The sequence below is a fragment of the Thamnophis elegans genome, chromosome 4 (assembly GCF_009769535.1).
Source record: "Thamnophis elegans isolate rThaEle1 chromosome 4, rThaEle1.pri, whole genome shotgun sequence".
Taxonomy (NCBI): Eukaryota; Metazoa; Chordata; class Lepidosauria; order Squamata; family Colubridae; genus Thamnophis; species Thamnophis elegans.
In genome coordinates, this window is record NC_045544.1 from 16,710,524 (window position 1) to 16,854,702 (window position 144,179).

Here is a 144,179-nt window from a genome sequence, read left to right on the forward strand (position 1 = left end):
CTGCTAAAGCAGCGAGATCTGGCGATGTCATCCAGTGATGTCAGAGGGAAACCAATGGTTTCTTGTGCCGAATTGATCACTCTCTGTAGTGCCTTCCTGTCTGCAGCTGTTAAACCAGCATAGCATACTATAATACAATATGTGAGGACACTTTCTATGGTGGACGCTAGAAAGAGGTCATCAGCCGTTGTTCCACCTGATTTTTTCACAGGACTCTAAGGAAATGAAGTCTCTGTTGGGCCTTTCCAATTACCAGAGACGTGTTATTTTTCCAGGTGAGATCTTGACTAATAAGCACTCCCAATAATTTAAAAGAGGAAACCCTCTCCACACAGCCGCCCTCCATATACAGTGGGGCAGGTTCCTCTCTATGCTTCCGGAAATCTAGCACCGTCTCCTTTGTCTTACTAGTATTTAGATGTAAGTTGTTTCTTGAGCACCATGCGGATACCTTCTGGACTTCTTCCCTGTATGCTGATTCGTCCCCTCAGTTATGAGACCCAGCACTGTTGTTTTGTCTGCAAACTTTATTATGATGTTGGATGGATCAAGGATATGGATGGATCAAGGATATGCAGTCATATGTATACAGCGAGTACAGGTATGGGCTGAGCACACAGCCCTGAGGGGAGCCTTCAGCGTGGAAGATGTAAAGGACCCAACCCTTACTGTTTGTGGATGATCTGTCAGGAAGTCTTTGATCCATTCACAAGTGAGAGGAGGGAAATTCAGGTCAGTCAACTTTTCAATGAGAATTCCTGGTAAGATGGTGTTAAAGGCCGAGCTATAGTCTATAAAAAGCATTCTGACATAATTCCCAGATTTCTCAAGTTGGCTTAGTGCAATATGTAGAGGAGTGATGGCATTCCCTGTCGACCTGTTGCTTCTATAAGCAAACTGGTGTTGATCAAAATTTGGTAGAAGACAGGACCTGAGGTGTTGTAGGACCAGTCTCTCAAAGCACTTCATCACTATATACATCAGTGCAAGGGGTTTATAGTCATTCAAGCTTTTTACGGCTGCTTTCTTCAGAACTGGGATAATTGTGACTGCTTTCAAGCATGATGGGACTCTAGCCTGTTGCAGGGAGAGGTTAAAAATCCTTGTCAGGACCCCTGTTAATTGGTCAGCTCAGGTTTTTACCACTTTCCCCAACACCCGGTCTGGACCTGCAGCTTTGTTGGGATTTACAGCCTTCAGCTCAGCTCTCACTTGATGTTCATCCAGGGTGAGTGGCTGGAGGTCAGAGGGCCTTTGGGCTAGAGCCACAGAGACTGATCTTTTGACCTCAAAGCGGGTGAAGAAGCTATTTAGCTCCTCTACTAGCAGGGCATTAGCAGTGGCTATTTTTTTCCTATTGCCCTTATAGTTGGTTAGGTGTTGGTTAGGAGATGGTAGATTGACAAAACTAGTCTAGCCTCTTTCTACAGTTTCTCTTTTTTAAAGCAGATTTGATCTATTGCCTTCATTTAAAAAAAAGGTCTCTTTTTAGGATGTTTTGACATGGTAATTTAATGGATGTCTTGGAAATATTATAGAACAGTTTGCCATTATCTTTTTTTTACAATTATGTGAGGTCCCCCTCGGTTTCTCCTGTTCCCAGTGCAGTCTACAACCATGGATTTCTTTTTAGTGATTTCCCATCTAAGTACAAAGCAGGACTAGATGCTTCTGTAGTTAGACCAATTTGGTCAAGGGAGTCTAAAATTGACATTTAGTTCAATGGTGGTGTTTCCTTTCGTGTAAATTATTTGATTGTAATTTATTCAGTAGACTGATTAAATAAATGTTTTATCGCGAGGTATGAATAACAGCAAGGAATAACTTCTAAAGAGTTTTTAGGCAACACACCCGCCCCAGTTTATTTCTGGAAATGTTGGTATTTCAACATAGCATCAACTCATGCTTGCTTTAGACAGGTTCTTTTCTGAATTCATAATAGTTAACATTCCAAATTTCAATTCAAATCAAACAATTAGCCAGATATTTGCCAGAACTTTCCAGATATACTGTAAGTTAACCTACATGCGCATGTATCTTATTAGGGTTCACCGACAAAAGGGCGAACGACAAAACCGCGCCCGACTAAACTGCGTTGCTGACGTCATCAACAGGGCGACAACAGCGCGGAGACAGAAGTGCGCTGTAAAAGTAACCCTAAACCTAAACTTAACCCCTAACCCTAAACCTAATCCTAAACCTAACCCTAAACCTAACCCTTAACCTAACCCTAAACCTAACCCTTAACCTAACCCTAAACCTAACTCTAAACCTAACCCTTACCTTAAGTTAAACCGGCTTTCTTTTGACGCGCTATTGTAAAGCGCCCTTCTTTCTCCGCGCTGGCTGTTGTCTCCGCGTTGATGATGTCAGCAACGTGGTTTAGTCGGGCGCGGTTTTGACATTTGCCCTTATTAGACCTATGTTAAGATGTCATTTATGAAGGTCAATTGATGGACAAAACTCTGGATACGGCCTTAGATTATTTTTATGGAAAGTGGTATCCTCATAAAATTCATGTAATCACATCGTAGTAAAATATATACAATGTGATTGCGCATTTAGATTAGTGTGACTTCCCTATCACTGAATTCAGTGGGGCATGCTTCCATTGTGCATAGGTTGAGTATTACAGCATTTTTGCTGAAAGCCTGCACATATTTTTAATAAGTTTAACTCTTAATTTAAAAATGCTCCAAATGATGATGAATACACAGACAGAGTAGTACAAGTGAGCCTTGACTTTCTATTGGTTACTTAGCGACCATTCAAAATTATGATGGAGAACCCCCCCCCCCCAAAAAAAAAAAAGCTATTTACAAAGTGGCTTTGAATTTCCAACATCAGGGCATCAATTAGAGCGCTCAGCTTCTGACCGCATTTGGGGTGCAGCAACCGGCCTGCAATTGTGTCTGTCTGTAGCGCCCCACAGTGACGTGACCATGATTTATAACAGTTTTACTGGAAACCTGCCTTTACTTCTGATTTCTGGCAAGAACTACCCTATAGTGAATAATGGATTAGCTTAACAACTGCCACAAAGGAGATCATAAAAAACCGGGCGACTCACTTTATGATTATCATGACTTAGGACTGTAATTGCCAGGCTCAATTATCATTGTAAGTTGAGGACTGCCTCTACTATATGCATAATCATTTCACATTATTTAGTGAATGAGGTAAGAGAACACATTAGCCTAGGTGTGCTGTTTTTTTCAGTTTTCTACAGAAATGTTCCTTTATGGTAAACAAAGTGATGAAAATATTAAACGTAGAAAACATCCCCATCGCTTTTCTTTCCCATGTCCTCCAGGAAAAAAAAAACCATTACCTTTTTGTGTACAAATGATAGTTGGAGTGTACAGAAGACTTGCGAGAGCCCACGGAATACTAGGCTTCCAATTCAAAATAAGCCACTGAATAGTTTACATCACTGTTTTCTCAACCTTGCAATTTACGAGGAGTTGAGGTCCACATATCTTAAAAGTTGCCAATGTTGAAAGACACTGATCTACGTAATGTATTTGTCCGATATTTAATCACAAGTCACATAATGAGAAATTGTTCACTCAAGGAGCAAACACAAGAGATTTTTCTCTCATGTTCAGTCACGTAGGAACACAGCTAGGATGGGGCCCTTAGCGCTCTCTGGGCTTGGTTGTTTTCTTGCAGATATGTCATTACCCAAACTAGGTAACATCATCAGTGGTACCAGCAAGAAAACAATCAAGGTCACAGAGCACCCAGCACCCCTCCCTTTCAACCCTGATCTATAAATATTCTTCATTAATGAACATGTAAATTTGCTAAGAGGCGATGGAAGCAGAGTATTTGTCAGGGATTTCTTGGGAGGGACTACACCTGATCTACAATCTGACTCTTCACCTCAATACTTCCTGCTGGCTGAGAGAACAGCGAGAGTGCTGCAGTCATGATATGCTGATTCTAATCGGATTGATTACTAAAATCAGGGTGGCTCTTATGTTAGAAGAGGTGCCCTATTTCAAAATGTATGGCAGTTGGGTCAATGACCCAAACACTTGGCTGTGTTCACTTTCTTGAAATAAATCATATTCTAGGTCCACACATTAGGTAACACCATATTTTACTTAACCATAGTGTGCTGATTAAATCAAAGATGAATGGTAGGCATGAACCATGGTTTTAATATAATGATGGGTTCATATTATAAATTCATATCATTTTGTATTTATTTTGTCATGTTTATGTAGAAAATGGTGACCCTTTGAGAGCTGTATGCAACAAAATTTCATTTTAATGTATGCCGATTAGTCTACATTCAAAGTGACAAAGTTATTCTAAGTAGGTGGTAAATTGTACAGTCTCTTTTGGGTCAGGCGTGTATCCTCGCAGCCACATGATCAGATGCACTGTTTTGGCTACAAAACGGGCACCGGTTATTATTGCTTTCCTCAAGACAATTCTCCAAATTTCCAAGCTAAGCTCCAGCCCTGCTATTTCTTGGATTTCCCACCCATATGCTAAGTAAGCCTATCCTGTTTACTCTTTTGAGATCAGCCCAAACCAAACCAGGCCTAGTAAAATGTGTGAGCCTAGCTAATTGTATCTACTGATACTTCAGAGTAGATAAGAGAGCCGGTTTGGTATAGTGGTTAAAGGCACCAAGATAGAAACCGAGACTGTGACTTAATCCTCTCTTAGGCACAAAGCCAGCTGGGTGACCTTGAGACAGTTACTTTCTCTCAGCCCTAGGAAGAAGGCAGTGGGCAAACACCTTCTGAAAGACCTTGCCAAGGAAACGGCAAGGACCTATCCAGGCTGTTTCCAAGAATTGGACATGACTGAACACAGGAAAAGAAAGCATAGGATTGTGCTGTTAACATTGACTTGAAAATGAATACGCTATCTTTTTCTTCATCTGTGTAGTCTAATTTTGCTCCATTTGAATATACAATGGAACAAACCATAAAGGAAATTTTGCATGGATGCATATATATTAGGGGTGTGCATCTACTTTAGTTAAATCTCAGCCCAAAATTCCCTAGGCTTTGAGAAGTCTGAGATTTGTTTAAAGAAAAACAAAGTTTCTTTAACAGCAGAAATATAACCAATTAAATTATAGACTATATTTATACAATATGCTACCCTAATAGCGTTTGTTTGATGCTGGCTTAACATAAATGCCCTAGTATTTTTTTTAAAAAATCCTGCTAAACCTATACAACTATATGTTGTATAGACAAATTGTACTCTCTTAAGGGAAGAGATGTGATAAGTTAGAAGTCTCCCTAATGGCGCCTTCTTGATCTTCCTAAACAACGAAGAAGGAAGCAACCACCAGCTACGCAACCAAATCCACATGTGCATTTATCTGCTTTAGGGAAAAGACAGCAGAGAGGAAAGGCAGTTTTTGTACATAGTCTCTGCCCAAACAAGAGACTAGAAGAGAAAATCCAGATATGGCCACAAAAGCATATCTTAATGTAAATCTCCCACCTCTAGTGGCTCATTCTTTTAAAGGATAACATCACTACAGGGAACAACAGTGTCTCTTTCCCCTCATTCAGTAAATGAAGTCAACTTAATCTGTAAAAGTATTGTTCATTGTGTTAGTATTTTATCAAATGGACAAGGAAGATTGTTGGATCAACATGTGTCAGACAACATGCTGAAAACTATTTCCAATCTAGCCACCATGCCACTTAATTCTATCAAGCATTGGGTAAACTTGCTTGTATGAATCTCTTTTCCATTTATTGCGACCTGATGGGTGGCATTTTTCTCCTCAATTTTCCTTAACGGTATTTTTTTGATTAAGTATAGGTTTAGTTTCTCCACAAACTAAGCGTTGATAATTCTATTACTGTAATCGCATAAATTGCTAAAATTGATACTCTTACTAGTGAAAGAGTAATATGGCCCAATAAATATGCTTGTTAATCAGTCTATCTTGACATCAGAGCTGATCTACTAAGCCTTTCTTTATAATACACTTGATTGCTGTATTGAATGAAGCCATCTACGGAACTGCTACAGTCAGCTGCCAAACCTGTTTTGTGCTACCTTTTACAGGTAATCCTTGACTTACAACAGTTCATTTAGTGGCTGTTCAAATTACAAGAAGACTAAAAAAAGTGACTTATGACCATTTTTCACACTTACGATGTGCAGCATCGCCATGGTCACCTGATCAAAATTGGGATGCTTGGCAACTGGCATGTATTTATGAGGGTTGCAGTGTCCTGGATTCATGTGATCAGCTTTTGTGACCTGCCAATGTGGGAAGCCAGATTCACTTAACAACCATTTTACTAACTTAACAACTGCATTGATTCACTTAGCTGTGGCAAGAAAAGTTGTAAACTGGGGCAAACACTCATTTAACAACAGAAGTCTTGGGCTCAATTGCGGTTGTAAGTCGAGAATTACCTGTAAAAAAGACATCACGGTATGGAAATGCAAGGGAAAATCAAGGAAAAATACAAAATAGGCTGACTTGTCTGTTTAGTTGCTGGAGCTTTTGGAGGCAGAAAAAGTAATTACCCTTCTTAAAAGTCATTTTTGTAGGGGACTAGAAACAGGTTGTGGTATAATGGGCTTATAAGGCGGGGAAGGGAAAAGAACTTCCAGTTCAGCTGATGGAAAACACTTCACTAGCAAAAGAGGAATATCGTTTTCATACACACAAATGCAGAGAATTACATTTGTCTCAGGGTTCACCGACAAAAGGGTGAACGACAAAACCGCGCCCGACTAAACCGCGTTGCTGATGTCATCAACAGGGCGACAACAGCGCGGAGATAGAAGCATGCTGTAAACTATAAACCTAAACTTAACCCCTAAACCTAACCCTAAACCTAACCCTAACCCTAAACCTAATCCTAAACCTAACCCTTAACCTAACCCTAACCCTAAACCTAACCCTAAACCTAACCCTTACCTTAAGTTGAATCCGCTTTCTTTCAACGCGCTATTTAAAGCGCCCTTCTTTCTCCGCGCTGGCTGTTGTCGCCGCGTTGATGACATCAGCGACGCGGTTTAATGGGGCGCGGTTTTGTCATTCGCCGTTTTCACGGGTCACGTTGTCTCAGCTGCTATAAAGGGTAAGAACAGCAGCTCAACATTTGCTTTGAAAGTGCAGAGGTGAGTGAATTGGCTATTAAATGTCCCTGTAGATACTCTGTGAGTTGGGTGCATCAACAATGATTTGTTACTACTATTTTGAAAATTAAAAATTAAGGCCCAAACCAGGAATGAGCGATACTGATTACAGATTGAATACTGTATGAGAACATGTAGCAAGTTGACTGAAACCAGTTTATGAACTCTGCTTGGCGCAAAGAAGATCCCAAGCTATGTTTGAGCCACAAATAATTTTGCTATGTGGTTCGAACCCCTTGTAACTTTCTGCAACTATTCATTCATTTGTGTAAATACAAACAGGGCTCTATTGGCAGTGAATAAGTGATGATTTAGTTAACCATGACACGTTGACTAAACCTTGATGTACCCAATTTGCAAAGCTAATCTAAGGTCTTAGTAAGGTATTACTGTAATGAGCGAAGCAAAGTAATTATGCTGTATCAGAAATTTCTTTTTAAAAAAAGGAATATGGAAAAAAATATTCAGGCATTTGACTGGCATTCTTATCCAAGAATCTTAGAAGCGAAGGATAGGAAATGATTTTTTTTTTCAAAACAAAACAAAACCCAAGGAAGTCCAGTTGCCTTTTGGAAAAGCCCCTTTGGGACTCATGGCTGCCACTGGTATTATCCCTCCTGACTTTTCCCCCTGACTACTTGATCATCTTCACTGTGTTTTTTCTGGAACTTGTATGTGATGGCATAGCTGATCATTCTGTTTGCCTTCTTAGATGTTTTAATTACAATCCCATCATTAAATCAGTTGTATCTTGCTACTATGAGATTACTCAGTCTGGAACAGGACAAGTAGCTTTCACCATTGTAGGTAGGTCAGTATTTTAATGGTGGTGGTTTATGTAAACTGTCATGTTAAAGCATGTGTATTTATTCTGCATCACTTTGAAGCTGCGAATACTTTCAAATTTTAAGAATTTACAATGCTTCAGTTTGGAAATTTAATGTGAAAGCAGTTTGATAAATTCCACGAATGGACTTGATATTCTGAAAACAAAAATTCAAATCTAAATATTGGATTAAAGAGGTACTTTTGAACTTTTTTACTAGTCATGTAGAAACAGGCTTTTTTTTTTGCAAATCCAGATTAAGTTGGTCCAATTTGGCAATTCATATTGATTTTCTAAATGGGTTTAAATAATTAAACTGAATCAATTTTCCAAACCAAATCTAGAATTTGCATTAAAGCTGTTCTGCACCAATTGCTAAATTTGAAAGTAGCCTGAAATTATCTTGAAAGAGATCCAAAGGAATCTTGTCAGCATTTTTTATATGACCTGGACAGCCTCATAAAAAGGCTGCAATATTAAGCTGACTTCTTGAGGATGCCTTAGGCCAGTGTTGGCAAACCTTTTTGGCAATGAGTGCCAAAGTAATGCTGGTAGCAACCCACCCCTGCTCCTTAGGACAAATTTTCATTCTGAATCCTAAAAACTCAAAAATTGTCTGAGCTGCAGCTTTTCCTCTCCTGCCTAGCGTCTTTTCTGACAAACGGCATAATTTTTCATGAACTGCAGCTTCCTTCATCAGATGCAGTGTTTCAACTGATCAGTTAAGTATTAACATACTCTGATGTTTTCATTGAGAATCTGGGTTTTCACAACACAGCCTACATTTGACTTACTTCACCTAGGATTTAGCAAGGCACTGACAAATGATGGCCTTTGAAAGAGGCAGGATTAAAGACCACTGAAAATCACTGGAGATCAAAAGTTGTAACTGATATTATGAAGAAACTTCAAGAACCCTTAAACATGATCTGCATGCAATTCAAACATGGCATTCTGTTCCCAAGGATTTTTTACTCTGGATATTACTTCAGACCTTTTAATCTACCTTAGCATAGCATTGCCCCATTTATATAACTGTCAATTATTAGGCCACATAATTGTTGGTTGCATCTTAGATCCTTTGGCAATCAACTAATCCTGAAAACAGTGATCCTTTTAAGATGCCAGCTACTGTGCAAATAGAAATTTAGAGTTGAGAAAGGAATAAGTGAAGTATTAAAGGAGACCTGAATTGTTTGAACTTTATTAGTTTAAATATTATTTGCTATCAGGTCAGTGTTGAATTTTAGTGACCACATAGATATTGTACAGGATAATTTGTCCTCAGTTTGGTCCTTCAAATCTTCCAAACAGTGCACTAAATTCATCCACCATGCTAATGGTTGTCATCACATTCTTCCTTTCACTTTTCTCAGTGTTATGGATTTCTCAATGGAATTTGAACTTCTCATATCCAAAATGTGATAATTTAAGTCATTTGTACCTGGCTGTTGTTGTTGTTTATTGGATTTATATGCCACCCTTCTCTCAAAGGACTCAGGGCGGTGTACAACATTAAAAAAAACACATATTACAAAAGTTAAAAAGGAAATTAAATAAAGTATCCAAAAACAAACCCAATTAATATTAACAATACAATTTTAAAAATTAGATTAAAATTAACAATTAAATTAATCATTTATTTTATTCTGTTCAGGCCAGGCCGGCTTGCTGGAAAAGCCAACTTTTTAGGGCGCGTTGGAAGGATCGGAGGTCGGGGATTATACGAAGCTCTGGGGGCAGCTCATTCCAGAGGGAAGGTGCTCCCACAGAGAAGGCTCTCCCCCTGGGGGTCGCTAGCCGACACTGTCTGGCCGATGGCACCCTGAAGAGGCCAACTCTGTGGGATTGTATTGGACGGTGGGAGGCTACTGGTGGCAGTAGGTGGTCTCGCAGGTACCTAATTATGACCTTTAAAGCCATGGAGCACTTTAAAGGTCATAATTAGTACCTTGAATCGCACCCGGAAGACAACCGGCAACCAGTGCAGGCCACCTAAAAGGGGTGTAACATGGGAACACCTAGGTACCCCCATGATAACCCGCGCGGCCGCATTCTGGACCAGCTGAAGCCTCCGGATGCTCTTCAAGGGCAGCCCCAAGTAAAGAGCATTGCAGTAGTCCAGGCGAGAAAGGACGAGGGCATGAGTGACTATGCACAGAGCATCCCAATATAGACTCCCAGATTGCGGGCCCTCTCTGAGGGGGTTAAAATTTCTCCCCCTATCATCAAAGATGGAACAAGATGCACAAATCGGGATGACAGAAACCACAGTCACTCAGTCTTGGAGGGATTGAGCTTGAGCCTGTTCCTCCCCATCCAGATCTGCACAGCCTCCAGGCATCGGGACATCACGTCGAGGGCATCGTTTGGGTGGCTGTGTGAAATAAAAGGTATGTTCATGAGTCATGGATAGATTTTTGCTCACTACTTGATACTAAGATAATTTACATTTAGTACTTGGATGGGAGACTGGAAGAACATCTGATCTCAAAGTTGTAGACTAGATAACTTTGTAAAGAATCATTGTAAAATATCATTTTTTTTGTAAAACAACATTTGTAAAGAATCATTGTGAAAAAAGACAATGACATACAGCTTTATTTTTGTTTACCACCTTGACATTTAACAATACCAGGAGGTTGCTGGACACATTTTTTAGAACCTCACAATTCTATTCTTCAGAAGAGGGGAAAAGCACAAGATATCTATTTCATTAGCAATGATTCCCTGAAGCAATTTTTTTTAAATACTTACATTGTTAGACCTTTTTGTTCCATCCCAGGTTACCATCAGCATTATTTTGTGTACACAGCAGAAATATGATATTGTATGATGCCATACTGAAGTCATTCGTGCAGTGCCCCTTACAAGGGTAATCTCTTTGGTGTCACCCCACTGGTGCTGTCCTGCCTCCAGCTTCAAACCTGGAGGAATCTAAACATCACAGAAACTGAGTCGATGATCAGTGGATCCCATAACAAAGAAAGAATAACATTTCAACATTGTATAAACATCAGTCTCATGTAAGTTTCTCCCAGAAACTGAGGGAGTCAATCCAAGCCAATTAATCTAAGGATGTATCTGCTCAATATCTATAATACCCAATAGCCCATCATAAGTCCGAGGAGCAGAAATCCGAAACACAAATATTGAGAGCCAAGAAACGTTGTGAAAACAGGTGGGAGCAATGCTCTGCATATTTTTGAAATGCTGTATGCGGGAAAAAAGATTTTGTGCATCTTTACCAAAACTAGGAACAAATCTGTGTACCACAATATGACTATACATTGCAAATTCAATGCAAAGAGCAATATATTGCTAATGTAGAAAAACCAGAAAGTATAATCCAGTATTCAACGTGTTTGCTTAAAAGTTGGCAGCATTTTTCAGAAGTGGCTTGCCTTTTCTCCATTTGAAAGTTGAAAGAGACTGACTGGTCCAAGGTCATTCATGCTTTGTGCCTCAGATGGGACTGGCACTGGCAGTCCCCTGGTTTCTAGTCAGGTGTTTTAACCAAATTGACTCTACACATATGTACTTGCAGATTATAATATAGATTCCTTAAACACAGATAACTGATAATTGCAATCAATATTTTGTACGCATTTTATTCATGTGATACCAGGGGTGGGTTTCTCGCCCCGTTCCAACCGGTTCGGTTGGAACGGGGCCGGCGGCGTCCTCGTGCACGCGCGCGCGCATGCCTACTAGCGTCTGTGCGATGCTCCAGCTGCTCCTGGAGGATCGCGCAGGCGCTGTATGCATCCTGCGCATGCGTGGAAGCACAGAACTCATCAAAACCGGGTAAGTTACTTACTTCCGGGTTCGCCGACCAACTGGTTCGCAGGGACCGCCGCGAACCGGTTGAAACCCACCCGTGTGATACTGTAATGAAATAAAAAAACAAACAATAAAGTAGCATACAACATGCATTTAGATATCTCCCTCTCTCATTTCTTCCCCATTCTTCTCAGCATATATTTTGAATTTACCGTAATTATTAATTTAAAAGCTGACTTTTAAAAATGAAGTTAACAGCAACCATGTGTGATCCAGTTCAACACATATTAGTTATTATATTATTTTAGTATAAATGTATAGGAAATAAAAGATGAACCAGTTCCAATATTTTAACTTGCAAATGGTTTTTCAGTTGTTTTTTACATAATCATCCAATACACACTTCTTCAACATAGTTTGACTTGAAGTAGACTTCTACTTTCATTTCTGCAGAGTAGGTCTAATATATTAATATCAATATGGGGATTAATTGAAAAGTGAATCAAATGTGCTGATATCTCACCACAAGCTGATGATCTCTTGAGGTTTCATATAGAGGTAAATAGCACGGAGAAGGGAATGGTTGAGATATTTCTTTAGTATGGAATAACAATGGATAACAAAAGTGGTCTGGACTATTTTACCACAAGAAATAATCCCTGCAATGGAAGAATAATGGCTCTCCTGTATCTGGGGGATTACCATATTTCTTCTTGAGTGGAGTTGTATTGCTCAGATGAACCTGATGTGTAATCTGGAATCCTCATGGACTCACAACTCCTCTTGGAGAAGATGGTAATCAGGGCAAAGAGGGCCTTTGTTTAATTTCATGTTCCAGGCCAGTTATACCCTTCTCAGAAGAAGCCCTTCTTTCAGTCACTCATGCTCTCGCCATCTTCTGTATGGATAATTGGAATACACTCTACATTGGGGGTAATCCTTGAAGAGTATCTGGGAACTGCAACTGGTATAGAATGGTGGGATAAGCACTTTTGAGTGCATCTGGGGTTGTGTATATAACATTTCTGCTTCGTGAACTGCATTTAGCCACGATGTTCTTAACTTTATGACAGGGGTCTAGGTTATCTGAGGAACCATCTTGTCCCAATTACATTGGCCTGTGGGAAGTTATCATCCAGCCCTGTCCCAGAAAAATGAAATATCCTAGGAAATATTGAAAAGGCAGAACGTTTCTCTGGATGTGAAAAGAAGCATGTTTTAAAAGACAGAATAGTTGCTTTCTGCCCACCCCCACTTTGTCAATAGGCCCATTAAGACTAGCCAGGCTAGCCCACTTTACATAATAAAGACTTCAGCAGCAGCTACAGAAAGGCATGATAATATTGGCCTTTTACTCAACTCTCCACATGGCATCTGAGAATTCATACCTGGATTCAAAACAGCCTAGAGCGTATCCCCCTGCATGGCACCATGGGAGTCTGACAACCAATCAGAATGCATTTCTTACACAGGAACAGGAAACAGAGAGGTGGGACTAAACAGGGTATAAAAAGCCTAGCAAGCCCCTTCCTCAGCCCTTCTCTCTTCTTCTCCATCAACACTGAAACATGTGATCACCTTTTCTGTTCAGGGCTCAAACCATGTGGCCCTGTCCAACAATAAACCATCTTTCCAAGCAGCCTCCAGTGTCTTCTTCCCCACTTGGAGCTGAATCCAAGAGGACATTTATTTCAACAGGCTCATCCCATCTAATCAATTGCATTGACCCACCCCAGGTGGGATGAATTAATGTAATTGGGACACGATGTTTCCCAATGTGATTGGGACAAGAGTGTACTTCCAGATCAAGATCTGGCTCTGCCAATTGGCATGGGAGTCTTAAGAATGATATGCAACCCTGGCGGAGGTAATTGGTCACTGGAGTTCATTCCCTCTTACTCATTAACATTTTTACCCTCTACATTTTTAACTTTGTTTTAATTTCTGTTTTTATTTATAAACCAGTCACTCAGGTGAGATGGGCAGTATAGGGATTTGATAATTATGTTATTTAAACCAATAACGCAATCCTGATCCCATCTTCCAAAATTACTACATTACTTTGTGTAAGGTGTTAAGCATCTCTTATCAGCCTCTGTAGCAATTAATAATTATTTTACTTCAACAATTACATGCTATGCAGATTTAACAGATTAACAAGAGTTGGAAGGGACTTTATAGGTCATCTAGATTAACCATGGCCTGCTTTAATTTAGAACATCGTTCAAACCCATGGACAAGGGAGACAAGAAAAGACATTTTTATATAAATGCCGTGATTTATGTAAGATGTCAGAACACAAGTACCATATGTAAAGGTGGCATTTGTCCAATGACAACACTGCACATATATTTCTGGCATCATTGCATTTTGTTGTAAGTGTTGCTATGTGTAGTTAGTTTATGGCTTGATATGCACTGGAAGTCTTTAAGAACAGGTTGGATAGCCATTTGTCTGAAACGATATAGGGTTTCCTGCCTAGGCAGGGGGTTGGACTAGAAGACCTCCAAGGTCCCTTCCAACTCTGCTATTGTATTGTATTATCGTTGCTACCAAGGTGCGAACCCCACAACATTGGAGTATGACGCTTGCTTTTCCCATAGTCTGCCGGCAAAGGAAAACATGCCGTCTATACGATCTTATTACTAACTAGCTTCAGGCACTACTTATCAAACTAGAACCCGAAGTGTAAATCTACAACAGATTCTCTTGACCCTACAAAACGCTCCGCCCAAACACTCTCCTCTCACCATCTGGGTTTTTACTCCATTGGCGTATCAACGCTGGCCCTCTGCGCACGCGTAAATCAAGCCCAGCCTTGCTCGTTCTTAAAGGAAAGCTCGGCTCCTTTAAAAAAAAACCAAAAAAGCACCACGCACCGCCCCAGCTGGCAGGGCTCCGATTGGTTACTTTATCATCGGCGCAGCGACCAATGAGAGGAGGAGAGGTCCCCGCCTGCCCCGCAACGTGCTCGCGCTCGACCCAGGGACGAGACCCCCGCGGTGGTCGAGATGGCGCTCGCCGGTCTCGCGCTCCGGAGAGCGGCGGTCTCCAGCCTTCGGCTCCGTCTCGCTACGGGGTCAACACCCCGGAGGCGCGCGGCCCATTTCGCATTCCAGCCGGACCCGGAGCCCACCCAATATGGTGAGCGCTTTCATCGTCCCCGGGTCCGTGCTAGTATCATAAGGGAGCGGATGCTGCTCCTCTGCCTCCCGACCTCTTTGCAGTCCCTTGCCGAGTGAAGGGGAAGCGAGTCAGTCGGAAGGACTCCCCCCCCCCCACTTGCTGCGGCTCTCCCCCCTCCCAGTTGGATGGTGGGATGGGGAAACTGGCATCTCTGCAAAAGGGGGGACTGTTTTTTTCGAAAGCCTTTAAGAGCGCAATAGGTTAAGCCAGTGTTTGTCAACCTTGTCAACTTGAAGATGTCTGGACTTCAACTCCCAGAATTCACTGGCTGGGGAATTCTGGGAGTTGAAGTCCAGACATCTTCAAGTTGACAAGGTTGACAAACACTGGGTTAAGCCAGGGTCTGATGACAACGGCGACCCCGCTGTGTTGGGTTTGTGCCTGTAAAAAGCCCTGCAGGCGAGTCACAAAGCACTTCCTCTTCCCTTGCAGCCTAAAACGAAGTTTCCACCACCTGTGTAGATGCAGCCACTGATTTGATGTAGTACAAACGAGTTATGGTTGTTTAGGAAATCCGTGCGGGATGACAATACACCAAAGCAGATGGCAACTTACCAAGTTGCTTGCTAATAATGCAGGTTGTCCCTTCCCCTTATTTAAAGTAAAGAGAGAGACAGATAAAGGACTTATGGGAAGAATTTTATAGAAGAGGAAACTACGAGTGCAGGTAGTAGTTCTCAACGACCACTAGTTTACGTGGTTAAGTCAGAAATTTCTTAAAGAGAGGTTTGCCCCGTTTGACGACTTTTCTTGCCGCAGTTAGCAATAGCAATAGCAGTTAGACTTATATACCGCTTCATAGGGCTTTCAGCCCTCTCTAAGCGGTTTACAGAGTCAGCATATCGCCCCCACAGTCTGGGTCCTCATTTCACCCACCTCAGAAGGATGGAAGGCTGAGTCAACCTTGAGCCGGTGAGATTTGAACAGCCGAACTGCAGTCAGCTGAAGTAGCCTGCAGTGCTGCATTTAACCACTGCGTGAATCACTGCAGCTGTTAAATGAGTAACATGGTTGTTAGGTGAATCTGATTTCCTTGTTGTCTTTGCTTGTCAGAAAGTCACAAAAGGGGATCACGTGACAGGACAGCCGTCATAAATGTGACTGGTTGTCAAGCATCTGAATGTAATTCACGTGACCATGGGGATGCTGCAATGGTCATAAGTGTGAAAAACAGTCAAGTCATTTTTTTTAGTGATGATGTAACTTCAAGTGGTCACTATATGAACTGTTGTAAATTGAGGACTATCTGTAGATGCACTTTCTCATTCATAGCTGAGGCCTGGCACCTTCTTGTTTGCCTTTGTAAATACAGAGAGCTTATACTCTTGTGCCCTTCAATCTTCAATTTATATCATCATTCTGTCATGGCATGTTGATGTATCATTTTGACAAAAGATCTGCACTTCATTGTCCCTTTGAATACGGAAAGAACATGAGTGATATTAAAAAGCCCGCTCTAGGTAGGAGTGAAAGTAACACCTTATGCCAGACCTATATATGATATGTACTAATTGAGGTCACCTTTAAAATGTCATAATTCCTGTTCTGGGACTTTAATCTATTACTGGTCCTTCCATGCTAAGGTGGTGTGTTGCAGAGAGCTGCTTAGTTCTGAGGGAATTCCCCTTCATCTCCTAACTAAAGTATAAACCACAACTTTAACCAGTCTCCTTGTGCTAACCAAGCCTGGAGAGGAGAATTCTATGATCAACAGAATTTGAGATATCTATGATCTCAGAAAAAATTAAGGGTTAAATCATAATTATAATAAAATGTAAACATGAGCAGCAGGTGAACCAGCAAGATCTTTTAACAAATGGAAAGTTTTTTGTTTTTTTTAAAGAAGCTTTTAATCTGGGAGAATTTTTATTTACTGGCTAACCAACCAAGGGGATGATTTTTGTGGATTTCCCCTCCTATTTCCTCAAATTATTATTCATTGTTGAACAAACACAATCATTGAGTACATAATTAGTGATACCTACATTGAAAAACAGATGGAAATCCTATTGGAATCTGACAAGTCTTAAAGTTTTCCAAATGGATCTTGGTGTTTTATATGATACTATTTAGCAATTTATATGGTGCTATTTAGCAATAAGTTCAATAGTTGGCCTTGTTTAACCAAATAATCCCTTCACAGGCCAGACACAAAAAATGAACCTTTTCCAGTCTATAACAAGTGCCTTGGATAATGCCTTATCTAGAGATCCAACTGCAGGTAAGTTTTTTATGCTTTACTGTTTAAGAGAAACTTTTATTTAGCGCCTCTTCAATTGAGAATACTCACTGCTACACAATTCACTCACTACCATACTATGCAAGGCAAACGCAATTATGTTACTCTGAAGATTATCAGCATATGTTCTCCATGGTATCATTTTGTCAGGGCCCACTCCACTCCATAATTAGGAAAGAAGACTAAGAGACTCCATGGGTTGGAAATCCAAAGTACTTTTACTAATTATAAATGGTAAGCGAGCAGTAGTGAAGCAAGATCTGAATAATATGGCGCGAAAGCAATTGATATATAGGGAAACCCGTTCCCCCCCCTAGGATCAAAGCTCCAGTCCAATCATAAGTCCTTCAAATGTCAGGTGTGAGATAACTTCAAACAGACAGGCCGAAGATGGAATGTCCACGGTAGATCGTCCCTCATGGTGCACTCGTCCCGATGGGTCAGGAACCAGTCGTCTTGATGAAGAGCCGCTTTGAGGTCAGAAAGTAGATCGTGAGGCACTACCTCCTGAGCTTTGGTCTGTTGACGTGTGAGTACCGGAGCTGCCAAGAGCGGTTGGACGATACTCAGTTTGGAACAATTATACTGAGGTAATCGGGACAAAGCATCGGCCATGAAGTTCTTTCCGCCCGGGATATACTTGAGAGTGAAATTGAAACGGTTAAAATATTGGGCCCACCGCATCTGTTTGGGGGAGAGACGACGAGGTGTGCGTAACGCCTCCAAGTTCTTGTGGTCAGTCCACACTTCAAATGGGTGTTTAGAGCCTTCGAGGAAATGGCGCCAAGTAGCGAGGGCCCAACGGACCGCAAAAGCCTCCTTCTCCCAAACCGCCCAGCGCCGCTCTGTGTCAGTGAGTTTACGTGAGGTGTACGCGCAAGGCTGTAAGTTACCTTGGTCATTGGCTTGTAGCAGAACGGCCCCAACAGCGACATCACTGGCATCGCCTGGACGACGAAAGGCTGGTTGAGATCAGGATGTTTAAGAACCGGTTCAGCGGCAAAAAGGCGTTTAAGTTTTTCGAATGCCGCCTGGCATTCCATGGTCCAGTCCAAAGGCTTATTGGGTTTAGGCTTCGGGTCGCCTTTAGTCTTGAGTAAATTAGTGATAGGGAGAGCAATGTTGGCAAAAGAGGGAATAAATTGACGGTAGAAATTAGCGAAACCCAAATTTTTTTGCAACTGTTTACGAGTTTTGGGAGCGTCCCACTCAGTGACCGCCTTCACTTTTTCAGGGTCCATTTCAACGCCATCCGAGGAGATACGGTAGCCCAGATAGTCAATAGTCGTTTGGTGAAACTCGCACTTAGACAATTTGGCATATAGGTTGGCAGCACGGAGTTTTTTCAAGACAGTGCGCACCAGATTGACGTGGTGGTCGTAAGAGCGAGTATAAATGAGGATATCGTCCAGATAGACGATAACGCCCTTATAGAGATGATCGTGGAGGATCTCATTAATGAATTGCATGAACACAGCAGGAGCCCCCTGTAGGCCAAAAGGCATAACTCGGAACTGGAAACAACCAAGAGGGCAGTTGAATGCGGTCTTCCATTCGTCCCCTTCCTTAATGCGTACTCTATAGTAAGCTTCCCGCAGGTCCAATTTTGTGAAGATGCGGCCCTTCCCCAGTTGCGCTAACAAGTCCTTCATCAATGGTAGTGGGTAGAGGTTTTGAGTACAGATTGCGTTAAGGTTGCGAAAGTCACAGCACAAACGAAGAGACCCATCTTTCTTTTCACGAAATAGGACAGGGGCAGCCACTTTGGGTCGAGCCGGTTCAATGAACCCACGTTTCAAATTTTTGTCAATGAAAGAATGCATCTCCTCCATTTCCCTGGGTGACATGGAGTAAATGCGGGGTTTTGGGAGTTTGACCCCGGGTAAAATGTCAATGGAGCAATCAGTAGGCCTGTGGGGGGGTAGAATGTCCGAAGATTGCTCGCTGAAGACGTCCCTAAGATCCAAATATTCTTTTGGGATTTTTTCCTCTCCTGCAATCCTCTCCTGCCCTCTAGCGGCTACTTCAGGAACGTCAGTGACTTCAGGTTGGTCCGGAGAGCCCTTCCCCACTGGAGGCACCTTCGAGCGAACACGCAAGCGGCCTGTCCGCCAATTTATGTGAGGGTTCCACTTCCGGAGCCATGGGATGCCCAAAATGAGTGGTCTGTCCATGCCAGGCGCGACCACAAAAGAGATTAATTCAGTATGGGTACCCATTTTCATTTCCAAAGGCTCAGTAAAAAAATGGGCGCCCCCCCCCCCGCAATCGAGCCATCTATTTGGCAAAACACAATCGGGGTTTTCAAAGTGCGCAATTTGATGCCCAATTTTTCTACCATGGCGGGATTGATCATGGATCGGGAACAGCCAGAATCAAGTAAAGCTAGGAGGGTGGCAGGGGTCCCCTCAGGAGGAATTTTTAATTCAATAGGGATGAGAAGGGGCCCCTTGTTTGAACTCACCCAGCGAGGCGATGTGTCGTCATCAGAGTCCTCAGAAGAAGAGGAGTTAGCATCTGCGTCACCCTTTAATGGCTGGGCAAAAGGAGGGGGGTTGGTTTCCCCAGCGAACGCTGTCTCCTTCTTCTTCTTGTCAGAGCCTCTGGCAGGCTTGTCATCACGTCTGGGAGGGGGTTGGGCAGAGAGAGGCAGTTTAGCCCGACATTCGGGGGCGGTGTGCCCAAGCTTGCCACAACGAAAGCATGTTAACGGTCTGGAGGAGCCAGAAGGGGGCCCTCTTGCGTCGCCTCGTCATTTGGAGAACGATTGCGTAGTAGGAGGGGGGAGGGACCTGGCAGCCCTCTCCTTCCGCTTCCTTCTTTCTTCAGTGGCATAACGCAGACGGATTAAGTCAAGCTCGGCGTCTGCAGCATGCTCAAACCACGTGATTAAGCGTCTTGGCAGGTTACGATTGACACATTGTTGATAAATGTCTGCGTTCAACCCTTCGGCAAATCTGTCCAGAAGGGCGTCCTCCCCCCATCCTCTCATGTATTGTGAGAGACACTGAAATTCCTGGATGTATTGGGCGACAGGTCTATCGTCTTGGTCGAAGGTTAAAAACTTCAATTTGTTCCGCTTCTCAGTTAATGGGTCATCAAAACGTTGACGGAAAGCCTCCATAAAACGGTTGAAATTCCCCAAGAGGGGAGACCCAGACATGTGCAAAGCAGTCGACCATGTAGCCGCTTCACCATCCAAAGATAAAAGAATCATTCTGACCCTTAAAGTGTCAGATTCAAAGTCCCGGCCATAAATTTCCATGTAGTTAAACACTTGCATAAGAAAGGAGGGAAGGCTAGTAGAATCCCCCTTAAAACGTACAGGCAAGGGAGGGATTTTAGCCATTCGATGTCTTCGGGGGGGAGGCTGGGGGGGAGGTCCTCTTTGATCAGCGAAACCTCTAGCCGCAGGGGGAGACACGGGCCGAGGGGGGGGGGAGAATCCTGGCGTGGGTAACGTTGCCAGTTTCTCCAGTCTCTTTCCTCCTCCCCCCTTCTCTCTTCCAAAAATGTTTGACCCCAATAATCAGGTAATTCACTCCGCTGGGGTTTTCTCATCGGGCCCCGGTGCTGATAGCCTCTCCATTCTCCTTCATCGCCCCCTCTGCTTTCCCCACAGTACCTTTGGCTCCAATAGTCAGGGACTTCACTCGCCTGAGGTTTTCTCACAGCACCTGGCTCCAGCGAAGTTTGTAGAGGTGGTCTTTGGGTGAGCCCAGCATTCCAGCTTGTCTCTATCTCTCTTTGCCCCGCGGAAATTGACCAACGGGGTGGGGGGGAAGGTTCAGGCTGACTGGAAATTTGCAGTTGAAATAAATCTTCGTGCAAAGGTCGGTCAGACGGGCTGGGCTGGTGTAAAGAAAGGTCGGGAGGTCCTAGTTCACTGGAATCCCCTCCAGTTGCGCCCTCCTCCTCTCTGGTCGGAGAAGACATTCTTTCCCTTCTCGGTAGACGTAAATCTCCTGGAAAGGGATATTATTCAGATCTTGCTTCTTGTCAGGGCCCACTCCACTCCATAATTAGGAAAGAAGACTAAGAGACTCCATGGGTTGGAAATCCAAAGTACTTTTACTAATTATAAATGGTAAGCGAGCAGTAGTGAAGCAAGATCTGAATAATATGGCGCGAAAGCAATTGATATATAGGGAAACCCGTTCCCCCCCCTAGGATCAAAGCTCCAGTCCAATCATAAGTCCTTCAAATGTCAGGTGTGAGATAACTTCAAACAGACAGGCCGAAGATGGAATGTGTAGGCCGTTGATGCAGGCGGGAAACACGTACGCATGCGTACTCCCAACGACTGGTACATCCTAGAACCTTCCTCCAGCACGTCAATTAAATCCCTCCCACATACACGCCCCCCCTTCCCGTTTCATGGCAGCTGAAGCAACAGCAAAGCAGAAGCTGACACATTTTTGGATGGTAAAACAATTATATTTAGGCTTTGAATTTGTTCCTAAGTAAAATTTCTGTTTTAAATTTGAAGCGTAGGTCAGTGTTGTATGCTGCTACATTAATATAATTTTATTTGCTGGAAAAAAATTGAAGATAGCCTTTGTTGCTAGAAATTAGGAAATGAAGTAAATTTAAAAAGTACAGCTTTAATAGAAAGTCATTTCTTTCATGGTTTGTGTAAATTGCCTAATCCCTGTCATTTCCAGGATTGTTTATGAAAGGTCTTGGTTCTTATCATTCATCAAATTAATATTATATAAAGAAAAACAAGTACAGTAGATAGAAAAAAAAGTTAGATGAAGGTGACTTTCAATTTTAACAATCCAGTTTCCTTTCTGAACAACTATTTCCTTGATTTCTAATATACACAGTAATATTTGGTGAAGATGTATCCTTTGGTGGAGTTTTCAGATGTACCGTTGGCTTGAGAGATAAATTTGGTAAGTTCACAATTTAATAACTCATCATATCTCGTGTTACATTATTATTTTCATAAAACTATGTTTTTCATTTTGATAAAGGTCTCACTGGTGTACAATAAATAAACATAAATAGCAATAATGAAAAATTGAGATCATCGATTAAAACCATGATTTTATATAACTCTAGAGTAGTTACTGGAATGGCTGGCATGAATTAGGGAAAATGTCTTGCAAATGGATATTATTTTGCCATCCAGAGGCACTTTGAATGGAATCTAAATCTGATAAAATAAATAAATGATAAACGTTCTAATTATTAATGAAAACAATTACAAACCTAGATTGGGAGTTCACCTCATCTAGGTGGAGAGAGCATTACATATAATGGGTGTTGACAGAAAAGTATGTGAGGTGTTCTCAGAAGAATATAACAATAACTTCTACGGAAAATAATACATTGCTCATACATGCAGAGTATGGAGTTCTACTGAGGAATCTAGCTGCACAGGCATAGTTTTACATAAAATAAATTAGTCAATCTAGTTTTGATATTATTATTGCATAGATTATTGAGGAAAATTTAGAAAGTTAGAAGAAAAGTTACGAACTGGGAATAGTTAACCATGGGAGGACATTGAAGGGAAATATGACCACACTCTTAAAATGCCTGAAGTACATGGAATCCAGTGTGTATTACATGGTCTATAGATTTTGAGTAACAGGACAGATTTCAGCAGAATGCTAGAAAAAGCTTTGAGACTACAAGAGCGGTTGCGGGGTGATGCCATTTATTCCAGGGAAGTAATGGACTTCCAATCTGTCTTTAGTGTTTTAATTCTGATTCCTCCGTAGAGAAGAGGATTGGAGATACAGTGGCCCTTTTCAACACTACTTTTTAGTTCTACTTTTAGTTAAAGACTAATTAAAAATACACAAACAGTGTAAGCCCTTTTCATTCCATCAGACACCATGTATTAAAATATTTTTTCCTGGTTTATATACATTCATTTAAAAGTTATTAATAAAAATTTCTTATAGGTAAAGACAGAGTGTTCAACACTCCTTTATGTGAACAAGGAATTGTGGGATTTGGCATTGGAGTTGCAGTTACTGGTGCTACAGCTATCGCCGAAATCCAGTTTGCTGACTATATTTACCCCGCCTTTGATCAGGTTAGAGCATATTTTAAGACTTCAAAAATTAGAAGGAAATTTAGAGATATTACTCTTTTAAAACAACGAAGATGTGACTGGAGTGACAGTTGAAAGGAGCTTCATGAATATGATTTAGAATTGTTGAAGGATCTGTGCCATTTTGTATGTTACCAAAGGAACAAAAATTATTGTGAGAATATGTTGATAAGAGCTTGCTGTTATCAATTAACGTGCAAAAAGAGAATTGGCACTTCTGCTATGGACCGTTGAAAATCCTACATGTGTTCTTCTTGAAGAGAATGTGTATATTCTTTTATAGAGGCAATGCTTCTAGAAGAAGTAATGTCAGAAGCATGAGCATACCAGTGCTATATATTTCTTCCTGTAATCCATCGGAAGGAGTCCATAGGAAATGTGGTGGTGCAGTGGGTAGAGTGCAGTACTGCAAGCTACTTCTGCTGACTGCTGATTGCCAGCAGTTTGGCAGTTCAGGTCCCACCAGCTCAAGATTGACTCAGCCTTCCATCCTTCCGAGGTTGGTAAAATGAGGACCCAGATTAGCAATAGCAATAGCAGTTAGACTTATATACTGCTTCATAGGGCTTTCTGCCCTCTCTACAGGTTTACAGAGTCAGCATATTGCCCCCAACAATCCGGGTCCTCATTTTACCCACCTCGGAAGGATGGAAGGCTGAGTCAACCTTGAGCCGGTGAGATTAGAACCGCTTAACTGCAGATAACAGTCAGCTGAAGTGGCCTGCAGTACTGCACCCTAACCACTGCGCCACCTCGGTTGGGGGCAGTAAGCTGACTCTATAAAAACGCTTAGGCTTGTAAAGCATTGTGAAGCGGTATATAAGTCTAAGTGCTATTGCTATAGTAAGAAATAATGATGGTAGGGGTACATCTATGATTGCAACTGCCTGTTACTTGATAAAATGAGCTGCATTGTCACATTTGAGAACCCCAAGTAACTTCTAAGACTTAAAAATCAATTTTATATTTGTAGTTGGCTTAAATAAAGAGAAAGCATCTCTAAATACTTCAGTCACTGGAACAATAGCTTGAAGTTATACCAACGTATACTGAATTCCTGAATTCACTGAAAAACACGTACATTCCCTATATGGGTTGTGTGAAGTGGCTTCAAATAGGAGAGGGGTTTGGCAAAACTGAAAACTTTCTTGGGAAGCCGGCAGGGAAGATTGCAAATGTCAATCACCTGATCACTGAGCATTTGTCAACTGGTTGTCAGTGCTAACAAGTTGCCAGATTACAATCACGTGACTTCAGGGATGGTGGTGGTATAGTATTTTGTGATAGCTGGAATGGCTTGAAAAGCTATAGAACATCCTTTCTGAGAGGCTGTTGTAAGTTTGAATCATCATTAAGCAACTGGTTGAAAGTTGACGACTGTCTGTAGATATTCTTCATGATGATCTGTCCCTAACCTGATCTTTCATATCTTCCAACAATGCATGCATTGCCTCTATAACTGAGTAATCTACCTGGCTGCTAGTCATCCTTTTCTTTCCTTCTACATTTCCCAGCCTTACAGACTTCTTCAGAGAATTAGGTCTTTGTGTAATGTATCCAAAATACAGGTAGTCCTCAACTTACAACCACAATTGACCCCAACATTTATGTTGTTAAGTGAGAAATTTGCTACGTGAGTTTTGCCCCATTTTACAACTTTTCTCACCACCTTTGTTAAGTGAATCACTGCAGTTCTTAAATTAGTAACACAGTTGTTTAGTGAATCTAATTTCCCCATTGACTATGCTTGTCAGAATGTTGCAAAAGAGCAGCATATGATTCCGGGACACTGCAAGTGTCATAAATGTGAGTCATTTGTCAAGCATCTGAATGTAAATCACCATGGTCGTAAGAGTTAAAAACGTTCATGTCACTTTTTCCAGTGCCATTGTAACTTCCAGCAGTCACTAAATAAGATGATGTAAGTCAAGGACTACCTGTATGTGAGCTTGGTTATGTGTTCCTTGAGTGGATTGCTTTGGTCTAGTTTTTATTTGTTTTAATCTTATTTATTTGTTTTTATCTTACCATATTGTTCATGATAACATATTTCGTGCTAATTCATGATATGTTGTTCTTATGTTTATTTTTTATTTATTTATTCAGTTTCTGTAGTCATCCAACTCAACCAAATGACTCTGGATGACTTATAATAAATATGCTATTCTCAAGAGTCTTCTTCAGCATTCAAGTTAAAAACTTCAATATTCTTCCTATCCTGCTTTTTCAAAGTCCAACTTTTGATTCCATAGTGTGTCATAAGGAATACCATGGCTTCAACATTTCTTGTCTTTGTAGATATAAACATATCATGTGTTAAATTTATGTTTACTGACAAAGAAATAAAGGGAGACTAATATAGAAGCTATTTAGCCCTCCTCAGCTAACTATATCCTTCTGGGATTCAAACCCTGACTGCTTGCATATTAGGTAGATGTATTAACCTCTAAGCCATGGTTTCTCCTTGTTTTGTCAATTGTACCAAGGGAGAGATTAAGTGTTGATTTTTTTGTGATGAGAGCTAAATAGCTTGAAATTGATCTATACTAGTCTCCCTTTATTTCTTTGTGGGTAAAATATAAATTTAACAAAAAAAATTGTTTGTTGCAAAATCGACTGCCTGGATTAAGGCAGAAAGGTGAAAAACAGAAGCAGTATGTTCCGTCTCATAATTGGGTTGACCAGGTTTCCCTGATAGATGGGTCCCACTGAAGGGTGGTGGTGGGGACAATATTTAAACACATCATGGTATCTGAATATCTTTTCCAAGGCCTTCATGGTTGTGGTGTGAAATAATTGTCAGCAGTGTTTTTCTTGACTGCTTGTTCCTTTTCAGGGATGATTAATCCTAAAAGACAACAAGTATCTTCCACTTCAGTATCTTTGTTGTCAATCCTGATTGTTCTATCAGTTGTTGTTAGCTTGGTCTTCTTTATATTTAATTTTAGTACTATTTTTTTCACTATCATGTTTCTTGCAAATCCTTTGCATTTTGGGCTGTCAGAATTGTGGACAATGAGATGCTCTGGGATTTCCATTTTTCTAACTACATTCCACAACTTGATGTTATCAACACAATTAAAGGACTTTCTGTAATCAAGGAAGCAATGACATCTTTTCTGGTATTCTTTGGCTTTCTCAATTATCCAGATTGCTCCAGAAATCATGGCTTGTGTTTCTTTTCTACAGCTAGTTTGTACATCTGGCATCTTTTTTTCCATGTAAGGTTCTAATTTGCATATTATTATCATTATTTTGATTTCCTTCTTTCATTTTGTACAACTCCAAGCTGTGCACATAATGCTCTTGCCTCATATGCAAAGTGTTTCTTTACACTTTTGTTGATAGTATCCATAATTTCAAAATTTGCCTCTTGTTTCTCCCTAATCTATAATAGCAATAGCACTGGTTCACCGACAAAAGGGCACCTGACAAAAGCGCGCCCGACGAAACCGCGGTGACAAAACTGCGAGTTCTAAACCGCGCCAACGAATGAGCGCTGAAGCACGCTGACAACAGCGCACCGACAGAAGCGCGCTCTAAACCTAACCCTAAACCTAACCCTAACCCTAACCCTAACCCTGACCCTTACCTTAACTTAAAGCGTGCTTCTGTCGGCGCGCTATTGTCGGCATTGATGACATTGCGGGTTTTGCGCTGTGGTTTTGTCGGTGCGCTTTTGTTGTACGCGCATTTGTCGGGTCACGAATAGCACTTAGATTTATATACCGCTTCACAGTGCTTTACAGCCTAAGTAGTTTACACAGTCGGCTATTGCCACCCAACAATCTGGGTCCTCATTTTACTGGTCTTGGAAGGATGGAAGGCTGAGTCAACCTGGAGTCGGTGAGACTCGAACTCCTGAAGTCAGCAGAAGTAGCCTGACGTATTGTATTCTAACCACTGTGCCACTATGGTTCTAGTAGAACATGAATGTGCTTTAACTGCATAAATATGTCTTGATAACCACATGTAATGTTAAATGTATCTCTATATTTCTTCAGATTGTTAATGAGGCAGCAAAGTATCGATACCGTTCTGGAGATCTCTTTAACTGTGGAAGCCTTACAATAAGAGCGCCTTGGGGTTGTGTGGGTCATGGGGCATTGTATCACTCGCAGTCCCCAGAATCCTTTTTTGCTCACTGTCCAGGACTGAAGGTACAGAGTAATCATTTATTAGATAGTCTTTTAGAGTGTTCAAATAATTCTTTTTAAATATAAAAGGTTACATATAAAAAGTTTTTATATTAAAAACGATACAAGGAAATTATAGAATACAAATATTATGCAGGAAAATTAGCAGAATAATACACCACAAGGTAAAGTTAAACCTATGTATTTATAAAATAATCCCCTTGGAAGAAAAACCAATCTCATGTTTTATACTTATATATCAACTTGGATTACAACAAATATAATTTTGTGTCAGTTTAACACCTTCAAAGCTATTTTTTGAATCATGTTAAAGCATAGCTAAGTAGTGATTGACCCTGATTAAAGAGATTAAAAATCTTATTTTAAGGAAACTCAAATCTTGGATGTGGTAGCAAGCTATGTACAGAATTATTCATAAATGATTTCTGGGTTAAATTTAAATTATGATCAGACTTGGGTCTTTTTTTTCATATATGAAGTTATTTTTCATATTGATTAGTGTTCCCTTAGTTTCAGCTGCAATTCCTCTAATGAAAGAGTAGACATGATTTCGAGTGAGAAGTATAAAGTATTCTGATACCAGTTTTCATATATAAAAGTGTATTTTGAAAGTATATAATGTTTGCTAATAATGAAAAAAAAAATGACTGATGGAAAAGGAAAACCAACATTTAAAACTTGTTTCATCCGATAGTAGTTTTGTTTAACAGTGCAACTGAGTTTTTTGACTTTGCCACCAGATACGATTTATGATTCCATTTTCATTTTTACATTTTGACACGTACACTTTACATCTACATTTTGTATTTCAATATTTATCTATTTTAATAATCATCATTGGAACAATAGAACATTTTGTACCCATTCTCTCTATTATTCACCCAAAAGTTGATATTCAGTTTCATTGATATTCCCATTTTTGCATGCCAGTTATCTGCTTAAATTCTACATCTATTTAATCATACAGACATTGACATGTTTGGTCTCTTAATCATATTGTAATAGGATCTGATTGATATGATAGGTAAATAGAGAGATAGAGATTGATAAATAGATATGCACATACTACTTCTTCCATAGATGCAATCCATGTGTATAGTGCTAATTGAGTCGGTAATTCAGGTTGAATAATTACCCTGATAGTATAACTTGGTGCCACCAATCTCCCTTTTTCTTACTCAGTTTAAAAACTCTTTAATGCCTGGTCATTTATTTAACCAGATAAATTTATTTGTCCTTGCCATTCATTTAGCATCTTTTCACTGAGTCTTAATGGGATAATTTGAAATAGGAAATTATCTCTTGGAACAATGTTTTTTTTTTTTTACTTTTTGATATTTTTCCTAGTCAAGATAGTCCCTAACTTGTTTATGTGTTCATTTTGTTGAAGATTGTTATTCCAAGAGGACCTATTGAAGCCAAGGGACTGTTATTGTCATGTATAGAAGATAAAAACCCTTGCATATTCTTTGAACCTAAAATAATGTATAGAGCAGCAGGTAAGTTTTTCTCATTGTATTCAAGGTAAAAAAATATAACCTACATCTTATTTATTCGCATGATGGTAGAAACATAGAATGTATGAGTTAAACAGACCTTATACAGTATATCATCTAGTTCAATCATAAATTGCTCAGTGCAGTATTACTAACTATATCTAAAAAATGACCATCCTGTTGATTGAAGAGTTCTTCTCACTATATTTAGTGTTGGTCAAACATTGCAGTGCATTTTCTAATACTATAAGGTCATTATTGTACTGTAGTGTACAAACAAGCATGGAATCTCAATTCAGATATGAGTTGTCTCCTGCCTCCCTTCAGTTTTCAGCGCAGTATATCCCACCAACTCCCCAGCCTTCTAAGCAACTTCCCTTTCTCCTGTGTTTCCCCTCAACTTCTGATGACTTTGTTGTTTTTTTCCTTGTCTTTTCCCCCCCATACCATTTCTACCAAATGAAAATAGTTTTGTTCAATGCATGAACAAACCATTCCACTCCAATTTTGGTTTGGTTATTGACTACGAAAAATAGCTATTCTCTGCATGGAAAAGGTTCATTTTTGGAATATTCTACATATCCCTAACTGCTGTCAAGTGAAACAAGAAAATATGTGACCCGACAAATACGCTCACAACAAAACCGCGCCGACAAAACCACGGCGAGAAAACCGCAACATCGAAATCGCGCCCACAACACACTTAGGGTTAAGGTAAGGGTTAGGGGGTTAGAGTTAGGTTCAGGGTTAGAATTAGGATTAGGGTTATTACGTTGTTTTCGCGTTGTTTGTTGAAGGCGCGCTTTTGCCGGTGCGCTGTTGTTGGCGCGCTGTTGGTGCGATTTTGACATCGCGGTTTTGTCGGCGCGGTTTTGTCGTGCGGACATTTGTTGGTGAACCAAGAAAATAAAGCTGAATTCCCCCCTCCCCCCCAAGTTATAATAGATCATATAGTCATAACTGATAATTTATAGTTGGTTTAATTGAGTTAAGCTGAATCTGCATTCAACCAAAATTCTTTCCCTAGCTTGTGAGATATAGAAATTATGATAAGGTGCATATATTTATGACCTCTTTAAATAGCTGTGGGATTTTATTTTTGAACAGTACTGCTTTATGTAAGACAGGTAATTTACATTATAAGGACATTCTTATGATTTTAGTATTTATAACACAAATTTGGGGTATTGAGAAACTGTTCTACTCAAACATGACAGTTGTTTTTCAGAAATTAAACTTTAAATAATAAAGGGTTTTCAAATGAATTGTTCAATGATTCAAAAGCAAATAGCGGTACTTAGAGGAAAAAATGAGTCATCTTGACATTATCAAGTTTAAATTTGCGGAGAATTTGTTCTTATGACCTTTTCAGCTCTATTTAATTCCACCTTATATGACATAAATAGTATAGAAATAAATGATTTGCATCAGTGGTTGTTATAGTGATGTGGCAAGTAAGATTAAAAACAACCAGTTTTTCAATCAGTGTTCAAAATATCCTGTCACAAGATCTACACGTGATTTCCTACTACAATTAAGGTTTAATAGAATTAAAACTTGTATATGAATGAGCAGATACAGATTAATGTATCTGAATAATAACATTTATTAATACAATGAAATATAAAATATTTTCTTTCCTATATTTCCCAAATTTATGTCTATGTAGCTGTAGCTTATATCTATATCTATAGTTAAGTGTTCACAAAATATTTAAAGACCTGAATGAAAATAACAATTATAAATGCAAGCCTTTATAATGTTTCCAAGTAGTGAGAATGTTAGTCTAAATAGAAGATACACAAAATATAGAAAGCAAACAAGTTGAAGAAAAATAGCAAGCGTAAAACAATTGAAAATACTTAAGGTAAATTATGTGAAGGTTAGAAAAAATTGACTTTTTCTAAAAAATTTAAAACGAGCAAACAAGCTAGTGCATTTAGTAACAATTTTTCATAGTAAGAACTAGAATCTTGCAATGGTTGCTTATATATTGTCTAATATTTTTTAAACAAAACATTTTCTTCAATATACGAAGAGGCTCTTTTCTAAAGATTATTAGATTGTCTCTTATAGCTTTACTGTATCAAGAGATTGAGTGACAATTACAATGAAGAAATAGGTTGCCTATGGATTTACCGTAATAGCAGAACTGTTAGAATATTGGGATATATCAGTATGCTCCATAGTGACGTCAGACTACATGAACTCAGTATGATTAAGATAGGAATGAATTGTGGATGAATTGTACAAGTGTAGGAAGTGGAGTTTTAAGTGCCAACTCTTGTGCACTTCCATAAAATACAATTATGCAATAAGGCATAATCTCATCAGGGAATTCTATCAAGGGATTTGGGAATTGACTTCTTGAAGTCTGACTGGATATGTGCTTCCAAGCCCAAGATTGACTTGAAAGAAGGATGCAGATTGTGAGTGCAGAGACTTCAATTTGCAAACTTCTTACGACATACAAAGAATAAGCACAAGCTTTGTAGACTGTACTAGATAAAATATAAGATCTTTTTATCTCATTTTCCATTTCCTCGATTTCCGAAGAGTGGAAACTGAAATAATTTTGTACACAGAGCCAAGGTGGCGCAGTGGTTAAATGCAGCACTGCAGGCTACTTCAGCTGACTGCAGTTCTGCAGTTCGGCTGTTCAAATGTCACTGGCTCAGGGTTGACTCAGCCTTCCATCCTTCCGAGGTGGGTAAAATGAGGACCCGGATTGTTGTTGGGGGCAATATGCTGATTCTGTAAACTGCTTAGAGAGGGCTGAAAGCCCTATGAAGCGGTATATAAGTCTAACTGCTATTACTCTCACCCTAAGCTAAACTAGTTTTGGTTCCTGAATAGTAAACAAGAGTATGGCGATTCATTGAAAATTTGATCCAAACATTGCATCCCTGAAAGACATCTCCAAAGATTAGGAGTTTGCCGTAAAATGTTTTGACTGAGAAAATTTAGTAGGTGAACCCCAAGAAACAAGTGATTGGGGGAATATCTTTTCTATAGTAGAATGAGGTTGAGAGGAAGGGAAGCAAACAGTTCAATTGACAGTTGGCACTGGCTTTTAAAAAGAGGCAGTTGTTTCTGTGAAGGAGGAAAGTTAGTTGGTGTCTTATTTTTCCGAAACTACATATCCATCTCTTGCATGCACATAAAAGTTCAGCATATGAATAATCAGAACAGGGTACTATGTTAGATAGTTCCCCCATTGCTGCTGGCTTTCTGCCATTGCTGTTAGATCTGTACCCCCATTCATAAATTGTCATATTAGTATATATCATGCATAGCTTAATTTCTCATTACTGTGACGCCCTGTTGTTCAGGCTGAACTGTAATACAGTCCTAGAGATAGGCACTTGTGCTTGTGAAAATGGGATCTTGTTGGATTATCTCTATATTTAATTTTGTTTGTTTTTACTGCAATATATCTGAATCATTGTGAACACAAACAGATTTTTTTTTGGTTTATAAGGGCACTTATCGGCCTATTAAATTTGTAGCGAGTTTTAGTTATTGCTTCCTTTCCTCCCAAAACTTGGATTTCATCCAACTTTTAATTGTGGTTAAGTTTTTCAGTAAATCTTATGCTGTTCTGCTAGTTTTCTGATATAATTTTCTGATATAATCAATGAAAATTCCTAAATTACATCTGGGATTTATTTATTTTTATTTTCTGCACTCATAGCTTCAACTGATTATAAATTTCACATTGACACAAGTGAATTAATTTTTTATCTCCACACATTGCCACTGGATTTCTGATTCTTCAGAATGGAACTCTCGTGAGTTCTGTTACCGCTATGGCTCTAAATTTAGAAATCTTGCATCAGGGATGGGGAACATGCTGTCCCTTCAAGTTTTGCCAGCATCCTTCAACTACATACATGCTGATTGGGGCTGCTAGAAGTTGTAGTTCTGTATTTCTGTTCCAGATACTCAAATTATAAACTTCATTGTTTTCCTTTTATTTAGTGGAACAAGTCCCTGTGGAGCCTTACACCATCCCTTTGTCTCAAGCAGAGGTGCTTCAGGATGGAAGCGATGTAACTTTGGTGGCTTGGGGTACTCAGGTGAGTAAGATTTTTTAGGATTTGAGGGGTGGGGGAAATCCCCCAAATACTTCTTAGTAGTTCCTAATAGCAATAGCAATAGCAGTTAGACTTATATACCGCTTCATAGGGCTTTCAGCCCTCTCTAAGCGGTTTACAGAGTCAGCATATCGCCCCCACAATCTGGGTCCTCATTTTACCCACCTCGGAAGGATGGAAGGCTGAGTCAACCCTGAGCCGGTGAGATTTGAACTGCTGAACTGCTGATAGCAGTCAGCTGAAGTGGCCTGCAGTACTGCACTCTAACCACTGCGCCACCTCGGCTCTCTAATATTACTTCCTAATACTTACTTTACCATTATCACTTTATTGCCATGTTCATCTGGATAGTGTTGCTATCTGAAGCAATCACTTCATCAGATATTTATGTTTCGTTCGGCCCTCCATTATGGGTGTATGTAAATCTTCTAGAATATTCTTCTAACGAAAGTGATGGAAATTAAATAAGACCCAAATAGATAGGATTAGAATGTTAGTGAGACTTAAATCTTGTTGAAATTCATGAGATTTTAAAGTTTATTGCACACTTTCTCCTAATATTTAGGTTCATGTTATAAAAGAGGTAGCAGTTATGGCACAAGAAAAATTAGGAGTTTCCTGTGAAATAATTGATTTGAAAACGATTTTGCCTTGGGATGCAGAGACTGTGTGCAAGGTAAGTGTACATATCATGTTCACATATCCTTTTAATCAAACTCTTATTATAATGATCTGATTATTATACAATGTAATATGTAAAATTGATACAAAATATATTGAACAAGCCTCTATTGTTCATATATGGAAATCTATGGTCCAAGAAAACCAAATTCTTAGGAAAAAACATTAAATGTGGGTTTTGAAGAGGGATTTTGAGCCTTTAATTACACCCCACCCCGTTCCCCCCACCCCAAGAGTTGCAAGTGCTGTTTCAGGCAGGGATGGGTTCTGGCTTCTGCTACTGCTGGTTTGCTCAGGGCATGTGCGCGCTTGATGCTTGCTGAGTGCATGCACAGTAGTAAAAAAATGGTTCTGCACACGCGCAAAAGGAAAAAACAAGAGAGCGGCGCCTATGGCAGTGCTGATAGAACTGGTTCGGGGGCATGGCAGGCTGAGTTGCTACCTACTCAGCCGAACCGGTAGAAACCCGCCTCTGGTTTCTGGTCTCTGAACAGTTATATATAGGGATGTTGGATTTATTTCAGTCCCAATATGAAAGAATGTAGACTGTGTCTTTGGGAATGCGAATTCTCGTCTTGGACGAGAAAAAAACCACCTTTGGGAGAACCATGACCTAGATGACTGAGAATCTCCGTAGACATTTGTTACAGTTTTGGTTTTTCTAAAATTACAAATAGTATAATCATGTTCCTACCACTAGAGGTCTCTGTTAGATCAATTGAATCTGGGTTTTACATATGTTTTACTGAGTAGTATTTTCTAAAGCCGATCCTATTTTTTTCAAAATAATTTGAGTATTTAATCTGTTTCATAATTAGAACTGTTTTTGCAATAATTTGATGTTAGTAATATTAAGTCTCAAGATAATGACGAATAGGCCACCTGTAGATCATGAATATGCTTCTCAAACTGATAGCTCTCTGTGTGTACTGAGTATTAATTTGAACATTAATTTATATATTTTAAAAAAACAATACATTTTACCATCTATTGCATTTTATTTCAGTGAATTTAAACTTTATTTATTCTTGTATTCTGTACCATAACAGATTGCTTCCCCATATCTTATTATCTAAGAAAGGCTGTTCGAAATTCTTTGTAATAAGAAATGTCCTTGTCAGATGAATTTGCTTAGTACTGTTGATTTAGAAATGTGTTTTCTTTTTCACTAGAGATAAATCGGGGGCTGGATCCAGTTGTAGTGCTAACCATGATTTCCTTAATTATGTTTAAATAAACATGGAATCCAATTCCAAACTCAAGAGGCAATCCTTGAATTTGTTCAGCAACTGTTTGAAGTTATGATGGAACAAAGTGATTGACAACTGGTTCTCAAAGTTGTAGCCATTGTAGGACCCCTCAGTGACATGACCAAAATTTGTATTCTTGGCAACCAGCCCATACTTATGTCCTACTGCAAGCATGATTGTTGTTGCCGACCTTCTCTGCTGGCTTCCTGCAAGCACTCTCTCGCACAGATACACCCACCAGCAGTGGTTCGTTCCTAACGGGTTTACTACTGGTTTGCGCTGAGGGCGTTTTGTGCATGCCCTGCTCGCTTCGCTCATGCCCGCTCTGATGAACTGATTCGGGGGTGTGGCAGGCCTGGGTCGCTGCTGGTTCCAGTGACTCAGGCACCACACCACCACCTGTTCAGCCAAACTGGTCCAAACAGGCAGAAACCCACCACTGCCCACCAGCATCCTCCTTTTTTGGGCCTTCCTGTACTTACATAAGTATATGCATCCACCAGCACCTTCCCGTTTGACCTCCCTGCACTCGCACACATGCATATCATGCCCTCTTTTCCAGGCTCCCTTGCATTTCCACAGATGCACCCTATAATCTCTTTCCCCAGTCTTCCTGAACCTGTGCTAAAACTGCATCACCCCCCCACTCCAATTTGCACATAGCATTTGCTGGGCCTCCCCCACTTCCCTGTTGCAACGGGGAAGTGGGGGGGCTCCTTACCTGGGATTCCCTTTCCTTCCCACTTAATGTGTCCTGCAGTTAGAACGACAACTGGGACTGCCTGGATTGCCTTTGCTAAGCCATGCAATACCTTGTTTTACAACTACAATGTTTAGTGACCACAATCTGGGTCCAAGGTGCTGTTGTATCGGAAGACTACCTGTATATAATGGTAATCTACAGCCATGGCTCACAAACAAGAATGGTTGAGCTCACAGAATGAGCTCACAGAGCCGAGGTGGCGCAGTGGTTAAATGCAGCACTGCAGGCTACTTCAGCTGACTGCAGTTCAGCAGTTCGGCTGTTCAAATCCCACTAGGCTCAAGGTTGACTCAGCCTTCCATCCTTCCGAGGTGGGTAAAATGAGCACCCGGATTGTTGTTGGGGGCAATATGCTGACTCTGTAAACCACTTAGAGAGGGCTGAAAGCCCTATGAAGCGGTATATAAGTCTAACTATTGCTATTGCTATTGTTACTAATCAAAAGTCCAGATTTCATATTTTGGCTTAGAATGGAAACAAACCTAATATTAGGGAGAACAGTATCCCCCCCACCAAAGGAAGAAAGTGGTTGAGAGAGCTTTGTCCCTATGTTCCCTAAGATGATGTAGAAGTTCCCATCGCTTGACGAGCCATTACATTTTAGATGACATACTGTTCTTTTAAGAGCTTTGTGGTACTCATCCTAGCAAGAGCTGATTAAATCATTTGTGGCCATAAGCAGACCTCCTCATGTAGGGAAGGCTCTAACTGGAGCACAAGATGAAGATTTTTCCCAAGCCACAGTTGCCACCTGCTCTTCAAGTTGGTCCTGTGAGCCCAGAGGATTAGCCAAGTTATAAACCACTTCTGCATGGGGAAGTGTCACATTGTCTGGAGTCAAAAGATGGAGCATCTCTATCATCAAAATGCTTCCAAACCCATAGCTCAAGATTACTCAGAGCGTATTAGTTGAAATCCTTAGCCTGTTTTGTAGTTATAATTATATTCTTAATTCTAGGTTTCTCCGAAGAATGAAAAGGGAAAACACTGGGTAATTCTATAATTTAGTTCCATAAAAGCATGTCTGCATTCATCTCAAGTTGTCATTTTCTTCCAGATTTTTCTACACAAGTAGTTTTTTAAAAAAATTTGATAGAGATTTATGTAATAGTCGGTCAAATGTTGAGTTATGGTGAAGAAAAATTGGCAGGTGCCTGCCACAAGTCATCTGCCTAAGTTGCTGCATTCCAGAAACACTGGATGATGGCAGCTTCCTAAAACCCTTTAAAAATGTATGATTAAGGGTAGGAAGAGGTTCTTTGTTCTTTTAAATTTTTGACATGGGGTGACATTTACATTTGAGACTTTTTTTCTTTGTAAATGATGGCATCCATCATCTAGTGAAACCAACTTTTTCTTGTTCCCTATTCTCCATTTCAGCTTGTGATTCCATTGGCACGGATTATTCTTTTTTGTAAGAGAATTCATAGACATAAGTAAGCTAAACACAATTTAAGCTTTGCTGAGTCTATGTTCATTTGTGGGAATTGGAAAACGCATTGCAGAATGAAGTGTTGAGATATTATTTTAACTCTTATAGTCTTATAGTCCAGGGCATGGATAACTTTCTACAAAATCAATACAAATGTAATAATTTTGCAAATTTATATTCTGGCATAATATTTTTGAATTGTAAATGTGATGATAGTATTTGTTTTTGCTACTTGTTTTATTTTACAGCGCAAATTTCAATTTTTGAGAGAATATTAATGATCTTAAAGTGTAGTATTTGCTAAACTGCATGTATATACAGTATAAATAAGATACGTCTTGTAACAACTTAAACATGAGAAGGTAAGATACTTATTGTGACATTATTTTCTACCCAATATTATTCATATTGGAGGTTTTTTGTGGAAAGAGTTGAGGTTTTCCCCTAAATCTTGACATATATAAAACTATAGAAAGGGAGAAGAATTTGTGTAGCTAAAAATAATGTGGCAATTTTCCATGTATTTGTTGCACACTCTCTTAATACTTTTTTGATTAATTATCCCCAAAATCAATGGGTAATGCAAGATTAGTTGCTTAATTGCATTCTAGCAATGCAAAATCAAATTTTTGTTTTTCTTTCTTTTGGAAACCTTTAGTACTCAGACTGAAAAAATGAGATGTAAATTAATTGAGATATATAGGATTATGTACTGTAGTTTCTTTTTTTTCCATTTATAATTTCATATATCAATACCTTTTTTATTCTAAAAGCAAAGGAACTATTCTTAAACAGTTTAGGTGTGCATCAATTTAAATATTACTTAAATTTACATAGCCACCCATCTCACATATAGGTTTTTGGACAGCTTACAAAAAATTGAAACAAAAATGAAAGCATAAAAAAAAACCCCAATACAATTGAAAAATGAGGAAAAAATATAAAAGCATATTAAAAACATAATAAAGTCTCTAAAACAGCTAAGATAAGCCCATTCTTCAAAACGATAAGTGCAACCACTATATCGACTCCATTAGACTCCTGAATCCCAATGCCTATCTTCAGAGCCTTACAATAACCCAACAGGCTCAAGGCCAATCTCATCTCCGGGGAATCATATTCCACAAAGCAGGTGGCGCAGTGGAATCAGCTCTCTATCTCGAAATACTTCTTTTAAAATCAACCTGCATTTTGAGGGATTTGTGAACATCAATCTTGGATATACCTTGTTGACATTTGAGATTTTGAAATTCACTGTTCAGTTGAGTCTGTTCTGATCAGACTTAAAGTTTCTGTGATTATGATCTGAAAATACATTTGCCCAATATAGTTGCTTTTCAACTGCTTTGCAACCGCAGATCACAAATTCATCACTACTCTCATCATCACCTCCACCAACAACTTTATAGGGCTACTATTTTTCTGGGCTGAAAAAATACAGACAAAAGAGTCACAAAACAGATTTCTTTGCTTCTTCCTATTGGTTGCCTGGATATTTGCAGTCACACATCATTGTCCTAGATTAGAGGTCCCCAACTCCCAGTCTGTAGACCAGAACCGGTCCATGACATGCCAGAAACTGGGTTGCACAAACAAACAAAGCCCCATTCACGGGATGCAGGCTGCATGACAAACCACAACCTCTCTGGTCCCTGGAAAAATCTATCTCCAGAGAACCAGTCCCTGGTGTCCAAAAGGTTGGGGGCCACTGTTCTAGACAGTGGTGGGTTTCAAAAATTGTTCGAACCTACTCTGTAGGTGTGGCCTTCTTTGTGGGAGTGGCTTGCCGCCCATGTGACCGGATATGAAGATACCGACGACACTTGTCAGAACCACCTTAAGTTACCTCACACACAGCACTGGCATGCATAAGAATATGATGTAAACTTGTTTTTTAAAAGGCATCTTTGGTTTGCGTTAAAACAACTTCAACACACGCAATGTTCTGATTGCACCACAAACGCAGTAGTCATCCTTACCTTTCACAGAGGCACTGAGTTTTATAAATATGAGCATGATAGTGTAGAATAATCATATCCAAGAACCAGTGGTGGGTTTCAAAAATTTTTGGAACCTCTTCTGTAGGTGTAGCCTGCTTTCCAGGTCCACTGGTGGAACCTCTTCTAACTGGTTCGGTAGATTTGACGAACTGGTTCTACCGAATAGGTGCGAACTGGTAGGAACCCACCTCTGGTTCTAGATGATGTGGCTCTTTTTTTAGATAAGTCGTCTGTCATGCCAAGGAATTAAGTTGTTACCCATATGTCTTGGGGTCAACATCCATTGTGAAAGAACTGATTCTTCAAGAAAGTGAAGTACATAAATCAGATTAACTAGTACTACTATATTGGTTTATAGTTGATTATGTTGATAGATAAAATGCATGTTTCGTATTTAAGTTAGATTTGCAGTGCTTGGGTTAAAATAATAAAATAATTAAAAAACGTTAAGTGAGAGCTTGATTCTCACAGAGGTTGCCAACAAAAAATGGGAGGAGAGGATTCAGTTGGACAATCAAAAGGAAAATTAAGTGAATGGAAGACATTAGAACGTGAGAGATACTTTTAAGAAAATTGAATTTCTCTGGAGGAAGAAAAATAAAATAACTATCCAATATCAATAAAGACTATAGAAAAAGAAGAAAGGAGCAATTAAAGAGGAAAGTGTTTAACCACAGTAAAATTTTACATTTACAGAAAGGAATTTGAAAAGGGAGAGGTAGGAATTACTATAATTAAGAACAGTGTAAAAGAGAATGGAAATTGTGAGGACAACGATTATATCTAAAATATAAAGGGAATAGTAGTTCCTATCCATTTTTGACCTATAGCAGAAGCATTTGGAATGGTAACATGGTGGAGAAAGAAGAGGGTAAAGTGAAGCCCCCAAACCCTTATAAGGAAAACAAAAACAGAATAGGAATGTTTCAAGATTTAAGAGAGAGTCTCTTCTTGGCCTTGGATATTGGAATAATACCAGTAAGACTGGTTTTATTTTTTATGTAAACCTCTTTTCTAGTCAACTGCTCATAATAAACTTAAAGTTATCAAAATGCAGTACACAATACAATACTGAAAATCATTTTGTTGTAAAGTATAACAAATAAGACTCACAATTTTATAAATATACACCCTAGTTCTCAGATATAAGATGCACCTTTTTCCCCCCAAAAAGGGGTGAAAATCTAGGTGTGTCTTATACACTGAATACAGCTGTGAATACAGAATGGACGTGCAGAGGGTTTGGGAGGCTTGCAAAGTGCTCCTGGGGGCTGGGGAGTGGAAAAATGAGTAAAAATCAGGCCTTTTTGTTCATTTTTGCCCCCCCCCCAGCCCCCAGGAGCACTCTAAAAGCCTCCCAAAGCTCTGCAACCCCCCCTTTTTTTTTCTTTTGCAAAAAATGAGGCGTGCAGAGGGTTTGGGAGGCCTGCAGAGTGCAGAAACTTTTTTAAAAAATTTACCTCTTCAAAATCATGGTGTTTCTTATACTACGGTGTGTCTTATAGTCTGAAAAATACAGTACATTCATTATTTACCATGAAATGATTTAGACTGTGTAAAGATGAAATAAAACGGACACCTTTAATTTAAATTTAAAGCCTAATCATAATTACTAAGCATAACCGTATCCAGGCTGCCAGTGAACCCTCGCAAGGCTGAGTGGCTTTGGGTCAGGGGTGGGTTTCTCGCCCCGTTCCAACCGGTTCGGTTGGAACGGGGCCGGCAGTGTCCTCGTGCACGCATGCGTACTAGCATCTGTGCGATGCTCCAGCTGCTCCTGGAGGATCGCGCAGGCACTGTATGCGTCCTGCGCATGTGTGGAAGGGCAGAACCCATCAAAACCGGGTAAGGAGCGCGGGCGGGCGGGCGGGCCCTTCGCCGTTCCCGGAAGTTACTTACTTCCAGGTTCGCCGACCAACCGGTTCGCGGGGACCGCCGCAAACCGGTTAAAACCCACCCCTGTTTTGGGTGCATGGAGCTTCAAGATACAGATTAGTTCTCATCTTTAGTTCTGCACGTGGTGGTCCTAACCTGTTTACGTTGAGTTTGCAATTTAGGGGCTCTCCTGTACTTGCGATTCCTGCTTGAAGCTGACAGGGCTAGGAGAGCTTTGGTACAACTTAGGTTTGTATATCAGGTGCAGCTTTTCCTGGATCAGGGCTCCCTGTGTTCAGTCATTCAAACCTTAATCATCTCTTGCCTGGACTACTGCAATGTGCTCTACATGGGATTAGCTCTGAAAGGCATTCAGAAGCTTCGGCTACTGCAAAATGTCACAGCACAAGCCAGCTGCCCTGACTCCCGATTTGCTTCCATGTGCAAGTTCAAGGCCTTTAAAGCTTTCTGTGGCATGAGACAATATTTAAATGGCTCAGCACCTTTTATTTTTAATCTGCTCCTTAATTCTTCAACCTTAGGAAAAGACGTTTTTTAAAAGCAAATACCCTGCTCCTTCCAAGTTAATTTAGACAGCACTGGACTTTTTCTTTTAACAGAATGGCATACAAATAATTAGCTCTATTCAATAAGAAGTAGGATATGAAGAAGGAATGGCTATACATATTAATAATTAGACTTCCTTAACGTTTGCTCAAGAATATGAGGCATCAGTCAGAGAATACCCATGATGTTGTTGCAGAATTGATTTCTTCTACTTCATCCTAGATAGTGTTAAAATGAAGTTGTAGACAGAGAGAATAGGCTGCTTCTTGTATTTGTCTTTCATATTTCTTTGGGCTAAGAATTTCTAGAACTTTGAGGATTGGTTACATTCCAATTCATGAGTTATGAGTGCAATTTTTTTTCCTTTTAATATTTTTCTGTATACATTACTAGTTGGAATTGAAACCACTGTGGAAGTATGGGTGCTGGGATTCCTTCAGGGGTGGGCTGCTGTGAGTTCGTGCGGGTTCGGGAGAACCTAACACTCTGCCCAGTTCAGAAAACCCCCAAATCCCACTCCTGGCTGATCCTGCCCACCCCTCCAGGAGACCCCACGTGGCCGGTTTGGGATGTCAGGTAAGTACATGACCCACTCGGAGGCTTGGGGAGGGTGAAAAATGGGCCTCCCTGAAGTTTTGGAAGGTCAGAAATGGGCCTGTTTCTGGCCACTGGTGGGCCTCCAGAGCTTGGGGGAGGCCGTTTTCACCCTGCTGGAGGCATGAGGAAAGCCTCTGGAGCCTGGGAGGGCGAAAACGCCCCCCCTGCCATGGTGCAGGAGGCCAATTAAGCCACACTCACCCAGCAACAGGGCAGAGAAGCTGTTGCTAAAATTATGGAAGCCCACCCCTGGATTCCTTATTCTGTTGGATGGGTAGGTGGTTTGATATTAAGAAATATTCTTAATGAAATTAACTTGCACCTCTGTTCTGGTTGTCCATTAATTCCTGGCTCTTTGTGTGTGTGTGTGTGTGTGTGTGTGTGTGTGTTTGTTTGTGTGTGTTTGTAGATTTTCACAGGTGTAGGTATGCTGGTCTTGTTGTATTCAGGTCTTTTCCCATGTAAGATTGAGATTGTCTTGGCAACATTTCAGTGAGGTCTCATTTGTCATCTTCAGACTGGGTTTTGTACTTAAAGTGTGATTGGAGCTTGATGGGGTGGTGGTGGAGTGCTGGCTTTGTTTCAGTAAGTGAAATGATTGGTTGTGTGGTTGTATCATGATTGGTAGATTGGTGCTGATTGGTGCTGATTGGTGCTGGCTGTGTGTCTATTGTTGTTTTGTGTTGTAATGGCCTGGGTGGTGGGTGGGGCTTGTTTGTTGACTATGGCTGGTTTCTAGATGTCTGGTAGGCGGGAGATATCGTCACGTTTATTCATTCTTTATTTTGATAGCTTCCATAATTATTCTCTTGTTGAAGTGTTCTGTTTTGAAGATTAACCTGGTTCCTTCAAAATTGATTTCATGTCCTGTAGCTTTAAGGTGCTATAAAAGGGTAGTTATTTAATAGTTATAAAATTTAACTTTTGGGGGGTGTGCTTTTCAAGTCTCTGACACACCAGTATTATCTCTGCTTTTCACAAATAAACTCTATTGAGTTCATTGGAGGTTAATCTCAAGTGAATGTGTTAAGAATTGCAGCATAAGGACTAGGCTCAGTTTGCTGTGGGCAATTATTTGTTTTGGAACAATTTTTACATTTTTATTGAATACATTATACTGTTTCGCTCCATTGAGCAAGTTATAGATGTAGACTTGTTTTTTTTTAAATAACATAATTTGAGAGACATGTGTGTAAGTATATAAAACAAACTCTATAAATGCCAGTCTGTGATGAGGGTAAAGTATGATGGAGGAACTACTAAGTCTTATGAAGAAGTCTGGGTTAGGTTCTCCCTCCCCACTTGCACACAATTTCCATGATGTTTTTTAATAACTTGGAAAGGTATTTTTCCTCTAGAGGACAAGAATGTTTTATCATTCATAAACTGCCCATAAGTTGGATAGTTACCATACTCTGACGATTGTATGTTTAAATCTGTTAAACCTATCAAGACATATTGAGTAAGGCGAAATTAGTTAAAAGCAAAATCTGTGGTTACCACATTCTGAATCTTGCTTTGTGAAACAATAAATTTAAATTTCCCAACTTTCCAGAAGGTAGCTCGATATAGCTTCTAACTTCCATCCATTCAACTTCCATTAGGAGGAAAATTACCAGTTGCTTGGCTGGCTAGGTTACCAAATAAAACATAAAAAAGAAGACTAATTCTTTTATCTTCTGGTCCAGCCAGTTTATTGCCAGTCAGAGCTTTGAACTTGTCAGTGCTCTAACTTGAAAATAAGATTAATGTGTTGTACATGCACTCAACAGGAGTTGAATTTGACTTGAGGGAGTCTTTACCCTTGCAATTTACACTTTATTATTGTGTAGTCAGTCGAAATGAGATGCTCTGTCTTCCAGATATGCCATTTCTAGCCCTACGTATGGGTTAGGAAGGAATTTGATCTGTTCAAATGAATTTGAAGAAAAGGTTGTAACAACAACTATTTCAGAATATTTGAACTCTTCTAAAATGAAAGAGATAAGGTGTCACATTAGGTCTTGCACACACAAAATTGCTTAATGAAATGAGTAACTGGAATTAATTTTCTTAGCTTAATCTTAAGCAGTAGAATTAGCTATATGTTGTTGAACATCTGATAAGGAAATCACATGGCAAAGCCCATCTGTTCTATTACAAAAAAGCCAGGTAAGCCACATTTGGGTATTTTCGTTGCTTTTTTTTTTTTGTTAAAAAAAAAACATTGAGACTTATGTTCAAACATGGCCAACTTTAAATTCTGCTTCTTATGAATTACTTAATTAGAACTGGTTATTGTGAATATATTCTTGTACATTTTTCATGGCTTCCATTTCATTTCTGGATTTTGTTAGAGTGTTGTATTAATTTATAAAGTCCTTCACTGCTTTATGTTTAAAAGGGATGTGGTGGCTCAGTGGCTAAGATGCTGAGCTTGTCGATCAGAAAGGTCAGCAGTTCGGAGGTTTGAATCCCTAGTGCTGTGTAACGAAGTGAGCTGTTACTTGTCCCAGCTTCTGCCAACCTAGCTGTTCGAAAATATGTAAAAAATTAAACTAGAAAAACAGGAACCACCTTTGGTGGGAAGGTAATAGCGTTCCGTGCACCTTAGGCGTTCAGTCATGCCGGCCATATGACTACGGAGATGTCTTCGGACAGCACTGGCTCTTCGGCTTTGAAACACAGCACCGCCCCCTAGGGTCGGAAATGACTAGCACATATGTGTGAGGAGAACCTTTACCTTTACCTTTACTGCTTAGGACTACTCTAATATTTGACAGTGTGTTCTTATCTGCAATCTAACATAATCTTCACCTTCTCGGGGGGTTGGGGGGGGTACCTATAGCTGAGATGAGGCAAGCAGCTATCAGAAAATGGACTTTTCCTGTAGCATCTCCCAGCCTCTGAAATGCCCTTTACTGACAAAAGCTCCCCCCCCCATAAGCATTTAAATCAGTGTTAATTTGTAACACACTGTTGTCAAGAAATATTAATTTCAACTGGTATTTTTATTGTTTTATTGTCTTATACTGTATATTTGTACTGTTTCAATGTTTTATGTGGGTTTAGTTTGTTGTAAATTGCCATGGAAAAATGTTTTTTTTTTAAAGTAAATAATATAGAGCCTTTTGGCTTTAGTTTTAAGAGCATTAGACCACTTTAAAAATAATATTTGATTATGATGTAAAGAATATTACTAGCATTGGGCAAATTGTGCTGATCAAGTTCTTTATATAAGTAGCATATAATGTAAGCATGAGTTTTCTTAGTCTAAAAGTATTTGGTATATATTAATATTCTAATTTTTCTTATCTTTTATTTGGCATTGGAAACTTTAATGTATTAGTATTTTCAAAATATAAACAGTATAACACAGAACTCAAAAAAAGTTGCAGACATTACTTTGGAAAAGTTATTAAATAATATGTTATTTATCTCAATATATTAATAGAGTGGCTATAACTTGTTTCATAGCTTGTTAAACAATTTGTTCCCAACCCAGATGCTTTCTATAGTTATCGTCATCATCTTGGATTGCCAGGATTTCAAAATAACTTACGTGTGCCTTTAAGAGGTAATACCGGTAATCCTCGAGCTACAAATGTAACGAAGCCTGCCAATTACGTTTGTAACCCGAGGATTCATTGGTGTGAATCACGTGAAATGAATGTGATCATTCCCTGCTTTTGCCTACGCATTCACTAATCAAATGTGCAGGTTGTTAAGTGCACATGAGGTATCTCAGGGTGGGGAAAGCCATGAGGGGGGCTAGTGATGGAGCAAGCTACATGCTTCAGACCACCCGGTCCTCTCCCGACCCACTGAGATACTTTATGCTCCCTTCCCTCGGATCAGTTGCTCCCCCCATCCTGCCGCACTGGGTCACTTACCTTGTGAAGATCTAGCGAACTGTCTTCTTTCCAGTCTCTCTGCTGCGGTTTCTTTGCCTGCTTGCAATCTCAGCACGAAAAGTGTTTGCCAGCTGATGAGACTTTGGAGCAGCAAAATCGCGTCCCATTGGCTTGCAAACACTTTTGGCGCCAAGACTGGAAGCTTCTGAGGGCCACGATCTTGTGCTACTGATCTTGCATGATCTCGCACTACAGTACTTTAGGCCTCTGTTTTTGCAAATTGAGGCCTGTACCAGATCCACAGCAAAAGGCTTTGCAAACGGAGGAAAAGCCTCACCATTTGCAAAACCTTTTGCCATGGATCTCATGCAGGCCTTGGTTCGCAGAGAAAAGAGGTCTAAAGTGCTGCATAGTGTGAGATCATGTGAGATCAGCAGCGTAAGATCTTGCAGGATCTCGTAATACTTTAGGCTTCTGTTCTCCATGAATACACCGAAGTAGCAAAGGAACAAACATCTCGCTAGATCGGCACAAGGTAAGTGAGTCTCTACAGGCCCAATGCCTGTGGAGACCCAGCGGATGGGGGGAATAGGCAGGGTGCAATGTTGCAATGCCTCTGCAGTCGTCCGTATGTGTGAATGACTGCCGTGGTGCTGTAGCATTTGTAAGTTCGGGAATGCGTTGTAAGTACTTTGGGGTTATGTCATAAATTTAAACAGTCATTATGTGAACTGTCATAACTCGAGGATTACCTGTATTATGCCATTTTTTAGTTATAGAAAGTGTCTTTATAAATAAATCTTAAAAGTCTTTCTCTCCCCCCCCCCCCTCTTTTTTTAGTCAGTGGCAAAGACTGGACGATTGCTCATCACTCATGAAGCACCTGTTACTGGAGGTTTTGCATCAGAAATTAGCTCCACAGTGCAGGTAATTCCTAAATTTATTGAGCTCTTTTCTGAAGAAACTCAACTTGAGTGGGATTTTCACAAGTAAAAAGAATACATTTTAAGATACATATTTTGCAGTAACCTTCCCCTGGAGTGGGGTGGGAATGGAGATTTTACAGTATCCTTCCCTTGCCACACCCACCAAGCCATGCCACGCCCACCAAGCCACGCATGCGTACCCACCGCCTGTGACGCTCCAGCTGCTTGGAGCCATATGCCCCATGCATGTGCTTAAATGCCTCGGTCGTCTCAAAAAGAGGTAAGGAGAGCGGGCGATGGGCCCTCCAGAGTACCGTACCGGAACGGTACCTGGTGCTCTCAGCAGGCACCGGTATGGCCTGTACCGGTCGTACCATACCACTGTAAACAATAGATAGTAATGCTCCCTTAGTCAAGAGGAAAATAGTAATATTGGGTTGAATGCAGTCAATGAACAAACATTATCAATGAGACTTTGAGGATACTCTTTTAATATGGTTATTGATTGAACACATTGTAACTGATTCAAAAACAAAAGATGGAAGTGAAATGCTGCCCTGGTGGAAATGGCAACATCCAAGATACCTTATTGTTCTGACCCCTCCCCCCACCTTGTCCGTTCAAAAACGAAAGCCAAACAAAACTTCAAAGGAATACTTTTAACAGTCCTGGCTCTTGATGGCTGCGAGCCCAAAATAAACATAGATAAATGCTCTGGCAAAAGTAAACTACAGCAAAACAGGATTATATAAATCAAATCACTTATCCAAGTGCTTTCGATGATTGCAAACAAATGGAGAACTTGACTAGAACAGAAATAGAACGGAATTGGAACGTTGACTTCTGCAACCAGGGCGTGGCACCATCCGTCTTTTATCTGCAGGAGGAGATCCTAATGAGCCACAGCTGCTCGTTATCCTCTCCTGTGAGTCAGTCAGCCCTTCTCCTGCGTGCATCCCGAAACAACTCACAGGAGGTTTCTGCCGAGTCACAACACCTTATTATCCAAAATATTTCCTTACACGCATTCTTAGTACTAGAATTTAAAAGTAGATCATGATAGTTATTAGCAAGTCGGAAAGATACAGGAATTGATGGAATATCTATGGAGTAAAGAGAAGCAGCAGAAGAAAAACCAGTGAAGATTCTAACCAGCAAATCTGACAAACAGTATACAGTTTTAATATCTTAGCACACCACCTACAATCATTTCTGTGAGATGGGGAGTCGTATAAATTATCTAAATAAATAGATAGACAATTGTAAGTGGTTGCTACACAACTTGTATTTGGAAGGCGGGGAATAATCTTTCAGTGTCATTCTGTATCCAACAATGTTGGCAAATAGAGAAGTTGGACAACTTTCTCAAAAAGTGACAGAGAAAATCTCGGTCTATTGAAACTCTCTCTAAATCAACTTGCATTTCGTTTTACTTGTGGCATTGTATTTTTAAAATCTGAACATTGTGATCTTTCAAAGTTATTTTTGCTACTTTTTTTAACTGATTGATTATATCGGTCATGATTGCTTTTCAAGATCATTTCATCCTATAGAAAAAAAATAACCCTGTTCTGCTCTAATAATTATGAAAAAAAAGTTATTGAGAACTTACTCTGCCTTTGGCTTCATAGTGTTTATAAGCTTTAGGTTACAATCCTAAATTTACTGCATCTGTTCTTTATAGCATTCTGTGGTAATGGTAGAAAACCATTGAAAACTGTAGATATGCTATTCTGTGAAAAATGCCTGGGGGGGTGGGGGTGGGCTCTACCAAATGCGGTGGGAGAAATCCTGCAGATTTCTTTACCAGGCTGCAATGAGGTTAGGAATCATGTGATCCAGGAGTTTCGGGGGTCACATGCTTCCTTACTCCCTGCCTTGGCCCAATAAGGGCCACAAACAACACCAGCTGTGCAGGTTTTTCCCCCTACTTATGTCAAATGGTCAAGAAGTAGAATACCAGGAAAAATATCCACTCTTCCTGTTTCTTGCTTGGTGTCAAGTTCAAAGTAGAGGTTTGGAAATCCTTTAGACAAGATCCTTTGATTTTATTTTTTTTTAAAACACAACAGAGTGTTTATAATAATCCTTAAAAGATAAGTGCTTTGCTAAGAAAAATGCAAAGTGGAATGGCTATTAATGTTTAACTCTCTAAAGGCAGCTGAGAGCAGTTGCCAAAGTTGCTATGGAAGCCTGGATAAAGAGATCCCTATATATTATGAAGCATCTTTTTTTTTCTTTAAAAAAAAAATAAAGATTTACAAAGTCTTAAATCATAAGAGTTTAGGAAATGGTGTTTCCTGTTTCAAATTTTTGTTTCATCTTATAGTTTCTCCCTTCTGCTGTAGATATATCATTGTCATTTTTCATACAGTATATAAAAATAAGATACATTTGATGTGCGATTTATGAAACGTATTCACAGAGGAATGTTGCTTTAGGCGTGCAGAAGAGCTGATCTTATTAATTTCTAACATATATTTACTTGACTGTGGAAGTAAGGTTTCAGTGTTAGACATGTTGTGTGTCATGAATATAAAAGAAAAACAGTTATAAAAACCATTTTTTGGATGAAATGCGTAGTAAGAAAGCCAGAAAGTCTCTGAAATTGAAGCTGTTTTTTCTTTTTCTTTTCTTTTTTGCACATGGAATTAATAAAACTTATATCATGTCCAGTTAAAATAAATTACACATTTTCATATCTTTATGTTGTTCAGATTGTGAGAAAGAAATAAGGCATCCGTATTTTGAAGGATGAAACAAAATTACAATTCTTGCAATTTACTATATGGATGTTGTTTTGCATTTTATATACGTGTTTGTGTTGAATATCACCATATAATCAGTGTGTATCTTGTCTGACCAGAGACGCTGTCCATTTTATCTTTATTAGAGACTAACTACTCCTAGGTTAAATGATATAAGCATTAAGGTCAATTTATAGTCTTTTCTGTTTCATCTTTTCTGTCAGTATAATTAATGGATTTTGTTCAAGGTTATAGTTGTTTGAAACAAGAACGATTATGTTTTATTTGTCTTCTAATTGTTTTGTTCTTAAGTAATATGACAAAGAGAAAAATGATTTTATCTGATATTTTGGTGTGGTGTTTTAGTTTTGAGCTCACTGTGCATGAATTTAAGCAGTGAGATCTCATTATATTTGTGGAATTGCATGTGACTTAACATTTTCTTATTGGCTGAGACATTCTTCTCTTGCCTTGTCACAATTCTTTCCATATTGATTAGATAGTTCATACTTATTATGCTTGTATAACCTATAACAATGGCTGAAATTACCATGCTGTAAAAAAAAGTTAACTCTTGGGTCCAGATATGATGCATACCTACCTGCATCTCGTGTCCTTGTGCAGTAGAGCAAGAAATATTAGGTAATAAATACCCATGCGTTCATATAGCATTTATGTGCAGGTGCTAGATGTCAGCCACAGTTTTTGATTTCCTTTTATGTGGAGTTGTTCGCTTTTATGTGGACAAAATTAAAGCCTGAAGCAGTTGAATAAAGTTAGGACTGACATATTAATTGTTAATTATACAGTTTGAATGACACAGAGTTTGAAGGATGAAATTTGAGACACACTAATTTCCAAATCTTCATGTTTCATTATAGATAAGCAGCCAGTATTAAGGTGCTCAGTAATAATAAGTTACCTGTATTATGTGCAGGCAAGAATCTAGGCTTATGGGCTAAACCTGTAGACAATGATAAGACTCATTTCCCCAATTATCATTGAAGTTCTTGGAAAACTAGTCAGGCAAGCAGAGAAAGACTACAAGTTAATCTGATCAAGGATGGTTGTGAGCTCAGCTTTGAGCCTACATTGTAATGGTAGTGTAGGAAAAGCACTCTTTTTTTTCCTTATTGTGTTGGGCTTTTTAGCTTTTTACCTTGTTTGGGTAACCAATTCCTAATTAAAAAAAGAACAGAATAAGAAAGTTGAAAGGGACTTTGGAAGTCTTCTAGTCCAATCTCATGAACAAGCAGGAAACCCTATATCATTTCAGATAAATGGTTGTCCAATCTTGTCTTAAAAAACTGCAGTGTTGAAGCATTCACTACTTCTGGAGACAAGTTGTTCTACTGATTAATTATTCTAACAGTCAGGAAATTTCTCCTTAGTTCTAGGTTGGTTCTCTCCTTGATTAGTATAGATTAATTGGGAAGAGAATTTGTTTTACAAAGTATGTTGTGTGGTCTTCTTGTTGTCTTGACACTGCCCCTCTATTGATACAGCCCAGCATTGGCAACTGCAGCACACTACTGGCTCATACTTGAGTGGTAATCCACTAGGACACCTAGAGCCCCCTCTCACAGTTACTACTGTTGAGCCTATTCTATACTTGTGCATTTGGTTTTCCTTTTTCTAAGTTCAGAATCTTCCTTTTTTCACCATTGAAGTATATCTTGTTGGATAGGACCCAATTTGTAAGTCTATTGAGATCCTCCTGAATCTTGTGCCTGTCTTCTAAAGTGTTGGCTGTTCCCCTCAGCTTGGTGTTATCTGCAAATTTGTTGAGTTCCCCTTCTGTTTCATATAGATCATTTATGAAGATGTTGAAGAGAGAAATCTAGAGGCATCCCACTGCATGCTTCCTTCCATGTAGATGTACTTCCATTGAGAACTATCTTCTGAATACTTGATGTGATTATTTAGCCTATCATTCTGTCAGTAGATGTGGTTAAATACTTACTTTGTATTTAGGAAAGAAATATGAAATTAATATGTCCTATATGTCTGATAGGAAAATTTCTAGGAAAATTAAAGTACTGTGTGATCAAATGACTATGAAATGACTATATTTTCTGCATTGAATGGGGATATTTATATTTGAAAGATTATCATATATTCTTTTACAAAGAAAATGCCTTTTACTTACTTTTAGCAGAAGAAATTGATTTAGTACAAAATATAAGGCTAACACATGTGCTATAATGTTTTAGAAATGATAAATGGATTTAAATCACAATTTCTTCTAATTTTCAGTTATAGTTTTTTTGTCCCTGAGGTAAAAACTCTCATGATTAGTTCAACCATATTTTTCAACCATGCTTTCAATGCTTACAAAAGGAAACCAGGAATATAACATTCAGGTTGAAAAATGTATATAGGCTTAATGTATCAAAATGTGAAAGCATGGTTTGCTAGTTGATGGTATTTGTGTTGTGCTATAATTTTTTTAGCTTATGTGTTTTACGTTTTGATTATACAGAAACTTCTTTCAAAGCTTCTTTAAATTAGCTTGAAAATTAACATTATTTGTAAGCCGCCTATGGAGTTGGGCTCTCTTGAAATGGGATAACTAATTAAATAAACACACGACTGTCAGTGAGAACCATTTTAACCTCTTTTTTTTCCTTATGGATTTTCCTTATTTTATATAGACCACTGGTCTACAATCTTTTAAACCTGTATAGTCTTTCAATTTTTCAGCTCTTTTCCACCTCAACATTTAGAGATATCTGCATGCCAGAGAGGGCAGGCCAGCTGATTTCTAATAAAGTGTTTATTTCCAAATCTCTCAAATAAAATGATATATACGAGTGCATTCAAACTTGTAGGAAATTTCCACTCACTCAAATATCTTCAGCCATTTCTTTAATTATCTTTTAGTATTCCTTTCACAGAACCATTTTAAAAAGGAATTGGAGAGAACTTAACTGTCTCCAATGGAAGATAATTGTTGAAAGATACAATTCAGTGTGATAATAATGACACTTTGAATAAATGCATAACCTATTGATAATTTAACTTCAAGGTGACCTCTGCCCTAATGTGTCAGCTTGAATTTCAATTTTTTAAAAGTCATTTTGGTTGCTTTCAGACTAGTTGTAGGTATTGATTTATTTGCTATTTTTATCACATCAAATTACCTCTAATTTAAACATTATTACATTATCAGTTTGGAAAGTTAACCCTAACATTTTATTACATGTAACCAGGGGTGAAATCTCTGCAGGTTCTGACAGGTTCTGGAGAACCGGTAGTGGAAATTTTGGGTAGTTTGGTGAACCGACAAATGCCACCTTTGGCTGGCCCCGCTCCCATCTATTCTCTTCCTCCCGAGTCCCAGCTGATCGGGAGGAAATGGGGATTTTGCAGTAACCTTCCCCTGAAGTGAGGAGGGAATGGAGATTTTGCAGTAACCTTCCCCTGCCACGCCTAATAAGCCACGCATACAGAACCGGTAGTAAAAAAAAATTGAATTTACCATCGATGTAAACAGTTAGCAGAACTGTTTGGTAACGAAAATTTTATAAGTGGGGAATTTCAAAGAGGTTTATCCCTGGGAAAAGTTTGCTGTTGGGAACAAATATACAAACATGTATTCCAAAAATACAGATTTTGTTAGAGTTGGAGGAGGTGAATAAAGGAAGGAAACTACTAAATTTATTTCAGCCAGAATAAAAACTTGGAAATGTTTGTTAAAAGATACGTTGTTTTTAGGCCAAGAAAAGAAATGAGTAAAATGTGAGTAATGATCTTTTACTTTAATTAATCTCTTAGAGCTGTAATCCTCATAGATTTAAGATCTTCAAGTGGTTTGAAATATATAGGTTTATAGTATAAAGAATCAAATCATATTGGCTGTTAAAAGCTTTTGTTAACTCTAAAATGGAGCTAGTCTGTACTGTTTTTTTAAAAGTCATTTTATACAGCTGCTCAGTTGTTATAGAATAGTATTCTAAACTTTGTGGAAATGTATACGTTTAAATTGTTATATCTTATTTTCACCAATTTGCTGAAATATTTAAATTCCTGCAGTGTTACAAATAACTGAAATAGTAATTTGAAGCTGTTAGTGTAGGTTCTATATTACTAGAAATCAGTATGTCACACATTTCATTTTTAGATATATGGGTAAAATAGTTTTGAGATACATCAGTCTAGAATAAATGGCATGTTTTTCATGTTCTATACTTCATCAGATGGGTGTTTGTCTGAAGAATACTTATTTACTTAGGTCATTTAGTAAGTAACATGTTAATTTGATTAAGAATTAAATTTTCCCATAACATTTCCTAGAAGGTAAAATATAAAAACATAGAACAATGTTAGTTTAGTTAATCAACTTGCATGATTTTCAGAATAATTTTATAGAAATTTAAACAGTGTTTTGGTTATTTATTGTACATCCTTCCAATTCTATTCTATTCTTAGTGATACACTTTTGAACTGATACTATACACCTGTGATTCCTGGCAAGTTGACATTAACTGTTCATAGCTAGAAAAGTTTTGCATAAAACTTGCAAAAATCCAACCATCTTTGAACTGCTTAAGTCTGCAATCAGGCAGAAATGTTGACAGGAAATAATTTATGAAACACACAATATTTTATTTACATCCTAGGAATTGCAGTATTTCACACATTAAAAAGTATGTGCAATGTTTTTTCATTCAAAAATGAAATTACACTTTCCCCAAAGTATAGACGCATGATACAAATAGCAACAGCTTCCAAGATTATTTATATGAAAATATGCATTTTATTGGATTTGATTTTTAAAACTCTGTAATTAGTATTTTAGTATATTAAATATACTAAGAGCCAAGGTGGCGCAGTGGTTAAATGCAGCACTGCAGGCTACTGCTAGATCAGCAGTTCAGCGGTTCAAATCTCACCGGCTCAGGGTTGACTCAGCCTTCCATCCTTCCGAGGTGGGTAAAATGAGGACCTAGATTGTTGGGGGCAATATGCTGACTCTCTGTAAACCGCTTAGAGAGGCCTGAAAGGCCTATGAAGCGGTATATAAGTCTACTGCTATTGCTATACTATTTTGTATTTTTGTCTGCTGTGTTTTAAGATAACGTCTCTTTTAACTTTATTAAAATGTAAGTTGTATTATTTAAGCAAAAATAAAAATCTAAAAGTTAACGTTCCATTTTACCTGTACTTATTGAAAGCTAAATTAATACTACATTTTGCTAATGGGGACTGAAGGAGAATGACTATGATACACCACAGGAACTCATGTATTTGGATATAGCTTCTCAGTTGTTATAGAATAGTAGTCTAAACTTTGTGGAAATATGTAAATTAAAATTGTTATATCTTATTTTCACCAACTTGCTGAATTATTTAAGTTCCTGCAATGTTACAAATAACTGAAATAATAATTTGAAGCTGTTAGTGTTATGTTCTATATTACTAGAAATATAACAATTTGTATCAATATCTTAGTAATGATGCATATATATCTATATAGTAAAGCAAATATGCTGGTAATAATCAGTAATAATATGCACATCTATTTATATTGAAGTAGTACTTTTGTTTAACAATTGCTCTGCCTGTAACCTTAACTGCACATTTAGTAAGATTTTCAAATGTATTGAAATGGTCCCATCCTAACAAACAGTAGATGCAAATTCTACCTTTGTCACGGAGTACTTTGTAGAAACAGAAATGAAATCCTTCTTCTCCCCCAACATAGTAGTTTATGTGATGTATTAGGACATATGTGCAAAGCATCTTTATGAAGCCAGGATCTAAATATTACACACACACAAGCACACACAAGCACACACACTTTGGAACCGATGGCTTTGCCAGATAACTTAAATTCAACACTTAAGGATTCATTTTAGTTCAAGAGAGAGTGTACATTTTGACTTTGAAAACATTAATAGCTAAAATTAAATTTGCTTTTGCATTAAAGCATGTTGTATTCTTTAAACACATTTTTTTAAATACAGTCTAGACTTTTCCTTTGTTATGAGTTTCTGTTTAGTTAATATTAAATCATCTTATACTGCCATTGGCTATGCTGTTTGCTTGTGTTAGTTTTATGGTAAATAATTTTTTTTTCATATTGGTTCAAATTTGTACTTAGGATTTTTAAACATTTTTCATAGTTGTTATTTGTAAACAGTTTGAAAATCTCTTCTTAAAACTGAAGTTATTAAAACTGATCAATTCTATACATTTTAAGAAAGCACATGTGAAAAGGGTAAGTTTTCTTATTAAAGATCATTTTTGCCAATGTAGCTTACTGATATTACTGGCTGCTTATAGTATAGGCAACTTATTAGTAATATCAAAGAAGTGAAGTGGGGAAGAAGCTAAATGGAGAAAACTAATTAATGACAATATAAATTAAGTCTAAATAAATATGGTTTTAAGTTCATATGTAGGCTAATACTTCAATATGTTCTAAATATATTTTTTAGTGTTTTTTTCTCCTTTATTTTATACTTTTAGTATATGTAATGTCCCAGACCTTTAGTTAATAGTAAAGTAAGGCTTTAGAATTTATAGATCATTTTGAAGGTTATTGCATTAATACCAGCGCTGTTTCACTAATTACCATAAGCTAAACCATCTAAAACAGTGTTTGATAATTTTGTAGATGCAAATGGAACAGTATTATTGATCATTGCTAGCTGAATAAACCATGTGTTATTTTTGTACTTGTTCTTACCCAGTACAAACTGCCACTAACCTAGCTTCTAAAGTATCTGCAACAATTAGATATTTTGTCTTCATGAAAGGAATTAAGAACACATATTTTTGCATTATCTGCTACAATGTGAGTTTGTCATGTTTTTAAGCCCTAGTGGGATATTTCCAGTGTATTTAATTGTGAATTAAATGTATCAAACTTGAAACGATGTGCCCAGAGTATTTCAGAAATTATTTTGTATTGACAGTATTCCTCTTAACCTATTTGATTTGTCTGAATCTGTAGTAGGAAACACATTTTAGTGTAGGATTTTCACCACATGTTAATAAAAAGGGAATCCTTAGTCCTGGAAGGGTACTTTGTAATTCAGGGCTAGCTGTATGAGCACAGATGTTTTTCTTTTTCCTTTCTTATTCCCCCATTGCATTCTTTTAAAAATAATCTCACCGTTAAGGATAGATTTACGCTACGTTTGAAATATAAGAAGGATAATTTTTTTCCCATGTGCAGTTAACTATTATCACAGTTTCGAACTATAATAATAAGGCAATATCAAATATTTATTAAAATTTAAACAGTCTTCAAATTTAAATAACATGTGCTAAGAATTAAGGGTATTAAATCAAGCGCTTTGTAACGAACACTGTAGATATAAATAATTCCTAAAGGGATTATCACTTTTTCTTTAAGCATTTCTTGTCTGCTTCTGGAAACTAGCACCACAAAATGTAATTCTACATTTTAAAATGCGTACATTTGAGCGGAAATTTTTCACCGTTTTACGAAAGATTCAATATACATTATCAGTTGAAATTGCTATTCTATAATTATGTATCTATATCTATCAACATGAAATGGAATATTCATCTGTGGAGAAAAGAAAGATTAGGGATTTGTCTCCTTAGGCTCTTTAAATACAAATACATATTTAATTCTCCTTTATTGAAACATATTTAATCTTACATCATCTGTATTTTTCTCTTCTTAATTGTGACAGTTTTACAAATGAAGTCAGACAATTAACGAATATATAAAATTCCACATATTTTAAACTATCTTTTCTAGAAAAATAAATGTAGGTTATGCTAAAGAAAAAAATTAAGCAAAAAAAATATCTGAATGCATGTTATTATGCAATGAGGAATTAAAAAAATTATTGAAAGCAACAAAAATGTACTTGAATAGCAAAAGTAAACCATTTTAAAGTTTACATTTCATTTTAATTGTTCACCTTAATTCAAGTGGGAAGAATTATAATTTATTAGATTGGGAAAGCTAAAATACAGTGTCAGCGCAGTCCAAATAGAATACAAGAAACAGCTTGCGTATATGATATTCCAAGGACAACTCAGATGATGAACTTGAAAAAAAGAAAATAATTTGAAAGCTCCATGCTTTTATTGGAAAGCTAAAATGTATGAATCCTAAATATGTAAAGCTTGGCTGCTCATCCACATGCAACCAAACTTTTCCTGTTCGGTATTGTCACACAAAGGAGCTATCTACAAGCCCAAGTTTCTGGATTTCATTCCTGGAAGGCCCCTTGGGTGGCTAGCACTGAATGGTGTATTATTAAAAAGAGGCTAGTATCACGTTTCATTTTTAAAATGTGCATGTTAGAATGCCGTGTGTGTATTATATATATAAAAAATAATCTTTCTTTTAAGTGCACTCGGGTTTAAAATGCATTTGGGGGGGGAAAAGTGAAATTTTTATGCCACTGTCTGTAGTTTAAATTGACAAGCCTGTTGCAGTGTGTCTGTAAACTGTGCTCTTCTGTTGATATTTCACTGTAAACCTGTGTTTAGTTTGTAAAATATATTGCCAGTTTTCTGCTGGCTAATTTGTCCTGCAACGGTTACAATGATGTTATATGAGAAAAGCAGATAAGCAGAACTAGCATATCCATTAACATAGGATTTTGTTGGGATTATACTTGACTCTTTGTGACCTCATCCTATGTAAATTCACTCTGACCTTTAAGCCTTAATTGTTTTATGTTCCATACTCTCTACCCAAATAGTGCAATGGCATGAGAAGCTTTGGCATACTCCTCCTTATAAGTGTTGGACACAGGCATCACATAAGTTGATTTCTATTTATAAGAAAACCAACCAATGAAATTTGCAGAGAGACAATTTAGACCGATCTGTCCATTCCCTTGTGTTTCCTGAAAAACTCTTCCAAAAGAAATCTTTTCATTCATGAATGGGAATTTGGAACCAGTCCTATGCTCTGAAATGGTTGGAGGAGTATTTAATTTAATTCAGTTTGTTTTATTTTATCCCAACTTTATTAAATTTATAAATAACTCAAAAGTGGTGAATGTGTCTAATACTCCTTCCTCCTCAGTGGTGGGTTGCCAATTTTTTTACTAGTGGTTCAGGCGCACTTGCCACTTCTGTACATGTGCAGAAGCACCTGGGTGGGTGGCCACCGCTACTACCAGTTCGCCCGATCTGGGCCAAACCGGGAGCAACCCATCTCTGTTCCTCCTGCTTTCTTCACAGCATCTGTGTTGTGAATCAGACTGAGAGAGAGTCATTTGAAACCCCATAACACAAAGGGATCATATTTACAATATTATTTAATTTAGCCGTTGTGTTCTACATGGGGGTCTGACTTTGAGGAGTGGTCTCATGTCTAAGGTTGACATTTTTGAAGAATCTTGATTGGAATCAGAAAATTGTTGTGGTTCTCCTAGCCGGATCATTGTAAATTAGATGCTATCTTTGGTATTATTCAAGATTTCAAACACGATTGGTACTAGGAGAACAAATGCTGGAGAAATCGCTGCCAAAATACTAATTAGTTTTGGAAACAGCTGTCTGAAAGTTCTTATATACATTTATGCACTGTGATCTGTCAGGCAGGCAACAATTTAGGCTTTTTTATGCTTTTACTTTTTTCTGTATTTAAAATTTTGAGTAATATTTTTATTTCCAATCATCTATTTGTCGGCAGGACTGCGGTTTTATGCTGAGTTTCCTAGATTACAATTCCAGAGCCAAAAGTATATGTTTTATATATGTTGACTGTATTCAGAAAGCAATTTAAAAAGAAAGTAATAAATAGCGTATAACATTATACTTGTATTGATTGGTAAAAAAAATAACTATGAAAGTCTTAAATCTGTTTTTGAAATAGATATGTTAATGGTAAGTGTAAAAAGTTTGATTTTAAAGAAATTCATTTTTCAGTAGGTATAAAACAGACTACAGTGTTTGCCTTATTTGAATCAAGTGATCTTCCTATAATATCAAACTAATTTGCAGACTCATTTCTGCTGATCCTGCATAGGTGATCCTTCCAAGGTTGAGTATTCTGTATGTAGTACTGATACTGTAGTATGATTATTCTTGCTGATTATTTTGAAACCTCTATGCTTGCAGTTTCTCAAAGAAAACAAAGTCTGAATTAATTATGGGGTGACTATTTAATGGATCTACGGTTTGTCTGATGAACATTAAATAGCTGAATCTTAACGCATTCTTAACATGATTATATTGAGACAATTTCATAATTTTTAGTTAGAAGTTTTCCATAACTTCAGTTTCAAAGATATATAATCCCATAGTGACACTTATATCATAATAGTTTAGTTAGAAGTTTTCCATAACTTTTAAACAAAATTTAATTTCAAAGATATATAACTGGCTAGGACTGCCTTTGAATTTATGCCAGCTCTGTATTTGCTACACATATATAATTTTATATAGGAAACAGGACAAGATTTATCAGTGCTTTATAAGAAGAGGGGCAGTATAAACTATTTTTCTGCTTCACTGTTGAAATATAATTTAGCATTGTACATGTAATGTAATATTGCTAATATGATATATTTTTTAAAAATTATACCTCACTATTTTCTCATGAATAGTGGATAAGTAATTAACAAAAGGTTAAATAAAACGAAAAAGGAAATTGAAAAATTGCACTGTAGTTAATATACAGAGACCCATCTCAAATCTATGAGCTAAGATGTTTCCTGCCCAAGCTACTTTCCAAGGATGGCGCTTGAGGGATAAAATGAGAGGCAGGAACCCTCTGTTGCATTAAGCTCCAAAAGAAAGGCAGAATTTAAAACCAAAAATTAATCAGTAAATAAAACATTTTTGTTTTTTTTAATGTTTTATAATTTTAAGATGATTTTATATGTTGTTTTAACTCTTGATTGGGAACTGCCCAGAATGGGTTAGAAGATGAGCAGCTAATATAAAAGTTATATAAAAGTTATAAATACATTTCCCTTCCAAACAAAAAAAACAAATAGTTAAAACAAAAGTTGATTCCTTTATTCGCAACATTTTGGAATGCTACTTTGATGATTACTCTTGGATCATAAATAAACATGCAGTATCCATCTGGCAAACCAGCTCACACATCAAAAGCATGTGTGAATAAAGATTTGACGTGAGATTTAAATGATTAGCAAGTCAAAATGTGTGGGTCTTAGTCTTCTTGTTATTCTACATTTCTCTGATCTCCGAAATGAAATGCTGTCCTAAAATGTAGGCATTAGGCATATTTATTTGCATTCACAGAGACAGAGACATCTCTAATGCATAGTTAAAACATCTTGACCCCACTGCATATTTTGCCAATGTATCTTCTGCCCTTATTGGTAGTGTTCCACAGCACCTGACCCAACCTTTAAAAGCAATCTGACTTGAAAAGCCCTTCATGGTAGTGGATCTGGGTACTTGAGAGACCGCCAATCACCTCCACTCAACCTATTAGATCCCATAGATTAGGCCTCCTCCAAGTCCCATCTGCCAGTCAATGTCGACTGGCAACCATGCGGAGGAGAGCCTTCTTGGTGGCAGCTCCGACCCTATGGAACGATCTCCCCGTGGAGATTCGTACCCTCACCACCCTCCAGACCTTCCGCACAGCCCTCAAAATCTGGCTATCCCGTCAGGCCTGGGGCTAAAGACTGTAACCCACCCGAATGGTATGAATGCTGTGTTTTTTAATGACGTACTGTCCTACGTGTTAAATGTTTGTTTCCCCCCCCCCCTTTTTTGAGTTGTAAGCCGCCCTGAGTCCCCCCAGAGAAAAGGGCGGCATATAAATAAACTTCTAAGTCTAAGTCTAAGTCTAAAAACTTTCATAAGGAATGCCTCATTTCAAAGTTGAAAGAGCTTCTGGTAGTCTTCCAGAACCTCTCTAGGTATTTTACCTTAGAACAGGTGTCCAAGATCAAAACATATGTTTGGGACTGGAACATTTCAGCCCTGGAGCGGTTTGCCCATCTCTAATACAGGTGAAACTCGAAAAATTAGAATGTCGTGCAAAAGTTCATTTATTTCAGTAATGCAACTTAAAAGGTGAAACTAATATATGAGACTCATTACATGCAAAGCAAGATAGTTCAAGCTGTGATTTGTCATAATTGTGATGATTATGGCGTACAGCTCATGAAAACCCCAAATCCACAATCTCAGAAAATTAGAATATTAGGTGCAATATTCTAGGCTCAAAGTGTCCTACTCTAATCAGCTAATTAAGCCATAACACCTTCAAAGGGTTCCTGGTATTCTAATTTTTCTAGTTTCACCTGTACATTCACAGAGACAAAATAGATAATATAATTAAAATATTGGTGTTTTCTGGGAGTATAACCTGCTGTTTCTGCACTTTTTCTATATACTTACAATTGTAAGTAACCTAACCATAAATGAATATAACTCTACAGTTTAGTTGTGTTAAGATTCTGCAGAAATTCATATGGATCTAAACTAATAAAATGACACCACATTATGAAAGTATTGAAATTAAATTTGAGTATTTCTTATATGAACCAGGAAAAAACGGATTGTTGAATTTGATAGTACATTTACGGTGCTCAAAAAAGAGTTAGGTTTAAATAATGAGATTTAGATTGTAAGCACTTGTTTATTGGAGGTAAAAACAAAAGAAAACAAAGACTTTTATAAACATGTTTAATTTATATCCCTTCATTTATCCAGAGACATTAGGACATCTTAATGATGACCTCTATAAACTAGTTTAGCTTTCAGAGACAGCAATGCACAGGGCAATTTGAGATGAGATCCTGGACATTCCACATGTGAATTTTAATCAAGGCAATTGTTTAACTCAGGTAGTAGAAAAATGAGACATATTCATAATTAGAAGATTTAACATCTTCTGTTCAAACTCATTTTGAATTAGGAAATTAGTAGAATAATCAGTTTTAAGCTTTAGTGCATGCGTTTGGATGAAATTGAGCATCCTATAATTGAAAATTACTTGTACAACTGCACTTTCACTCTCTTGTTTCCACTACCTGAAATTCTGTTCTCTATAATCTTTGCAGATTTCACATTGACTTCTCATATATTATTTGATTTATTGTACATACATATATTATGTAAGCAATGTAAACTATTCCTAAAATTTGTTTCATGACAGGTTATTTATTTCAGTTTTCCAAATAAAATTTGTATTTAGATCAATACGGTACAGATCAAATGAAGAATGTAAAATTGTATTTCTAGGAAAAAAAATATTCACTGCTGTTCAGCATTTTGTCTTTAGCAGAATCTTTTTCATATGTCCTTAGAAAACACATCAGCCATTGTCATTCTGTTTGTTTTTAATATCTTGTGATCCCATTTCTCTCTCTATATATATATCTTACTTTGCATATACATGTTCTAGATAACTTCAATGGATTTTCCATGAAGATTTAATTTTCCCCTTGGGTTATATCTTGAATTTCAGGAATCTCAATGTGGTATATTTTAGTAAGTATTAAAATGTGAAGAATGATCTTATAGACTTCACTCATTTTCTTACTGTTTTGTTTTAACAGGAAGAATGTTTCTTGAATCTAGAAGCTCCTATTACAAGAGTATGTGGTTATGACACTCCATTTCCTCACATCTATGAACCATTCTATATCCCAGACAAATGGAAGTGCTATGATGCAGTTCGGAAAATGATTAATTATTGATGTCCAGGTGAGAAAAAAATTCCCAAAGTAATTTAAGTCTAAAATGGTGGCTGAACTACGTATAGGAAATATGTTAAGATTTTGATCCTTAATTTAGAGTAGGACTGCCAAACTCCCGGCCACACCCGGTTTAGTGAAAGGGAAAAAAGTCCCAATACGTCATGTGATGCCTCTGTGACGACGTGAGTTTGACACCCCGGATTTAGAGAGTAAACTGTAAGCACAATTCATAGGTTTACAGTCAACACTTAGGACAAGATCGAGCAATTTCCCTGAGATTGATGGCTGCAACTTGTTCCTCCAAAGGTCTGGAAAGTCTGTAACCATGTCACTAAAAAGATGATGATAATGATTGGAGTGCATTGGAGTGTTTTTGGAGGGGAATTTTAGGAGCTGAAATAGGACTGAAAGATACAGAGCACCATTTCGGGATGGATGTGGAAGGATTTGGGGGGTTATTTTACTTTTCATTTTCACCCTTAGTTTTGATAGGGAAAAATGCAGTGAGATCTCAGGTTACAAACTTAAACCTTGATCTGAGCTATTTGTGTTATTAAACTCACGTTAGAAATGCAGTATACAGTTTTACCTGTTGTTTAACACCAAATATAGGAAGAAATAAAACTGGAAGTGCCTTATTTATAAGAAAAATAAATAAATTTCAGCTTTCCAGATATCTCTGATAGAAGTCTTGGCATCGTTCATCATTGAACATATGACAAACTCTCCTGGAATTGGTCAATACAGCAACATATGAACTACCACAAGTTGCCTACCTCTCTTTAATAAAAATATATAATTACTTGTTGAAAATAATGCATAGAGGTTGTTATATAAGAACCTTTCTAGAAAGAAAAGCTGTCTTTATTCCTAGACTGGCTTTCATAGCGGTCATAAATCAGGAAAACCACTCAACGGTTATTCTTGCTCATAAAACCATAAATCAGGATCTAATTCTTCATATTGGTTGCAAGAGGTCAGGCAGTAACACAGGCAAAGTTCCCAATAAACAGTCTTGAGTATAGAAGTCACGTTTCACAGTAGACTTAGTCATAACGGTTGGGTTTATTCTGGGGATCAATCATTCATGCCACATTTTCAAGATAAAGCTGTCATAGAAATAGTTTCAGCAGAGAATCTCCCATTGTGAGTTGGTCTTAAGGTTCCAAGTTCTGATTTAATGGGTCCAACAAAACTTTGGTACTTAACTATTCCTTAGCCTTGCTTTCTTCTGCTTTTTCTCAGGCCACTCTTTTTGCTTTCTTTTGTAGTAGCAGGGCAATATACTTTACATTAAAATTAAGAATGGTGTAGCTTGCTTCTGGTTTTTTTTTCCTGATATTTCTCCACATGACCTGGGTGTCCTTGGTTTCTGAGTTGACATTTTTTTTTTAAAAAAATTATTTTTTATTTCTCATATATACATTCACAATTATATAATCTCATAACTGTTGTTAATCATATGTATTTATAACAATTTTTCTCCCCTACAATTGACAATATAATTGAGATTGCTTTCTTACCATCCCATACACCCATCTTATTTTACAACAATCCTACTTCTTCTTCTTTCCTTCCCTCCTTCCTTCCCTCCTTTCTTCTCTCCTTCTCTCCTTCCCTCCCTCCTTCCTTCCTTCCCTCCTTCCTTCCCCCTTCCTTCCCTCCTTTCGTCTCTCCTTCCCTCCTTCCTTCCCTCCTTTCTTCTTCTCTCCTTCCTTTCTTCCTTCCTTCCCTCCTTCCTTCCCTCCTTTCTTCTCTCCTTCCTTTCCTCCTTTCTTCTCTCCTTCCTTCCCTCCTTCCTTCCCTCCTTTCTTCTCTCCTTCTCTCCTTCCTTTCCTCCTTCCTTCCCTCCTTCTCTCCTTCATTCCCTCCTTCCTTCCCTCCTTTCTTCTCTCCTTCTCTCCTTCCTTCCCTCCTTCCTTCTCTCCTTGCTTCCCTCCCTCCTTCCTTCCCTTCTTCCTTTCCCTCCTTTCTTCTCTCCTTCTCTCCTTCCTTCCCTCCTTCTTTCCCTCCTTTCTTCTCTCCTTCCTTCCTTCCTTCCTTCCTTCCTTCCTCCTCTCCTTTCCCTTCTCTCCTTCCCCTTCCTCTCCTCTGCTCTTCCCTTCTTCTTCCCTTTCCTCCCCTCTCTCCTACTCTTGCATTCCCTCCAATTCTTCCTCTGCTTTTGTTGACAAATTTATCAGCTAGCTTATTTTCTAAGGAAGAAGGTGAATCCACTTGGGCCCAGCCTTGTGAGCAATGTGGTTGGGGTAAATGTCAATGGAGATTCTCAGTCATCCAGATCATGGTTGTCCCAAAGGTGCTTTTTCAAGAGACAACTGGACTTTCTGCTTTTTCTTTGAGGACGTTTTGCTTTTCATCCAAGAAGCTTCTTTAGCTCTGAGTGGATGGTGGGGAATGGAAGGATTTATACTCCTTGCAGACAGCTGGTCATTTGCATTCTTTTAGTGAGTCATTTGCATTCTTTTAGTGAGGTAAACCTTAGCAACTCCCTAAAAGAATGCAAATGGCCAGCTGTCTGGAAGAAGTATAAATCCTTCCATTCTCCATCATCCAATTAGAACTGAAAAAGCTTCTTGAAAGAGAAGTGAAATGTCTTCAAAGAAAAACCAGAAAGTTCAGTTGCCTCTTGAAAAAGCACCTTTGGGACTAGTGGTTGATGTAATTTAGAACTTCCTGAAAGATCAATCCTATTCTTTCTCCCTTTGTCTCTCTGTCTCTCCCTCCCTCCCTTTCTATTCAGTCTCTTCGATTTAACTTAATTATTTGTCTTACGTTCTTAACCATTACCGCTCCTTTACTTCCAATTTCCATAAGATTATAAAGAAAGGGTCACCTGAATAATGCACTACAGACCCTTTAGACCAGGGGTGTCAAACTCAAGGCCTTGGGACCAGATCTGGCCCGCAGGATGCTTAGATCTGGCCCATGGGGTGATAAGATGTGGGCCATGGGGCTATCCTGGAAACAGTGAAGAACTGGCCCACAGTGCCTCTGCCAGCGAAAGCAGAGGTCCTGGCAAAAGGTTGCGGGAGGCAGTTGTAGCTGAAAACAGAGCTCGGGAGCCCGTTTTCTCTGGTAGAGTGCCTGGCCACCACAGGCACCCCCGATATGATTGGCGTTGAGCTGGCCAGGCTCACTCTGGCTATGCCCACAACCCTGATGCGGCCCTCAATGAAATTGAGTTTAACATCCCTGCTTTAGACTGAAGGGTTATTGAACTCAATAAACATACCTCCCCCCAAAAAAACATGGTGCTACTCTTGTTATGAAGCAGCAGAATAATAAATAATTGCAGGAAGCATTGCGATGAAATAAAAAGAGACCTCAGACATCACATATCTTCCGTTATTCCCAGTCATATCGTAGATAGTTTTCTCAACTATCATGAGTACACAGTGCAGGGAAAGGGTGGCCATAGCCAGCATGGTAGCATAAAGAATGAGAAATAATTGAAATGTTCAATGAGGCACATGAGAAAAGTAGAATTATTATTCACTGAAATGTCTGGTTTAACATCTGTATATGTCATGGAGAGGATTCAGCCTGCCTGCTCCTTTCAGAATTATTCTTGCAGAACAAATATTTTGGATCTACCTTGTGACCTCCTTCCCTGAACCTATTAAAAGCTACAGTACAAATATGAATTTATAACGTTTTCAAAATATGCACAAACTTTTGTGATAAATAGTAACACAGCGAATTCCCCATTTGTGGTGCCAAGGAATGCCTTACAGTTTGTATGGGTTGTTTGAATATTATTAGAATTATTAGAATGAGTAAAAGTTTGTTGCAGTTAATATATGTGTTTTATATGCATATGCACACCGACACGCCACTTATGAGGAAAGCAATTGTGTCTCAACATAAAGCCGTTTGCAATGTGCTTCAACTTGCTTTGTGTAATTGTCATTAAGGGCCTTGCTAGAAAAAATATTATTAAATATTTTAGAACTATATCCCGGCATTTGTGATATATGTCAAGATAATCTGTGATATGAAAAAGATGGATTCAGAATTTTTCTCAATATTTTTTTTCATTTCTTCAACAAAAAGAAATTTAAAAAACCAAATTTACCTTTAAGGAAATATTGCATAGTAATATTTAGCAGGCCTAGCCAAGGGGACAGTAGTAGAAACTTAAGAATTCTAATATTATAACAAATGATAAAATATTTGCTAAGGCAGATTATCTACCAAAATAGACCTGGTTACTTTTTCTCCTTATAATTAAACCTAAATTTGGATTGATGTGACTCTCCAGAGTTTCTTCAGAACAAATGCCATTTACTGTGGAGATCCAGAAAAACTCTGGAATTGAAATTTCTTTTATTTCTTTTATCATTTTTAAAGCTTGGACAAGACATGAAAAGCTACAAAAATAGTAATAGCAGGGTTTATTTTTGATATGAGTAATACTTACCTGCTCCTGGGATAAACATTGCTAGCTTGCTTTATGTATTTCGTTTTCTTTGGAGCTCTTTGAGGCCTTGATCTCGGATGGGGAGTGGGGGCACCGAGAGTCATAGTCTACTTTTTTGATCATAGGAGGCTTTTAAAAAAAATGTTATGTAGCTTATAGTTGTCTGCTTAGTCACTTTAAATGAAGATAGCAATAGCATTTAGACTTATATACCGCTTCATAGGGCTTTCAGCCCTCTCTAAGTGGTTTACAGAGTCAGCATATCGCCCCCATAGTCTGGGTCCTCATTTCATCTACCTCGGAAGGATGGAAGGCTGAGTCAACCTTGAGCCGGTGAGATTTGAACCGCTGAACTGCAGATAGCAGTCAGCTGAAGTGGCCTGCAGTACTGCACCCTAAGCACTGCACCACCAGAACCTTTGTAACTGTAAGCTTGAGGATATAATGTTCTTATTTTCTTCCCATATTATGAAGAATGTGTCAGAAAACAATGCATCTTCACATAGTGTAAACATCCTTATAAAGTAAAGAGGCAGTAGAAGAGAATATTCATCGCTCAGGGTTAAAATGGGGCATCCAAGGTGCTCTTTGACCTTGGCTGTTTTCTCGCAGACATTTCATTACCCAGCTAGATAACATCATCAGATCTAGAAGTCCATCTAGATGTGCCTTACAAAGCATTGTGTACAGATAAACATGCTTTTGGATTTTGGCAATGGTAAATATGAAATGTAGCGTATGCAAGTCAGTCCTGTAAGTTTATATAGATTTACTGAATATCTGTAGATTCAAGTTTAGGCATCCCCAATGAAATTATATATTTCAGTAAATCCCTCACTCAACCAAAGTTAACGCAGCCTCTGTATGGTACAAAGTTAAACTGTAGAATATATACAAATTTGACAGTTTCTGCAAAGTTGTTGGTTTTCTTATTGATTATAGTTACCGTATTTTTCGGTATATAAGACGCACCTTTTTCCCTCAAAAAAGAGGCTGAAAATCTGGGTGCATCTTATACACTGAATACAGCATTTTTTGCCTATTGAAACTCCACCCACCAAAATGGCTGTGTATAGCCTTTAGGAGGCTTCCAGGGTGCTCCTGGGGGCTGGGGAGAGCGGAAATGAGCGATTTGTTTTCTCAATTTTGCCCCCCCCCAGCCCCCAGTAGCACTCTACAAATCTCCTAAAGGTTATTCATGCCCTTCAAAAAAAGGGCCCGTTTTTGCAAAAAAGTGGGCCGTTTTTGGGAGGTCTACAGAAAAAGTGCAAAAACTTTTTTTTAATTTGCTTCTTCAAAATCTTGATGCGTCTTATACTCTGAAAAATATGGGAAATTGATCTCAGAACCAAATAAGAAAATTTGGTAAATTACTTTGCAAAAAGTTAAAAGTTAGTTCAAAGTGTTTATTTAAAATGATATTTAAACAAAACCTATAACATATTCTATTTCTGTTCCTTTAAAGGTGAAAAGAAAATTCAACTGCTATCTACAGAATGGTTGCCATTAAACTTGGGCTTATTTTGTTTTTTCTTTATTGGGAATAACCAAGATTCTTTTCTGGATACTAACCTGAACTAGTCATCAAGCCAAAATTCTGTCAGGTGTGGAGTTTAATATGGCCATGTGATTGTTGTAAAATATTTATTTTGATTCTTTCCCAATTTTGCACATGACTGCTAACTTGTTTTATCATGCAAATCAAGGCTCAGGTTGAACTTAATAAATTGTAATCAAGAGACCTGTGGTCTAATTTTTTGCCTTAACTGACAAATGTATGTTACAGTTTTTACAGTAGGACTTGTTATGTATGTATTAATCCTAAATACAGTAGAGTGTACATATCATCATTGGTTATTGTATTAATGCAGGTTGTCTGGGGCTCTCCAAAAATCACTTGGAAGGATCCTCTAGGTAGGCTGACATATACATTACAGGTGCATCAATAAAGAGTAAGACAAATTCTTTCATGTAAACAGATGGCTTCTTGAGAGGCTGGACATGATCATTTCAATAATTTGCAATTAAAAAAACCAGACATACTTGATTTGGCCTAATCTGATCCCTTTTATAAGAAATGTAAGAAATATAATATTTTGTTGCTGTGTGAAAATTAAACTGATTGATTAGATTTATTCTGTCTGGCATGATCAGCAATTTGGGAAGAAGTCAGGTCAAAAGCACTTCAGAGATTACCTCATTTGATTTGGTTTGTAACTAGCAGCCTAAGACTCCCTCCTCTGTTGATTATCATTGCAAAATTAAGAAGTGATAAATTATTAAGCTTTTTGACAGAAGGGAATGAAAATGAAATCTGCATGCATAATAACTCTCGTTAGCAAAGAAAGCATTTGGCATTTCAGACTCATAGATTACTCATAGGGTAGACACATCCATCTTCTGGTTCTTTTTTCCATTGTTTGTACTAAAAACTAAGTGATGATGAGATATTATCATTCTGCTCCTATAGCAATAGCAATAGCCGTTAGACTTATATACCGCTTCATAGGGCTTTCAGCCCTCTCTAAGCGGTTTACAGAGTCAGCATATTGCCTTCAACAATCCGGGTCCTTATTTTACCCACCTCAGAAGGATGGAAGGCTGAGTCAACCTTGAGCCGGTGAGATTTGAACAGCTGAACTGCAGAACTGCAGTCAGCTGAAGTAGCCTGCAGTGCTGGAATTAACTATTGTGCCACCTCGGCTCTCTTCCTAGAAACCTGTAAATGCAAACACCTCCTTAAGATGTAAGTAATGTACCCAATTTCAAAAAGAAGTTTATAGTGGTTATTTTGCATTATTTAATAAGTATTTAATAGTAAGTCCTAGGACAGTGATGGGCAACCTTTTTGGCGTGGTGTGTCAAAAATCGGCAAAAAATCGAGCATAACTCGCGTTGTGTGTCACTTCGACAAAAACATTATTTTGCGCAATTTATAGTTTAAACTACAAAAATATATAATTGCAATATAATTGTATTTAATAAACCAAAAACAAATTATTTAACATAGCTGCTTAGTAACTTCTTTGTTCATCAGTCGATTTCGTATGTTGCCCTTGATATTATTATCAGTATCACTTACCAACGGTCCTGCTTAGCAACCAAAATGTTGGCTCAGAAACTCTGGCATTGAAGCGTGCAAGTCTTAAAGCTGTCAAGTTACAAGAACCTTGCACCCCTAACCCTTTAGGAAAAAAACCCCAGGGGTCTTCAAACCTGACAGCTTTAAGCCTTGTGGACTTCAACTCTTCAACTAAAAGAGAGACTGATAAATATTAAAAAAAATAAAACCAAAAAGCAGCTACTGCAGTGGCTTAGAATTTTACTCAATTACTGTTGAGCCCATGGAAAGTTCTGCAGCCCCAGGAGCAAAGGAAGGGGGACGGAGAGAGAGAGATTGGCTGTTTGGGGTGCTTGAAACCACCTGGCCCTCCCCAAAGGAAACCCTCATTTGCAGGATGAGCCTCGACTGGCTCTGCCCAGCGGGGTTACCCCAAGCGCCATTGGGCAGCGACGGATGCTTATCCTTTTTCCTTCGGCTGCTTCAGCTGGGACTTCAGACACCCCAAGGGAGGGACTTTATCGGGCCTCCCCCTCCCCACCCTTTGAATGAAGGTGTGATATGGCTCCTCCATCCCTGCTCTTTAACCCAGCCAGAATTACAGGAGGGCTGCCCCCGTTCTGCTTTCCGGGGTGGATCTTAGCCGAGAGACACCAAGACCCCAGAATGGGTGGGGGGTGGGGGAAGAGCTTCTTGACGGAGGCCACGATCGACTTTTGGAAGTTGTGTTTTCGTAAAACAAGATTAACCTTTGGATGTGTTTGTTCCGCTCGGCCAGCGGCGTTTTCTCCCACTTAATCCCGGCGGATCCTGATATCTGAGCTGGAAAACTGCAACCCCCCGGAAATGATGACGCCCCGCTGAGTAGCTGGGACTTGCAGAAAAAGGCTGCAGAGAGAGAAGCGTTCGATCCGTAATCCGTCTGTGGGGGGCGCTGGGGACAGGCCGGGCCCCTTCTTCCCACCTCTATCCCCCCCACTCTTGAGGGACAAGCCCTTTCCCCTGTCCCAACGGTGGAATTTGAGGCTACCTCTGCTTTCCCTCTCCCTCCCTCAGTTGTGCAGCAGCGGCAGCGGCAGCTCTCAGCCTGGGCGGCAGCGTCACGCAGGCTGTGGAAGGAGGAGGAGGAGGAGGAGGGAACCAACCAAAGAGAGGCTTTTACCGAGTCTGCGCCCCACAGCCAGGACCGTCCTGGCGCCTCAAGCCGCGTTTCTTCCTGCAAAGCCCTTCTGGCGTCAAGCGGAACTCTCGGGTTGCCCGAAGGGCTTTGCAGGAAGAAACGTGGCTTGAGGCGCAAGGACAATCCTGGCTGTGGGGCGCAGACCCGGTAAAAGCCTCTCTTTGGTTGGTTCCCTCCTCCTCCTCCTCCTCCTTCCACAGCCTGTGTGACGCTGCCGCCCAGGCTGAGAGCTGCCGCTGAAACAAGTTTGGGGAGCATGTGCGTGTCACCCGAAATGGCTACGCGTGTCAGCACTGACACGCGTGTCATAGGTTCGCCATCACTGTCCTAGGAATATTATTTAAAGAACAAAGAATGTTGTACAGTGGGATAGACAATGGAGAGATTCTAGAGCAGGCTTTCTTAACCTTGGCAACATGTTGGCTGGGGAATTCTGGGAATTGAAGTCCATGTGTCTTCATATTGTCCCAAAGGTCTTTTCCAGGAGGCACCTGGACTTCCTTGTTTTTTCTTTTGAAGACGTTTCGCTTCTCATCCAAAAAGCTAGCTGTAACAGGATAGTGGGGAATAGAAGATGTTTCTTAAAAGTTACCAAGATTGAGTCCTGGTCCATTAACCATTCCATTAACCTGTTCCAAAGGTTAATGAAACTGGTCTCGTAGCATTCTTAGGAATTGCGGCCAGTGTTGACAAGATGCTGGAAGTGAATATTCAACACATGGAACAGCGTAACTATGCCAGTCTGGAACAGAAAATTGATATCAAATTGAAATGATATCTATGTAATTATAACTAAAATAGTATGGAACAAATAAGGGAGAATGGAAGATGACATTTCTGAGGTAAAACTACATTTAACAAGAAATGTAGACTGAAGCAAAAGCTAAAAAAGCAAGCAAACAGAAAAGGATTTTAGGAAAATTAACAGGAAAAGGTTGGATGAAAAAGAAGGAAACTATCTTAGGAAAACATGAGAAAGATAACACAAGCTCAAACTGATGGCTATTGTAATCCTTTTTTAAATACTTTGCAGGAGAGAAGTAAGAACAAGCAGGCATTGTCATAACATCTCTTATAAAATAATTCCCTGCAGTTAGAACTAGATCTGTCACGCATAATATATAATTTCTTTTATCTTTCCTCAATTCAGTACTTTTCTTACATAGAAAACCTGAGGGGAATTTTTGTGTTTTTCTAGACGTTTCATCATCCTCTACTTTTCCAAATTGCCCGAAAATTATGACAAGACCTGAATGTGCTTACAGCAGTTCAGAGTACTATTTTATTGCTAGATAAGAATTTTAAATCTATCCAGAGCAGTTCAGTCTGACATACCAAAAATGAATGTGAATACAAAATTAATGAATTCTAGCCAATTCAGATGTTAACACGGCAGTCTTGATGTGTACTTGTGAGAATATACAGAATAAAATATATGTGAAAGAATAGTTAAGTTTTTCAAAGTTGTAAAACGGGAACCATGATTGTTTTGGGAGATTTGAAACTTGCAATGTATGGAGTGTATTCTTATGGAATTAAAAAGAGCTGGGTTCATTGGGTCGAAAGCAAAGGCATTAGTAGAATAATTTCCATTTCGATCCAGTTATTACTGGGTGAAAAAGTTCTTGGCTAGATCTTGACTAGAAAATTGAGATGACACATTTTATTCCTTTCCTGAACGTTTTGAAATAAAATTACATTATTGCTATTTTTTCCCCCTAAAATCAAAGAAATTATATGCAACTGTTTTTCATGTGATGATATTCAAGTGTCTTATATTAGGGTAATGCTAATAGTAACAAAGATAAGGCCAGTAAGTTTAAAATAAAGGATCATTATAGTAACTAGAAAAATAAATAGGAAGTTGGGTGAATATTTTTTTAAATTTTTGACAAAGCATTCCAGTGAGAACTTCTCTAATCTCCAGATGAGGATTGTTCCATAATGTTTCAACACTATTACAAAAAATGTCACCTCCTTACTACAGCTGAGTTTGTATACATAAACTGAAATATATTCAGCACAGTATTATATCCCAATAGCAACACTACCTATATAAAAATAGGCAGTGAAATATGCTGTTGAGCCCTAATTTGGATCAATTTTTTAGAAAACCTTGGAATGTTCAATGTTGGGAAAGTGAACAGTTTGGAATACCCACTAAATTTTCTTGAGATTAAATCTCGGGATCAAATCTTCACACAACACTATATTGTTCCTTAAAATGAAAGTGCTTCATTGTATTCTTGAAAATAATATTGGGCAGCTTATGAGATATTTGAAATGTGGGGAATTTAAAAAGTTTTTTTAAATCCAATTTCTCTTTAAGGAGAAATTTACCTTTAATAAAGAGTATTTTTGTTTTTAAATTATATAAATGTATCTTCAGATAAGTCTGAAGTTAATTCATAAGGATTTGTCATGCAAAAAGTTAACTTGGACAATTAATGATTCTATTTACCCCATGCAATACATTAATTACTTTGTACATTAAATAACTCTAGAGAAAAATATGATTTTTTTCTGCATAGATTTGTCTCTACTCTAAAACATTGAATGTTACTACACACACTCTGTTCAAAGAACATACATTACTACAGTTTAATGCATTTATAATAATATAAATTGGATGCACTGCTTTGATTATTGCAACTTATTCACAGAAGGACTGCTGCTCCCTAAATATTGTCTAGATGGCACTGTACATCTATTTGACCTGTATTTATGGATAAATGCCTTTGCTCTGCAGGATACATGCCTTGTGAGTTTATTGTGCAAAAAAAAAAAAATACTTGTGGATGTAAAAATGATATATTGCTTTCCAGGAGATATGGAACCACAAGCAAAAACATAGTTCAATATTGCATTTCTCTAAAATAAAACTTGCCAGCTTTTTAATATAACTAAATCGAAGAACAAATAATAATTTAAACATTTTGTTTTAAAAGCTAACGATCATTATTTTTTACATGTTTTCATTTGCTAAAAGTGTTACAGATTTGTTACTTGGAAAGTATAAAAACCAGTTCAGTGAAATAACTGATTCTGGTAGTGGACCAACATTGAACAATATGTTCAAATATATATATTTTACCCTGAATTTGGAATTGACCATATTATGTCTACATATAGCCAGGTAAGAATTCAATGTTTAAGAATATTCTTTCTTTTTAATAATTTGCTATGTAGGAGCAAAGCGATTTGTAAAAATATGCATTCAGCTTAGGTCCACTTAGTTGTGTGTATACGGTATAAGTGGGAACTGTTAATGAAAACGTCAATATGGATTGAAGGTACTGTAGATAGTTTGTTTCTTTAGGTTGTCTTGTGTATAATATGATTGATTGATTAATTATAGATCAGAATTTTAAAGCCCAAATTCCTCCCCATGATTTTATTTTTCATGTGGTGAAATATTTGGTTTGGAGTACAACCGACACCTTAAAAGTTACTACCTTGAAAACTCATAAGCCAAGAGAATATGAAGCAGTGATCATCATATACTTTTTAAAATAGGGACTTTCTCAAATATATATTAAAATAATATTTGCAATGAAGTATGTTGACAACTCGTATAGAACATCTAACCTTCTGTTTGCCATAAATCAAATGTTTTGCAGTTCTGCTAGATAGCATTTAATATTATTTGTGGTAGTTTTTCCATTACAGTATTTTATTTTCTATCTTGTGGTATTGCATCAATTCCCAAAATAGCTTCTGTTTTGCAAAAGATTTCACCTCCAACATAATGAACATTATCTCTTTAAAAAAAAAAGATAATAATGTCTTTTGGCTAGCAAAGAAGATGAATGAGGCTGTGGAAGGATTGCAAAGTTGAATTTTTAGATAGGCACAAATCACAGTTGCTAAAGTAGTTATGAAAATGTTTCCCCCGATATAGAATCCAATGGTCAGCAAATGATTTAAAAGAAAAATAATGTACTTTTTTGTTGTTAATGTTTTATGGCCAAGTTATAAGTATGCCCTTTCCTATGCTATTATTGGAAAGATGTCTGTATTTGATTTCCTAATATGTATCGTGATTGTTTGATTTTATTAGTATAGTTATAGCTTCAAAATTAATTTGAAGTTTTTATTTGCTGTATTAGGGCAATGAAGTGATTTGTGTTACAGTTTATCTCTTGATTAATGCATGTGATTTATGTGAAGAGAAGTTTCTTGTAATAGGAAAATTTTCAGTCAGCCAATGTCAAAATGATATTTATTCATGCATATAACCATTCTAAGTTTTTCAAATTAAATGACCCAGTACTAGTATCCACTCGTACAAAATCAATTTGAGGAAGATTTGTTTTTTCATCTGTGCTAGGAGTTTTATGACTAAATGTTAACACTCTAAGTTGAGTTTTGCTATAGTGTACTATATTTAGAATAATTTTGAGTATAGTTTTTACATGCTCGGTTTAAGCTTAATAGATCATTTGTTGTTGAGAACTGTATGCCAGTAATTAGTGATAAAAAAACCAAGCAACCTGACACACAAAAAAATCTTTATTAAACAAAAATAATTCACCTCACGTTTGTAGAAAGAAATTTCCATAGGTAGAATTGCTTCAGAAAGAATGTCCTATGCTTTGTGTCCAACAATATGGGTAGTGGAATACTGAACAAGGAGTCTACAAAGCAGATTTTAAATTTCAAAATAATATACATTGGAAGATGTGGTTTTTCAAAAATGAATCTAGTTAAGCTTCTATAGGAAATAAGTTTTCTCTTGAAGCTTGCTAGTAGCCAGGGCAATTGATAACATTGTTTTTGGGTAAGGGAACAGTTTGCTGAATACTTTGAGGAGTTTTGAACTGAATATACAATGAATAGTTTCATTAAAAAGACAAAAGTACCATCTTATGAGGCCCTCTGGGACTCTCAAATCTATGACACTGAGGAAATTGACAGAGTTCTCCAGAATGAACTCAATTCTAAATAGACCTTTTCCTTCCTTGAATAATAAGGGTGGCCAGAAAGACACTGGCATGGGTATTGGAAATGGTCATGATGCCTGTCTTGAAGAACTCAGCAGTGTACATCCTCTTTAAGCCATCTCTGGACATAACCTTGTCTAATTCCCAACCTCATTTCTTGGAAAGATTATTGAGAAGGCGGTTGAACAGGTTGATGAATAAAACAGATGCAACTGCACTTCATAACAGAGCGTAGACCACATTGATTACTCTTCTGGATGACTTATGTTGGGATGTGGACGGAGATAGCTACCACTTCTCATCCTATTAGATCTCTTGGTGGCATTTAGTATCATTTGGAGTGTCTGAAAAGGTTGCCAGTCGGAGGCACTGTCCTTCATGGAAGACCACTCCATTTAGTTTTGCTGAAGAAGGAGAGGTCAAACCATCAAGTGTCAGGGTTCAGTCTCCTCCTCCTCCTCCTCTCAATTTATTTAACTAAACTCCTGAGGCCACCTGAGGATATCATCAGGAAGCAGTACGAAAAGAAGAACTGTGGCTCTGAATTCCAGAATTTCTGAGCTGCCACTTGATGCCAAAGTGCCAGACGATTTTTAAAATCCCAATAGCCAAGTATAGCTGGAATACCTTGGACACAGCACTAACTTCCAGACAGGGCATTAAACTTTGCCTTCTGCTGGCTTGCTACACTTTTATTTTGCCATCTCTTTTTTTGGTAAGTGGAAATTACGGTATTTAAAATTGTGTCAGCAAGGAAAAAAATACAAGCAAGCCATTATGGATTATGAGTGCCATGATGTCTGCTTACTATAATTTTTATAATATACTATAATTCAATGATTATTCTGTATCTTCTAGTCACACATCTTTGCTTCTTTCTTATTTAATATTAAAGAAAAAGAATAAAAGCAGTAACAGATAGGATACAATTCAATTTTATTTTTTTAAATATTTTTATTTTTTGTTCTCTATATATACATTCACATAATTATTACTTTTTTAACATTCATAATTCTAATATATTTGTCATTCCATTTATAAAATTGTAATATTCCATTCGGATTAATTTGTTTACTTTACTGACTTTAACCCTAGCCCTAACCTAACCACCACTTTGAGTTGCATCCAGAACAATCTGGTAATCAATGCAGCTTACAAAGCGAAGGTGTAATATGTGCCATTCTAGGGGCGCGCATAAACTGCACCGCTGCATTGTGCACCAGCTGAAGTTTTTGGATAGTCTTCAAGAGTAGACCCATATGAAATGTTTTATAGTAGTCCAATTGGGAAGTGACCAAAAAATGAGTAAGTGTGAGCAGAGCCTTTTGATCTAAGAACAGGTACAACTGATGTCCAAGACAAAACTCTGAAAGGCCCTCTTAGCCACATCTGACATCTGCTCTTCAAGCAGAAGTCAAGAGTCCAGGAGGACCACACCAGAGCTGTGTAAATCCACTTTGTATTTATAGCCATACAGTATATATACAACAAAGAGAGAATGAATTAAACTTTATATTTTGCTCTTATAGATCCTACTGGTGGAATACCACTTTAGAGGTATTCCTATTTACTCAAAATGAATTCTGCAACTCTGAATTCTAAGGGAGCAGGTCACATAGCAAGCACAAATCATTTCAGATGGCAGATCATATTTCAAGTCACATATATTCTGTTTTGAAGAAAGTTTTGGCACAGCACTTAAATTAGACGTTCTTGACCATAGACCAATGATCTCTGTAGTTAGATTTATGGGGTCTGTGAACTTAAGTAGGGGAAAAATTACAGTGTTATTTTCACTAACCTGTAACAGAAGTGTAGCTCTTCACTCAATAATGTCCAAAGTAATTTATGGGCTGTAGACCAAAAATGTTTCCTAGGCTAATAAATCTATCTAAAATTACTGTACCTTTAAAAACCTTACTGTCTTATTATTTATTTAATGGCTACATAAAGAAGCATCCATTTGGATGCTGCTTTGTGTAACTAATTAATTAATTAGTTAATTTTTTTAATGCCATGATAACTTGTTTTTGAGCATATCTGCTCAAATAATAATAAAGTGTATGTATTCTATTTTATGCATTTAAACACAGTTTTTCTGAAAACAGATTGATAGGTTTCAGCAGCCTCTGAAAGGGATCTATGGCATAAAAAGTTTAAAAAGCACAGATCTAAATGGATAGCAGTCATTGAATGCTTCCTCTAATCAAATCTAGCAAATTTGACAAGATTTGAGCAATAGTTATACGAATATTGGCAAGTAATTTTTTCAAAAACACCGTTAAGCACATTTCATTTAATCATTTTTAGTCCCACTTAAAAGACAAGCACTTTCTCTTCTACTTCCAAGATAAAACAGTAGATAACCAAAAATTAGGATAATCTTCAAAGACACTTCTGTGAAATGTATATTAAAATCACAGGTAGTCAAATGGGTAAATAACCTCTCAGGTTTAAGTTATTTTTTTTTATAACAATGGGAATGCAAGCTTAGGATACTGGAAAGAAGATAGCAAAGAAACTGGTTATTGTTGATGTTTTGATGTCTCTGCGGTTTAATCAAATCAGGGATGCGTTTGAAGGTAAACTGCTTTTTTTAAAATAAAATTTTTATTTTCAAACAAACACAAACACACAACACATATAACATAAAAGCCTCTTCAACTACATATAGTGTGTCGATTGGTTACAAGATCTTTCTGCGTCCTTTCCATAGTCATCACTTGAATTTTATCAAAGTTCACATATTGTCAATCAAGATATCTTTGTATACATTGTTATTATGCTTCTTTTGTTTGATTATCACTATTGTCTCTCCAATATAGACAAGGTATTCTAAATATATAACCATTAATATTATAATGATTCATTATATCATCTTCAATATATCCAATAATAAAGAGTTATTTTTTTATCCTACTCTAAGTCATTCTTTTTTTTAGCATTGATAACATTCTCTAATAATTTTCAATTCCATGTTTTTCCCCATTATTAGTATCATTAATCTAATGTAATGTAAATTGTTATAATTATTAAACATCCATTAAGCCTAGCTATTATTACCATGTTTTCCCGAAAATATGACCTGTCCTGAAATTAATGACGTGCCACATTTTTTGCATGGGCAAAAATATAAGCCCACCCCTGAAAATAAGCCCCCTGGACAACTCTCCCTCTGGCCGGGCAGAGCACCCCTCACCAACCTAGCGGTATCCCGAAGGCACCAAGCTCTGGGAACTGGGGGGGGGGAAGGCGCTCACATTGCTTGGTGTCTTAGGGATACCGCTAGGTTGGGGAGTGGCATTCTGCCTGGCTGGAGGGGGGGAGTTGCCGAGTGGCTGCTCCCTTGCGAAGTAGTTCCCAAAGAGCTGGGCACAGCCTCACGGGCGAAGCAGCCATGAGGTGACCACACTCACGAGCAACTGCCCGGGAAACTCCCTCTCCAGCTGGATAGAGCACCATTCACTGACCTAGGGGGTATCCCTAAGGCGCCAAGGAATGTGGTGTTCTGCCCGCTCCCCAGCTCCCGTGGCTTGGCATATTTGGGATACCCCCTAGATCAGTGCATGGAGTTCTGCCTGTCTTGGGAGAGGAGTTACGCGAGCGTCTGTTCCACCCTCGCCACGCTCAAAGCATAACTTCTCCGGCTTCCAAACTCCAAAATTTGGCTGCTGAGTCTTCCAGCAGTGACCACTCTAGCAGTGCACTCTATGGTTGTGGGCTGGCTGCTGGAAGACTCTCTGTCCGGAAGACTCTGTCCGGCAGCCGTGAGCATGGTCACCTCATGGCTGCTTCGCCCCTGAGGCTGTGCCCGATTCTTTGGGAGCCAGTTCGCAAGGGAGCAGCTGCCTGGCAATCCCAAAACAGTAAGCCCTCCCCTTATATTAAGCCCAAGGCCATATTTCATGGGGCAAAAGAAAATAAGACCCTGTCTTATTTTCAGGGAAACACGATACATCCTTTCAACATAAGGCATATTAGATTTGAAGTAAATTTATATTATGACATTTCATTACATCATCCTGAAATCATCCAATGATATTACATCTTTATATTCTACTCCAAATATAATTTTTTATCTTTTATAAAAGGACTTTTCAACATCATCTCCATAATCCTCACTTACAGTTTGTATAAAATTTCATATTATCAATGTAGTATATATAAATGCTTTGTTTTCATTATTAATCCTTTATTTGACTATAGCTATTATTACGTTGTACATAGCACTCAAAATTTAACTCTATTTAACTAAATTTTATTGTGACATTTCATTTCATTATCCTGTATCCTTCCAGAAATAGTGTAGTATAGTCCAATATCTTTTGCCATTTGTAAAGTCTGTATTCTAAGTGTTTTCTTGATAAGTCTTATGTGGACTTCTATTAAGAACTTGTTGTTCATTGCATGTCTTATAAGGATTCAAAACCCTCTATTTGCTCCTTTTATCAGCTTAACTTTTGTTATCATTAGTGCTTCTGCTGAGATTACTCTTATTATTTCTGCCAATTTTTTCTCCTTTCTTCATCTATGTTCTGACATCTGAAATAATGTTCCAGTTCATCGATCTCTCCTTTCCATATTTCACACTTGTCATTTCCCTCCACTCTCAGTTTGCTGTCAGTGTCAACAATTTTCTTATCACTTTCGTATGTCTCTGTGATTTTTTGAGCTCTGTCCTCAAACTTCATCACTGTCCCCGTACTTTCTGTATTTTGAGCTATAATTTCAAGTTTCTTTTCAATTCTCTCTGTGATTATTAAAACTTTTTGAATTTCTAAGAATTTTTTTTGCAAAGTTAGTGCCTTTTCTTCTTCACATTGTGCCATTTTCCAGGTTATAAACACTGCCAAAACATCTGAGACTTTTTAGGTTTCAAACAAATTCAGTGGAGTTTTTCAAATCAAAGCTTTCTCTTTCCTTCAAAGGAACACCTGTATAAACAAAACATTTTCCACTGAGAAGAAACTTTTAATCCATGAATACAAAAAATGGAAAAATTATAGAGAAAGAAGGAAAAAAAGAGACCAGTCCAGTTTAAAAGTTAGAGGCATTTGTAAAAAGTCCATCCATAGAAAACAAACAAAGTTAAGGTAGAAAATATAACACAATAGTTTTAAACCAGGGTTAATTCACTGCTTATTTTCTTCTGTCTTCAATTTTATTTTAAACTCCAAGTGTTTTGGGTTTTCCCTTCTCTAATAATAATTTTTCTCACCATTTCGACACACTGTCTCTCCTGTACTGCTTCTGTTTCAGGGGCTTGTCCCAACCTGCAGCCATTTTGGCTGCTTCTCTTGTAGCTGGCAAAAAGAGCTTTCCCCTGGATCAATCAGGGACTTTGCGATGTCCCTGGAATTAGCAGGACATGCTCTTCTCTATCACTGTTCTTTCAGAACAGTTTAGGTCCAAAAGGACCGTCCAGGAACAGAGATATCGACAGCAATCCTGGAGCCCCAAGATTGCATGTCGTGTTGTTGCGACGTCAAGCCCGCCTTGAAGGTAAACCTACTTTTATACAGCCATTTTGAAGTTTCCAATGATCAGACAGAAATCTGATTGATTCCATGGCCTTCAGCAAACAATGTTTCATTCAGAAAAAGAAGGCATAATTTTAAATCAGAGACTTTGGAGGTAACCTCTGAAATTATATAGAACTTGACCTAATCAAGTAGCTGTTTCATTGTCCTACAATCTATTGATTTGCCTTTTATGTCTACAACTTTGATGTTCCTCAAGAATGTGATCGGTTTATGTCAAAAGTTGGTCCATTTGGTTCATTTTCAGTGTATAGATTGCAATTAGTTTCATTCTTTTTTCCCTCCACAAACCATGCAAAATCTTATAGGTTGTCAATTTGGTTATAGTTAGCAAAGTGACACTTAATCCAGACACTGGATATGACTAACAGGAGAAACTAAGTCAATTGGCAATCAACTCATTGTTGATTTTTGTAATATTACCTGTATATCTGGAAGCAGAAAAATAAAAAGAAAGCTACAATAAAATAATGCTGCAATCCAAAGTCTGTAGTATTTCCTACAGAGAATATGCAGTATAAAATAATTCTGTTTAATTCCCCCAGGCTATTAATCTAATATGAGTTTAAAGTTACTTTCCAGGATGTTTTTTCCCTTTAATTGTGACTAATTCTTGCATAGTGCCTGGACATGACCCTGCCATTTTCTTGGCAAGATTTCATAAATGGTTTGTCCCAGTTTCCTTCCTAGGGCTGAGAGTGAGTGCTTAGAGTGATTTAAAAAAAAATAAAGTTGGAGCATGTGAATTTAAGAAGTGATGCGGGTAAAATTCTTCTGAGGGCAGCAAAGATGGCTGTTTTCTCCTTGCAATTTAATTTGCTCCAATGGGCATGTATACTGATTGACCACCAAGCCAGAATCAAACAAGAAACAAGCAATTTATTCTGTTTTGAATCGAGTCAAAGGTAAATATGGGAAAGCATAGGGAAAATGGTAAAAATGTAGCATAAGATGATACATTGCATTTTAAAATAGATTTAAATACTACAATTGAAGTTTTCACATGTAACTATAACAAAGGCAGCGATAAAGGCGACAATAAAGCAATTAATGAAATACACCATTTTTGAACTCTTTGAAAGATAATAGATGACAAATGGAATTCAAGGGAGACAGCTGACTGAAGCCTTCCAAATTCACAGCTATTAAGAGAAATGCATTATTTATTTCTCTAATGGAGCGATTAAGATTCCAAAGTTCCAAATAGTTTAAATATTGCTGTTCAGCTGCATTTAAAATGAAAAACAGTCCAGGAAGGTTAAGAAAAATAAGAAAATAAATAGCGAATAACAAGGCCTTTTTGTTTCTTTGTTTTTTTAAAAAAAGAAGAGCATTTTTTTTTGATAAATGTATGGTAGAGTTATTATAATAGTTATAGGACTAAACTCAGCCGGGCAACTTATTGTGATCATTAGCTAGAAAAATGAAGGGGAGAATTCAAAAGGGAGAAACATATTTTTTTTTCACTAAAGAGACTAAATGAGAGCAACAAAAAAGCCATTGGTGTATAAGATCTAATTGCTTGTGCTTCCCCATTGGAAGAAAGCAAAAGAAATACAGCTAGAAGCAAGAGAATTAAACAACAAAGGAAACAATTAAAAGCAAATTAAAAAAAAAAACACGACTTGGTTCTAAAAACACATTGGAGTTGTCTATGTTTCCATTGGTAGTTTCTTATTAAAATTCCAAATCCTATTGGGAATGGGTCTGTATGGAGTCTATATGGATTAATATCTGTGTACCAGTAAAGGAGAATATTTGTAAGCACCAAGGATTCCTTTGAATTGAAGGGAGCCCCTTGGTGTTCTCTGACCTTGGTTGTTTTCTTTATTTTCATTATCCAAACTAGGTAACATTGTCAGTACTTGTCAAAATTTGTGTAAAAAGACCTTGGTTTGTCCTTTAAATTTAAAAGCTTCATATATACACCTTCCCTTGAACCAGAGGTGGTATTCTACTGGTTCGGACTGGATCGCCCGAACTGGTAGCAGAAATTGCGAGTGGCTCCTCCCACCCATGCATGGCTCTATGGCATCCCATTAATCCTCTTTTTCCGCCAAAAGCGCATGCTGCACATGGCATGGAGGTGGTGCGTGTAAATGAAGCAATCACATTTGTGAACTGCTAGGGAATGTAAGTGTATACCACTCCTTCTTTGAACAGCCTAAAAAGTGAATTTGGTAGCTCTAGGACACTGATTGAAGGGTGGCATGGAGAGAGGAAGGAGAAAAGCAAGAATGAAACTAGAATGGAAATAAGTGTTGTAGGAGAGGTAAGCAGGATGTGTCTAAACTGCAACTTATTGCTGCAGCATTTATTTTCATAGTTACCCTGCATTTTCTTTTTAAGAACAGAGAAATAATAATTATGGAACTTAAAACAAGTGTTTGTTTTGTCTTAAAAGAAACTCTCTTCTCTCTTTTCAGTGAAGCTGAATATTGGAACAGTGTCATGCATATTTCAAGTGCAGCAAATAAAACAAGGTGGCTTTGGTGACATGATCTAATATTTTAGTTATGTGCTAGAGTGCTCCCTCTTTTTGGAGATGTATGTGTCAGACACTATGTTATATTATTTATTTATTTTTCCTCCCTATAATCAGGATTAAAACTGGACAGAGCGCACTCTGTCTCCAAAGGAAACTTGGGAGGAGAGCATCTCTTGAAAAGACAGGGCCTTCCCAAGCCTTCATTTATTCAAACTGTTTGCAGCACACTGAGAGGAGTGGCCACGTACTGCTTTCTCTTCTATGGGAAGACCTTGATTCCAATCTGCAAATGGCACGTTAACTGTCAGGGTTGTGAAGTGCAAAGCACGAGTTGCACGGTTAAACGTTTAACCTTGCCACCACAACCAACCGTTTTGCTTTTTATCTTAGCGTGCCAGGCATGCTCTCCTGGTTCCTTTGTTGTAAGATTGGGAGCCGCTAGCTGCTTCAGGTTTAGATGACCTTTGCTCTGATGGCGAGTATTTCATTTAATGGCTTTTGAGAAAAAAACCCCACCAGACCTTTACTGGAGTTACTATGGAATACTGCGATTGCGTTTGCCAATCTTCAGTCCCTGGTTTTCACAAGGGTTGTGCCAGTGGTGAAATTTAAATTTGTTTACTACCGGTTCTGTGGGCATGGCTTGGTGGGTGTAGTGTGGCTTTGTGGGTGTGGCAGGGGAAGGATACTGCAAAATCTCCATTTCCATCCTCCTCTGGTGGAAGGATACTGCAAAATCTCCATTCCCACCCTACTCTGGGGCCAGCCAGAAGTGGCATTTGCTGGTTCTCCAAACTACTCAAAATTTCCGCTACCGGTTCTCCAGAACTTGTCAGAACTTGCTGGATTTCATCCCTGGGTTGTGCCCTTACCAGAAGAGCTAGTTCAGAATTTTCTTCACTGATAAGAAAGCAGACATGTTTGCCTTGGTCTAAAGGCAAGATTGTGGAGAAAAATAAAGTTTGCTTCCGCAGCCCTTTAAATACATTTAATAGCACTAGCACTTATATACTGCTTCACAGTGCTTTACAGCCCTCTCTAAGCAGTTTACAGAGTCAGCCTATTTCCCCCAACAATCTGGGTCCTCATTTTACTGACCTCAGAAGGATGGAAGGCTGAGTCAACCTTGAGCCTGGTGAGATTCAATCTGCCAAATTGCAGGTAGTCAGTAGCCAGCAGCCAGCAGAATTAGCTGCAGTACTGCATTCTAACCACTGCGCCACCATGGTTCTTGATTAAGGAACATTTAATGAAAGGATGACTGCTTTTCAATGGCAAGTTAGCGATGAATGCCACTGAATGTCAGCACTATATTGTAGAGGAATTTGTGGGCTGTGAAGTGCAAGTTGCGGACTTCATATCAGATGTGGGAGCTCTGGTGGGTTACTGCTGGATATGGTAGGAGTAGCAAGCATGACTTGAAGGACATTTTACCTTTTATCTCTTTGGGGTGCTTTCTTTGAATCATGTCACCTGCACATGTGCTTTGTCTTTCACATCCATCCTACTTTTTTTGTTATGTTTATTTTATTTAAACTTCAAAGAGGATCCATGTTTTAAAATTATGTGGGTCAATTTTGTAGGGCAATAAACAGAGATTTGATCTCTACATTATGCAAATATAAGGGTACTTAGCAAGAGGGATGCCAATATTGCTTTACCCCGCCACCTGCATCCTGTTGTGTTATGAACGTATTTCATGTTCCCTGGATAAAATATTGGCGGCTGACAAACGCTGGCAATAAGAGCTGTAAGGTTGCTTCCAATATCAGAACAAATGATATTGGGATTATGAAGTATGGAGTAAACAGACTGAACAACACTGCCAACTCAGATATGACCTGTCTCCTGTGTAGCTGTAACATAGCAAATTCACGGATCCAGAAGTGTTGATAATGGTTTACAATTCTGTTAATTGCTTACAGTGGAAAATGTTTTTTTGTTTCAGGTACTTTTTACCTAGACGTATTGTGAATGTGAAGAAATTCTAAACATATCCCTTTTAATCTCATAACTACTATCTAGCATATTCATATTTCCCTTCATTATTTTCTTACATCTATAACAGTGGTGGGTTTCAAATTTTTTTAAAACCTCTTCTGTAGGTGTGGCTTGATTTGTGGGAGTGGCTTTCTGGCCATGTGACCGGGTGGGAGTGGCTTGCCAGGCATGTGGCTGGGTGGGCGTGGCCAACTTGTAAAATGTGGTGAAACTCATTTAACAGTGCTCTTGCTTAGCAACCAAAATGTTGGCTCAGAAACTCTGGCATTTGAAGCACGCAAGTCTTAAAGCTGTCAAGTTACAAGACCCTTTCACCCCTAACCCCTTAGAAAAAAACCCCAGGGGTGTTCAAACTTGACAGTTTTAAGACTTGTGGACTTCAACTCCCAGAATTCCTCCTCTTGCTCTTCATCTTGATGATGTATGGATGGGGGGGGAGGCAGCTGGAACCGGTTCTAAATGGCACTGTAGATTTGTGGAACCTCTTCTATAGAAGAGGTTAGAACTGGAAGGAACCCACCCCTGATCTATAACCTATGTTAAGCTATTTCACAGTAGATGAGACCAGTGGTGAAATTCATATTCTTTTCTACTGGTTTTGTGGGCGTGGCTTGGTGGGCATGGCAGGGGAAGAATACTGCAAAATCTCCATTCCCACCCCACTCTGGGGCCAGCCAGAGGTGGTATTTGCTGATTCTCCAAACTACTCGAAATTTCCGCTACCTGTTCTCCAGAACCTGCTCAATTTCACCCCTGGATGAGACTCTCAAAAAGAATGAGGTTCTGAAAGAATTAATTCTAATTTACTTGAGTCTCTCCTTGCTGCTTTCAAGGTAATGCAGTACTTGGAAATATTACATTAGAGGCATTCTTTGTTCCTGAAGGAGGTCAGACAATAAACAACTTTGACCTCGCTGCAAATGATTGCCTTGCTCTAAACAGGAAGGAAAAGTGAGACTGTGTGTTTATGTCTTGGCAATTGTTGTAGGCCTCTTGAAAGAACGGAGACACACCACAGATAGTAACAGGAAGATGATTGAATGGTTTAAATACTTAAGTATGGTAGTGGAAGGATTTATAATAACCTCTATTTCTACGATGTATCTACTAGCTACAGACACATACCAGGAAAGCTAAAGAAAGGGTGGCAGTTAGTTAAAATTATGTCTCCGCTAAGAGGGAGAGAAATTCATTTGCAGCAATGCATCTTTTTTGTGGAATTTTGGAAAATGGGAAAGATAATGTTGATCTTGACAGCACTGTCCTCATCTTAACCGGTTTCCAGGCATTTCCATGTACTGACTGACTACAGAAAGTCAGGTTAATATCAGGCTCCCTGAACCCTGTTTAAGATTTAAGGTATGCTCCCATTAACTGGATGTCCCAAGTGATTACAGGGAGAAAAACTGTACACCTATTAGTATAGGCAGGGAACCTTGACTTCTGCAGATATCATGGAATTGACATCAAGGGAGAGGGATTATCTGAAAATTGGAAGAAATTAAAAATATTTAGCTCTAGCTCTGGACAACAAATGACTTGAGTCAGCTGTCACAATGGCTGAATAGCTATTTATGTCAGTAATAATCGGAGGCAGATAATTTTAAATTATCTATTCTAGAATAGATCTAGCATATATTTTTCCTTGAGATAATTATTTTAAAATGTTTAAAATAATTGAAAAAAACCAAGTTCATTTTTTTACACACATTTCCACAAATACATTACAGCCAACGAGGAGCACACAATACTTGCCCCATTGAATAGCCTGATTATTTACCGATTTGTTTAATTCAATTTATGTTCAAGTTCAATTTACTCATTTTATTTTGTTAATACTGTACATATTAATATAAAACTTTCACAGTTTTCAGTAATATAGAACAAATCACCAACATATAATAACTGTAAATATTCAACTCCAGAATACTTTAAGTTTATACCATTCCATAACTATTTTTTATCAAGTACTTGATGGGAATTGATTTCCAGTTTTGGAAACGTAAGCGCTTTAAGTAATTCTGATGGATATTATTTTGCATAATACTCAAAAGCTCCTTAAAGGTATCTTCCAAATGTTTTGAATCTTTATTTTTCATATGCAAATAAGATGCTTTTAAAGAATCCCATATAACCAGGAGCTTTTGGATTTGTATGTGTACGAAATAAGACTATGAAGAGTATACAGGTAGACCTCGACTTACAGAAGTTCATTTAGTGACCATTCAAAGTTACAACAGCACTGAAAAAAGTGACTTCTGACTGTTTTTCACAGGTATGACTTTTCCAGCATCCCTCTGATCATGTGATCAAAATTTAGATGCTTGGCAACTCACGTGTGCGTGCGCGCGCACACACACACACACACACAAGAAAATTTATATTGCCACCTATTCGCACATGGCAACTCAATATTTATAACCATTGTTGTATCCCAAGATCATATGATCCCCTTTTGCAACCTTCCGACGAACAAAGTCAATGGAGATGGGAGATTCACTTAACAACCTGGTTACTAACTTGTCAACTGCAGTGATTCATTTAAGAAATGTCATAAAATTGGGCAAATTTACTTAAAATTTGTTTTATTTGACAACATTAATTTGGACTCAAATGTGCTTGTGAGTTGAAGAGTACCTGTACAAACCCCCAAAATCTTGTTCGATCTCTTATAAAATTGGATCATTTAATAATGACACATTTAGCACAATCTTCAGAAAGACATGACTTGTTTTTAATCAGCCTAGTGATTATTAACATGTTTAATAACAATATTAAAATATTTTGTTTACTTGTTCCACTATTGAGTTTGAAGATTTGGTAAGCATAATTATGATACAGCAGATTATGTAGTTCCATGAATATATTATTTAACATTTTCTAGATTAAATATGAATTTCTTGCAGAAAGGTACAAGTTTCTTGTAAAAGAACAAACAAAATTCAAACAAAATCCAGTTTTTAAATTATTCAATTTACTAAGGATCCATATCTTCCTGGAAGGACATCTAAAGCCTTTTAAATCCCAGGAAACACTAAAGATGACATACAGGTGAAACACACTACACATAAAATATCCCAATCCGTATATTTTCACAGCGATTTTTAAAGAATCAAAAAGAAAAAATGGAAAAGTCAGAAATAGAAAAAAACATTGAAGAGAAACTTTAAAATAATGAAATACAACAAAAGGAAAAAAAATCCAAAGCAAAACCTGAAAGAGAATCTTCAAATCATAACAAAATTAATTCTCTAGGGTTTTTTAAAGAAAATAATGTGTTGGAAATGCAGTTTAGGACCTCATCACTTCACAGAAACAGTATTGTAAAGCTTTAGTTACTATAAGAAAGACCATTGTGTTTGTTGCAAGTTGTGTTTCTGTTTTGGGACAAACATAGGAAGACTATATGCAACTAATGGTCTTTGGGGCAGCAATATTTTTTTCGGAGTGGTGGTGATCTGTAATATATTTAAGTCAGTGGTGGGATTCAAATTTTTTTACTACTGGTTCTGTGGGCATGGCTTTGTGGGCATGACGTGGCTTTTTGGGCATGGCTTTGTGGGCGTGGCAGGGGAAGGATACTACAAAATCCCCATTACCTCCCCACCCCACTAACCTGCTTTCCAGCTCTGTCCTGTTCAGGGCAATAAAAGAAGATCAGCTTGGAGGTTGGGTAGGGGCAGTGGGGCGGGGCCAGCCTATCTGCCGGTTTTCCAAACTACTCAACATTTCCGCTACCGGTTCTCCAGAATCTGTTAGGACTGGCTGAATACCACCTCTGATTTAAGTATTGTTCACTGGGAGTATCTTGTTTGTCTATAGGGTTTTTTTGTGCCAGCATGCTTATTGACTGTGTAGCTCATTTTTAATATGTGTACTAAAATAAGGAACATAAGTTAAAAATTGTATGAAAAAAATAACAATCCAACTACAAATAGCCTTAAAGCCATTGCTTGACTCATATACAAACTATTGTGTGCCTACTCCTTTATCGAAATGTACTCTTCATTAGCTCCTGAGATTTGAGTGGTTGTAAACCATCCTATTGCTTAACTGTATTCTCAGGTAAATTGTATAGAGCTTGTTAGATTTTGCTGGCTATACGGATTGCTTTCTGTATTTCATCAATCATATTAGGACAGCTTGACTTTGCACAGCTTTGGATTTCATGCCCTTCTTGTTTGCCATGGAAACCTAGTGTGGTTTATATGGGGTGAATTAATGGGAATGATTGTGATAAATGATCATCTGGACCATTATGTGGACCAAGAAACAAGGAAATAATTTTGCTTTTGTTTTTGCTAATTAGGATGGAACGTATCTGCACATTTGGGGTGTATAATTACCTTGCAGGAGTGGTGAATCTGTTAAATTAGTCTGCTTTGAAATGCTGATGAATCCTGAAGGATAGCATTGGCTTTTTCCCCTTCCTTAAAATGATAAGCAATGTTGGTGCTCTGGTTGATCTGTGCAATTCAGGTGGCTGACATAACTATCCCAAGGATCCTCTGTTGGTTTGAATTTTATTTTCAAATATAAGATGATAAAGTGCCTTAGTGATAATTGAGGAAAACCTACTCAAAAACAAATAAAATATGCAGTCCATAAGTATGCCATGATGGATCAATGAATGGATAGATGGGTGGATGGATGGATAGATAGATGGATAGACGATAGATAACATTTATAGAAATTAGAATTCATGTTAAAGATGAATGCATGGCAATAAAACCCACAAACAAATATTTTTACTTTAACTGTACAACCCAAATTGCTTATTTTGACCTATAAGGTCAATGTTTTGAGGTTAGAATGTCTAAAGGTCCACTTACTTCCATATGAATTTACTCTACAATTTAAACTTATGATTTAAAGACATGTTTCATGCCCCATTAGATAAAACAGCTATGTTGGTTGTTACAAGGGGACCTTTGGGCCAGATTCTCTGCCCCAAGGAGGTGAGAGGACCCCCACTCTTCACTTTGCTAGATACATGAAATCTTATATGTTTAAAAAGTCTAAAGAACCCCAGAATGAGAGGGAAGAATTAGAATTTTATGTAACTTTCTGTTCCAGCTAGCATTTTTTCAGCCCAGATAAAGTAATCCAACCATGGATTTCACTCACTAAAAGTGCATATATAATCTAATCTGTTACAATCTTATAAATTTAGAGATAAAAGCATTCCAAAACTTGGTATAGCTTTTCATTTTCTTTTGGTTATTCATTGTTCATTGATTTCTTACTTATTTTAACTGTCCAAACTAGAATTATAGCCAGGGTTAGCTGTTTGCTGTTGTTGATATTTATAGAAATAAATATTTTCTACTACGTTCTCTTTATAAGAGGTGGCTGACACTTGCAAAAAAAAAAAAAAAAAAGGTTACCCACCATGACCTGGATGGCTGAGAATCTCCATAGACACAAGGGTTACACAGGTTATTTTTGTATGGAAAATAATTATTAATTATTGCATAAGGGTATGCATGGCACATTAGTCCATTCAAATCATCTGCGAATACAGACATTCTAATGAGGAATTACTGATAGGTCTCCCAGTTCTACAATTAGTATTTTGCTTCCAACAAAGCTCTTCAGGCAGTCAAATAGAAATGTCTAATTACCCTGCTTAGACTTCAACAGACATTCACATTCAACATTTATACTAATGAGCACATTCCCAACATTTATCTATGATGCTGTTTGTTCCAATGAAAGGTTAAAGATCCTGCATGGATGAAAGTAGAAACTGATTCAGAAATGGGAGAAGGATGGTCAGAAAGGAAGCAGGTGGGGAGAACACAACTAGAAATGTATCCAGATGAGGGGGCTGACCAGAGGTGGGTTGCTGTTGGTTTGGCCCATTTCAGCCGGACAAGTAGTGGAATTCAGGCTTGAGTCACAGAACCGGCAAGGACTCAGGCCTGACATGCCCGCGAACTGGTTCCCTTGCTGCTGCTTGGGCGGCGCCATTTTGAATTGTAGTGACTGCACATGTGCAGTTCACTATAAATTGTTCTGCACATGTGCGCAGAACAATTTACATTGAACAGTGCACATGCATGCATGTTGCACGTGGGTTGTGAACCGGCGGTAACGCTTGGAAGCAACCCACTTCTGGGGCTGAAATATTTTTGTCTTTCTGCTAGTTGTGGCCGATAACTTGATCAGTATAAAGGATTGTCCCTGACAGTTTGTGGTCACCTAAAGATTTCATTATTCAGCATGTTTAGAAACTACTAGTGCTAAGATTGTATGCACAAGTGTATTACTTTGCAAGAAACTCAGTTATATGATGGACCAGTTATATACTAATGCACATTTCTGTTTTACGTACACATCTTATTGATTCCTAAGGATAGTCAAATCTGTTAATGAAATCTGTTTATCCACAGAACACTCTTGCATTTTTGACATCACAGGGAGCTTTTTTTTCCCCACTGAAATTATATGACAAGGTAGAATCAAATAAAGAAAATCAGTTGCTTTGAGTGTTCCAGTGAGCATGATAAGGACTTTCTTTTCATTTTTTATCTGTGACAGTAGCTATGTGCCTGCAAAAACATTTAAAATTGTTACGAGGTGGAGTGATTTCCAAAAAATTAAGGAATTTTCCAAAAACTTACCATTGTTTTGAGATCATACCCTCCCTCTCCCCCATCTGTCTCCTTTTCTCCCTCACATTCTCCCTCTCTTTTTCTCCCTCTTCCTCTCTCTCTCTCTCACACACATACCACACAGAGGTGGGTTCCTACCAGTTCGCACCTATTCGGTAGAAACGGTTCGTCAAATCTACCGAACCGGTTAGAAGAGGTTCCACTAGTGGACCCGGAAAGCAGGCCACACCTACAGAAGAGGTTCCAAAATTTTTTGAAACCCACCACTGGCAAGGATCTTGTAACTTGACAACTTTAAGACTTGCATGCTTCAATGCCAGAGTTTCTGAATAGCTACTTGGACTGACCTAAGTACTAATTCATAATTTCATATCCGGTCACATAGGCGGCAAGCCACTCCCATTCGGTCACATGGGTGGCAAGCCACTCCCACAAAGGTGGCCACACTCACAGAGTAGGTTCCAACAATTTTTGAAACCCACCACTGATACCACACTACAAAAACACAATTGATAAATATAGTCCGAGTCCAGTAAAAAATGCTAAATAATTTCTGGAAGCCAATTCAACCTTTTACAGGCATATTGAGCTAAACAACATATGCATACAGAATATCAGAATGGCATCTTACTTAAATGAGGAATGATGGTCTTCTAATGGGAATAAGGGTCTAATTCTCTGTATCACCACCCAATGATGGGTGCCTTGCTGGGACTTGAGACAGTTTCTCAAGGGAATGTTAGGCAGAAATCTGTTTCAGAAGAGCCAGCCATGCCTTAGCCTAAAACACATAAGGCAGCTGTTTCTGTTGGAAAGTGTCAGGACAAGGCAGACATTCGTCCTCATTTTACATAGGTTGGATTTTGTCTCCTCCAGCTACCCTCGTCATCTCAGCCACAGTGGAGAAAACGGGCTTCACCAACACTAATTTGGATAGAATAAGGGAAGTTATCCTCTTATTTTGTCTCTCACTGTCCAAAACAAGGATTCTGATTGGTACCTCTAACATCCATTGCAGTTCTGTATTTATTTATGTGTTTAATTTATATGCCACCTTTATTATTTTTGCAAATAACTCAGGATGGCAAACATATCCAAACACATCTTCCTCTTCCTATTTTCTTCACAACAGTCCTGTGAGGGCGGTGGGGGGTGGATTGAGAGAGTGTGACTAGCCCAAAATCACCCCGCCAGCTTTTATGGATAAGCAGGGCTAGAACTCACGGACTTCTGCTTTCTAGCCTGATGCCTTAACCTCGAGACTAAACTAGGTCTGATCGGATTGTATCTGATACATATGATTGGATGATCTCTTGCTATTCTTTGCATGTCATCTGTAATGGCGTCCTTCTCTGGGTGATTTGAGGTGAATTTACAGGGTAGCTTATTCAATAGTAAGAAACTTTTCTTCTCTCTGTCAAGTTGCTGGAGGAAAAATGAAGAAAGATCACCGGGACAAAAGGATGACACAAGGACAAAAGGATGTTCGCCTCAGTCTGATATTACAAACACATTTTTGGACTGACCAAATTCTTGACCCTTATTCTGTCTGTCTGATTAAAGCAGCCAAACTGGAACTGGCCTCAGAATCAAGATGAATTTTTCCTTAAGACTAGGACAAGGTTCTGTACGTCTTACGAAGACAATTATAAAACTTTTATGAAAAGAAAGTTCTACCTTGACCCACAAAAAGTCCGTCTCATGTAACCCATTCATGTCCTTTTACGAAAGTAGCAACAGCAGTGATGTGCACCTAACTCACAGAAGGTCCTGACTTGAAAACGTTACCCTTGAAAATGTCTAGAGATTGCAGTTGGCACAAAATGTAGCAGTTGGGCCACTGACCAATGCATGATACATGGTTTTAAATAGGCAGGCATTGAGGGAATGTTACGACCAGTCCTTTATTGAACTACAATAACAATCTTCAGAATGTGCGCAAGGACAGCGCCCACCTGACAGCTATTTATACTGACGGCTGTCAGGCGGGGAACCAATCGGGCGGCTGCTTTTCTCCCGCCATCCGCCATCCGCGCCAGAGCCAATCAGGTCTTCTCTGGTGAGGCTGCGGCTTATGGCTGCATCGGCCGGACGCAACACATGGGCCATAAGATTCCTGTACTGAAATATTCATACAGGCTGCTTGTTCACTATTGGACACAATTCAAGGTCTTTGCACACACTCATAAAGCCACAAACAGCTTGGAGACCCAGTTTCTGTGGGGCAGCTTTTCTCACAATGGACCTAATTGCTCAGTTTCATAGGAGAGGCCCTTCTGAAGTAGCCCCCACTGCTGACTCTGTGACATACAGAAAAGCTTTTAATCCTTGGCTCTTTTAATATTTAGCTTTTATCCAAACTTCAAATCGGGTTATTGCTGTTTTGTTTACAGTTCATAATTCTTATTGGTGTAAAGCCCCTTTGATGATCAGATGAATAGAAACTGATTGATTACATGCCGTCAAGTTGTTGTTTATTCCTAACAATCATCAAGATCAGTTAAGAGCAATTAATTTTCCCATGGGGTTACATAGGAAACTGAGAGTTTTGTGAAGGACTGAATTAACAGGGCGGCATAAAAACAGCTAAAGGGCTACATGTGGCCTGCGGGCAGCTGAATGTCCATGTCTGACCTAGATACATTTTCTCTGTGATTATATTTCCCTACTGCTGGTCCTTCAGTAATTCCAATGGTGGACTCATGGTTACTATAAGTGCCATAGGCTTGCAGTATAGTTTGGTTAAGACTTTATACATTCGTCTTCATATTTCAGTAGATATTCCATCCGTTCGCGTAACTTGGTAAATGACAGGGTACTGATCTAACTTGATTTCCTAGCAATTAAAGATTCCCACATGATGGAAAAATCTAAGGTATTTTAGATATTGACATCTCCATTGTACAGAATTTCAATATACTTCTTGCTTTGCTTGATTTCTTTGTTACTATCGGTCCATTGGAAACTTTTAGCATACCAGTTCGAGGTTGGATAGATATTCAAGGACAAATATATAAAGACCTAATAATTGCACAATCTCCCCATATTTCTGAATGTTTATTTTTTTTAAATCTACCTTTGCTAAAAAGGAAGAAGACTTCACTAGTTCTGGGCAGCAAAACTATTATATGATTTCTGAATCATGTGATTCAATTGTGAATAAAAGTGGCTGAATTAACAATAGTAATAGCACTTAGATTAAGACTTATATACCACTTCATAACGCTTTGCAGCCCTCTCTAAGCAGTTTGCAGAGTCAGAGTTAACAGAGTCAACAATCTGGGTCCTCATTTTACTGACCTCAGAAGGATGGAAGGCTGAGTCAATCTTGAGCCGGTCAGGATTGAACTCCTGACAGTGAGCAGAGTTAGCCTATAACACTACATTCTGCTCCATGAAATCTTGCTCATGAAAACACAGATATTTTTTGAGTTAATTTTTTTTGAAAAAAAAATGGAGAAGTGGAATCCTGTATGCACTGGGAAAGCAATGTAGCAGTGTTTCACTTTTGAAGTTATTCCTTGGTTTAAAATGATAGTTTTGTAGAACAGCCTTCTTTATTTGAATTTATTATTGAGGTTATTGTTGTCAATAATAATAAATAATAAATACAAGAATTAGTAATCCTTTGGGTGATAATTCCATACAGTGGATTATAGCCAAAGTAAAGTGGAAAATTAGTAATCAAACAGCAACTAATAACAAATACAATAATTAACCATAAATAATGTCTGAAAGATTATAAAAACAATAGATAAAAATATCGGAAACATTACAGATTAATTAAATTCAGACTGTTTTTTTAAAGTCTTTATCACCTTCCTGAAGGGTAACAAAAAAAGGGTTCACCGACAAATGCACGCTTGACAAAAGCGCGCCGACAAAACCGCTTGGAAAAAACCGCGAGTTCAAAATCACACCGACGAATGAGTGCAGAAGCGCGCTGACAACAGCGCGCCAACAGAAGTGCGCTCTAAACCTAACCCTAAACCTAACTCTAACCCTAAACCTAACCCTAAACCTAACCCTCACCCTTACCCTAACCCTTACCTTAACCGTAATCGTGCTTCTGTCGGCGCTCTTTTGTCGACGCACCTTTGTAGGCGCACTGTTGACAGTTTTATCGCCACGGTTTTGTCGGGCGCGCTGTTGTCGGGTCACGCAAAAAAAGAGGCTGTGGACAAGACCAGCCATTCTGTGAAAAGACTAACCTTTTCTTTTTCTCTGTTAATGTTGGCCTGCTTTAAAAAGTGTCTCTTCTGGGTTGTTGTTTGGCTCCTATTTAGAAAAACAAAAGCACAACTATTTTATTTATTTTATTTCAATTTGTACAGCTGCTTATCACATCTATGTAATTCTGGGTAGGCTCACATAATTAAAAACAACTAAATAGCACAGCCAATAAACAAACCCCCAAAATCAGTAAAAGTAGGTTAAGATGACCAAAAAACATACACATGGTCAATATGAACCCACAGGATCTTCAGGGCCAAAACTCTTAGCACTCATATCTCAGCTGCAAATAATTACTTTTCTCTACGTTGCTCCTGCTCTTCCTGCCTTTCAGGAGTGGCAACAAATTATAATAAAATACTGATGAATATCTGGCATGCTTGATAAATAGCATTTTAACTAGAGCAGTGCTGATGAGGCAAGAGATATTAACCTATACTTAAATTCCATGGATTGCTTTAGACCAGCACCCACACAGTTCTCCTTTAATCTTGCAGATGTTGGACAAAGGGAACAGTGACTTGTTAGTGCTGTCCAGATTTGAGAATGTTTTTTTGTTGAGCCAGACAAGCACATCTGTGTCAGTCCATTGGCACCCAGACCATCTGTTATACAGAGTGAACAAGTGCTTAAATTAATGCATTCCTTGGCTGACATAAAGTTGCAGCGCATTTCCCAAATTTTGCTTGCTGTTATCACCTCTCAATCCTTTTGATCAGAATTTTACCATATGCTTTCCCAGGGCACAGTTGACAAAGTAAATCTCCTTATGGGTTTTTTATTTTTATTCTTTCTTACTGTTTTACCCCTTGTGTAAGGGAATAGTGATAGCATTCCAGCCAAAGATGCGGTCTTATCACATAAATTAATTGAGCAATGCTGTGAGTAAACCATATTTATATTTTTGTATTATTTTAATTTACACCATCTACATCCACATTCTTCTGTTTTTCAACATTGCCATAGCATTACTAACACCATTTTCATCCTTCTGGTTTTTGAACATCAACATTTATGGTGTTCATTGAATATGCTATTTTTTCCTTACAAATCTCTGAAATACTTTCCACATTCTCTCACTTTAGTTTCATCCCAAATCATGCCATTAGTTTTTGTTTTGGGTTCTGTCCACTCTGCTAGAATCTCTTTGTTTCTTTTCACCTCCTCCTAAAATACTTTTTTTGTTCCCAGCAAAGTCATTCTTTTAATCTTAACTGTAACTTGTTCTGTTTAATTACTTTGCTTTCTAAACACTTTGTGCAAAATCCCTCATCGCATTTGTTTGGAGTTCTTTTTGAATGTTTCTGTGCATCCATAACCTCCTTCCCTTCATCCTTCCACCAAGCATCTTTTCCAGTGGTGGGATTCAAATTTTTTACTACCGGTTTCTGTGGGCGTGATGTGGCTTAGTGGCCACGGCTTTGTGGGTGTGGCAGGGGAAGGATACTGCAAAATCCCCATTCCCTCCCCACCTCACTAACCTGCTTTCCAGCTTCGTTCTCCTATTCAGGGCAACAAAAGAAGATCAGCTGGGAGGCAGCTGGGGTGGGGCCAGCCTATTTGCCGGTTCTCCGAACTACTCAACATTTCCGCTACCGGTTCTCCAGAACCTGTCAGAACTGGCTGAATATCACCTCTGACCTTTTCCCATATCATTGTATGTCACTTGATAGCATACAAATAATTCTTTACAAACAATTTCTGCATTGTCTTTCTTTATGTTCACTTTCCATTCATTCTATTTGGAGATTGACTTCTCTTCTAATAATTTTGCACACAGAGTTTATAGATTGATTGCAGTCATTCCCCATTCTTTATAGTTCTTTCACTAACTTTTTTCATATTCACTGATTTGCCAGGTCAATCTGCAATAAGGCCTTCCTTAATGGGCCCAAAGACCCATTAGATCACACAGGGCTGGCCTCCTCCGGATTCCGTCTACCAGCCAATGCCATCTGGCTACTACCCGGGGGAAGGCCTTCTCTGTGGCAGCTCCGGCCCTTTGGAACGAACTCCCCACAGAGATTCGGACCCTCACCTCTCTCCAGGCCTTCCGAAAAGCCATTAAAACCTGGCTGTGTCAGCAGGCCTGGGGTTGATGAGTTCCCTTCCCCTCTCGATTTGTGTGTCTGTTGGTTATTTTTAAATGCTTGTATTTGTAGTTTTTGTGTTCCCTTTCCCCCCTTGGGTTTGTGCGCCGCCCTGAGTCCCGCTGGGAATAGGGCGGCATATAAATAAAATGAAACCTAAACCTAAACCTTATTGCTGATTTGACCACTGCAGAAAAGATGGACTTGGCATGTATCATAAAGGCCTGGCTTTATGGGACAGAGGGACAGGTTCCTCTCAGAAATGTGACCGGCTCAGAAATGTCACACCAGCCTAGACTGCAGGGCAAGGGATATGGTGTGCTCATTGTTATCCAACAGTCTCTGACCACTATCAGGGGTGCATCTCCACAATTGCTCTGATGTGAGATCCCTTTTCTTAGAGTGATTTCCAGGGACCATTTGGGATTACTGCTATTGTACCAGTCTCCCTACCTTATCTCTTGGACTTCAGTATTGGCAGTGAAATTTCCCAGGATTATGGTTCTGGGGGACTTCAACCTGTGGGGTTGGCGGTAGCTTGGGAGATCATGGAAACCATGGCCTGTTCCAGGTCATCCAAGGCCCGACTAGGAATAGTGGTCAAACCTCTGAATTATTGCTCTTGTTGCAGTGTGCCTTTGGCTGAAATTCTGGAATCTGGAATTGGTGGACTTATTTTTTGATATACCCTGGGAGTTTCTTAACTCTCTTTCTCTGTGTCCTGTTCAGCTCTGGGCTGTGTTGTCTCTTGTTTCACCACATTTCTTGGAAAGTTCTCCCTTCCTCCTGAGAAGCTGCCACTTCACTGTAGTCCATTACACTCTCTCCTTTATTAACTGAGGAAAATTTAGAACATGTTTTATTTGACCGAACTTAAATCCTTTCCAATAAAAATTTAACATGAGCTTCCTTCCCTTTATTAGTCAGACAAATGGAGATAAAAGTGTCACTTTCTCCACAAAAACATGCACTAAACTAGAGGATAATTTATAACCATTCTACTGCAAGGACGTAGAAGACAAAATGGTTTTGTGCAATGGTAAGTGTCACAGTGTGATGGAGTTTCTTTTTAACTGGAAGTGTATTTTGTTTTGCAAGAGTAGCTGTCATACCTGGAAGCCATCTTTTACCTTTGGGGCTTCAGGCCCGCCACATTGTCTATTGTGGGAAAATGGGAGGGGGGATTATATAGAGTCTGGGTGATATATAGTCAAAATAACATTCTTTCTCAGAAAGTCAAGGCCATCTGGCCCTCCAGCTGCCATGAGGTGAATGGGAGGTATCTCCAATTTTGAATGGTGCCTGATTGGGCCATGTGATGGACATGTGGGTGCTGGGCAGGGACTTGATCCTTCCTTTTGGGTGGGGAAAATCTGGAAACTTTCAGATTTGGGTTTTCCCAGATGTGCCAATTTGATATCTCTAATAAAATGGAACTTTGAGAAAACTCAGGCCTTGGAGTCTTCTTTCATTGGGGGTGTTACTTGGAACCCTGATATTAGCAACTGAGACAAAAACCTATACCATAGATATTTTAAACTATTTACAGAAAAACCTATAAAAACACAATTCTAGTGTTCACCCAATGTCAGGTTTCCTCCTAATTTTCCCTATTTATTACCCCTTCCAGCTCCCCTTCGTCCTCCCATTTCACTTTGACTTCCTCCCTGTTTCTTGCTTGTCTAGAGAGGATGAAAAGAAAGAAATTGCCTGGATTTACTGTAGTTTGTGACTTTCTCCTGCATCTGTTCAGCTGAAAGCTTCTCTGTTGGAGGAAGAACCTCCCACAGGGTCTTTTGCCCAATCTTTCCTCAGAGACCATGGTTTTGCCAATGACCACTGATTCCCTACTTTCCCTTTTTGGATCTTTGTGAAGATGACCTCTGCTGCCAGAAAGTTCCTCCTTCCTGTGCTGGGTCTTGGATAAAAAACTTGTCTCTCTAGAACAGTGGTTCTCAACCTTCCTAATGCCGCGACCCTTTAATACAGTTCCTCATGTTGTGATGACTCCCAACCATAAAATTATTTTCGTTGCGGTTCACCAACAAATGCACGCTCGACAAAAGCGCGCTGACAAAACCGCGGTGAGAAAAGAGCGAAGTCAAAATCGCGCCCACAGAAGCGCGCCGATAAATGCGCGCTGACGAAAGCGTGCTATCAACAAACCATGCGAAAACAAGGTAATAACCCTAACCCTTATCCTAACCCTAACCCTAAACCTGAAACCTAAACCTAACCCTTAGGGTTATTACCTTGTTTTCGCATGGTTTGTTGATAGCGCACTTTCGTTGGCGCGCATTTATCGGCGTGCTTCTGTGGGCGCAATTTCGACTTCGCTCTTTTCTCGCCGCGGTTTTGTATGCGCGCTTTTGTCGGGCGCGCCTTTGACGGATCACGTTTTGTTGCTACTCTGTAATTTTGCTTCTGTTATGAATCGTAATATAAATATCTGATATGCAGGCTGTATTTTTGTTGTTATAAATTGAACATAATTAAAGCATAGTGATTAATCACAAAAACAATATGTAAATTATATGTGCCATCTCATTTTGGCACCCAACAACAAAAAGGTTAGCCATCACTCTCCTATTGCTTTCGGTGCACACCTAGTCTGGTTTTCCCATAAGTGTAGACAGTTACAAGAGAAAAACACATAATAGTAACATTCCAGTTCTGCAGAGTACGAAAAAAAATCTATCTTTGGAAAATAGTATCAAAGCATGTAATTTCTGTAATTTATACTAGTTCTGTGGATAGTATCATTACATAATTTAGCCCCTAGGAGGCACTTAACAAAATAAAGGGCTTTCTGTGGCTTTTGCTTTTCTTCCCTTTTTTTTTTTATAGAGCAACAAAAATAAAGTTAAGTTTCATGTCCTGACTGATTTGTCTCCAGTGCCTTCTCAGATACTACTTAAGGTATATCAGCTTTCTAGTCTGGCTAAAAATGATTAGCATTCTACTTTTCCCCAAATTTTCAGTCTCCATGGCAGCTGGGCAATCTGGAAGGAGTCACCCCAGAACATCTGGAGAGCAGCTTGGAGAAAGAAGACTGATACATCCCACCATGAATATTCTCGTTTTTTTTACATCTTGTTTTTCTTAAGATAATTTACTTTATACTAGTTATTTTGGTGAGACGTTGGCCCGAAATACCAGCAGCAATCAAAGTTCTTGTGATCTGTGCTACAGAGAGCTTTAAATCCTACAGAGTCAATGGTATAGTCTTCTCCTGCGGAGGGAGGGGGAAAAAAAAGTCAAATTAAGCTTTTTCTGGGTGTGGGCAGTGCCTTAGGAGTCTGTTCAAGCTATACTTTTGTGACTAGCTTGGAATTTAAATCCTTTATATAAACATCTACTTAACTCCTAACCTTTCAATGTCATAATTACATGCCACCACTTATATTCATTTTGCTTTGCTTTGCTTTTATTACAGCACTGTAGAATCATACCATAATATGAATATTAAACCCAAGGGAACTTAAAAAAGAAGCGTTTTTCCTAACACATTTATCCAGCTTATTTTTGGAAAAAAACAGCACATTTCTGAAGAAAAGCTATTGCACTTTCCATATAATCACCGTCTAGAGTATTGTTCTACAAAGGCTGCCAGTTTGAATTACAATAATGACAAGTAATTTGCTGTTCTAATTGCTGACAAAGGTGACAAAAATGCATTTTTGGCCTTTTCTCAAACTTCAATGAGCATTCTATGCTCCAATGGTGCATCCTGGAATGATCACATGCTAGATGAAGCAAATTGTAGAAAAGAGAAAAATAGCAAAAGCAGATCCAGATATTCAATGACTAATTTGGTGCTCTTTTTTTCACTTGCAATCTAAAAAAAAATGAATCAATAATTAATATTTTGGCACTTTGTACATGGTATTCCCCAATAAGTATAAGTATAATCTTTATTGTCATTGTACTTAAATACAATGAAATTGGTGGTATCCCATAAGATGAAATAAAATGCATTTTTTTTTGCTCATAAACTGCTTTCCCTTCCTGAATTATAAAGCCAGACAACAACAAAAAATATTTTAGTTTCCAGTGTGACAAATCAGAACAATAAAATAAGATGGTGTGTATCCAAATTGTCTGGAAGTACAATAAAAAAACTCATTGAGGGTAAGCTTCTGCTATGAATTATGAGCAATTTTAAGGGGAAAGTTTGGTTCTAGTTGCAGAAGGTAGTCCTGAAAGTTAGTTGACATCTGATTTAACCTATTTTTAAAGATGTTCTGCTCACTTTCTTCCATTAGGAATAGTGTCTGCAGTTATAATTACTCACATTTAAGCTTATGAGTTACTGATAGTCATAACCCACAAAGAACAGTGCTCGCCTGAGAGACATTTTTGCCTGAAAGGAGGGTGGGGTGGAGATGAGTAGAAACTTATTAAAAATCTTGGGTATATTTTCCCATTCCAAATCTATTTATTTATTCATATGGTTTATATAGCCGCCCATCTCCCACAAGTGACTCTGGTTGAATGATAAAGATTAAAGCAGAGGGGAAAAAAAAGATGAATCAGAATAGAGCTGGAAGGGACCTTGGAGGTCTTCTAGTCCAGCCCCCTGCTCGAGCAGGAAACCCTATAGTATTTCAGACAAGTGATTGTCCAGTCTCTTCTTAAAAACCTCCAGTGATGAAGCACCCACAACTTCTGAAGGCAATCTGTTCCTCTGGTTAATTGTCCACATTGTTAGGAAGTTTTTCAATTCCAGGTTATAATCCTGATCAAGATAAACAATAACCCCACTTGTAGAAAAACACCAGCAGAGGTCATCTTCCCATTGACTCCAATCAAAGGTGTTATTCAGCCCAGTTGGACAGGTTCACCCGAACCAATAGTGGAAATCACAGTTGGGCCTGCCCACCCACCCCGGCTCTATGCAGTTCTATTTAGGCATGTTTTCAAGCCAGGGACGTGCAGTCAGGGGAGGCAGAGCCTCACCACTGTCGTCATGAAAAGAAAAAAAAATGTAAAAGGAAAAAGGCTGAGCTAGTTGCTGCCAGAGTCACAGTGGATGACTCTGCTTAGTGCTTAACTGTTTAAAAAATCCTCTAAAAAAGTGCCCTCTACAGGAGGTGGCAGGAGAACAAGGTGCCTCATCTAGTCTAATTTTATGATCACTCGAGCAGAACTAAGCAAGGGTTAAAAGCCAAAAAATTCCTGACGTAGATGAGGCACGTCGTTCTCCTGCCTCCTGTAGAGGGCGTTTTTTAGAGGCTTTTTAGAGGCTTTGGCAGCAACTAGCTCAGGCCTCAGCTCTTGCCTTTTTCCTTTTACATTGTTTTTTCTTTTCATGATGGCAGGCAAGAGCAGAGTTGAAATCCTCTCTGAAACAGCTGGAAAAGGTACATGTGGGTCAGAAGGAGGGGGAGGAATTCAAAAAGTTTGATTGCATGCAGAGCCACGTTGCCTTTTCAAACACACACAAACACACACAGCTGGATAAAAGTATATAAGCCCAGCTTCACTGATTACAAGTTTGAAAAGGCAGTGTGGCTCCACCTGCAATCAAAGGCTCGGATCGGAAGGCAGCAGGGGAATGGGGGCAGGGTATGGCAGAGGAGCTGCTTTCAAGCCATTGGAAAATATATCCAATCCAACTTCTGTGTTTGTGTTTGTTTGAGAGTGAGTGAGTGAGAGAGGGATCTAACTTCTCTGTGTGCGTGTGTCTGTTTGAGAGAGGGAGAGGGATGGGGAGAGGGAGGGAGGAGGGGAAGGGAGAAGAAAAAGAATGAAGTAAAACTTTTTCGCAAAGGAGAAAAAAAATGCCGTTGCTTTAAATCAGAACTGAGCATGCCTGGCTGTAGAATTCTGGGAGGTGAAGTCCACAAGTCTAAAAAAATTTGAAACCCCTGTGTCAGTGCTTCACCAGCCATAAACCTCACCACATGTCACTGTTTCAAGCAGTGCGCATGCGTGTAAGCTTCACGTGCCACCAAAGCACATTCACGGAAGGCCAAGTGCATGCATGGACGGGGGCACGCGCTCACATTTGGGAAACGGTAGGGAAAGTAAGTAAATACCACACCTGACTCCAATGCTTGGAGAACAGCCAAATCTTCAATGCCCTCTAAAAGACTAACAGGGTTTGGGGCCATTTGAAACTCGGTGCGGGGGGGGGGGGGGCACAAATCTTTTATTAAAGATTATAATTACAATAAAAATGAATGCAATGAAAAAAAATAGAAGAACACAAAGAAAGAATAGGAGATGCAGAAAATAGGGAAGAAAAGAGGGAAAATAGAAAAAGAAATAAAAATGGAAATATAGTAAAGTAAAAGAAATCTATGAAGGCGTGATTTCCCACCTTCATCCAAAGACGTATCAACAATGTTAGTAATCTGTCACCTGCTGAAAGAAACAAATGCAATACATGAAGGGAAAGTTATCTTGGTTCTTCTTCTGAAAGCATATTTCTGAGCTGACCATACTCTCAGAGATATTTGAGTATTTCTCCCAACCCTCAACTGCACATGCGCCACACAGAGAGAGAGAGAGAGAGAGAGAGAGAGAGAGAGAGAGAGAGAGAGAGAGAGAGAGAGAGAGAGAGAGCCTTTTTCTACCTATTGTAGTCAAAATTTCATCTAAAACAACCAAATCACTCTGAAGATGCAACATCATTTTATTTGCATGCATTCAGTTAATACAATTCATACTGAACACCCAGGAAAGCTTTGATACTTTGCTGAGCAACCTGAGAAAACACCAAACCTGTACCTTTGGCTTACTATATTGCAAAGGCAAGACAGTGAAAAAGACAGGAAGAGTGGAAATTAAGGCACAACATCAGAATATTTTAAATCCATCTGTATGACCTCTATTATTATCATTACTTATCCCTTCCTACTAGGTCAGCATGTCAGCTATACTATCTCTGAGATAAGGCTAATGAATAGAAACAATTTGGTTCGCTGGGACACAGGTTCCTGACTGAGTCTTGTCCTTGTCACCACTCGGGGTCACTGAAGCTTGCCATGAATGTTTTCTTACAAGGACACTTTAAGGATTTCCCATGTATTGGAGGGGGGCATCCCATAGGTTTAGTAGTGAATGCAGCTTATGTGGGATTTGGGGACAGCCGAGGTGGCGCAGTGGTTAGGGTGCAGTACTGCAGGCCACTTCAGCTGACTGTTATCTGCAGTTCAGCGGTTCTAATCTCACCGGCTCAAGGTTGACTCAGCCTTCCATCCTTCCGAGGTGGGTAAAATGAGGACCCGGATTGTTGTTGGGGGCAATATACTGACTCTGTAAACCACTTAGAGAGGGCTGAAAGCCCTATGAAGCGGTATATAAGTCTAACTACTATTGCTACTATTATTGCTATATCTTTTACTACCACACAGCTCTATCAGTTGGGGGGGGGGGATAATTTTTTTTTTTAGTGAAAAACCAAAATCGGCCTTAGCCCATAAGATTGAAATCTGCCAGCTGTAATGTTCTAGGCAACCATACACCATTTTTCCCTACCAAAGCTGTTAAATGTATACTGAGCCTGGCCCTCCCCCCTCCCTCTGGTGCTACTTTGATTTTTTTAATCTCATATTCTGCAGCCAGAAGACAGAACATTATTTTTGCCTGAGAGAAGCACCGCACCGAGGAATAAGAAGAATCCTAGCAGAATGCATAGAGTAACCTTTTTTACTTATGGAATTAGACCTTTTGCTTAGGTAGGGGGAAATCCTATCTCCAACTTATTTTTGTTTTTCCTTTTAATAGCAATAGCAATAGCAGTTAGACTTACATACCACTTCATAGGGCTTTCAGCCCTCTCTAAGCGGTTTACAGAGTCAGCATATTGCCCCCAACAACAATCCGGGTCCTCATTTTACCCACCTCGGAAGGATGGAAGGCTGAGTCAACCCTGAGCCGGTGAGATTTGAACAGCCGAACTGCCGAACTAGCAGTCAGCTGAAGTAGCCTGCAGTGCTGCACTCTAACCACTGCGCCACCTCGGCTCTTTTAATTTCCAAACACAATCAGCCCAACTTTTCTATCTCGGGCATGTCCCCACCCGAATAAAGAATGAATGTTGTTTACTATTTTACTTTTATGTATTGTTTTGCGTTTATTGTCTTGTACCCTTCCTTCCTTATTTTATGTAAGCCGCCCTGAGTCCCCTCAGGGAAAAGGGCGGCCTATAAATACTAATAAAATCTACAAAATCTACAAATTCCATTTTTGACATCTGCATTTGCTGTCCAACCCTTTCTCTTAATCTGTTCATATTTGTTTCCACGCTCCCAGCCTGCTTTTTTTCCCGGTGTTTGAAACCCTTGTATCCTTTTCCTCAGCGAAATCCAACATAAACAACTGCCTTTCAACACTTATATTTTAGAGAATATTTTAGCCCATTTGCTTAAGGTTTAAACAAGGCAAGGATGTAAGTTATCGTTTCCCTGGTATTTTATAGCGCACATAAAGCTCGAGTTAGCTAGAAACTAGAGGGAGGCATCTCACAGAGCAAATTGGCCTAGCCTGAGGACACATTTTAATAATATTTAACAGTACGTTTGACAAAGGAATGTTGATCACAAACAAGCAGGATGAGGTTATAATACAATATTTGAGAGAAAAGGACTTTTAATTAGCGGAATGCATTGTTCTTGGCAGGAAACCTTTCCCCCATTGTCAAAGGAATGAAGGAAGATAAGCAGTTAAAGATGTTGCTGATTGCTAAGGCTCTTGCTAATATCACTGATGGTCGAGGTCCTTCAAACTGAATTTAATATGACTAGAATAAAAAGCCTGTTCAATGATACATTTAGATAATTTTAGATTCTGGACAGAAGCTAGTCTTGTGACACTAATGTGCCTCCGTTTTTTTTTTGTTTTTTTCCCCAAAATGTAGCAATGCAACCACCACAAAGAACACATAGAAAGTTTACAACAAAGCTGATTAAAAAAAAGGGATCATACTTCAAACTGCTGCAAAAATATGTGATCTTAAATATTTTGGCTAGAAATATTTTTAGAAACTCCGGAAGCTTCTAAAACACATATTTTTGTAGCTGTTGAAACTGCAATATTTTATGGAATCATGCCGTGCTATTTTTCTTTATAGAGCAAGATGTGGTAAGCTGACAATGATTTCGGGATTTGAGGAGTCCCTTCCTCATTATCACGAATGGAGCAATGGAGGTCTGCCCTATAGTCTCCATAGGATGGCACCACATTATATGAGTGTGACTGTTTGACAACAGTAGAGATCTAATCTTCTCCTTACTTCAGAGGTGGGTTCCTACCAGTTCGCACCTATTCGGTAGAACCAGTTTGTCAAATCTACCGAACCGGTTAGAAGAGGTTCCAACAGTGGACCCGGAAAGCAGGCCACACCTACAGAAGAGGTTCCAAATTTTTTTGAAACCCACCACTGGTCCTTGGATATGATTATTCTACACTATCATGCTCATATTTATAAAACTCAGTGCCTGTGTGAAAGGTAAGGAGGACTACTGCGTTTGTGGTGCAATCAGAACATTCCGTGTGTTGAAGTTGTTTTAACGCAAACCAAAGATGCCTTTTAAAAAACAAGTTTACATCATATTCTTATGCATGCCAGTGCTGTGTGTGAGGTAATTTAAGGTGGTTCTGACAAGTGTCCTCAGCATCTTCACATCCGGTCACATGGGCGGCAAGCCACTCCCATCCGGTCACACGGGCAGCAAGCCACTCCCACAAAGGAGGCCACACCCACAGAGTAGGTTCGAACAATTTTTGAAACCCACCACTGCCTTACTTGCACTGTAGTTTGCTGCAAATTAGAGGAAGTTATTTTATTCAGCTTGTGTAAAATTAGTTTCTCATCAAAGAGAGAAAATCAAAGAGAACCACAGGGGGGAAAACAGCTCCACAATTATAGTCACCTGTGGTATTGCGGCCAATTCTCATGTTATACAGGTGACTTATAGCAATAACTGTAGTCAAAAGTAAATTGATCGGTGACATGAACTATCACTTCAGGGATCATGAATGCTCAAATTCCTGTTTAGGTAATCACACTGTCTTCTGACTTAAGAAGCTTGAAGTGTTTATTTGCTTCACACAGCTACTTGTTTAGCAAACATAAACCTGGGGATATTAATTTAAAAAACTGCAACTTTCATATATGAACCTCCTAAATTTATTTCTCCTTATAATTTATTTAATACTCATAGCTGAATGTGTAAAGCAACCACGAGGAACAGTATTGTCCTTCAGATTACATGAATAGAGTAAACCCCTGATTTAAAAGTCCATTCAGTGAGCTTGGTGACAATTCTATTTGAATGCAGCATTTTCTAACCACATGAAACATTCTCCTCCATGCCAGAGCCAAATTTATTGATACAATGCACACGAAATACAGCAATGTGTAGTTCGGTATTTGGGTTTCATCACTGATGGCTCATTACCACTTAATGCAGAATGAGCGAGATTTTGGCAGTGACGTAAAATGAATTTGGGGTTTTTCCAGTGGTGGGTTTCAAAAATTCTTGGAACCTCTTCTGTAGCTGTGGCCTGCTTTCCAGGTCCACTGGTGGAACCTCTTCTAACCGGTTCCGTAGATTTGACGAACCGGTTCTACCGAATAGGTGCGAACTGGTAGGAACCCACCTCTGGGTTTTTCCCTCTCACATTGTAATACCCCATAATAGCACCTCTGCCATCAGTCCCGAGCATATAAAGCCTATTTCTGGCATCAGCTGTAGTATTAATATATTTCCCATCTTAGAATGTTGGGAAATGCTGACATTAAATCAACACCATTGGATTAGTAATCTGCGGACAACATTGGCCTGATGGTTTTAAAGCATACCATATGTGGAGTGTAAAGATAAAGGTTACCCTTGCACTTATCAGCTAGTCATTCCCTACTCTAGGGGGCAGTGCTCATCTCTGTTTCAAAGCCAAAGAGCCAGCGCTATCCAAAGACCTCTCCATGGTTATGTGGCCAGCATGACTAAACGCCAAAGGCACATGGAATGCCTTTGGTGGGTTATCTTCCCACCAAAGGTGGTTCCCTTTTTTCTACTTGCATTTTTACATGCTTTCAAACTGCTAGGTTGGCAGAAGCTGGGACAAGTAACGGGGGCTCACTCAGTTATGCAGCCCTAGGGATTCCAACCACTGAACTGCTGACCTTTCTGATCGACAAGTTCAGCGTCTTAGCCTCTGAGCCACTGCATCCCTTACTGTGTAAGGGATTTACTGTGTAAGTACTAGCTAGTGCATGCTCTTCCTTATGATTTATACAGCGGTGGGATTCAAATAATTTAACAACCGGTTCTCTGCCCTGATGACCAGCTGGGTAGGCGAGGATCAGTGGTCCTGTGACTGGGTGAGCGTAGCCAACTCAACGTCACTCAGGTCGATGGGCGCTTCGCCTTAGCTGTTACAATGTAACAAGGGTTAACTGGAGAGGCAGTTTCTGTAAGCAGGGCAATAGAGATTAGGCTAGAAACAACACCAGAATGTTTCCTTCCTGCCTTCCTTACAGGATTAGCCCTGTAAAGTGGGGGGGGGGAATGAGATTTCTTCCAACAACTGGTTTTCTGAACAGCTTAGAAAGTTAAGAACCGGTTCTCCCGAAAGGTGCAAACTGGCTGAATCCCACCACTGGATTTATAGCAATTACACATAGTCCTTGACTTACAACCACAACTGGGGTCAGGCTTTCCATTGCCCAGGAAGTTGGCTGTTAAGTGAGTTGCACATGATTTTTTGTATCCCACCTTTATTATTTTTATGAATGACTCAAGGCAACAAACATATCCAACACACTCTCCTCCTCCTATTTTCCCCACAAGAGCAACCCTGTGAGGGGGGGAGAAGAGGGAGGGAGAGAGAGAGGGAGACGGAGAGAGAGAGAGACAGAGAGAGAGAGAGAGAGAGAGACAGACAGACCGACAGACAGACAGACAGACGCCCAAAGTCACCCAGCTGGCTTTTATGGCTAAGGTGGGACTAGAACTCACACACTCCTGTTTTCTAGGCTGGTGCCTTAGCCATTAGACCAAACTGGCTCAGTTGTTAAGCAAAACATTGTAATAATTAAGTGAATTACATCTAGCCATTAAACGAATCCAGCTTCCCGCATTAACTGTGCAACCATCATAAATGCACACCAGTTGCCAAGCTTCTGAATTTTGATCATATGATGTGCAACGGTCCTAAGAGTGAGGATTTTTTCGTAGTTGCTTTTTTCAGTGCTGTTGTAACTTTGAACAGTCGCTAAATGAATGGTTGTAAGTCAAGGTTTGCCTGTAAATCAGCGACTGAAATATACACAAATTAATTACTCTGGAGGGACATGCCATTTTAGTTCATGCCAGGGTGTTCAGTGCAAATCTACCTTTAAGTAGTTTATACTTTATTCACTGACAATCATTTCTAAAATACATTCTTTTTTATGTTGTGATTCTTCTTTATTTTGGGATCTTGGGCAGTGGTGGGTTTCAAAAATTGTTCGAACCTACTCTGTGGGTGTGGCCTCCTTTGTGGGAGTGGCTTGTCGTCCATGTGACCTGATGGGAGTGGCTTGCCGCCCATGTGACCGGATATGAAGATGCCGACGACACTTGTCAGAACCACCTTAAATTACCTCACACACAGCACTGGCATGCATAAGAATATGATGTAAACTTGTTTTTTAAAAGGCATCTTTGGTTTGCGTTAAAACAACTTCAACACACGCAATGTTCTGATTGCACCACAAACGCAGGAATCATCCTTACCTTTCACAGAGGCACTGAGTTTTATAAATATGAGCATGATAGTGTAGAATAATCATATCCAAGGACCAGTGGTGGGTTTCAAAAATTTTTGGAACCTCTTCTGTAGGTGTGGCCTGCTTTCCGGGTCCACTGGTGGAACCTCTTCTAACCAGTTCGGTAGATTTGACGAACCGGTTCTACCGAATAGGTGCGAACTGGTAGGAACCCACCTCTGATCTTGGGATAACTTTTATTGTCTAGAATTGTTCTTTAAATGCTGGTTAAGGTCCTAAGTAAAGCAAACTAAATCCAAAGTAATGTTCCTTTACTCATCATCCACTAAGAGACTGTGCTATAGGAAAGTGTCTTGAGTGTGTCAAAAACACTCGTCATTCTAAGTATATTGATAGTTTACAAAGAAATTATTTGGAATGTGTGCCATTAAAAGCTAAAAGCTCAGAAGGAGTTGCTTCAATTTTATCTTAACTTCCCCAATACATTTCATTTATTTATGGTTTTAGAGGTTTTTGCCATCTTGTTTTTTATTTTGTGTTTTTGTATTATTTGTTTTTAACAGTTTTATCAATTTCTAAACCACTCAGAGATGCTGGGAGCCTGGTAGTATACACATTTAATAAATTATTATTATTTATTGTAACTTCTTTGATTGTTGTGAGCCACCCAGGATCTCTGCGAATTGGGCAGCACACAAATATAATAAATTGTTGTTGTTGTTATTATTATTAATATGCAAATTGAGATTTTTTCTCTCTCTTATCCTTCCCGCTAGTAATCTTGACGAAGTTTGGGGTTCTATGTTACTGTTTCTGAATAGGTAACATGGAAAAGCATGATAAAAGAGAATAAGGAGAAATAAACGTATTTGAGAAGAAAAGCTCTTAATATAAGAATATCAGAGTAAATCAGGGTTAGAAGGATTTTATTAATTTTTGTTTTTTATCTGAATTAGAAACTATACTTTTTTTGCATTGGAAAAGAATGTAATATGGCAGTGGAAGGAAAAAATATATTTAGGAATAGATTTGGGGAGGGGGTTGTAAATTTTGTTTTCTCTTTTGAGTATTAGCTAGATTAAAGCTATAACTCAGTGTTTCTCAACCTTGGTAACTTGAAGATGTCCGGACTTCAACTCGCTGGCTGGGGAATTCTGGGAGTTGAAGTCTGGACATCTTCAAGTTGCCAAGGTTGAGAAACACTGCTATAACTACTATTAATACCATAATTCTGGAATGCCCACTTTTCTAAATGCTGTCAAGTCCTGCTTTTTGGTTATTATGATTTGAGGTTGTTTCCCCACGAATGGATGAATACCTAATATTGGATGAAAGTGCAATATTTCCACATTTGTGCCTGTATCAAAGTCAGATGTCTTCAAGTTGGTATAGCACCACAGAAATTTCATCTGCTGACAGTGTGATTGTGCTGTGCCATCATATTAGAGCCAGTCTCTCTTTGACCTAACATATTATCCTAGTCCTTGGAGTCAGTGTTTTCAAATCTTGTTATTTACACAGCAATTTGGAACGTGTTTTGGTCATGATGTCAATTTTTGAAGACCATCACATGGATGAGTCATGCAAAACATAATTTTATTTTATTTTTCATTTTGGGAAAATGCAGAGAAGAATTTCCAAAACTCTAGCCACTAATATAACGTAATTGACAAGGGGAAACTGTTCTATTTCTAGAAGTAAAATTGCTTTTAAGTGGTGTGTGTGTGAGAAGGGAGAACAAGACTGAGTTGATGGCCAAATTATCTTTCATTTCTTCGAGATTTTACATATTTTCACCATTACTTCAAAACAATCTGGACCTCTCATGTATTTAGTGTTTCAACAACCTTCAAAAAAACCATCCCATCGTTTCAATAACAGGCTGTTGGGGAGGGGGGAAGAAAATACTGTTTTTAATAGCTTTCTCCTTGGGACCTGACAGACTTGGTGACCAAAAGGAAAAAAGGCACAATAATTTCTTGTAGCTGCCATATAAATGTCAGATCTACATTAATAATGACTTTAAATGACCACTTGTTTGCTCATCCAAGCGGACCTTCAGAGTGAAGCACCTGTTTCTCAAAATCACAAATGGGCAAAGTTGAGATTTAAATTTGATCCAATTACAAAGATGGTACATCATTCAAAAATTTTTATAAATAGAAGGGAAGGATATTATGAAGGATATGAACTGACAAGAAAAAGAGCAATAAAAAGAGGCACTGAAGGCAAGAAAAATAAATGAAGGAAAGCTTATGCTGTCTTTTAGAGTTAGTTAAATGTTCCTGTTTATTCATTATTGTTCTAAATCTCCATTTTAAGAGCACATCTCTTTTAACTAGAGGTACAACAGACATTAAGAACTTCTGTCCAGGATGAAAGCTATCAATGATATCCTTTTCAGACAGAACCTTTCAGAAATTTATTTTTGAGTAAGCTATGCTACACTTATAGAATCTGTGTGGTGGTAAGAAATTTTTGATGAAGGAAGTTAATTTTTGTAGTTTATGGAGGGCAAGGTAAGGCCCAATTATATCAGAATGACATATTCATTTCATTGTCCTTGTTACTATGGTTCTTGAAGTCAATCCTGACTCTGGATGACTATAGGAATAAGCCCAAGTAATTTTCTTGGCAATATTTTCTGAATGTGATATGTCGTACCTTCTTCCTGTGGTTTGAAAAGAATCTCTGACCCATATCAGGGAAAATTAGAATTCACAGTTTCCCAGCTTCGAATCCAGTGCTTATAACCACTATACCATATTGACAATATGATTTTATTTCTGTACTATTGGCTGCTGTAGCATTCTCCCCAGAGGTGGTATTCAGCCAGTTCGGACAGTTTCTGGAGAACCGGTAGAGGATATTTTGAGTAGTTCAGAGATCTGGCAAATAGGCTGGCCCCGCCCACGCTGCCTCCCAGCTGATCTTCTTTTGTTGCCCTGAATAGGAGAACGAAGCTGGAAAGCAGGTTAGTGGGGTGGGGAGGGAATGGGGATTTTGCAGTATCCTTCCCTACCACACCCACAAAGCCATGCTTACAAAGCCAAGCCACGCCCACAAAGCCACGCCCACAGAACCAGTAGTAAAAATTTTTGAATCCCACCACTGATTTTCTCCATATCCGGGGAGCTCATTCCATGCTCTTAAACTTTGACAGTAGAAAATATAAGACCCCCATTGTAGCTTTCATAGAGATTTGTGGTTCCACCATATCCAAGTTCTCTCTCACACACAAATGCACACAAATAACTCCCCCCCCTTCAGTTCTACCTAGCATTTAGAAAGTCTCAATTGAGAGGCCGCTCAAACAGCAAGCAGCACTGGCCCAAATGGCAAGAAGTTCTTCATGTGAGATTTCTTTCTGGCTTCATCCAGTATTGCCACGGTATCTGGGTTGCCTTCAGTTGGGGCTTTTTATTTACACTAAATTAAAAGCTTCATGCAAGATGTCCAGACATGTGTTTAAAAGTGCCCAGTCTGACAAGAACTTTGCAAAGTAGAGAAGATAATAGAGTGAAGTCAGAGAGTTCCTCTAATGTACATAGAGAAAACCTTCCCATTTCAGCCTAGAACTGCTCTGCTGCCTCAGTTTCCTGTGAGCTGGGACCTTCCTTCCTTCCTTCCCATAATCAGTGGTCTTCCAGAAGATCACTCAGCACATATCAAAAGCAGCTTCTGCCTTTCTTTGCCAGGCAGTTCTCTTACCAACCCTGGCAAAAGAAACCAGAGGAAAAAGAATGGTTTAGCTGACAGTTTTCTGATTCCACAGATCAGCTTTGTGGGATTAGAGAACTAGCATTAAATGAACCATTTCCCCCCACTGCTTCTTTGGACCACGGACTGAATTCCCAGTCATTCTTCAAACATTAACTGGAAGAGAGAGAATAGGGAGACTATGGTGGAAGGACATATCAGAATTAAGGAGTGTGTTTTTACCTTTGCATCTCTTCTAGACGTCAAAGGCACAAGTTCAAATAACTGCAACCTAGACCTTACTGTTGCGTGGGGGGAAAAAATTAGTTAACTTGGAATGCCAAAAAAAACAAACGCCCATTTAAAACTAGATGACTGTTCACTGAAACAAAGCTAAAACTGAAATATTTTAGACATAGAACGAGAAGGCAGGAGTCGCTGGAGAAGACCCTGATTGGAAAAACTGAAGGCAATCAGTAAGAGCTTGACAGAAGACAAGCTGACTAGATACCATCACACATGATGTTAAGAACTCAAACGGTTATTGACAAACAATCCTTGCAAAATGGTGATTATGAAGAATCTGAAGTGACTATAACACTACACTCTAAAAAGTTTTTGGCCTCCAGCAGAACTCTGCTGGCCAAAAACCGGCCCTGCAAGGCTCTCATTTTTGGCCTCCTCAGCCTCCAGCACTTCGCCAGCTGAAAACTGGCCCTGTTTTCGGGTCGGCAGAATGCTGTCAGAGGACTGGATTGGACTGGATTACAGTTATGTGGCCTCAAGTAAGCGCCTGATCTGGATAGAAAGCAAGCAACATCCTATGTTAATACTACAGTTTAATGTCAGATTTTTACATACTGTAGATCCATTTAATCTACAATCAACAATCTATAATTGACAGTCATTTCTATTTGCAGGTATGTACGAGTCTTGCATATTGCAAGGAGAAAATATTCAGAAGTGGATCAGGCAGATATTTCCCTAGTTCACTGTGATATAAGAATGGGGAGGATATATAGTGAAAGGACCCCTGAAGGATTAGAGCATACACAGAGTGTAACCTAATTCAGCTTTTGTTAAATTGCTGAGAGAAGCTCCATTGTAACCTAACGTGCCAACTTCATAGATTAAACTTCTAGGCGAATTGCCAAGCTTAGCCTACTAAAGTAACTACTTGTTAAAAGTAAAAAAGTGGATTCAGTAAAATATACTTGCTTGCAACTTGAAATGTGCGTTCAGCATTCCCTAACAAAGTTCTGTCTTATATGCCAGAAAATGTATTTTTTTCCTCTTCTAAAGTCTACTGTTTTCAATGAGAAAAATCATGAGGTTTGTGTAACATGAAATAATGTTTCTAACACTATGACGATCTGTACAAGCTACGCAAAGACTATAAGAAGTTTGACAAAAAGGTTTTTTTCCAAGACTGGCTGGTGAGGCTCGCACCTGTTTTTCTCTCTCTCTATGCCTGCTCTGTTAAGGTGGGAGACAAAAATGCCATCAAGTCTTTTTGCTTTCTGCAGAAAATAAAAACTGATTATCAGTAGCCTCGTGTTCAGAGTTTCATTGGAGTTATCAGATTCTGAACTGAATTCAAAGACCTTACAATATAGTATAACCAGATTTGCAAGATCCTGTTGTTATAGCCAATCCCAATAAAAATAGTTCTATTTTGTGGAGCTGATATCCTGGTATGGTCTGCCTAGTGGGGCTGCCATTAAGACTAGGTACTGACCTCGTAATTGGACATGGATCTGTACAGCTTAAGGTCTAGTTCCGTGTTAATTTAACTAGTGTAGGAAAAACAACCACCCTAAAATTGAAAAACAAAGCACTCAAAACATTTCTATATTCTTTCATTATTAACTTTTTGAGATATGTATAAAATTAAAATGTCACCTCTTTGGGGTAGAATTTTTTACATTCTGCTTAATTGTTCTGCACATGTATTGTGGGCAGTTAGTAATAATGAATTATGAATATATTTAATAAGAATATATATATATATATATATATATATATATATATATATATATATATATATATATATATATATATATATATATATATGAATCAAACCTCGGCTGTATTACATATTAGGCAATTAGCCACTAAGCCACAGTCTCTCCTCCTCTATCTATCTATCTATCTATCTATCTATCTATCTATCTATCTATCTATCTATCTATCTATCTATCTATCTATCTATCTATCTACCTACCTACCTACCTACCTACCTACCTACCTACCTACCTACCTACCTACCTACCTATATCTATATATCTATATCTATATCTATATCTATATCTATATCTATATCTATATCTATATCTATATCTATATCTATATCTATATCTATATCTATATCTATCTATATCATATCTATCTATCTACGGCAGTGATCCCCAACCCCCGGTCCGCGGACCGGTGCCGGGCCGTGGAGTACCTGGCACCGGGCCGCGCAGCGGCCGGGGGCCATGATCGCTGCAGCGGCCGGGGGCCATGATCGCTGCAGCGGCCAGGGGCCATGATCGCTGCAGCGGCCGGGGGCCATAGTTTCTTTCTGTATGCAAATTAGGGCTAACTGGCACAAGGGGTGTTACTGGACCGCTGGTGGCACTCTGACGTCACCAGCGGCCCACCGCCCCCCTGTGTCCAGCGCCGCCCTTCTCATTCCTTTTCAGCGCTTCAGCGCTGGCCGATTCCTGAAAAAAACCTAAGAGCGCCTGCGCAGTTACGTAGGGCTAGCGTTGACAGCGCTAGTAGCGTAGCCTTGCACTTTATATTTATGTAATTGTATTTTATTTTGTAAGGCATGTTTAAATACAATAAAATAAAAGTTGTTTAATCAAAACAATCTGATATATAAACAATCAATGTTTCATCGCGAACAACGCCCCCCCACCCCTGCGCGCGCTCAGCGGGCCACGGTAAAATTATCAAAGGCTGACTGGTCCGCGGCGATAAAAAGGTTGGGGACCACTGATCTACGGTATCTATCTATCTATCTATCTATCTATCTATCTATCTATCTATCTATCTATCTATCTATCTATCTATCTGTCTATCTATCCTATCATTATCTATCTGTCTAATCTATATCTATCTATATCATATCTATATATCTATCATCTATCTATCATCTAATAAGAATATATTTAATAAGAATGGGTTGTCTTGCCTGTAGTTTTCTGTTAAGAAAATAGCATAAACAGAGTGCATATTTCTTAAAAAAGGCTCTTTGTTTTTATTGGATGGTTAATTTCCAGGAAGCCTAGAGCAGCATAATGATATGAATGCAATGTATTTATGGCATTAGTTACAAATCAGGACTTTGGCACCTCACATTTAGTATTATTTGTGCATTTTTTCTCACTGACTTAATTGCCTTTTCATTCAAGTGTGCACAGCTGAAATCATAAGATTAAAAATTATAGCCAGACTTGCAACAAGGCTAATAACCCCCAAAATTAGAAGGACAAACAAATCTGCACCAAGAATGCATTTTCAATGCCAGAGGAAAAAAAATGTGATGAATCATAGATTTTGTATTACTGCTTAAATAGTTGGACTTTATTGAAAACAAATCATTATCTCCTATACATCAGTGCACAGGAGGTACTAGAGTCAGCTATACTGTGCTATTAAAATATGCTATAGTACCAACTTTTAAAACATAAATGTAATTGGAGAGCCAAATCTACAGCAAGTACTGTATATATGCATATGCATATACATCACCTCATTTCTAAACATCTGATGATATTAAGATAACAATGTGAGCTGAGCTTTCTGTATACCATTTTGTTTGAGTTCACAGCTAAGAATATAAATAGTCTGCTTTTGAGATCTCTCTGTAATGACTCATTCACACATGTGTGAACACATTTGCTGTTATAGTCAGTAAATGCTAAATGCCAACAGAATGACAGAAATCTTTAACCTATTTATATATAACCAACTTAACAGAAGAGCTGAACAGGAGGAGATCTGCTAGCATGTGTATAATAAATACACTTAACAGAACACTTAGCTGCGGAATTATCGCTCACTTTTCACTATAAACATGCTGTAACAAATTTCATAATAGTTAAACATGAAGACAGAAACAGGTTCTCAAATATTATTTGAATGCTTTGGAGTATTCCAAATTATTTCAGTACATTATCTTCTTTCAGTGTTAACAGTCTTTCTCTTTGCAGCCTATTATTCACATTCTATCTACCATCACTCATAAAATTAATTCATCATGGAAAGCAAAATTGTTAGTTCAGTCTCTTGGATTGCCATCTTAATTATTGAGAAATATGCCACATGGAACTTGATCTGCTAGTTGTTCGTCATGATGCTAAATGTGTGGAATTCTAATTCTGTAGAACATAAAAGTGAACTATTGTTTTTAAATATACGTAAGTGTAACAATTTTGTTTTGATGAACCCAAATAACTATGGTGCAGGATTAATGGTTGTTAAGTTTATATGACCATGGGATTTATAAAAATCCTTCTACATACTGTGAAAATATGTGTTTTGATATTCCTGAGTAATGAACCTAGTTATATTGGTATAGATCACAGATTAGAATGCAGTACTGCAGGCTACTTTTGTTGACTGCAAGCTGACAGCAATTCGGCAGTTCGATTCCCACCGGCTCAAGGTTGACTCATCCTTCCATCCTTCCGAGGTTGGTAAAATGAGGATCCAGATTGTTGTGGGCAATATGCTGACTGTGTAAAATACTTAGAGAGGGCTGTAAAGCACTGTGAAGTGGTATATAAGTCTAAGTGCTATTGCTATTGCTCTTATAGGGGCTGATAGAGTTTTTTCTCAACTGGCTACCAGCCAAAGTTAACAATGTAGGCATTTGGAGGTTCCAAGTTGGGGAACCCTCATCAAATAACATACCCCCTACTCCTTAACCTCTAGCTTAAGAGAAGAAGAAAGAAAATTCATTACAGCTCTCCATCTGTGGGTGCACTTTGATCTTAATCTTCAAGAGTGTTTCTTGTCCTTCTTTCTGGCCAACTTTTCACCAAGTGTAGTTTATATAATTTCTGCAATATGTCATTGTAGCCCAGCTGGGCATAGTTAGATCAATTGATTTCTCCCCCTCCACTTCTCTATAACTAGAATCTTCCTGTTCTCAAGACACCCAACAATAATTCTCTGCTGTCAAGATGTTTTAAGGATTTGTGCCAGGACAGATTCTATTGAATTACTTGGATGTGGTTAATGCACACAGAGACACTTCGAAGAAAGACAATTTAATTATTTGCGCCTAGGTAGTCTCCTATCTGTAATTTTAGATATATGTTGATTGAGCTAGGGTTTTTTACTTGACAATGTTGTGATTTCATTATTGATCCTGATATAGCTCAAGTATCACCTGTATTTTTCCAATCCAGCATTGCACGTGCAGAATTATCATTTATTAATGGTTCTTCATTCATGAATATCACAAAACATTCCTCCCAAAACAACTAAAAGCTCAGTTTGGGACAACATTTGGGTTCAACTTTAAATCCCATCAGTGCTTTTTGGACAACGATGACCTGGATGACTGAGAATCTCCATAGACATTCAACTTTAAATGGTTTTTCATTGGCATGGCTGGTGGACGTTCCAGGACATTTCCTTACTATGGAGCAAATGAGGATGTGGCCTCCTCTATTCTATTTTCACATTTTTATGAGAATATTTTTAACTGAATACTAAAGTAAAATAAATAAAAAGAAAATAAAATAAATAGTGGAGTCATCTATTGATATCATATGACCTGTATTGTTCTCATTAGTAATTGACATTTCAGTGTGGAATTCAGTCTATGAAAATATCCTTCTCTTCTGATAGACTTCTTAAAGAATGTTGGATCTAAAACAGCTAAAGAAGCGTTGCTTTCTCTAAAACTTCAAGGACAAAGTTTAAACACAATGTAAAAGTATGCTGTCATAGCTACCATTCCAAGAGCCCACATTTTTCCATTTGGTATTTGTATGATGAAACAGTCATTGGGATGACTCATTATGCATAACCTTTTGCACTAAGATCCCTGGTTCAACTCACATTGAATATAAGAATAGAAGCTTATTTTTAGAATATAAAAAGTTCTAAATCAAATGTTCCTCTCTGCTATTTTTAAAAAAATTAGATCTAAGTCTGTAATTCTATGCATTCTCACTTAGAAGCATATGTAATTAATTGCAGAAAATCAGCTTACAAATATGCTTGAATCCCAATGGGCTGGTTATTTTATATCCTATTAATATTATTTAGATTACTGAACAAAATAAGGTTACATGGCTTAAGAATTAAGCAGAAATGTGTAAAAACTGTCCTCCAGATCATCAGAAATTGTTTGATATATTAAATATAAAAGTATAGTTTAGCCAGATAGCAGTTATATTTATTAATTATTTTAATTATTTTTAAAATATTTTATAGAAAGTTATTATCATATTATTTTAATATGTCTTTAAACCTTTGGTGGTCCTTTCAGCTTCTTCTATTATTCTGAGGCCTTGTCAAGAGTTGATTCACTAATCTGTATAGATAAAAAAGCTTCAGTGAAAGCCAGCATCCTTAGTTGGTTAAAATGGTACTACCATAGGAAGTACCTATGGTAACCTCATGGAACCTTGGAATATGACTACTCTACCTCACCTTACTGGATGGATAGAAGCCTACAGAGAATGTGGTTCCTCAAATAACTAGGCCCTATGCCAGAGGTGGGTTCCTACCAGTTCGCACCAGTTCGGTAGAACCGGTTCATCAAATCTACTGAACCGGTTAGAAGAGGTTCCACCAGAAAGCAGGCCACACCTACAGAAGAGGTTCCAGAAATTTTGGAAACCCACCATTCTCTCTCTCTCTCTCTCTTTCTCTCTCACACACACACACACACACACACACACACACACACACACACACAGACTCACACAGAGAGAGAAAGAGAAAGAAAGTAAGAAAGAAAGAAATAAAAAAAGAAAAAGAAAGAAAAAGTGAGAGAGAGATGAAAGAAAAAAGGAAAAAGGGACAGTGAGACAAAAGGAAGGAAAGAGAGAGAGAGAGAGAGAGAGAGAGAGAGAGAGAGAGAGAGGAAGAAAGAAAACACATGGCCGGCAAGCCACTCCCACCAGGTCACATGGCCAGCAACCCACTCCCACAGAGTAGGTTCGAAAATTTTTTGAAACTCACCACTGCCCTATGCCATGGCGGGCTCCATAGATTATAACCCACACCTTGAATTGCATCCAGAAGCATATTGGCAGCCAGTGTGGTTCACAAAGGAGTGGGGATACATGCATATACAGCAACACTACCTGTTCCATTGTGTTCTGGACAAACCATAGTTTCTGAGTGGTCAACAAGGGCAACCCCATGTAGGATGCATTAAAGTCATCCAAGCTAAAGGAGACCAAGACATGACTGTCTCAAAGCCCTTCTGATTCTGGAACGGATAAACTCACACAAAGGGCTTCTTGGCCATGGCTGTCTCCTATTCTTCTCATTTATGCTCCCATGACCTTGTTCTGAAGAAAACCAAAGTTTGTCTTTAAAACCCCCAAATTCATTAGGATTGTTGATACATTTTGAAAGGGCCTTGAAGATGTTTCTTCTTCATGAAACAAGCACTATGAGAAAGCATTGAATTAAATATCTTCTAACCACATGTGTCCTGTTTGCAGCTATGGTTCATTTGTGAAAAAATTTGGAATTGACAATGGAATATATACCCTATCAAGATATGTATACAGATTGCAGTGAGCTAGGGGCAAAACATTAACATAACAACAGAAACAAAACAAAATATAAACAGCAAAGATTGTTAGGAAAGCCTGGGAAATGCCAATCTTGAAGCATTCAAACACATTTGCTTGCCTTTCACAATGGACTGCCAAAGAGAAGGTATGGATGGAGATATGCTTGCATTTTTTTTCTGTTATTAAAAGTGATTATGTACCATTGTATGCAGAAGTAGAAATAAAATTATTCAGATCTGCCAAAGAACTTGCCTAAATGTTGCCAAAAGGCTAGTAGCAGAGATGTGTAGAAATGTAATTCAGCAACATTTGGAGGGCCACATGTTCCCCCATTCCTGATTTACTGTTATTATAAAGACAATAAATGTGTTCTAGTATATAATTCACCCATGCCATAAAAATTCATGCAATATAGTTCTCTGAGATGAAGATCCTGTATAAGACCATCAGATTTCAAAACTGATTAACAGTGTTGGACAGGACTTTATAGGTCATCTAGTCCAACCCCTGCTCAAACAGGAGACCCTACACCATTTCTGATAAATGGCAGTCCAGTCTCTTCTTGAAAGTCTCAAGTGATGAAGCTCTCACAACCTCCGAAGGCAAGCTATTCCACTAGTTGATTGTTCTCCCTGTCAGAAAGTTCCTCCTTATTTCTAGGTTGAATCTCTCCTTAGTCAGCTTCCATCCATTTATTCCTTGTCTGACCTTCAGGTGCTTTGGAAAATAGCTTGACTACCTCCTCTCTGTGGCAGCCCCTCAAATAGTACAACATTGCTATCATGTTTCCCCTGGTCCTTCTCTTCACTAGACTAGCCAGTCCCAGTTCGTGTAAACGTTTTTCATATGTTTTAGTCTCCAGTCCCCTAATCATCCTGGTTGCACTTTTTCTAGAGTCTCAACATCTTTTACACAACCTTATGTGTGCTGGATTCTGCTCTTAAAGACCAACGGAGATCTCCCCCAGCATTTGAGCACTCTAAAAACGCTTTGTTAAGATTGTGTCTGTACTTAAGAAATAACAATTGACAGGCGTACATAGATCTTTGCAATGAATCCTGGCTGAAACAGAAAATCTATTTCGCTTCTCTCAAATTCCTCTGCTCATGTCACAGTTTGAAGAAGGAACAAGTGATGCTGTAACTTTGAGATTTTTCTATTTCAAGTAAATAATTGTGCCTGTTATTTTAATCCCTGAACATTATTGACCCACAATGATATTCCTTCTTACTTTGTAACGTACAATGATACACATTGTACGTTACAAAGTAAGAAGGAAGTGCTCCTTGGAAAAGTTTTTTTACTCTCTTGAAGCATTGGATATTAGTGATATGTAACAGATGTGATTAATAGCCACAACGAATAATTTATGTGTCAAAAAAGATTACTGCGGATGTGATGTTTTAGAAAGTGTTTGTCTTGGTACAGATCTACAGTTTGCCACGGTTGTGTGACTGATTCATAAGTTTTTAAATCATTGTGCGTTAACACAATTTTTTTTGTACAGATGGGTGACAAGCAGAAATTTAATACTTGAAGCTTTTCCCGTCACATAAATATATATGTGGGAAAATCTTGCATTTTGGCTTGGGAAGCATGGACTAGAAAGGAACGGATTGTTAGCCATTCTGGGACAGTATCATTTTTTCCCCTTCACTTCAGGCTGATAATTCTTTTTATTTTATGGTCAAGAAAAATATCATCCTGGCCTTTGTCATACTTCAGATTTGAGGGCCACAAATCTGGTTCCTTGAGATACAGAGGCATATGTCATAATCTTTCTTAGCTTGGTGACCTACAAAGTTGAACAATGTGTCACAAAAGCTATAATGCAGTACATTCTGAGAACAATATATTTTCATCCAATCATCTGTGGACAATGGCAGGTTGCTCCAGCTATAGGGTTTTTTCCTCTGACTGGATTAGATGCTTTCCAGTCCTCTCTAAGCGGTTTACAGAGTGAGCATACAGCTCCCAACAATTTGGGTCCTCATTTTACCCACCTTGGAAGGATCGAAGGCTGAGTCAACCTTGAGCCTGGTGAGATTTGAACTGCCAAATTGCAGGCAGCCGACAGTCAGCCGAAGTAGCCTGCAGTAGTGCACTCTAACCACTCTAACCGAATGGTGGTGATTCCATGGAATTCCTCTGATTTGTTGATGTATTTGTCCTAAAAGTAGGTATTGAGACAGAGATGGATGAGGTTCATGGGTCTGGGTATTTTGATCTGAAGTGTATTTGGCTAGGTTGGACAGGTTGTGTAATACTGCTACTATGGATTTCTTATGAGAAGTCAAAATCCAGCAACCTCGACTTTAAATCTCTTTGTAATAATTACTTTGATCCTCTAGTAAAACCTGTTGCCACACATTAATCTTTCAACTATATGCACAGTAACTCTTTTCTAAGGAACTCCAATAGTCATTTGTGGTTGGGACAATTTTGTCCAAATGTTCCTTTTAAAAAAGAAGCAGAAATAACAGTGCTATTTTCCACAGCAAACTCTATGTATCCACAACATGCCAAAAACACATTGAAAGGTTCAAAAGCATGAGAATACATGGCTCCAGAGAACACAAATAGCAATAAAAGAAACAGCAAGAACACAACAATCCAACATTCCAGTAGCTTAAAAGGTTTCTTCAAAATTAATTCCATAATAAGGCCCTCATTATGCATTGAATCCTGTAATCCCTTGCTGTTTCACTGCTATCATAATCATAGTAATGGTTTTTTTTTTAAAAGGTTAAAGCAAGAGAGACTCTTCATCTTACTATTGGCACTAATCCTGTGCCATTTTTAAAAAAAGTTTTTTTTTATTTTCAAAACAAACACAACACATAAAATCTTCCTTTTTTACATACTGAAGAAAGTGTATCAGTTGGTTACAAAAGACTTTCGTGCGTCTCTTCCACAGTCATCAAGCATAATTCATATTAACTCAAGTATTTTAACTCAGATATTTATACATGTCACCATCATCATACCTCCATTTTCATTTGACTATAGTTGTTTAAACGTCCTCCATCATAAAATATACCAAGATTTAATACATAACCACATACTGGCATTTCATTTACTATTTCTAAAATCCTCCAATGACACTAAATCCTTATGTCTTATTCTAGCTAAACATCCATAATATTTAATAACAAAGTTTTCTATCCTTCTTTTCAAATCACTGTTTACAATTTACATCTCATTTCCTTATATTGTACCCATACATATATATACGTTATTATCATTATCCCTCCTTTATTTGACTATATCCTGCATCATATCATTTTCCCCCTAGTAATCAAGACTTAACTGAATCTAACTTATTTCTTTATTATTATTATTATTATTATTATTATTATTATTATTATTATTATTATTAACCTTTATATATAATCCAAAAGGGTTTCTAATCTTCCTTTCATGAGTACCATTCAATACTCATATCCAGTTATTACTTATCACAACACTACACATTGTAAACATTATTATCATTATCAATATATCTATTATCACTAAATTTCACTAGGTTTAGCTAGTTTTAAATTATACTCTTCCATCTATCAACCTGTATCTTTCCAGTAACAAAACAGTGGCATATCTTCTGCCATTTGTGGCGTCAGTCCTCTAATCATCTCCTTAATCAGCTTTGTATGGACTCCTCTTAGCAACTCTTCGCTTATAAGATCTCTCATGTAATTTTGATGCCCTTCTTCTGTTTCCTTAATCAGCTTATCTTTGAGTCTGTGCCACTTTTGAAAGGTCTTCTCTCTGATGGGGAGAGACATTCATATTATAATAGTCAAATGCAACAAAGAGTGTTAAAGATAGTATGGGGCTTGGAGCTAAATCTTATGAACAATGATTAAAAGGCCTGGTTATATTTACATATTTATATTTATATCAACTATGACTGATAGTTGAACGTCATAGATCCTGGGCAATTATTGTACTTGATAGCTGAGGAGGCATTTCTGTGTTATTAGACAGTCCACTCCATGGGGCGAGTTAAGGGTAGCACATTTTAATCTACCTAAAATCAGGTAGACTAAAATGTTCTACCGCTAACTTACCCCATTTTGAGGTAATTTTATCTTTTGGCTTTTTAGAAATTAACAAATGAACAAGTGATTAAAAGGCCTGGTTATATTTAGCCTAAAAAAGAGAAGGCTAACGGGAGGCATGATAGTATTTCCATTAATTGATGAGCTTTCATCGGGAAGAGGATACAGATGTATTTACAAAGCTCCGAGAGTAGAACAGGAAAGCTTTCTAAAGCGAAATTCAAACTTGAAATAAGGAGGAAATTCCTGACTATGAGACTTATTGACCAGTGAACATCCTGATTACTGTAGTTGTGGGTGTCTCAGCACTAATGATTTTCAAGCAAAGGGTGGATAAACATTCATCTGGGATGGAATGAAGGACTAGAAGACCTTCAAGGTCTCTTCTATCCCTGCACATCTATGATATCATATTCCTATTGTAGCATAGTATATCAGATCATATGTAAGGTCATATGATATTGATGGACAGACTTTTCTAGGAATCAAATTCTATGCTGATCTGACTTTTGATGGATGCTCAACATTTTTCCAATCATCCTTTACCTCTTCCCCCTTCCTTATTTTATACATTATCACTTCTTTCTGCAACTTGCTAGTGCCTAGCGAGTAGGATAGGAGATTGTGCTCCAGGCATTTTCCCATACAGATTAAATTGTACAATATCTATAAGATGGTGATTGCCAAATGCCCTGGCTTGGAGAGGTTCATTTGGTAATTATGCTCTTGGCTATGTGCCTGTTGTACGTACAAAATGAAGATCAATATAAGTTAGGGAGATGAGCCAGAAGCAACATATTTAATTGGAATTAAACACAGTGAGAAGGATGACATGGTGTTAAAGTGCCAGGAAAGAGCACATGTCTTTTCCTGCTGTGTATTTCATAATGTTCAAACACACAATTCATTTGATTACCTCTATGGTATTATTGTATTAAAACACCTTCGGAAATTAATGTTCTCATATTGCCTGTTATATATCTCCAGCATCATGTTGAACATTTTAATTCTTCCAACGTATCAGCCCTACACACACAGTGGTGTTATTCAGAACCTCGTAGTTTGTTTCCAGTGGCCTGCAGACATACTTCAAATTGTTAAATACACTTTCCAGTTTTTCTGTTTATCCGTGTGACTAGAAGCTTTGCAGTATTCTGCAGTCAGGTAAACACAGAAAGAGCAATATTGATACAAGACTTTTACAGGACAATTAAACAAGTCATGAAAGAACTTTAGTTCCTAAATCCACTATGAGTAGAAGAAGTTAGTCAGTGCTCCTTATTCCCGAGAATGCCTCAGTTTTGCCTTGAAGGATTTTTAACATTGGTAGCAATGCATGGTTGCTGCCGGCATTACTGCAAAAAAATTTGCCCAGCGCATGAGCATATTTGCATCTAAAATTGTCTGCGCATGCGCAAAATGTTAAAAAAGGAAAAAAATATATATTTCTGCAATGAAATCTGTTCTGTGCATGCGCAGAACTGAAAATCAATATGGCGCCGCCATAGGAGAACCAGTATGGGGGCATGGCAGGCCCAGGTCGCTACCTGTTCTAGCGACCCAGACAGCCAAGTTGCTACCTATTTGTCCGAACCGGTCCAAACCAGTAGGAAGCCACCTCTGTAGCAATGCCATAGTTTCCACAGCTTATCTTGTTTTTAATATTCCTGTTTTGGTAAGACACATCTTAGGTAAATTAGCTTCGCACTGGATTACAGTAGGGATTTTAAGTTGCTAAACAATAGTTATAGTCTTTCAGTGCACCATTTCTCTCCAAAAGGATGTAAGGACTCATATCTGCTGGGAAATAAGTAATCCTTGCACCTTTTAATCACATTTCTAGACACTTTTTCCCTCATGATTTCTTCTTATTTAAAATAGGACAAATGTTTCTTGCATTGATTGCTAGGCATTGTCACCTCTTCTTGTTCCTTCACCAAGGAAACAGGAGTTATAACTGGAAAACAATACCTACATCTGAAAGAGCAACTTAAAAATGAGCCCTAACAAGAATTAAACCCAACTTGGATGAAAACAATCACAAGCAATGTTAGAGGGCAACACACATGCCTCTGAAAATGAACTAATTAAATTAGAAGAAATGGATGAACAAATCTCGTCCTTTTAGTTCGATTCTCTCTGAAGGAGAAATTCCCTTCATGGCCAGAATGATATTTTGAGGTTCAAAATATGTGCATATAAAGGTACTGTGTTTCTGATTCCTTCCTACAACTCCGACGGATCGTCAGAAAGGAAACACTGGACAGAAGCTTTCATTATTTATCTTCCTTTCAGGTTGATAGTGGGCATTTATTTCCTCAGGGTCCAACACTACTCATGGAAAACCGACATACAAAGTCTACATTTTGGATAGAGAGGACCATTGGTTTAAAGAGAAGTGAAAGAGCCCATCTATGTTAAAACTGAGCAGCCTTCTCTCAACAGAAGGGTAGGATGTAGCACCATCTATCCCCTGTCTACAACACAGTGGTTTCAGAAGTTCTAAGGAGGTTCCACACCCATTTGCACTCTGATTTAGGGCACAGATAAACTCCCAAGTGGCCGCAACAGAGAGAGTGCTAACAAGCAGATGAAATATAATCTTTCTAAACTGCAAAGAAATATAATCTTTCCATTCCTCCCATCCTGCAAAACCTATCCTTCCATTGCCCCTCACCATCCTATTACACTGGATGAAGCTGCTGCTGCTGCTCTTTCTCCTTCTCCTTCTCTTTCTCCTTCTCTTTCTCTTTCTCTTTCTCTTTCTCCTTCTCCTTCTCCTTCTCTTTCCCCTTCCCCTTCCCCTTCCCCTTCCCCCTCCCCCTCCCCCTCCCTCCCTCCCTCCCTCCCTTCCTCCTCCTCCTCCTCCTCCTCCTCCTCCTCCTCCTCCTCCTCCTCCTCCTCCTCCTCCTCCTCTTCTTCTTCTTCTTCTTCTTCTTCTTCTTCTTCTTCTTCTTCTTCTTCTTCTTCTTCTACTACTACTTCCATAAAGGAAAAAAAAAGTCCAGTTGCCTTTTGAAAAAGCACCTTTGAGACAACTATGACCTGGATGACTGAGAATCTCAGGACATATTCTGTTCCAATGTCTTCTCCATCTCTTACCATCTACTTCTCAAGTGCATGATCTATACACACTCACTTTTCATTTACAATGAATCTGCAGCGAACACAGATTGTATTAACTAATAGAAGTAATAACAATGTTCGGTGGTCCAAGATATGGTGAATAGTCTTCCAAAAAGTTGCATCAGCCTTTCCAGCCTTTTGAACTATTCTGGCTGAGAAAAACAACCGAGGATAAAGGCCTGTACTTGTTCTCACATCTTGAAGCACTCAGCAAAATCCAACCCTTAACGTTCTGTGCAGGGGGAAAACAAGCCACCACCATTCCACTTTCAGCTTTAATATTATTCCCCAACATTTTTCTTTCCATGTATTTTGAGTAGCTTTTCCTGTCCCCAACAGTTTTATGTGAGGAGGCAAAGTGTGTTTTGTCTTCTGCTTTCATGGTTGTAGAATTTTTTGCTTAAGACCTGCTGCCAAGGAACACAAGAGTCAAAGCTTGACTTGGCAAACTCTTTGCCTGGCATTGTTAGACTAACAATTCCCCAAAAGAACTTGGGCATGCTTGATATTCAGTTTTATTTCTAGGTACTATTGTGTGTCACAGGAGTTGGCTCAAGATATCTAGACAGGATATTTTTAGTCAGGCAACTTTCCTTGTGCTTGTTATTTGATTGGAACCTATGGTCATGTCTGCATTTTGCTTACTTTAGGTTTTGGATCACCCTTCTGCTCCATGAAGAGTCTCAAGTTCACATGGATTGCTATGATCATGGCAGCTGGAAAAATGGAAGGGCAGTCATTGCAATAACTCTTAGACTTATATACCGCTTCACAGTGCTTTACAGCCCTGTCTAAGCAGTTTACAGACTCAGCATATTGCCCCCAACAATCTGGGTCCTCATTTTACTGACCTGGAAAAGATGGAAGGCTGAGTCAAACATGAGCCAGTGAGAATCGAACTGCTGGCCGTCGGCAGAATTTGACTGAAATACTGCATTCTAACCACTGTTCCACCAAATGATTTTAGGGATGCACAGTCCACGATTCAATCTAAAACTGTCTTAAGTTGGACTATATGATTGCTTCATCTAATATACAGTCTTTTCCCTCATTGGTAGCAATAACACAAGATAGCACTTCCTGGGGATCTTTTAAATGTGGCAGATATCCTCTGCCTCTGAGCTTTCTTCTACTAATGCACACTTCTCTAAGAAATGACAGATGCATGAATAACAGAAGAAAACTCAGCAGCATAAGGCCTGTATCTCAAAGATGGAACATCTCCCTAGTTCCATTCCTAATATCACGGGTGTCTACTACTTCCTAAAACCTTGGAGAGGTATGCTTCAAACTGCACAGGAGTACTTCTATAACATCCAACTGCTATGCCTTTGAGCAACAATTTCTGGATTTGCAGGGTTCAGCTTACAGGCTCTCCTTGAAAAGACTTGGTTTAAGGAGTTGAAGACAGTTGATGTGTTAACATCAATCTGCTCTCTGAAGCTGTGACCCGACAAAAGCGCGCCGACAAAACCACGGTGCTAAAACCGTGATGTCAAAAGGTTTAGGGTTAGGTTTAGGGTTAGGTTTAGGGTTAGGTTTAGGGTTAGGTTTAGGGTTAGGTTTAGGGTTAGGTTTAGGGTTAGGTTTAGGGTTAGGTTTAGGGTTAGGTTTAGGGTTAGGTTTAGGGTTAGGTTTAGGGTTAGGTTTAGGGTTAGGTTTAGGGTTAGGTTTAGGGTTAGGTTTAGGGTTAGGTTTAGCGTTAGGGTTAGGTTTAGGGTTATGTTACAGCGCGCTTCTGTCGGCGCGCTGTTGTCGGCGCGCCTCAACGCTCATTCGTCGGTGCGGTTTTGTCGGCACGGTTTTGTCACCGCGGTTTAGTCAGGCGCGCTTTTGTCGTTCGCGCATTTGTGGTGGAACCCTCTGAAGCACCTTTTTGCCTTTCATTATGAAGCACTGCGCAGGCCTATTGAAAAGTTGCTATTGGTATGTGTCAACAATACTGGGATAGACAGATGAATGGCTTGACTCAACAGAAAGCAAATTTCAAGTGCTCTTTTTCCGAAGAGGAAAACCAACAGGGACACAAAGCTGACTCTCGACAAAAGATCCAATAATCTCTTCAACAAAATTTCATCCTTTCTTTTCCAAGCATGCATCCTGATTCAAGTTATGACCAGGCATTTTGTTACTCTGAAATTCATAATTTGCTGGGCAATGTTTTTTCATATATTTGTTAAAAATTTCATTTGCAATTTCGATAGATGCGTTAACATATTTCCATTAGGAAAAACAGTCGTTACATTTTCCAAGACTTTGAGATTCATAGCCCTGAATAGATAATGCACAATATCGTTTGGGGGGGAAAAATGACTCCAGTATTTATGAGGGTTCAGGTCACTTAGAAGGAATAGGAATTCCAGTAGTATTTTTTAAAAAAAAGAAAGTTTATCCCCAAGGAACAAATTTAATATGATACATTAATACACAACTTGATTTGCAAGAGCATGTCTTTATAGCTCTAGGTTAAAAGAAATAATATTCAGACTAAACTCACCAATTACATTTTAAATTATGTAATTTGCTTCCATCAATTCATCTATGATCCAAGTGAAGCATGTGTCTCACTAAAGAGAGTCAATATTCCATTTTCAAGTAGCCCAGTTAATGAACACAGTGGCTCATGTGGTTAGGACGTTGGGTTGGAGGTAATGTAAGCCCATGTTTGAGCCCTGAGTGCTGCCATGGGTTGGGGTGAGCTCTCATCATTCACTCCAGCTCCTGCCAGGGACATAAAAAGAACCCCCAACTGGGCGTCTCCCAGTTAATGGTGATGTCACCAGCTAATCCTTTCAACCTGAAAGCGCCTTGGTGCTTCTGACAAGAACGCAATGTGAAGTGACCCAATCTAACTTCTATTCAAAAGTCTAAGAAATAAGAGGAAAAATATTGCTTGTCAAGCTGGATAACAGATTGAGCAGGCCCGCAGATCACTTGGTCTTAGTCTAGTCCTTCTGTTCTACAGTGCCATTGACAGAGTAGATTTCCATAGTTGAACTGATCGAGATTTAAACATTTTGAAATGTTATATGGATTTTTCACCTGGGTTGTCTCTGGTGGTTGTTTGGGTTTGGGGCTTCATGTTATGTTTCCTCTGCTTTGGCAGCATAGAAAAGGTGGTCTGTAATGCCCGAATCTTCCAATAGTCATTGAGAGCAGCCCCTGATGGAATAAACTGAATGCAATTAACTACAAAGTTAAGATTAAAAAGAAAGTGGCCTTCTGTTTACTTCTTTTTTGGTTTTCTACTCTCCAGGGGCTCAAGGTGGCTTATATAGGGATTATTATAACTTCTTAACAATTGCTCTGTGAGGATAAATAGATTAGCCCAAAGCCACCCAATGTTTCTAGTCTGAGAGGGACTTGAACCCAGGTCTATTATTATTTTCCATTTCCTTTTTCTTTTTATAATTATTTTTTTATTATATTTGCTCTATTTATCTATTTTTCCTTTGATTAATAGCATAGATATTTCTCTCTTTCTCTCCCTCCACCTCTCCTCCTCTCCCTCATATCTATCTGTCTTTCTGCCTTTCTGCCTTTCTGTCTGTCTGTCTGTCTGTCTGTCTGTCTGTCTGTCTGTCTGTCTGTCTGTCTGTCTGTCTGTCTGTCTGTCTGTCTATCTATCTATCTATCTATCTATCTATCTATCTATCTATCTATCTATCTATCTACCTACCTACCTACCTACCTACCTACCTACCTACCTACCTACCTAGCAGTGGTGGGATTCAACTGGTTCTCTGCCGTAATGACCAGCTGGGTAGGTGTGGCTCGGTGGTCATGTGACCGTGTGGCTGTGGCCAACTCAACGTTACTCACGTTGAGGGGCGCTTCGCCTTCACTGTTACAATGTCATAAGGGTTAACCAGAGAGGCAGTTTCTGTAAGCAGGGCAATAAAGATTAGGCTAGAAACAACACCAGAATGTTTCCTTCCTGCCTTTCGTACAAGGTTAGCCTTGTAAAGTGGAAAAAAAACAAAAGGAGATTTCTTTCAAGAACCAGTTCTCCAAACTGCTTAGAAAGTTAACAACCAGTTCTCCCGAATTGGTGCGAACCGGCTGAATCCCACCACTGCTACCTACCTACCTACCTACCTACCTACCTACCTACCTACCTACCTACCTACCTTTCTATCTATCTATCTACCTACCTTTCTACCTATCTATCTCTTAGGCAGATGTGTTAACCATTGAGCTACAGAACTCGACTCCTTATCAGCCAGGCCAGGGTGAAAGGTATATATTTAAAGTCACAACCCCTGGTATGCCCAAATATGGGAGGAAGGTCACACTTCCATTCTCTATCCTTCGGCTCGTCACAAGAGACCATCCAGACAGAAACCCAATATTTTTTACTGTTGCCTTTTTGTTACATTTGTTATATTTGTGCTGATAAATAAATAAAGGGAGACTAGTATAGATCTATTTCAAGCTATTTAGCTCTCATCAGCTAGCCATACCCTTGCTGGGAATCAAACCTGTGCTCTATTGCCTCTTAGGCAGATGTGTTAACCATTGAGCTACAGAACTCGACTCCTTATCAGCCAGGCCAGGGTGAAAGGTATATATTTAACAAATATAAATATAACAAATGTAACAAAAAGGCAACAGTAAAAAATTAGTGTAATTAGTGTTATATATATAATGTATATACATATACACAACACACAAACACATTAAATAATAATACAATACGTAGGTGACTTTAATAAGTAAACAGTTTAATATTGAAAGCTCTAATGTAACAATTATTTTTATGTGAGTTGCAATGTTTTTTTAATGTTATACTCAGCTTTGAATAAAAAAAACCCTAAATAAATTTAGGTGGTACTATTGCCATTTTGGCAAAATCATGAAACTCTGTCTCACTTACTTTGGCCATATCATGTGGAGGAATTCAATGGAAAAAGCAATTATGTTTGGAAAAGTTAGTGGTAAAAGGAAACCAGTCTGTCAAAGAACACGGTGGCTGGACACCATCAAAGCTGACACCAGCCAGAACTCAGAAAAACTCAGTTAAGTAGTGCAAGATTGGAAGATGTGGAGAGAATTTGCCCATAGAATCACCAAGGGTCAGACATGACTGAATGGACATCATCATCATTATCGACATTGTTCATCTTAAATTATAATTAAAAGTGATAGAATATTCTTTCTCCTTTCCATTCTCAATATTCCTAGATATTTAAATAATAGAAGACTAATAGTTTTCATTTTCTATACATTCATGCATATTATATAAGCATGAATGTATAGAAAGAATACAATATACTAAGATTGAGTAAGAAAAATGAATAACTACATTATTAGTACACGATATGTTAATATTAAGGGGAAAAAGGAGAATACAATTGCCTTTTTCAGAGCACTGTATGTAGAAAGTTAATTCTGTTGTAGGAGCATTTCATCCAAATCACAATAATTGCAACCTAATAATTTCCCCATAGTATCTAATGTTAGTACATGATTGAAAGACATAAAATGCATGATTTTAGGTTAATACATCACACAGGACTATTTCTCCCTCCAAATTTCTTATCAGTTTGTATGTTACTATGAAGATCAATGATTTCAACCAGCATTTTCCTCTTTTGTGGAATAGCTTTATTGTCAGAGTGTGGACAAGGGCATGTTCTCAGTCCTGTTGTGGTGAGAGATTTTTTTTTACTTGTGCCCTAGTCTCCTGATTGTTAATTCATTTTGTCTACATATATATGATTCCAGAATTTTTATACCCGGAGAAGACCTGGGCTTGGTAGAACACTACATATGGCCTTGGCCAATGGATCTCAATAGAAGGTAATATAATAAAGGAAATTGAACAGAATATTAAATGTGGTTGGCAAGCTTTGAGCAAGATAAGCATAATTTTCAAGAACTACCCCCCCCCCCCATGCCTGAAGAGAAAAGTTTTCAATCAGTGTGTGCAACCTGCTCTAAGATATGCCGGTGAAGCATGGACACTAAGCTCGCAATCGATACAAAAGATATGAGTGGCACAAAGAGCCAATGAAAGATACATGCTCGGCATCACAAGACAAGATAGAAAGACCTGCACATGGTTTAAAGAACAAAATCAAGAGGGTAAAAGAATTGAAATAGAAATGGGTAGGTCACATATCAAGAAGATGGCAAGTGAACCAAGGCAGCCATAGAATAGATCCCACTTAATAAAAAGCACACACAAGAGAGACTTAAAACAAGCTTGATCGATGACATCAGCAAGTATTGCAGGCCCAATTGGCAAACGACAGCTCAGGACCCTATTGGTTGGAAACATGAGAAAGAGGCCTTCCTCCTGCAGTGGATAGACAATGGCTAAAATAATGATGATGATGATGATGATGATGATGATGATGATGATGATGATGATGATGATGATGATGATATATGATTTGAAGTAGGTTGTCAGGGCTGCTTCGCTCAGTAACCAAAAAAGGAACCACTTAACTCCATTTTTCAGAATTAAGAGTTCTTTTACTGGTCATGAGTAGATAGTAGCTAGGCAAAGCAAGATCTGAGGCAAAAGCGTGCGTAATCATAGATATAAATATGTGACCCAATCCCCTCCCTTTGGTAACCCCATCCCATAGTCCAATCCAAACACCCCACGGTGTCATGTGGGAGACATCTTCAAAAATCATCATCAGGTTGGTATGCCGGACAATTGGCCTTGGCGGCAACCCCTCCCTCTGCCACATGCGCAGTAGACGGTGAGAACAACTCCCTTATTTCAGTCTCTCCTGCACAGATTACTTCCCTCACCCAATTACCATGCCTCCTTCCCCAGGCAGCCGAAAAGCAAGCAGCAAAACAGAGGCTGACAGAGGTTTTCCGTAAAAGCCCCTTCCCTCCATGGTAAAACTCACTTAAAATTGACTGATAGTTGAACATCATAGATCCTGGGCAATTATTGTACTTGATAGCTGAGGAGGCATTGCCGTGTTATTAGACAGTCCACTCCACGGGGCGAGTTAAGGGCAGCACATTTTAATCTACCTAAAATCAGGAAGACTAAAATGTTCTACCGCTAACTTACCCCATTTTGAGGTAATTTTATCTTTGGGCTTTTTAGAAATTAACAAATGAACAAGTGATTTGCTGTGACATTTAATATTCATCTTTTGAAACAAGGCTTTATTGCAAACAATACAATAAATGATACAGATAATTTTTTAGGTCGAGACACTTCCTCTCCTGTTATTTTTATATCCGTTCCAAGACTTTGCAGTGGTTGAAATAGATGGGGTAAGCCTTCATATTTCATTCTGTGTTCATTTGAAATAAGGTTCAGCACAGTGTCATTTCACTTCTACCTTCATTTTTCAGATAGGTTTCTGGATGATTCTGCCAGTTCAAACATTGGAATACAGGAGAACGAAGGACTTTTAACTAATGTTAGTCTTCAAAGAAAATACGCAACAATACCGTATATACTCGAGTATAAGCCGACCCGAATATAAGCCGAGGCACCTAATTTTACCCCAAAAAGCTGGAAAAGTTATTGACTCGAGTATAAGCCTAGGGTGGGAAATGCAGCAGCTACGGTAAATTTCAAAAATAAAAAATCAGTGTTATTTGAAACTCAAAGTTATGTTTATTCAAGGGACCCGCTTAATTAAAGTGTTCTATAATATCAGTATGACTTATAATACTGCAAGTCTGCAATATTAAAATACTTGTATAGGGGATCCCCGGGATCCCACGAAGAGATCAAATCACAACCAGTATGCCACCTTCTTGGTATATTATTTTTATTTTCACTGAGTTTTTAAAAATGAGCATTATTTCACCCTTTTTTTCTTTATGTTTGATTGGTATCTGCAATTTGTGTTAATTCTGTTCATACATATAATATAAATGAAAAACCCAGCTCTCTTAAAAAATATTTTAAGTTCTTTCTGGTGCTCCCTTTTAGAATTGGCCAACTAATATTTCTGTTCGCCCAACTAATGTCAGGCAGAGTTAACTGAAAAAGTAATTTTTCATGAAAGGACATTTTCCTAGGATTTTAATTGTTCTTACTGTCAGATTTCTCCTTATTTCCAGCTTGAGTCTCCTTCTGACAAGTTTCCATTGCTTCTTGTCCTGTCCTCAGGTGCTATTGCTGCCGCCTCCTCCTCCTCCTCCTCCAACAGCACCAGCACATTTGCTGCCCAGCGCTGCGGCTGAGGTGAAGCCGCCAAAGCTCCCGCTGGCGCCCCCGCAGCGTTGGGCGGATATCCGGCAGTGCTGTTGGAGGAGGAGGAGGTGAACCAGCCTGCCATCGCCGGCCACCGCTAGCCCTGCCGCTCTTCCCACCCCCTTCCAAGCCCCACAGGTCGTCCCATTCAAGTTATTGGGCGTCAACACCGCCACGTTTCCCCCAAGCCATCGCATTCGAATTAATGGACTTCTAATCCCCTCTCTGGGAGTCGCTTTCCCCGGGTTTACCCTATTTCGACTACCGAGAAGTCTTGCGGCCGCTGAGCCTCCCATTTCCTCTGCCCCGCCATTTCCCCTTCGCTCAAGAAGGCGCTAAGCAGAGACGCCCGCGACGGCGAGAACGGCTTGTTTATTTCCAGCCGCTGAGAAGACTTGCTTGCACTCAAACGCGCCTTTAAGCCGCGTCCATAAATACAAGCCGAGCCTTCTCGCTGCGTTCCCAGCTTCGGGCCGACCCGAGAGAAAAACAAACCAACCGAAGTACATTTTCTCTTAGCAGAGGCTTCCCCTCAAGGGGCGGCGCGGGAAAAGCCTTCCTAAGCGCCCCAAGAATTCTCGGAGGGGGGAAGGTTGGGAGGAATGGAAGCGCCCCAATGGCGGGGCGACTGAGGAAAAAGCCGCCTCTCCACTCCTCTCCCCCTCGCCCCTCTTCTTAGTTCTCACCGGAGAGGCGGCTTTATTTCTCCCCAAACTCCCCCACCCACATGAAAGCCCCCATCTCCACTAATGCCTTGAAAATTCAGCCGCGTAGGGAAAGCACATTCCATCGCATGCTTTCTCCGCGGCGCACCCCGCAGTCGCCAATCCAGCGGAACCACCGCTCGCCTGCTGCCTCCCCACAATTATCAGCGAGGCGTCGCTGGAATTCACACACACACACAAACACCAGAAAAGCCTCGAGAAAAGGGGGGGGTACAACCTCCCCTTTTCGCTCCCGTTAAAACAGCCAGGTTAGGCTGGCGGAGGGGCACGAAGATGGGGGTGTGGTGGAGGCGCCCGTCCTCCTGCCTTGAAGCAGCCGTAGACAGGCTCGCGCCGGCTGCGCAATCTTAACAACCTTTCCCTGGAAAACCAGCTGTTTCCCCCGACCTGATTCCTGCGTGCGTTGCATCAAACTAAGGCTAGGGATCCGACGGATTCCCACCTTGGACAAACAACAGCAATTGTTATTGTTGTTGTTATTATTATTATCATTATTTATCTCGAATGTCATCTTTCCTTGATCCCAACGACCAGGTGTCTCGTTTTAGCCGTCCGCTCATACCCCACCCCACCCCGCCTTCCCAAGCCGCTTGATGCTGGTAAGCACAGGAAGAATGGGGAGAAAACTTAAAACTAGCTACCGTATGGCGATGGCAGGCTGGAATCCCCTCTCCAAGGGATCCCCGTGCAGAAAATGCGGGGAGCAGCAGCGAAGCCCCGGGGCTTCGCTGCTCCATCCGCTGGACTGTGGGGCTTGGAAGGGGGTGGGAAGAGCGGCAGGGCTAGCGGTGGCCGGCGATGGCAGGCTGGTTCGCCTCCTCCTCCTCCAACAGGCAACAGCACTGCCGGATCCAGTTGTAGACTCGAGTATAAGCCGAGGCGGCTTTTTTCAGCCCAAAAAGTGGGCTGAAAAACTCGGCTTATACTCGAGTATATACGGTACTAAGAAGATTTTCATGGCAAAGAAATCAAGGGTGTGCTCTGTAATTTTAAAGACCAATCCACAATCTTTTTTATCCATACCATTTTAGTATAGATACAGCTGATTTACTACTCATATGCCTGACAAACTTTATTAAATTGACTTCAGCTTTAGAGTGGAATAGGACCACGTGATGGATCCATCTTTTCCTGCCACAATGGTATGGAAATAATCTTTTCTCTATTATGTTTTTCATTTCAGTGAACTTATTCCTTTGGGTTATTTCTGGCAGCAGCTGGGTGACCGTCTGTGCTCAAGAGCTAAGAAGGGTTAGTCCAGGTTAATACTTGGATGGGACATTGTATGGCTTTAGATAGGCGAGAAACTTGAAATAACATTTTTAGAGGTGCAGAAAACCCATTTCCCTTCTGGAGTCAGAAACAAAATGTCATATTATATATGAACCTTTTGTTCATTATTCCTTATGTGTTGAAAAGTTATATTTCTAAATTAAACATGCAGAATGTCAACTGCTCCATAAAAGGTTTTCTCTATCTTTTCAACTATAATCTCTCTCTGTTGAAGGTGCAGTAGGGCAAATATGTCTTGCATCGGTATCAGGGTTGGGATTGAAAATTTTTAGCAACTGACCAATTGCTGGATGGGAATGGCCATGGGGGGTATGGCCTCCTCAGCCTCCTCACAAAAGGTTTTTGCCCTACCCAGGCACTGGAAGTTTTTCCTGTGCCTGTTTTTGAACTTCCAGTAGACCCATTTTTCGCCCTCCCAGAGCCCTGTACTTACCTGTCATGATGAATGGGACTTGTGGAGACTCCTGGGAGGGGCGGAAAAGGGTGGGCGGGGCCAGCCAGTCCTTGAAACAACCAATTTGGTGAACCAGATGCAAAATTAGCACCCAGTTTGCCCAAAATGGTGCGAACCAGCTGAGTTCCTGGTTCCCTGGTTCCCATCCTTAATCAGTATAGAACCTGATTGTGTTCAAATGATTTTTTGCCCAAGGCCAGTAGAGAAGATATTGGAAGTGGTTCACATTTAATTCTCTGCTATATCTTAGCCAAAATGGTAGTAACCAAATGCAAAAGTGGTGAGAGAACAAATATACCAGGAAAGTTTCCTGAAGCAAGATGAGGAAGTCACATTGAACTGCTACTGGTTTTCTATTCAGTGGTCTGATTTGCACTTCCTTCTTGTCCTGCAGATGAGCCATCTACCCTTTTGGAACAATGGGAATGGAGGACATTGTCCTCAGCCTAATCCTAGGCTGCTGAGAAGGTGGCCTCCACCCAGGGCTTCTTACTCTTTAGCAAAAAGTCCCCTATTTTCCAGTGCATATAGAGTGGTCCAGTCTGATTGCTGTGTTTTGCACAAAAGCTTCTGATTGTTTTATTTGATTGGTATGTGTTTTGGTGGGCACCTCCCCTGTCTTGGCTATCAATGGTCATTTGGTACATATATATTTTATGGGGTTCTGTGTTGAAATGATGAGATGTTGGCCATTAATATGTTGTAATATTGTAATTTCTTTTACCAGGTTCGGCAGAGGAAAGACAAAACACTGATTTTTTTAGTTGAGCAAAATTGATGAAACATCTGTCACGTTTCCCTTTCTAACCAAAGTGAATCTGTCCCCCTCCCCACCGCTCTGCCCATCATTGCTCAAAAGACTCACCCAAGCAAGGAAAAATAATTGGTATTTTCTTTCTTGAGTGGGCCAGAAAAAGAAGCAGGAGAAACCACTCCTTGGGGGAGCATGTTATCATTGTCCAGATGAAACACTCATCTGGCCAAAGCATAGAAATCTGGCAAGAATTCTTATGCCAGTTTATGCACAGGAAACAAGTAATGGAAGGTTGCAATCCTCAAAACCTCATTACATTAGCACAGCTACAATACAGTATATGTATATGAAACATACATGTACATGTTTATGAAACAAAGTTATAGTAAGAAACATCAGCCCTTTGAAATTTCCAAGTATATCTAATGCCAATGTGCCAATCTGAACTTCAAAAATACATGTTAACAAGATCGGGGAAATAAAAATACCCAAACAACAGAATTTATTTATTAACTGGAACCTTTTGAAACAAATAAAGTAGTCTTGGGCCCTTACACAGTGCAATTCAGTTATTTTCCCCCCTATGTTTTTATTTATATCAATGAGATGTGGATGAAGCATTAAGCTAGATACCAGCCCTGCCCTAGGCACAAAACCAGCTGGATGACCTTGGGCCAGTCATTCTTTCTCAGCCCTCGGAAGCAGGCAAGGGCAAGCCGCTATGGAAATTTTGCCAAGAAAACTGCAGGGAATCAGGTCATTATCTCTATGTCAGTGAAGGCTTCACCACATTTTTAAGGTATACACATTTGCCAATGTTTGAATTTCTTTATGATATTATTTGATATTGTCTATAAAATATGCAGGCCAAGTATTAGTAGGAGCAGATTCCTTACATAGTCTTGACACTTTCAACCCTAATCCTAGATCTCATTCTAGATCTCCAGGGAGGAAACACTGCATTTTGAAATATTTTTAGCTTGTGAGGTTTTCAAAAATACTGTCTGGTTCAGCAGTTGAAAGCTACAGCTTCCAGCTGGGCTAAAATTTCAATTAGGTGTTTTCTCATCCACAGAGAAAAGAACCATTTTGTCTTTGAAAGAAGGCTACTAAGAAAAGTCGTTAAAAGAAGAGAAGAGTCTTCAGACCCTCCTTTACTTCCAACGATGCTCAGAAAGGGGCATGAAGTGCCAGCATGCCCCAGTCAGGCTGCCATTCCACTTTCATGAGTCTCAAAAAGCAAACACAATAGAACAAACCCTCCACAAAGCATGAAATGGATCTCCTCAGTCTCCTGTGAAATGTGCTGGGTGCTCAAGAAAGTATATTGCAATTTCATTGTATTCCTTTCTCTCTCATGAGGAGGAAACACAATTATGTGAAACCATTTGTGCACTCCAGTACATTGAGAAAAGGGAAGTGGTTTCCATTATCACTCCATTTTCCTTCCTTCTTTCCTTCCTTCCTTCCTTCCTTCCTTTCCCTCCCTCTTTCTTTCTTTCTTTCTTTCTTTC

General features: G+C 38.8%; 1 protein-coding gene across 1 annotated transcript; it reads left to right on the forward strand.

Moving 5' to 3' along the window:
• Positions 1–14,664: 14,664 nt before the first annotated feature.
• Positions 14,665–69,575, forward strand: BCKDHB (branched chain keto acid dehydrogenase E1 subunit beta). The gene is made up of 11 exons (XM_032215966.1): positions 14,665–14,896; positions 17,082–17,159; positions 22,007–22,075; positions 23,096–23,229; positions 27,252–27,407; positions 28,795–28,903; positions 32,882–32,979; positions 33,563–33,673; positions 46,836–46,922; positions 63,165–63,312; positions 69,194–69,575. Exons 1-10 carry the CDS (start codon positions 14,764–14,766, stop codon positions 63,303–63,305), a joined length of 1,116 nt encoding a protein of 371 aa, XP_032071857.1. The 5' UTR covers positions 14,665–14,763; the 3' UTR covers positions 63,306–63,312; positions 69,194–69,575.
• The last annotated feature ends 74,604 nt before the right edge of the window (positions 69,576–144,179 follow it).

Coding starts and splice junctions, on each gene's coding strand:
- BCKDHB (XM_032215966.1), top strand. CDS start 14,764: ATGGCGCTCGCCGGTCTCGCGCTCCGGAGAGCGGCGGTCTCCAGCCTT. Junction 32,980..33,562: donor TGGTGGCTTGGGGTACTCAG/GTGAGTAAGATT, acceptor CCTAATATTTAG/GTTCATGTTATAAAAGAGGT. Junction 46,923..63,164: donor AAATTAGCTCCACAGTGCAG/GTAATTCCTAAA, acceptor TTGTTTTAACAG/GAAGAATGTTTCTTGAATCT.